Source organism: Leucoraja erinacea, chromosome 25 (genome assembly GCF_028641065.1).
Source record: "Leucoraja erinacea ecotype New England chromosome 25, Leri_hhj_1, whole genome shotgun sequence".
Classification (NCBI taxonomy): Eukaryota; Metazoa; Chordata; class Chondrichthyes; order Rajiformes; family Rajidae; genus Leucoraja; species Leucoraja erinaceus.
The window spans coordinates 18384844-18487789 of NC_073401.1; the positions used below are offsets into that span (position 1 = coordinate 18384844).

Here is a 102946-nt window from a genome sequence, read left to right on the forward strand (position 1 = left end):
GGATTTCTGTTTCCATCAGGAGACAGAAGAGCCACACACATTAATTACAAACCCACATTTATCGTCCCACCCTATATCCTGGATGTCTCTCAGTCGCACTGTCTCATTTGCTACAATGATTTGACTCTCCATGGATGCATCTGAAATGTTTTTTGTCTTCCTGAGTATGGCTTCCCCTCGCCACTGTGGTCAGAACGTTCGACTGCATCACATATCTTATCCTCATTGCTCCTCTCAGCCTCTCCCATCCCAGTCACAACAAGAAGAGATCTCCAGCTCCTTATCCCCAATAATATTCATATTATTATTGCACTTTTGATCCAACAATCAACAGATCATCCTTTACAATCTCCTCTAGCTCCAAGATCCAACAAGGAAGCATATTTCCCTCCCTTTTCAACATTTTGAAGGGATCCCTCCATTTGTGACTCCCTTTTCTACCTGTCCAACCATATGTGGGATGTCATGTTTCATGGATTTGATTGAGTATTTTGAAGAAGTAACTAAGAAAGGTGACAAAGGCATGACCATCTGTATGGACTTCAGCAAGGTCTTTGATAATAGACAATAGTCAATAGACAATAAAATCAGGATATTATGAATAACACTCCTGCACTACAAAATAGTCATTTTACCACACTAGTGCATCTTGATCGGCATGTGCGAGTTGGGCCAAAGGGTAGGTTTCCTTGCTGTATGACTCTATGACTGCATTATGGCTCTTTCCCATACAACAATAGGAGATGCAAGACCTATCCATTCACCTCTTCCCTTCTCACTTTCCAGGAACCCAAAGGTTCTTCCAGGTGGAGCAATAACTCACTTGCATTACTTCCAATCTTGTGCTCTGCATTTGGTGTTCACAGTGTGGCATTTGTTAACCTGGAGAAACCAGTCAGATTGGGTAATCGCTTTGAAGAATTGCATCCTATCTTCTATTTGGGCAGTTCTGGACTCAAAATTTAATTCTCCAAGTTTAGGTAACTTGCTCTTTCTTTGTCAGTATCAGAACTAACCAATTCTGACATACGTACACCCATTTGTGACTTATTTCTGTCTCACCATTTTCTTTCACTCCCTATATTAGCAACACAACTCAGGCAAAGCAGCATAATGCATTTCTAAACTGCTCCATAACTGGTCAAACCCAACCAATGGTATTTCCCTTGTTCCCTTCTTCCTCAGCCTCTCTGCTACAGATAACTAACTTTTTTCTCCCTCTTTCCCTACTTTTAACTAATGGTGTCAGATCTAAAACATTAACTTGTTTCTCACTCCACAGATGTTGCTAGCATTTTCTGTTTTTAATCACAAAAACTTTTGTTTTTGATTCCCATTGCTGTCCATGGAAGTTTCTACCCAAATGTACTGTGATACTATGTCACAATTAAAAAAGTGCTTCAATGTTTATAACTTATTTTCTGTGACCAGATACCATGAAAATGCAAATCTTTCTTCCGTGTGCACTGCAGTAAAATACCAAATTGCTGATCTTTGTGACAAAGTGATTCGCATGTAGGATTTAGAACTTCTCCCTTATTCTGGTATTGTTATTCCATTTCCACTCTTATCCAGAGTGTTTAAACATTTGATTATTCAGTTGCATTGTCATCATGGCCAAACTTTATTCTGTCTTTAACCAAAGCCACAGTTTTGTCTATAATACTCTCTTGTGGGATTACATTTATTAGAATTTCCAGTTCTGTTCAGCTCCATGACGTTTAAATACTTCCAGTTCTCCTCTGACAGATCTGCAATCTTAACAAAGACTGCAAGAAGTGTACTCAAATGCGATAGGAATCCTAATTCCGTGAGAAATTAAACAATACTAATATTTTACCTGTTAACTTCTCATCTTTACTGCACCGCACCTTGTTTTTAATTACATATTAGAATACCTTGATTCTACTGCTGCACTGCCTTTTTGTTTGACCATTTCATGTTGTCACATATGCACCTTAAAGCAGAAAATCACTTTCTAAGCATTGCCTTCAATGTCTTCTATGTGTATATAATCCTCCAAATTTCCAGCAGACTGCATCTATTTTATCAGAAAAGTTTTCTTGAATCGTTTTCAGTGAGTGCATGAAGGAACCTGTCAATTTTATCTTCTTCCATGGGTTTTACAAATGTACAATGCTTGAAACAGTCCTCTTCTTCCTGACAGACGGCCCATAAGTCGGTTACATATTGGGCATTCTTCGCTGGGTTATCTTTTCGCACTGAAACATGGTATACACATGTGCAGGGTGCAGAACTCTCACCAAACTCCTCTTTAAAGTTTGGTACATGGCATTTATCTTGGTATTGAGTAAGAGGCAGAGTAAATTCCGGAAGGATTGATTTTTTGTTGTAATATTTTGTGTTTTCCCAACCTTTTTTCTGGACTGTGCCCTGAAACAGAGTTTTAATCATCTTTGACACCAATTTATCACAGCATGAATTTGCCCAGGAAGCCTGGCTATTGCAAGATTCTTCAGTATTTTCATTATCAAATTCAACATTCATATCTGGTGTCCAGAATGAACGATACCTATCACCATTAATAGGCAACAGATTTGAATAAGGTTCCCAGCACATTGTTGTGCTCCTGCAGGGATATGCACAATCTTTAAGAAACCTTGGATGGTGCTTGTTAATATAATGGCTTGATCTGGTAGTTTCACCACTTCTTCCATTTCTGTGTCGCTCAGAATTTTGATTATTCATTGTTCTTTCAAAAAGGGACCAAGCAAACTTAGGGTGTGCTCTGTCTTACTCACCCCTTGCAGATGTTATTTGAATTTTTCAATCGTCTTGATACATCTTAGTTTCTGTTCTTCTAATACTTGCATTCTATAATGGGTTGGATAGGTGGCATGAAATGTTGATAAGTTTACAGTGTTATTTAAACTACTAACTATGTTCAAGTTTTTCTCTATATTATGTCACCTCGCAGTGTATATGGATTACACTGTGTGACATCACATTGATTTTACACATCACAGCACTTTGGTTACTGCCTTAACTGGCAGCACGGCGATCAAATTCAAATTCAGTTTTCAATCCTTTTTTGCTTTGCTCCAAGTCTCAGACTTCCATGATAGAGGGCTCAAAACACTATATATACACACACACACAGTGACTGAGTGCATAACAAAAGGGCATAGATAACCGAGCTATGATAATAGTTAATAGATAACTAGGTGTGAGATTCAGACTTGTTTTCTGAATAGACCTGGTTAGTCATAGAAGCAGTCATACAGCATGGAAACAGGCCCATCAGCCCAAACATCTCAAGATTTTATACATCTCTACAAGATCACCCCTCATCCGCCTGCACACCAAGGATTAGAGTCCCAGCCTGCTCAACCTCTCCCTATAGCTCAGACCCTCAAGTCCTGGTAATATCCTCATAAATCTTCTCTGTACCCTTTCTAACGTGACAACATCTATCTGTAAGATGGTGCCCAGAACTGAACACAATACTCTAAATGCGGCCTCACCGATGTCTTTTCTGACTGCAACATGACATCTATACTCAATACTCTGACTGATGAAGGCCAATGTGCCAAAAGCCTTTTTGACTACCCTATCTACCCGTGACATCACTTTCAAGGAACAATGTACCTGTATTCCTAGATCCCTCTGCTCAACAACACTCCCATTCACTGTGCAGGTCCTGCTCATGTTAGACTTTCCAAAATACAACACCTCACTTTTCTCTATTAATTCCATCAACCTATCCACAGACCATCTGGCCAACTGATCAAGATCCAGCTGTAATGTTTGCATAATTATGACAATATTTTTATAAATTATAAATCACAATATAAATAAATGTTAACAGAGCAACATGAAACACAACATGAAAAAGTGGCACACATACTCCAATTAGCACTAGTCTCTTTAGTTTTAATTTGATAGCCATCAACTATTATAACAACTTGATCCCCTTTTGGAGACCATAAGTAATACACATGTAAGAAGTACCAGGTCCCTTTCATAAATGTTTTTGTTCAAACTGTACAATGTGAATCAGCTCCTATGAAGGTAAAACATTTGATTACATGAGGTTATCACTAGGCCCACGTAATTAGATACATTTATAACTTTTCCTCTTACCAGTTTCGGGTGAAGGTAATCAACTTGTTCTTCTCTTGTTCTTTTCCAATCTTGCTCTTCTCTTCGTTTCATTCCATCTCGGACAAGATTATGAAGAATCACCAGAAACACCACCAATGAAGACCTGCCAAGCACACCTCACCCCACCCCAAACCTCCTCAGGTGAACACCATGTCATTGCAGAACCTAAAGGCAACAATTTCAACTGTAGAATCTAGTCCATACCAGGTACTTGGCCCACAAGACTGTTGGTGGGAAATGTGCATGTTATGCCATTTTCATTGCAGCCAAATGTAGTCAATCCCACTGAGATGGAACAGCCTTCCACCAGCCTAACTGCAGGTGATGTTTATGACAGTGAGACGTAGTATAGCCAGAAGAATTAACACAACACTGTAGTTAACATCATTGTATATTTAATAACAATTGGTATTAGCATATAGATTTACAGAATCAAGGGATATGGGAAAAAAAAGCAGGAACGGGGTACTGATTTTCAGCCATGATCATATTGAATGGCGGTGCTGGCTCGAAGGGCCGAATGTCCTACTCCTGCACCTATTTTCTATGTTTTTATGGTTCTAACTTTGTTTCCTTTGATACTGATCACCTTCAACTTAAACTAATTAAAATCTTTTCAAATCAATTCAACCTATTTCAAATAAATGGGGCCGCTTCCCTTTATGTTGTATATTAATGATTTGGATAAGGAAATTGAAGGGTTTGTGGCCAAGTTTGCAGATGATGCTAAGATAGGTGGAGGGGCAGGCAGTGTAGAGGAACCAAGGACTCTGCAGGTTAGGAGAATGGGCAGAGAATTGGCAGATGAAATTCTGTATAGCCAAGTGCGCAGTCATGCATTTTGGTAATAAGACTAAAGGTGTAGATTATTTTCTAAATGGAGAGCAAATCTATAAATTGGAGGTGCAATGGGACTTGCAAGTTAACTTGCAAGTCGAATCAGTAGTATGTAAGGTAAATTCAATGCTAGCATTTATATCGAGGACTGGAATACAAAAACAGAGATGTAATGCTGATGCTCTATAAGGCGCATGTCAGGCCACATTTGGAGTACGGTGAGCAAATTTGGGCCCCATATCTGAGGAAGGATGTGCTGGCTCTGGAGAGGGTCCCGAGGAGGTTAACACGAATAATTCCAAGAATGAGTGGGTTAGCATATGTTGAGCATTTGACAGTACCGGGCCTCTACTCGCTGGAGTTTAGAAGGATGAGGGGGAACCTCATTGAAACTTACACAAATAATCAAAGGCATACATAGAGTGGATGTGGAAAGGATGTTTCCACTATTGGGAATGTCTAGGACCAGAGGTCATAGCCTCAGAATTAAAGGGCGCTCTTTTAGAAAGGAGGTGAGGAGGAACTTTAGTCAGAGAGTAGTTCATCTGTGGAACACATTGCCACAGAGGGCTGTGGAGGCCGTCAGTGGATATTTTTAAGGCAGAGAAAGACAAATTCTTGATTAGAATGGGTGTCAAGGGTTATGGGCAGAAGGCAGGAAAATGGGATTCGGAGGCACTGATCAGCTATGCTTGAATAGACTCGATGGGTCAAATGGCCTAATTCTACTCCTATTACACGTGAACGTGAAATATTCAGACAGAATGAAGAAGATAGGTGTGGAAAGAAATGCTGCTGAAAGGCGCAATATTCTTTGTCGGTGAACACTTCATCTTTCATCTATTGAGCAGGTTCAAGAACAAACAAATCGCAACCTTAACTTTTATTCAGTGGTCTTCACCTCAATAACAAAATGGAATTGCTGCAGGGTTAAGCAAGTTTGCTGGTAGATGCCTGGTCAGATTTATGGGTGCTGATGTTATGAAAGCTAAGGTATTGCAGAGGAAACCAGCCTCTACGATCTTATCAAGTATCAAAGTAGCATCTGCATGTTTGATAATTCCATAACAATTAGCATAGTGGCATAAAACCATACTAACAGCAGCAGACTCAGCAATTAGAAACCAAGTGCGGACATTGACAACATTACCAGACTCAGGAACAGCTTCTTCCAGTTATCGGAGTTCTGAATGGTCCCTCCACAAGCTAGGGTACTATTTGATTCACCTTTACTCCATTGAGGACATTGAACTTTGTCTTAAGAACTGATACACTGCAATTATAAGAACTATTTTCTGCACTCTGTATCTTCCTGATTGCTCTATCCATTGTATTTATAGATGATATATCTGATGTTTGGATAGCAAGCAAAACAAAGCTTATCACTGCATCTCGGTACACATGCCAATAATAAACTTAAACGTATCCATAGAAGAAAAAGATTCAGATTCAGATTCAATTTTAATTGTCATTGTCAGTGTACAGTACAGAGACAACGAAATGCATTAACTTCGGAGCGGGAAGTTCCTAAGCCACAGGTAGTAGGCAATTTGGCCCCTTGTGCATCATTCAGTATAATTATTGATGATCCTTTACGTCAGGATTTCCTACCGGCACCATCTCCATATTCCTCAATACCTAAAATTCCACCCATCTTGGTCCTGAATATATTCAGCAACTGAGCCTCCACAACTCTGTTGGGATGAAATTTCTAAGATTCACTTGCATCTTCAAGAAGAAAGCTCTTCTCATCTCTGTCCTTTATGGCTGACCCCTTATTTTGTCACTTTGACCCTCATTCATGGCATTGACCTCAAAGTTTTCTTCTGAGAAAAAACGAGTTCCACCAGGGAGTAACAGCCCTAATTCTTCATGTCGAACTACAGATGTTTAAGAAATGCAGCCTCAACTGAAGCACAAAAAATAGGAATGGGCTGTCTTGTCTCTCAAGCGTGCCTTGCCATTAAATATGATCATGGGCGATCTGCCCCAGTCTCAATTTTCCTCTGTGCTAGTTCCCTAAAGCCCTCTGATTTTTCAAATATTTATTTACCTCTTTATCTGTTTACAATGATTTAGCCTCCACAATAACCTAGAATAAATTCAAAACGATTCACCATCCATGCCACAAGAAATTCTTATGCAAGTGGGGTCCATCATTAGAAACCTTCAGGAAGCCTGCAATTCCTACTCTTGCAGCTCAATAACTTCTTTTTCCTCACATAAATTTGTAATGTCCCAAATATTCGTGTAGAGTATACTTGAGCATATGGGCAAATTAGCAGTCATTGCCCAGAATGACCGGAAATTTAGGAAATTCAAGTTGTCAATTACCTTGATACTTGTGGAGACAACAGTCCATACATGGGTGGGTGGAAGGAGCTCAATTCCTAGGTTGTTACAGATGTGTCACAACTGACTCAGAAATCTTTAGCCTCTGCATACATCATTCATTAGAGATTCCAAGGAGGAGCATGCACTCTGACCATTCCTAGGTCTTCTTTTGCTTCTTGTTTTGGATTTCCAGGCTGGTCTGTCCTGTCCTACAGCTTCAACTTGTACACCCAACTCAGCTGTAACAACATCACTCATGTCAAATAGGTAAGAAATTAAATATTTTACCTAAAGCCGGTCTAATAATTTATAGTAGCCTCCACAGTTCACCGTAAGTCTGCAAGTATAAATGAGTGAATAGCCTCTTAATTTGCAAAATTGCATTAGATGCCGCATAATAAACAAACATTCAGTGCACGCAGCTCAGCGGTAGAGTTGCTGCCTTACGCGGAATTTGTTCCGGTAGGCGGCGCGGCTCTGGCCAGCAGCGGCCTCTGCAGCCTGTCTGCGTTTTATTATTTTTTGTCTGTGTTTTACAATCTCCCTGCACTGAGACCCGACCTTTTCTCGTCGGTTCAGGTGTTGTTGAGGCCGCAACGAGGACTACAACAGGAAGAAGCCGGGCTTGCCTGTAGACCGAGTTTTGCGCGCTGCTGTTTGCCCGGCGGCACCGGGATCACGGATCCCTGGAGGGAGACCGCTTTTCCTGCAACGTAGTTCCGAAGAGCTCCTGGAGCGGGGCCTGACATCACTCTCCCCGCGCGGCTGGAAGACGCACGCCGGGGGCTCCAACATCAAGACCCGGTTGTAGGCGTGGTAATTCGCCATCGCCAGCCGGGGGCTATGACTTTGACTAAAGTGCATTGATAAGTTTTTTTGTCCTTCCATCACAGTATAGAGATGGATGTTTATGTTGTAATTGTGTTGTGTCTGGGGTCTATTTGTGTGTAATGTATGGCTGCAGAAACGGCATTTCGTTTGGACCTCTAGGGGTCCAAATGACAATTAAATTGACTCTGACTTACAATGCCAGAGACCCAGGTTCAACCCTGACTACGGGTGCTGCCTGTACTGAGTTTTACGTTTGCCCTGTGATCACGTGTGTTTTCCTGGTAGTTCCAGTTTCCTCCCAGTCTCAAGACGTAAATCCTAATTTGGTAAAATACATTTATTGTTAGTGCACCCGAAGGGCCTGTCTGTGCTATACAAACTAAAAATCTAAAATTTTCTGAGAGCAGGTAATGTATTTTTTAAACATTTTCTTTGCGAGGTGTGCCAGTTCAAAGTTTTTGGCAAAGTTTTTGCAGTTTAAATATAATACAATCGAAGTTTAATTACTTGATGCTTAATAAAGACGTACACAATAACATTTCTAGATAAATCTTTTTTATATAATCAGGATTAAAATCAAACATTCCAGATCACGTAATGCAAGGATTAGATGGAGAACAATATCCTTCGTCGACCTGAACAATATCTCTCAGTATTAGCTTTGGAGGAGCACTTCATCTTTTGCCTAGATGGCAATCCTCTGTTCGAAGCAGGAGTGACATTTGAAACCGATTCAGAAAAGGTTTGTACCATGGACTGCTTTCCACCATGAATTGCCGTTAACCACCAAACAAATTTATTCCAGTGTTACACAAAAAAAACGTTCATCCTGTCGCTGAACTGAACTCAAGATCCCACAGATGAAAGGCACAACCATCAAAATGATACAATTACAAGTCTTTACAAGTAGGCTGGACAAAGCAAAAGAGAAAGGAAAGTCAAAGGCAGGGGTTTCGTAAACATTTGAGACCAAGCCTGAATGAATAATTAGTAGATTGTTTAATTCAGTGATCGATGAAACAAGAAAATCATAGTTCTGAACAGGCAGTTTTGACTAAATTTGACTAAGTGACAAACAAGAAGGATGTTTTTGATTATATCTTGCAATTGTAAGTTTAAATTACAACATAGCTTTCAGTATTCAGCAAGTCAGAAGCTTTAAAAAGAACAAATTAACATTTTAAATTTAGGTTAACTGTTTCTTTCCACAGATGCTTGCTGACCTGCTGAATATTTTCAGCATTTTGTTTTTATTTCAGATGCCATAACTCTGCACTTTCTGATTTTTCATATATTTCACTGACTTGCAAATAGAAAGAAACAAAAACTGATAGGATAACACACAGCAGGCTCATATCTAAAGGCTAGATCAAGTGGATTCATGAATTCTCTATTAATTAATTCTCTAAACAGTAAATTAGATTAAATGTGAACCAGAGTAGGGAAAAATAATAACTTTTCACAATAGAGGATGGCAGGCAGATCAAAAAATGGAACCACTGTTACTTTTAATTTACACCAATGATTTGAAGATATCAAACTAAAGGATATACCTAATACCAAGAGAGAGAATGACTTGTTACAATTTAGAACAATTTGAATGTTGAAAAATCAATCGAAAGCTATAAAAACTGGACTTGCGACTAATGTGAGGTGCAGCACTTTGATACGTTAAATAGAAATATTACCCAGACCTCAGAAAAATAAATAAAATGAATGCTGGGATAGGGAGTGGTTTCATAGAGAACCAAAGAGATGCAAGATTAAAGGCGAAATATCATTAACAAAACAAGGTCAGCAAAGGAATTAATAACCATATAAAACACTGGGATTTATTTTTAGGGGAACAGAATTCAGTAGTAGTCAAGCTGCGTTTGAAACCTGGTCAAGCATCATTGAAATAGGGAGTACGGTATTTGATCTTCATATTATATAAAGCTGCACTTAAATAAAATGTTAAATCAATTAATAATGCTGATATCTCAAATTGGAAGATTATAGATATATGGATCAGAATGTGTAATTTTCATTTGATAGAATGTTTCCCCATGTGGCAGAAACCAAAAACAGGATTGATAAATATAGTAGTTATTACTAAATCTAATAAGAGAATGAATACGCATTTTGCTCAGAGTAACAAAGTTTAAGAGGGAAAAAAAAATTGCTCGGATGCTTTGAGTAAACAATATACTTTTTAAATTAAAATAGTGGGCTTGTGATCTTAGCAATGATTGAAAAATGAAAATGGCAAAAATGGAAAAGCAAGATTGGCGCGAATTTGAAAGGCTTTTGAGATTGCAGCTGTGCCTAATAGTAAATGCCTAATGCAAGGAATATAGTCAATAAGACAGGATGAGCTGAAAATACTGATAGACACACGGAAATATATTATAACTAATACAGAAATATGGATTAAAGCGAAAACTGTGTTTAACATTTCTGATAACAGGGTCTTCTGCCAAGATAATGGAAGAATAACAATAGTAAGTAGCAATATTGGTTAAGGAGGAATTACAGTTGTGAGGAAGGACAAACATCAGGAGACAATGTTTAAACTCTTAGGAGGTAGGTGAATAAACCTGAGAGCATATTTTAAGTCATGTGAAAATGACTAGGGCAGTTATTATGGGGAATTTCATTTCATCTAAACAAATCAAAATGCTGTCAATTTAACAGAGATGAGGGCAGGTAATTCTTAAACTGCATTCAGGAGAACATCAGTCAGTTCAGTTTACCCCCATGTAATTCACCATTATAAAATTCACAACTAAAAAAACGGAATCACAGAGTAAGAATTCACCGTTGCAGAAGTTATGCGAGAAATAAAATAACTAAATAAACACAATGCGAAAGAAGCAACAAACTGACATTTTTTGTCAATGGTTCACCTCAGTAATGTTGGGATGCTTAGAAGGGGATGCAATTCTAGCTTTAGGTTTTGAGAATGGAGCTGGGCTATTGGAAGGAGCATCAATGAGAGTGGCTTTTGTGCTCAGGTGATCATATCTCAGATTTGGAAAAGGACAATGATAAAGTAGGAATAAAGGGCATTAAATTGGATGAAGGCCAATTTCACTACACTAAAAATGATTCAGCAAAGGTAGACTAGAAGCAACTACTGATTTACCGGGTAACGGGTAAATGCTTTCCCACAAAGAACAAGGCTGTCAAGGTGCGCAGATGAAGGTGGCAACAAATTTACATTAGTATCAGACACCGTGCACTTAGTTGAGTAGAAAGCCTTGAAAAATATATAAAGAGCAACAGTGAAAGCTAGAAAAATAACACAAGAAAAAAAGTAAAACCAAAAAATTCAAAAGGTGCTATACGCACATAAAACACAAAAGGATAACTGAGCAAAGAGTAGTGCATGAAGGTAGAGGATACTTGAATATTCTGAGAGTCTTTACAAAAGAGAGGGATGATACCGTTGTTGTTGTTAAGGCAAACAGATGCAAAACTCTGAATAGGATAATTGTAGTAAAGCCAAATGAAAAGATTGAGCATTTTGGAGAATGGTCAAATTGTCAGGTCCAGCTAACAGCTTGTTTTGATTTAAGAGAAGCAATGGAAGAAATTCCAGACGCACCAAACAGAATTTTTAAATCTTACCCGGCAACAACAGGTCATTGTTAACATTTAAAATAAGGGATAAACTGAATGGCCGAATGGCCTACTCCTACACCTATTGTCTAATTTAGTGGCTAGGTAACTTAACTTTGGTGATGGGCAAAGTCTGCAAATTACAATTTAATTGTTACTTCGAGCAAAACTTTTCTAAGATACAGCAACAAACCACTGCTGAACATTCTTGATCTTCCAGAAATCAATAAATTTCAATGATAATCTGAGGTGAATGGGATTGAAGACAACAATAGAATGATGGAATTATATAACAGTCTGAATTTCTCAGATATACTTCATAGTGCTTTACACTTATTTGATTGACTTAAAATGAACATTTTATTCGTGGGACAAAGTTGACAGCAATTTATTCACAGCATAATCTATTTTGTACAGTGAATGTCTAATAAGGTAAATTTAGGAAATTAAAACTATAGTAATTGAAAAATGTCCTTTGCAAGATAACTTTTAATCTTTTAAACTTTTAATCTTGCTCCACGAAGCCCAAGTATGAGACATAATTACTGCTTAATAGCTCAAGATAAACCTTATCTGTTTGCTACCATATCTTGAATTTCAGTGCATGCATACGAGACCCATTCAGCTCAGATTCTTATCAAGATTTATTCATTTAAGAGCTCTTGGCAAAATTGTTAGGAATTTCAGGTGGGGCAGCATAGCAGTCAAAAATCATTTTTAAAAAAAAGGGGAAGAACAAACAGAAGAGTCTTACTGGGCATGCTTCTAAATGTGAAATACTATTTTTACCTTTTGCTTGAATTTCTGACAGTGAATAACTTCTAGGTAAGCTACAGGTTTTACTGTGGTAGAACAGCAATATTTCATCAATTAGTGTGTGGTATCAATTATTAAACACACTTGGATATGAGGGCAGTCACATTATGGAAAACCTTTAGGATTATACATTCTTGATTGTCATAGTGGTGATTGGAAATAATACAGCAGCTTAAAGCACTGCTCAAGGCATTATATTCAATAAATGCACACAGGAGAGAACATGGCAAAGTAGACAAACAACAATCACATGGAGACGTATGATATAGCATTACTCTCGATCTGAAAATGCACAGAAAATCATTGGACTGATGACTTCACCTTGGAACCATAACGTAAGGTTAACTTTGGGGAAGGAAGTATCATTAAAGTAACTTCCTTCACAGAATGTAAAGATTCAGTTACGATTGTCACAAGTTTACAGTATCCATCAAGCACACCACAACATGAATGCAAGAGTGTATCAGCAGATTTGGTTGATTCCAATCAAAACGTTTTCAGTCATTTTCTGTTTTGTCTGCCAAATAATCTGGTGCCCCTGGAAAATAAAATTTTATTTGAAATGAACAAACGTCAAAATATTGGACATTTTTGTTCTTTCCTCAGTGTTTAAAATTCGATAGGTCAGTTTCCACTGCCATAGGCATTACTAACGAAGGACCAAAAGGGGCTATGTGTATGATGATCACAAGCTCCAGTGCAGTAAAACATCAAGAGCAGGAAAGGGTTGATCAATGGCCAGGCATGAGACCATAACTTGAAATTTTGTCCAAAGCCAGATAGGTATTCCGACCAGCCAGTGGTTAGGTTTAAAGCTCTGGCTATGCAATCGTGTAATGAGTGTGCAGAGGTCAATAAAGGGCAAGAACCTCTAACTAAAGTCTCTGCTTGATTTACAAAATTAACGTTCCTGGAAAGTGATTTTGTTAAATAATATTCCACACATCAAAAAGACTGGGCAAAAAGCAATATTGGCACAATATGTATTCCTATTCAGGGAGAATAGTGCGTCATTTGTTGCAGGGAAAAATAGCTTTGCAAATGAAATACAGATATTTGAACAAGTCAATGGCGTTAGTGAAATTCATAAATAAAAGAGCAATAACTAAAGCAATACATGTAATGTAACAGGCTTTATGACATCATAACAGATATTATCAACTCATTTAAAGATAAACCATAATACTTTTCTCCAGGTATCCAGTTCATCTGATTGAAAGTATTGGATTACATTGGGCATAGTGGAAATGTTAATGGGTCTAATACCGTAAATTGTTAAATTCATTTTTCAGGCCCTGACCCATTAATATTAGGTCAGAACCACATGTTCATAAGGTCTGATGAAAAGTCATTGACCTGAAACGTTTAACTTTTCACAGATACTATCTGACCCAAATATCATGTTTCTGCAGAATTTTTAGTACTATCAAGAACCACTTTCATATTTTTTGTCCAAGAGATAATAATGGGTCAAAATGTGTTTACATCCTTCTTTCTGTGCTGGGTATATTTGGGGAAAAAATAACTTATTTAGCAACTTTTTATCTATGTTACATTTGTTCTGAATAGATCAGCTAAATGCATGGCCAGTTGTGGAATATGCAGAATAAATGAATTGGCTACACACTCGTTTTTATAACAACAGGGACATAAATGAGATTTGGAGATCATTATCCACTTAACTATTCTGGCTGAAGATAATTGCAAATGATCCGGCTTTTTCCGAGCTGTTTCTAATTACATTAGCAACGTCACACGACTTGCTATGTACACAGCTCACTGATTCAAACAACTCATTAGCTTCCTCATGAAAGGCAAGAAAAAAAACCCACTTGAATTATCACCCAATACAATATTCCCATTTACACTGAACTTCAGGAAGTTTACGCACATAGTTTATAATGCTTCCCATCAAGAACCAAAGTTTTCATTAGGAATTTGCTTGGGACCTCAAGCCAACAAAACTATGCAAGATCTCAATAGGCTCTTTGTTTCAGATAGACCACAGCAGTAAGGTGACTAGCAGGGATCAAGAGCTTTTGCCTCCTGTCAGGAACCCAAGCACAGATACAGAACACTGAACTAATGAGAGCCACTCAACAAGGGTTCTGACTGACTAACCATGGCATCCTGAAATAGTGGCTCCATTGTGTGAAGTTTGAGAGGAGTATTTTACTACTGCCACAATGAGTGCTCAGAACCATGTGCTTCATGATCCATAGCTTTAGAATACAAAGGGAACTTGCCACTAAGCCTCTCCAGAGGGAAATAAGTGGACAATGAGCAGGGTTGAAAGCTGTCAGGCAGGAAATTAATGAAAAACAATATTTTGAAACAACCTTCCCCTTCTCTAGTACACTCAAACAACATTGCTGGAGTTGCTTTGTTGAATGACTAATATTTTGAATCCAACACCAATATTAGTACTTCATCCTTCTTTTGACAATTGATTTTTAAATTATATGCACCCATAAATTGCAGCTGGTGGGGAAACAACAATCCAATTGCCAAGGTCTATCACTCTCTAGAGGAAACAGGGTTATTGGATCTATTCACAGGACCGCAGTGCACAACAATGTTTTATTCCTGCATATATCTTTTGCAAGTCTCAATTAGGGCACTGTAATCAGTATTAGTCTTTAGATATGAATGCTTGGGAAATGAATCAGAAGAGAGTCATGTTCCCAAGTTTAAACATTTTGGTTACCTCGATGGGCTCCAGGATGAGCCCGTAACTATAGTTAGGGAAAAACATATTAATTTGGCTTCCGCCAAAGCAGTTGCTGTAAACAGGGCTGGTTGACAGGTGGGTGAATATGTCACCATCACCGGGGGAACATAATGCAAATGTTGTCTATTGGAGACACTAATTCTTTCGGGAACGGGGGTTCCCCTCTCCCACTGTGGATGAGGCCCTCACTCATGTCTCCTCTGATCTCCCAGTTGCCAGACACTTTGATTCTCCTTCCCATTCCTACACAGACCTTTCTGTCCTAGGTCTCCTCCATTGCCAGAATGAGGCTAAACGCAAATTGGAGGAACAGCATCTCATATTTCACTTGGGCAGCTTACAACCCAGTGGTATGAATATTGATTTATCTTACTTCAGGTTGCCCCGGCATTCCCTCTCCCTCTATCCCTCCCCCACCAAAGTCGCAGAAGCTTCTCGCTTTCACCCTACAAACAGCTAACGATGGCCTGTTTCCTTTATCATCGTTACCTTTTTGTGTATCTTTCATTCATTGCTCTTTATCTCTCCACATCGTCTATATCCTTTGTTTTCCTTATCTCTAACCAGTCCGAAGGGACTCAACCCGAAACGTCACAATTTTCTTCTCTCCTGAGATGCTGCCTGTCCCGCTGAGTTACTCCAGCTTTTTTGTGTCTATCTTCTGTTTAAAGCAGTATCTGCAGTTCCTTCCTACACACTCAAAACCCTGATTTGCTATCCCCTTCTGACTCTGTAAATCAGAGTAGATATTGGACCCAGATGTCAACAATCTGAATTCACACAGACACCATTAGAGATGCTACCAGAGGCCCTGAAAACAAGTGGAACCCCTGCTCAAAGAACTGAACACTGTCTGTACTTAGTATGTGTATAGAGTTCCACAATAAGAACAGGAGATGGAGTGATTATAAGAAAGTACTGGTAATTAGAGAAGGAATGCTAATGCTGTAGTTATAACTAGCAAAATTAGGAAAACAATAGAAGATTATTTTTGTGATCATGGCAAACACAGGAATATTAAGGCTGTCATTTTTCTTTAATAAGTACAGAATATACTGGAAATACTCAGTAGGTCAGGCAGCATACTGCAGAAGGGAGTTAACGTTGCAAGTCAAAAAACCCTTCATCAGAACTGAGGAACAGAGAAACCTAATTAGGTTTAAGAAGAGAGATGTCAGAAATAGTCCAGGTGAATTTGAGGGCAGGGAGAAAGTTACTGTTAGAGTTAATTAGTCAACAAGTTCTGCATGGGTGCAGGAAGCAGCCCCAATGCAGCGGAAAAAGAGTTGGGGGATGGTGCCAGTGTACAAGGACTATTCTTAACTTTACCACTGACTTCCACCCATAGTTGCCCAGAGATCCAATAATACATGTAGATTAGGTATGCCAAAGATTACAGGTGTAGTAACCCTTCTGTTGCATTCTAAATACTAATGGATGTAAAGTGTACACACCTGTCTTCACGGCATTGGTATTGAAATCAAGTAATTGAAGCATTCTTTACCTGTAAAAGAATCATGGATTTAAATGATACACAACCCTTTATAAGCTATAAAATGAACACAGACTCTTACTTGTTATTTTCAGTATGCTGCACACATGGATAATATTTTTTGAAACTACTCAATAACCCTCATTTGTGCTCAATGGGAATATTATACATAGAAAGATGACATTTCTATAGTACAGATTTAGAGACCGATCTTTCAAGGTTATGCCATGGATAAACTCAGTTATTCCCATTTTGTGTTACCAGGATGCATAGTTCCTACAAGAGAGTCAAGGGATATGAGGAGAGAGCAGGAAAGTGTTCAAGGTTGGAACAGCCGTGATCTTATTGAAAGGCCTAGTCCTGTTCTTGTAGAGTCCAGATTAGGTAAGGATGGCACTTTATAAGTTGGAATTATAAGTGGCTGCTGGCCTAGTTTAATTAATTACATATCACATTTCAAAGAAAAATATTTTTGATTTTGAAAGTTAGTGGAAATAATAAGTACTTAGGATAAGATTTAAAATGTGCTTGCCCCATTTTAAATTGGAAACTCCCTCCAGTCTTACAATCCTAACACATCTGGACTCTTCCAATTCTCAGTCCTTACACATCTTCGATTTCATTCACCTCACTATGAGTCATATGTGACCTGTTATGAAATACCTTGTTTGCGCTCAATGCTACACCTGCACAGTAGGGATTTTTAAAAGAAAAGAAGGGATAGACATTTAAGGATCAAGGGGCTTAGAAAGAGAATCCTGCTAAACAGATTCAGTCCTGACGAATCCTGGAAATCCTAAATTCTTAGATGGTGGGGTTGGGACACTGTAAATGGTCTTTATGAAAGCCAATAACTGGTGAACAAGCACTAATATTTTTCTGGTAAAAGGAAACATTGAATCCATGACCACTCGAGAGATTAATTTAGCCCATACTAATTATACAAAAACCTCGAGACACCCATGCAAACGTTCAACTTGCTTTAAAACTGATGCCTCAAAATATTAGAAATTTTTAGAAGCGAGCGAAAATGGCTACTGGTATCTATTTTAGACCTGTACCCACCTAGATTTTAAAAACTAACATTAAAATTACAAAACCTACCACAGATGGTCCTTTCAAATTGGCAGGAGTTTTAAAATCCCCCTGCAAAACCTGTGGAAAATATGAACAAAAGTTCTATTAGTATTATAATTAAATAACAGGATGGTCAAATCTAATATCACATGATTTAATTCTTACACAAAACTTATTAGTAATATTCAGAGGTGGACACAAGGGTATGAAACAACATTTGTAGAAAATAGCACTTTCAATTTTAGTTACATGCAAGTGTACAGCAGACTCAGAAGCCTAATTTCAGTGGATGGCGTGACGGGGGAAATGTATCTTTCGCCGTATTAAGAGTGGAATCAAAAAGTGCACATACAAGTGCAGGACCTAAAATAAGTTTGTGTTTCCCTTGTAGTGCAAGATGCTCTTTTGTGAATTTGGCTTATTTTGAGCCAAAAAAACCCCAAACACATTCCTTTCTGCACGTTGTTATTTGTCCATCCACCTGAAAACAATTTTTCCTTTCATAGAACAGGAACTCCAATTTATATTGGAAATACATTTCTTAATCGGTATTCTTCCCTATTTCTGAAGCAACATTTTTGTATTAATTACCCACACTAAGAGATACATTTAAGCTACAAACTAACACAAGAGCCAGATCCTTACCAATTGCCTCTAATGTTCACTGCAGGAGCCCCAGAATGGTGCTGCCAACTCAGCAATTGAACAAGAACAGAGAGAGAAAAACATGTAATAGTCACAAACATTCAAATTATTACTTCTGGCACGCACAAAATGTTCATGGAATAACCTCTCTCATTATCCATCAAACTTTGAATGCACCTTGGAGAAAAAAAAAATCTTGATGACGTTCTAATGTATTATTTCGGTGTGATAAGGGATTGACCACCATCCACTGCATATGAAATTCATTAGATTTTTGGCCATACAAAATTAAGTTGCAGTTTGGTGGGTGAGATACAAATTAACCTCATTGCTCCTAGGAAGAAATGGGGAACTAGGCAAGCATATTTAGACTATGGAGATTAATCCTTGCTGGGAAGTATGGATGTCAGAGAGCATGGGATGGAGCTTGGCTCTGATAACGCCCAGCAGCAAATTCCTGTGAAGAATGGTTGTTTGAGCAGTGGAATGGCACACCTGTAGAATATAGCCCACTATGAAAGAGGTGGAGTTAAGAAGAACCAAATCGAAAGCCTAAGACCATAAGCCATTTGCACACAGCAATCAACAATAGTAAGTCAATCAAGAAGCACCTTACCTGCAAAACAAAAAATGTGAAAGATACAAGTATTTTGAGTAAAATATTTTTGAACATACCCTTTTGGTGTTATTAATAACTAGTGCATCAGGATTTCCGTAATTTGGTGGATTGGCTTTGGGATCATAGCCTAGTTTGGCCAACATAGGTGCTATCCTTGCCATATCCTCAACCACACCATCAGGAATGTGTCCCACCCACTTGGCCAAAGCCTCAAGATTAACTGGCTTGATAACTTGGTCGGTGGATCTCTCTATTCTGCAAGAGGGAAAAAAAAGTTTTAAAAATGCCAGGTTTATGATTTGATCTGCCAAATATTACTATTAGTTAGCACCTCAAAGTTGGAAGATTTGAATGTAGGAATATTCTAAGCTAAAGTTGTTTTCCAAAGCTTTTTAAAAAGACCGCTGAAGATGTCATATGATTCCCAGAATCTCAAGCTGCTCATTATTATTTCATTTTGATCCACTTGCTCTCAGTGAAATTACTTTTCCACATCTGACTGGTCAAAGCTATGTTATATAGATATTCTGGAATGCAAATTATAGGTTGAAAGTCATTAATAATTGGTAATATATATATATTTTAATAAATTTGTTAGTGATGGTTAAATAATCGATCTTTAACCAGTTCTTTAAAATTAATTCAAGAAATATATTGAAATATTTTCTTTCATATGGGCTGCATATCAGTCAGCAAAAGCTAATGGTTGAACTTGGACATTTACGCTTGTGTCACTGTTATTAGTTCATATATAATGCATTGCAAAGCAAAGATTTCTCTTCTTGAACATGGAACAGAGCAAGATCAAAAATAAGTGTCAGGTTTAATTAATTGCATGAGAGTTCAAGATTTCCAAAATACAAAAAGTGATTGTTAATCATCTTCATTACTCCAAATATTACTGATTAATAATAAGTAAATACTTCATTGAAATGGATCAAAATACTACTGGGATACTAAGCAACATTTAAGAGGAAGTTTTTGCTATACTAAACACAATGAACTGTTCATTCTCAAACAGCCCTAACACCAGTAACCAAACACCAGTTGTACTAATAATGAAGAACTCTGTTCAAACAGGAGATTACTTATTTACTGTTTTGATTTGAAAGGCAGAGGACAGTTGATTTTCGATCTGCAACATAAATATAATATTGGAACCGTGGGGTTGTTACGAAACCACATTTAATGTTCAACATGTTAACAGAAATGAAAATCAGTTTTCCAAAAGGAATGGACAATCCCCAATGCCTGTTTGACAGCAAGACAGTAAGTTGAGTATCTGCCCCATGTTATGGATCATTGGCACAAAATGCTGGAGTAACTCAGCAGGGCAGGCAGCATCTCTGGAGAGAATGGGTGACGTTTCAGATCGAGACCCTTCTTCAGATTGATCCATGTTATGGATATATGGATTATGGATATGTACATAGTTTATTTCTTCCTAAAATATATACTTGTAATGGGGGAATGCAAAGAAGGTTCAACGGATTGATTCCTGGAATGACAAGTTTACTGTACAAGGAGAGATTGTGTGGAATGGACGTGTACTCCTGAGTTTACAGGAAAAAAAGTTAATCATTGATATATGTAAAGGTCTTGGAAGGCTTGACCGTGTAGTTGTACGGATGACATTTCCTCTGGACGAAAAGTGTCTAGAAACAGGGTTCATAACCTTACGGATTTTGTCATTCAGTTCTGAGATGATATATTTCTATACCGGAGGTAGCCATGGAGGTTTGGTCACTTGGTATATCAAAGACAAAGATCAATAGTTTTTTAGTTCTTAAGAGAATCAATGGAAATGAGAATAATGTAGTAACGTGGTAATCTACCTTTATCTTACTGAATTGTGGAACTGCCATTAGAATCCAAATAACCAACTACTGTGTTTCGTATGTTTACTTTTAACACACCACTTGAAACCTACTTCTATGATAACCCTGTTGACATCTGTCGTAACTTGTACTAAACACTATTCACCCATCACCCACGAGTTTGCTGAGCAACCGTATTTCCCCTGGTTAGCACGCAACAATAGCTTTTCACCTTAACTCAGTACACCTCACAATAAACTAAACTCAAACTCAACTCTTACATTAATCCCATTTAAAAAGAACAATTTCCCATATTCCCATCAACTTTCCTGTTCTATCACTCACCCAAACATTAGGGATAAATTACAGTGGCTTATTAACCTACCAACTCCCACAACTTTAGGGAGTTGGAAGAACCCATACAGTCACAGAGAGAACCTGAAAAATCTGCGCAGTCAGTACCAGAGGTCAGGATTGAAGGGATATAGAGCATATCCAGGTAGATAAGATTAGTTGATCTTAGCATCATGTTTGGGAGAGACATTGTGGGCTGAAGAGCCTGTTCCTGAGCTCTTCTTTCCCATGTTCTATATTTACGTCATTGACACTGTGAGGCATCAGTTCTATGAATCCTCAATCAATGTTAATTTATCCAACATTGGTGGCCCTCCCTTCAATTGCCTACACCCAGGCACTCACAATTTAACCACGTATTAATTAATATATTTCCCAATATTTTTTCATTGGTTGCCTTTTAAACATGTGACACACACTAATACGTCTCCACAGAATTTAATTGTACAAATTTAACTTCTCGGCACCATGTTCCTTTACTCTAAGTAAAATGTACATTGAGAATAAATACTGCCATTCAAACAAAAGCCAGCAAAATGAATTCTATCCTAAGTTAGCTCTAAACTAGAGGGACAGGTAGCAGTGGAGATACTACGATCAGCCATGGTACCAGTGCACTGGGCGAAGTTAGCAATGTTCTTGCAGTAAAATGTAGTGATTTACTGGCAACTGATGTCAGTGGACATTGCATGGCTCAGCTGCGATGTTCACCATTCAGATAAAGCTTTCTCGTACTGGTCGTGCACATGATGGATAGCATACCCACACAAAGTCCTCAAGAAAGGGGAACACAAACAAAACAAAATACAAACACACTTTGAAAGTGAGACACCTCCTGCTTTTCCTATTAAGTCTTCATGATGCAAAACAGCATCACTCCATGGAATATCCAAAAAAGTCATGATCTTCTCCATAGTCTTTTTCGGATGCAATACCAACTGTTCATAATAAACTGAGAGACACCTGGAAGGTCCCACCTCTATACATTGACTATACATAATTTCGATAGCCCTGTTCCATTTGATGATGCAATCTCTGTAGCTGCTGAGGTCAAATCCAGCAATTGTCACTTTTCTTGTAATCATTGAGTGCACAGATGCTCGACCATCTCGGATCATTAGGATAAATTTAGATTTTGAAAACAATCTGGACAGATAAATTAAAGACTTTAAGGTGAAAGGATCTTTATTGCATAAGAATTTTGCAGGTTCGCCATGCTTTGCAATTACTTCCAATATAAATGCTTGCAATGCTGAGTCAAGGACCTGGTCCGTCACTCCTGCTTCATTCAAACGCATCTTTTCACGTTCTGATTTAGACCACACCTGACGCATGGCCAGCACACGTGGGATGATCCGTGTTTCTTCACCACAGCGGATATCTGGATGTGCATCCATCATGGCTCGCATTAATGTTGTCCCACTTCGTGGCACTCCACCTATGAAGATTAGGGGCATATTTTTACTGTAGCGGAACTCAATGTGGTTTGAATTAAACATGACAAATTCCTCCCTTTCAGGTTTCATCACGCTGTGTGTTCGTCTGCCATGAAACCATCCTCCATTCTCATTTAGTATTTGCTGACATTCCCACATGTGGTGGCCCATGTGAAAGGCCATCATTGTAGCAATAGCACAGCAGATGAGCTGAACAATCCTTCTCATGCTGAGACGCATATTTGATCATTTAACTGTTCAGCCAGGCACCGTTTTCAGCTTCCACGTATACTTCTGCTCATTTCAACAAGGCTTTCGTTGCAACTCTAAAAGAAGAAAAAACAAAAAGCATTAACACAATCTCGTACACCTTCAGCAATGCTGACAGACATATTTCCCCTTTTATAATTATCGAGGCTGTATCATTCTCACAAGGTGCACTTTTGAGAGTGTGTAATCAGAAAATCAAGGGACACCAAAGACTAAAATTGAATGTTGTACCTAAATGCATGCAGTTAAAAACACTTGCATAGGAATGGTTGTGTAAATTTTAATGGACCTCTGATTAACTCATTTTAAAAAACAGCAGGATGCAAGATATCACTTGAGGGAAAAGAGGGAATTAAAAATTCACATAATTTGTGAACAATTCCCATAAAGAAAACATTACTATGGCTATCCATATTGCAATGTTATTGAAAAATCAATTTATATCAAAAGTGTACAAAACAGAAGCTATGAAAGTTTCATTTTAATATAACAAAAGAGATAAGCAAGAAATCACAGGCAGAGATAAAACACTGCCTCTTGGAATATTGTAATCTGATGACCACAATCTACACCCCCCCCAACATTTACCAAGCTATACTGCTAATTCCCCAACACTGCCCTTGAATCTGTAATTTAACAATTGTATACAAGTTAATACAAGAATTATCAAAGAGTTTTCAAGTGTTCCTCTGAAGTCAGTTAATTTCAGAAAAAATGACTGACGTGCAATCACCATACTATTAATTTAAACCTTTAAAGGGCAAGAAAATGAGTAAATCCATTTATTTTTAAAAGGGCACACAGGAAGTTCTATCAGACACACAGAGGTAGACTCAAGAAGAATATGCAATTCATTCACATGATTTTAAAATCAATGCATCAGACACATATTATACACCATATTCATAAACTTAGTCAAGCAAAAGGGTTCAGTTAATCAATATGCTCCAATGCTTGCAAATAACAATTGGACTAACATTATACATGTATTTCATCAGTTCCTGTTGAATAATTTTCAAGTCCTTAAATTACTTCAGAGCATTCCCTATTCCAGAGCAGATGCACTGATGTGTTTTGATTCATCATTAGTTAAAAGCATCATCCGAACACATACGTATAGAACTAAATGATTAGAAAGCTCTCACTAGGTTATTCTTCACCACTTGAAATTAGTTTAAAACTGAATGTTTCCCTGGTCTCCTGGACATTTAACGCATTACAATCAAGTTTTTCAATTTAATGAAAGTGACATTGCTTAGGTCTGCTGTGAAGATATATAATGTTATAAGCAATAAAGCAGAGCTAGAAGCATGCTCAATAACATGAATACATGTATCCTTTGATAGTAGGCTGAGATTGGCAACCCAATGGTATAAACACTTTATAGCCTCCAGTAAAGAGTAGAAACATAATATCAGTCATTCTTTAGCACCTTTTAACCACACCACAAGAATTGGGGTGAAGTCAATTATAGTCTGCAACAACAAATAAATGTTAAGTTCACATTCTTTTTGCACAAAAAGGAGATTAACATTGATAATACTCTACAAGTTAAAAGGTGAACAAGAATACAAGTAATTTCAAAGAGAAATGGACGCTATGATATTAAATTGCAGCCACTTGCAAAAGGATGAGGCGTTGATGGCTTTCCTCAATTACTATCTTCAGAATCTTTGAAACTATTTGAATAATAACCAGTGTATATTTCAGTGCCTTTTTGTCTAATCCAATTGTACCTGTTAAGCCAGGTAATAAGGGCAGGTGAAAGTCCAATAAAACAGCTTGTTTTCAAGAAGATAGCATTCCGGTTAGTAATCAATGTCTTTTGTGTACATCATGATGGTGTAAGTCTCTATTACAAAATGGACATACAGTCAAAAAACACCAGTCAATTCTGTTCAGGTCTACTGACATTCTTTTGTTTTTATTTAGGGCAGTGGTGGGGTGAAGTGAAACATAGACAATATTGTTTCTTACTTCAAGCTTCTTTCCTTTTGATGGATCACACACTATTAGCTGTGATTAAAAAATATATAGTTTGCAAACTGAATACTTGAGTTCTTGAAGTATGTTCTGAAAGGGATTGCCCTTTCCTCTAACTCTCAGTCTGAAGAAGGATCTGACCTCGAAACATCACCTATTCCTTTTCTCCAGAGATGCTGTCTGACCCACTGGGTTACTCCAGCTTTTTGTGTCTATCTACTGTTCTTGAAGTGGCAAGAATGAAACACCGTACAGCTCAGGAACAATCCCTTCAGCCCACCATGTCTGCACAGAACAAGATATCAATTTAAATTCATCCCATCTGCCGGCACAGAGATTCCCTTCATTCCCTGCCTATTCGAGTGTATGTCTATATACTGCTAAAACATTGCTGTCGCATCTGCTGTCAGGCACTGTAAAAATCTTGCCTCGCAATCGGATTGTCAAGGTAGACTCTCTCTAACTTCTACAGGTGCACAGTCGAGAGCATACTGACCGGTTGCATCGAGGCTTGGTTCGGCAATTTGAGCGCCCTGGAGAGGAAAAGACTACAAAAAGTAATAAACACTGCCCAGTCCATCATCGGATCTGACCTTCCTTCCATCGAGGGGATTTATCACAGTCGCTGCCTCAAAAAGGCTGGCAGTATCATCAAAGACCCACACCATCCTGGCCACACACTCATCTCCCTGCTACCTTCAGGTAGAAGGTACAGGAGCCTGAAGACTGCAACAACCAGGTTCAGGAATAGCTACTTCCCCACAGCCATCAGGCTATTAAACCTGGCTCGGACAAAACTCTGATTATTAATAACCACTTTCTGTTATTTGCACTTTACCAGTTTATTTATTCATGTGTGTATATATTTATATCATGGTATATGGACACATTGATATGTTTTGTAGTAAATGCCTACTATTTTCTGTGTGCATAAGCAAAGCAAGAATTTCATTGTCCTATACAGGGACACATGACAATAAACTCACTTGAACTTGAACTAATTTAAAATGTATCCCTTTTCTCCCTAAACCTATGCCTTCTAAGTATTTGACATTTCTGCCCGGGGAAAAATACTGACGATCTACCCAATCTACTGTATGTCTATCATATTTTTGCAGATTTCTATCAGTTCGGCCTGCAGTCTCCAATGCTCCAAATAAAATAATCCAAATCTGTTCAACCTTTCCATATAGCTCTTACAGTTCAATCCAGGCAACATCCTGGTGAATCTCTTCTCCACCCTATCCAATGCTTCCTCATCCTTCGTATGGTGTGGCAACCAGAACTGCACACAATAATTCAAATTTAGCCAAACCATCGTTTTAACCCGCTGCATAAACCATTAAGCACTTGATTGTATATGTGTGTATATATGCACACGGTTTGCGTGCACATGTTCGCATGCACATGTGAACGTATGTCTGTGTTTGTGTACACCGAAGGGGAGGCATGATTGAAATGTTGAATCTCTTCAACCAATATACACGTGTCTCCACAAACACCAAAATGTAATGACCAGATGCACCATTTTACTCATGCTAGGATATGATGAAGGATATACTAGACTAAGTGGGACCGGTTGGGACCCAGCATCACACGGGAGGGATGGTCCCCCAACTCAATATTCCACCTCTCCACCAATTCCAACATTGGTGGCCAGTGGGGGGGGGGAGGAGCTTTCTGGAGCTTTAGTATGGGTGTTGTGCGCTGAAGGGACTGGTTTCCAGAGGGCTAGTATGGAAATTGTGGGCCGAATGGATTTTTGGGCTGGCGGCTCAGTCACTCAAGCCTGTTGTGCTGGCAGCTCACTCACTCACGGCTGGTGGGATGGCAGTTGACTCGGGCTATTCCTTGAAATTCCATTTCAAGCAAGGTGCAAGGTCCCCAAATTCAAGAGCAGTTTCATACCATTTCAAGCAGGGTGCAAGGCCACGAAAGACAGCGAGTCGTGACCCCTCCCTCCCCCATTTTGCAGAGACTGAGCCACGCCCACACTTCCGGGTTTTATAGCCAGCCCCCTCCCCCCACCAAAAGGGGCATGGCCCTCATGGTGTGATTAACAGGAGAGAGAATTTTTCTACATTTTTTAAACACTGATAACTCATTTATTTTTCATCGATGGGAAAAATCCTCGGCACCTGATGAGCGTAGGGGGACTGAGTAAGATGGCCAAAAATCACAGCTGTACTTGCTAGCGCTTTTTCTAAAATCAATATAAAGTGCAAACAGGAAGTGGTCAAGATTAAACTTGTAATTATACATTGAAGGCAAGGCAACTTTAATTAGGCAAGGCAGCTTTATTTAGGCAAGGCAGCTTTAATTAGGCAAGGCCACTTTAATTAGGCAACGCAGCTTCAGCACTTTCAAACCAAAGGCTACACAGCTTCAGCACTTTCAAACCAAAGGCAACACAGCTTTAGCACTTTCAAACTACATTTTCAAACCACATTAAGAGCACTGACAGGTCAGTAAAACCACTCACAGTTTAGTAGACATGTGTTCAGTGTTATTCACAGCTCAGACTGAGAATTGTGACCTCTCGCTCCCCCATCGTGCAGAGAACTGATGCACCTCCACACTTCTGGGTTTTATAGTCCCTCCGGAAGGGGCGGGCCTTCAGGAGAGAGAATCTCAACAATAGAAACATAGAAAATAGGTGCAGGAGAAGGCCATTTGGCCCTTCGAGCCAGCACCGCCATTCATTGCGATCATGGCTGATCGTCCCCAATCAATAACCCGTGCCTGCCTTCTCCCCATATCTTTGGAGAGAAGGCAGGCCCCCGAGAGCTCTATCTAACTCTCTCTTAAATCCATCTAGTGATTTGGCCTCCACTGCCCTCTGTGGCAGGAAATTCCACAAATTCACAACCCTCTGGGTAAAAACGTTTTATTTCTCATCTCAGTCTTAAATGGCCTCCCCTATATTCTAAGACTGTGGCCCCTGGTTCTGGACTCGCCCAACATTGGGAACATTTTTCCTGTATTTAGCTTGTTCAGTCCTTTTATACGGTTTTATAAGATCTCCCCTCATCGTTCTAAACTCCAGCATTTTTTAAATACTAATAACTTTTATTTTTCATCGATGGGAAAAATCCTCGTCCTGCGCAAGAAGATAGCCACAAATCACAGTCATAAGTGGCAGCGTTTTTTCTAAAATCAATATACAGAATAACAGGGTCAAGATGAAACTTTTAGTAATATAGATATGGACTAGCAGTGTGGGTATAACCTTGATCTTATTCAAAGAAGAATCTAAGGAAAACTGGTACACAAACCTCATGTCAGTTCTGCAGAGAAGAGAGTGATGTTCACAGTTGAGTAGCCTTGATTGAGTTAGACATAAATGGAAATAAAGTTATTGGAGATTTGGACACTGATATACATGTTAACCTGCATTCCACATCCTAAAGCTTTTCACAAGATGTAAACTGCAGCTTGCACATACTATTCCTTAGTCCAGGGCCAGCCATAAGCCAATTGGACCAATTGGTTCTAATTGGGCCCCGCGCTAGAGTAATCTAGTCTCGGCTCGGGTAGATCTACCCCGGGTGGAGGGGGGAGAGAAATTAGAGGGGTGGGGAAGAAAGGGGTAGACGGGGGGGGGGTATGAGGGGTGAATGGAGAAGGGGGAGGTGGGACGTCGTTCCCTCACGGTCCCGGGTCAGCACTCCCGCCCCTCCAGTCGCCGTGTTTCATGCACACAGCTCCGGCTCCACTCCTCTCTCAGGGAGGGCCGGGCCGGGGGTTGGAGCAACGTTTACAAACATTGGCCTCAGCCCACACCCGTCCGCCCATTCCCCCGCATCCGCGCGCACACACACACAAACACACACACACACACACACACACACACACACAGTCACTAAAACCAGTGGTATTGTAACTGTGTACTTTTCAGAGGTGATCTACACATTTTGTTTGTTACTTGTAGGCTTACATGTATGCAATTTTATATTAAAATGTAGCTTAGATCTGTTTGGTCCATTAACGCGCATGCACTTTTTAAGCGCGCATTTTGATTACTTTTCATTCTACCATAGAGAAATAAAGTCTATAATAGACGTTATTTATATTTCTATGATTCTACAGACCTTGGCTGGGATACTGGGGCTCACCAAAATTGTTCCCAATTGGGCCCCGCACCTCCTGAGGCCAGTCCTGCCATAGTCCCCTTACCATAACTAATATGTACTTTCTCTGGTAGCCATGAATTGCATCCTAATCAGAAAGAGATGCACGAGCCAGAAGCTAATAAAGGTCAAGTCACACTACTTGATTTGATACTTCCTGCCATTTGCTCAAGATACCGACAGAGCAATCTACAAACACCAGGCTAACAAGAGGTACAAAAAAATCGTCTCAAGTTTGCCAATTAAGATAGTTAACCACTAATTCCTGATTTAGACTAATGCTGTCCTTCATGGTAGAATTCAGACAGAGTCAATAAACTAAACCGCATGCTTTACTCACCTTCACTAATCATCCTTTGAAAGTCCACAGGAAAATAGATAAGACACCTGTTTGCTCGTATTGATCTACGTTAACCAGTCTGCCAATGTAAAAAATCTGATTCCATGACGAGACCCGAAACATTATAGTTATATTATTCAAAGCAAATATGTAATCATAATCTTAAATAATTGTCTTAAGTAAGCCAGATAAATTAACAAACTAATTAACCCTTCCTTCCAAAAGGGATGTTAGCTGAAAACATCTTCAGTGTTATTTAGCATTCCAATTCAAAAATAATCAGCTGTTTAGCTAAAAACAGCATAATGAGGAACAAAGTTTGCTCCAACCCAACACCCTGGAGGCACACTGCAAGCAAAAACTGCTGCCAGTGCCAAGTAAACCCAAAGTTGCTCAGATGACTGCTATTAGGACTGTGACTAAAGGGCCTGTCCTACTTGCATGCGATTGTGTGCGTTTGGCGCGACCAAACGGAGTTCACGCGAAGTTCGCGTCAAGTACGCGCGTGACGACTAAATTTGGGCATCACACGGCGACGTCATCACGCAATGCTACGAAGGGCGGTGACGTCATCGCGCAATGCCACGCGCTAGGCATACGCCTTCAAGACGATGCGTACGACCGCAATGCGTCTGCACTGCAAGATTTCGGCCACTGCAAGAATTTCGAAGCCCCGCGCGATGTCGGGACCAGCCCCGCACAACTCCGCGCTTCTAACCCATACGCCTCAAGCGACCACGAGGTCACGTAATTTGCGAGCCAAGGTTGCGTAAGTTGGACAGGCCCTTTACTACGCACAAGAGTATTTCAAGTCTTGTAGGATTCCAGAAATCTATCCTCCATATAATCACTGTTCTGCCTTCCCAGTGGCAGCACCAATCCTCTATCCACCTCCTGCACCTGCCACTCCACCAGTAGCCTCATTTTCAAGAGAGAGTTAGATTTAGCTCTTAGGGCTAAAGAAATCAAGGTATTAATCAAGATGGGCAGAATCTAGATGAAGTCGGTGCTATTCACAAAAAAAGTTTTGACCTATAATGATGCTCACATTCAATATCGATAGTTAGTAGCAGCTGGTTGCTGAAATCATGATTGAGCAAGTACTGCAAATTTCAATCATGACCAGCATCGTGTGCAGGATTTGTAACTTTGTTAGTGCCCTTTATGTGGTGGTTATTTGCATACCTTGGGTATGCAAGCAAAGAATTTCACTGTGACTTGTCACATGTGAAAAAAAGCATTCAATCGATTATCATAATCTTAGCACACATTTCCAATGTTACCCAAATGAACTCCACTACTGCCAGCCATTCTAGTTAGTTATGCTGGATTAATTTTATTTCCTAAGACTAAGGCTTGTGAACTGATATTGGCTAGTAATAAGAAGCATTTCTTTAAAAGGCTGCACATAACGACAATACTACCCATGCTTGGGAAATCTATATGGAATAACCAGAATGCAACTTGGTCAGCAGCGAGAAGTTGGGCCGAGGTACCTGCTTCCATGCTGTATATCTCTATGATGTAGTGAAAATGGCTGAATAATTCCATTATCAATCAAAGCTAGTTTGTGTCCTATGTAAAACTATTCTTCCTTTCATTTTTCAAGTGAAATTATACTGCTTTTATCATAAGAGGTTAGCGTGCTTTTGTTTGTTATGTCTGTTTCCTTTGCTCAGACTTTTTGGAGAATAGCCAGTCGAACTTTGGTGTTCGAACACTCAGATGTTTGCTTTAGGCCATACACAATGCCAGCTCACTGACTAAGGAAGTGTTGTTAATAGGCACTCTGTTTTTTAAATCACCCTTTACGAGAAGGCAGATGGGAATTATTGGTGTAAATTATATGGTCAAATATCTGGAATAATATTTGAATCCACAACCTTGAGTAGCCTTCAACAAATAATTACATTTACAATTTCATTTCCTACCTTACTGATGCGGTATTTCTGCCATCTTATTTTGTGTTGTAAAATGATCATTTTGGTTTCTCACACTCCTTTCCCCATCTAAAAACGCAAAGACCTGGAGAGAAGAAACAAACACAACATATAACTAAAAAGAGCCAGCTGGAAAGCAGTGTTGAGAACTTGTTTTATGATTTCAAAGCTGGAATAAGCATTTATTTTGCCACCATGCATAGCCTACTCAATTGCAATTGCAAATATTACTCCGCTGTTCAAGAAGGGAGCAAGGCAGAAGAGTAGAAATTATAGGCCGGTTAGCCAGACTTCACTGGTTGGTAAGATTTTAGAGTCCATTATAAAAGACGTGGTTTCCGAGTGCTTAGAAGCACACGATAAAATAGGCCGAGGTCAACATGGTTTTGTGAAAGGGAGATCTTGCCTATTGAACTTGTTGGAATTATTTGAGGAAGTAAATAGCAGGATAGACAAAAGAGAGTCAGTGGATGTGATTTACGTGAATTTTCAGAAGGCCTTTGATAAGATGCTGCACATGAGGCTGCTGAAGAAGATGAGAGCCCATGGTATGAGAGGGAAGATACACACAGATAGCAGGTTGGCAGAAGGCAAAGAGTGGCAATAAAAGGGACTTTTTCTGGTTGGCTGCCAGTGACGAATGGTGTTCCGTCGGTGCTGGGGCCGCTATTCTTCACATGTATGTAAATGATTTGTTTGAGAGAATTGAAGGTTTTGTGGACAGGTTTGCAGATGATACGAAGATAGGTCTTGTCTTGTCTTGCGGTCATCACTCCTGAAGAGTCCACCAGGGACTATACTGGAAGTATCCTACACCCACTAGGGACAATTTTTACATTTACCAAGCCAATGAACCTACAAACCTGTATGTCTTTGGAGTGTGGGAGGAAACCAAAGATCTTGGAGAAAACCCACTCAGATCACAGGGAGAACGTACAAACTCCATACAGACAGCACCCGTAGTTGGGTTTGAACCCAGGTGTCCTGCACCGCATTCTCTGTAAGGCAGCAATTCTACTGCTGCGCCACCATGATAGGAGGGGCAGGTAGTGTAGAGAAAGCAGGACTCACAGAAGGACTACCATCACCCTGCTAGTAACTGCCGCAAAATTCCTAAAAAATAATTCTTGATAATGGACGATGGAAGTCGCGGGAGATCAGAAAACAGGATTGTTTGATACAAGTACTATTTTTATATCCCAGTGAGTCGATTCTGCACATGAGGCTGCGAGAGCCTATGGTATCAGAGGGAAGATACTAACATGAGATAACAGGTTGGCTGCATGGCAGAAGGCAAGAGAGAGAGGGATGAGGGGAGCGAGGGGAGGAGGGGGGGGAGAGGGAGAGGGGGAGGGAGCGAGAGGGACGAGGGGAGCGAGGGGGGACGATGAGGGGAGCGAGTGGGACAAGGGGAGCGAGGGGACGAGGGGAGAATGAGGGGGACGAGGGGGGTAGAGGGGGACGAGGGGAGCGAGAGGGACGAGGGATCTAGAGGGGTGAGGGAGCGAGAGGGGTATGGGAATGAGGGGGGGGTAGAGGGGGGTCCGGGGTTATGGGCAAGGTGGGATGGGGGGGGGGGGGGGGTAGAAGGGGGGGGGGGGGGTGGATTTGGGCTGGGGGGGGGAGATAGGCGCGATTGGTGGATCATTGCGATGGGCGAGCGGGCTACGTTGGGGGAACGGGTGAGTGGTGGAATATTGTGTTGGGGAACGGGTTGCGTTGGGGGAATAGGCCTCCCAACGGGTCCCACTTAGTCTAGATCCAATTAAAATCCAATGAGAGATTACTTGCAAGACAGATTTCACTGTAAAAAAGTCTATCTTTTTGTTTTGTCAAATGGAGCAAAGAAAAATAGCTCTTCAAATTATTAAAAGATCAGCAGTGTTATGATGAAGCTGTAAGAGAATAATGTAAATCAAAAATCAAATACCAAACCTTGATCTTCTCAAGATACATAAAAGTAACCTCATTTTTATCGAAGCATTTGGAATTTTGTGAAAGCAATCCACAATAAACTGTTCCGAATAAAATTATACAAAAATAAAAATTTTAATGATTAAATGTTTAAAAAAAATTATTGGGAAGATGCAGTCTTGCTCTGCAATCCTGTACATTGAGTTCTCTTCAAGGTCAAAAACACATCTGTTTCCCTTAATACACTCTTTAATCTTACCACTATTTGTAGTGTAGCAAACCACATATTTAATTTAAAAAAAGGTTGCATCTCCCACAGCAATGCTCACAACTAAAAAGATACGCAATTCTTTGTAACTTTTGTTTTCAAAAGGATATTCTTGGGTGTCCATTTCAGCTGGAAAATTTAAAAAAAATTATATGCTGTTTTCAGCAGCACAATGTGTGCTTTCCAACAGCAAGTATGTAAATGGAATTATGATTATGGTTAGAAATAGCAAAAGAGGATGAAGTGAAGTTTACAATATAGTGCATTCCAAGGTACACATCCAGATAGAGATAGAGGTTTTTAGGGCTGTGATCAGAGAAAGGCACTTACATACCCATACAATTTCAACCATAATAACTTGAATTTATACATGAATTACAACATGGATGAATGTCCCCTTTTGCATGCGGGTTCAGTAAACTATTTCTATACACTTGCTAATTGGGATGTGCTTAGGTATGGCAATACTAAACTGGACTATTTGTAAGGAAATAAGTTGTTTGAGACACGCCAAGCTTCTTTAGTTTTCTGAGGTGTTGGTGTGCATTAACTTCAATGAGAGGTCAATTTGCTTTTCTTAGGGATTAAAATTTAAGTTTTCTTCAAGCAGACAAGGACAGTAGACCATTGAATTCAATTCATTCAGGTTCTCATGAAAGGTTATGAACCCGAAATGCTAATTGTTCTTCTCTCTCCACAGAAGCTGCCCGACACATTTTCAACATTTTAGTATTATTTCAAGAATTTAAGTCAAGTCCCATTATGAAGACTGAAGCACGAGACAAAACCCATATTCTAGGTGCCCTGGATAATTTAATCTCAACAACATTTCTAGAAGAGAGAGAATCAGTTGGGCAGTATAGAAATGAACCATTTGGCCCAGTGTCCTTGCGACCTAAGGTAGTCTAGCTTCTCCATATTTGGCCCATAGCTCTTCTCACTGCATAAATAAGCTCATCTTCAGATGATGGGATCTTTACCACATACCTCTCTGGGTCCCTTTTCCAATACAAATAGATGCTTCATTCCCTACAACTGAAGTGTACTTGAAGCAAGTATACTTAAAAAAAACATCATTAACATCCTGAACTCCCAAAAAGGCGCACATATCCTTTCTTTCCAGGCTGAATTGAGAATCCTGCTAACTATTAGTATTTAAGTTGACCAACTAATTTATATTCCGGATATTCATCTTGCTCTAAAACACCCATAGGATTTAAAATCCCATGCTTATGCTTCAAGTATAAACACAACTCTTACTGCTTAAAATCTATTCACATGTGAAGCAAATCCCAATATTAATGAAGCAATGAGAATTTTTCAAAATACTGATATTATTTTTATATGGTATACTGCACACTGCCAGTCTGGCACAAGTGGCACATTTGATGCGCCACTTCCAGAGGTGGGTAAATGCACTACGACTAAACAATGGAACTCGAGTTACAGAAGGCTCAGTTATGACAAGCATAGATTTTATTTCTATTAGTGAACAAATGGAAATGAATCATTAGTCGATCTTCTCAAATTACCAGTCCAGAATTGAATCACTGCTACAATTTCATTAAACAGTGCCAATTAAGTAAGAATAAAAACACATACTTGATTGCAAAGGATAAAGGTAACTTAAGGCTTGAGGCCGCATGAACCTTCCAGAAAAGGTACACAGTGCCATACTGCGTGTAAAAAAGTTTCAATCATATCATATCATATGTAGCAGCATGTTGGGCAGATGACCCTTCGAAGCAGAGTCAGACTGTTTTCTCCCCTAAACAAATCCTCCTTTCAGCAAATCATGGCCGACCTGATACATCAGTACTAATTGCCATAGCCCTCAAATTCCTTAATATATAAAAAAAGGTTTTGAACGTGCTTAATGACTGAGCCTTCACAGCTGTCAGTGAAATCTAAAGATTCACTACCCCATGAGAAGAAATGTATTCTCATCTCTGCCCTGAATGGCTGCCCATATATTCCGAGTTGTAAACCCTAATTCTAGATATCCCAAATAATGGAAGCATCATTCATGCATAGAATCTGTCAAACCCACCCCCCAAAAAAAAAATACTCGATGAGATCACTTTATGTTCTAATAAATGCAAGGTCTCTTTTCTACCTAATCTCTTTTCAAAGATCAAACTGATGAAAGTTGCATTCTCTCAATTACAAATCTATCCTTCCCTTGGTTTCATATAATCACTTTATTGTGAAATCATACTTTTTTATCACATTACACACCTAACTCCAATTTGTCATTTGTCATTGTTCTGGATTCCTGAGAAATGCATGCAAGAATGCCACAAATTGCAAAAGACAGCACCTTAATAGGATAAATATGTTATCTGAACATAGACACAAAAAGCTGGAGTAACTCAGCTGGGCAGGCAGCAGCTCCGGAGAAGGAATGGGTGATGTTTCGGGTTGTGACCCTTCTTCAGACTGGTTAGGGATAAGGGAAATTAGAGATATAGACGGTGATGTGGATGGATAAAGAGCAATTAATGCAAGTTAATGATGATAAAGGAAACAGGCAATTGTAAGCTGTTTGTAGGGTGAAAATGCGAAGCTTGTGTAACTTGTTATCTGAGCATATGGCTGACAAGTTGCAAAAGATAATATAAGTGATGCAATTGCTTTGGAAATTCAAGTTATCTTCCTTGTCACAAATAAGAGTTCAGCATTATGACCAAAGATCCTATAGCAGAGCGAGATAGGCTACTCCTGCTAAATACAATGGGCTGACATGTAGTACGCTATGGAGGGGATCCTGGGCATTTTTCCCCACCCATTTTTGTAACATGAGCCTACCTGACCCGACCCGACTCGCAGTGTAATCAATGTTGCAGGGCAACAGTTTGTGTGGGTTAGATTCATAAATCTGTCAGTTCAAACTTCTTGTCAAGAATAAAATTTGACTCTGGTAATTGTCTTTTTTCATGTTTTTTAAATCTTTTTTTTTTTTTAAATGGCTCACAAGCAGAGTTTGAGTTGATTTTGTAGTAACTGGAACCGACCCGACTCGCAGGGTAATTGACATTGCGGGGGATCTTTTTGTGTGTGATATAGGGTTAGATTCATAATTCTGTTAGTTCATAATTCTGTTAATTCTTGTTAAAGAATAAAATGTTTATAAACACACATACATGAAAATTATATAAATGTATATAATCATATAACACACACAATTATATTTCTTCTGATCCAATAATGAACTTTATTTCAGACTAGACAAGGGACATTAAATAAGAAACATTGTAAATAAGAAACATTGTAAACCTCCCCACAACTTCACACACACTAGGCCTTATCCCGGCAACTTCACACACATTAGGCCTTATCCCCCCCGGCACTCACTCGCCTGCCCCCACACTACAATGTCTCCCCCCTCCTATGCCCACCTCCCCGCTGCCCCGGACCCCACCCCCCCTCTCCAGCTGCCCCCCCCACACCTCCCTCTCCCCGCTGCCCCGGACCCCACACTCCCTCTCCCCGCTGCCCCGGACCCCACACTCCCTCTCCCGCTGCCCCGGGCCCCACACTCCCTCTCCCGCTGCGGATCCAATCTTTGGCCGGAAGCGAGATGGCTGAGCAAGATGGCGGAACAAGATGGCGGGGGCTGGTTGCTAAAATGAGTCATAAAATCACACATGAATCCGCCCATGAGCGTACTACACGTTTGCGTGAGAGTAACCCATCTTGCTCTGCTATAGGATCTTTGATTATGACTGTTTACAGAATACAAGGTTTTGTCAGAAAGGAAACAGGAAATGGCCAAAATAAGTCTTCAGTTACAGAAAAGGCTGCTGCATAGCAAATAGTCATCAGGGCAATACCGATAATTTCAGATGGAAACCCATTATAAATAGTGTTGATGAAAGATAGCATTCAGAACTTTAAAAGTACAGTCCTATGGGATGAATACACCAGTAAATATTGTTTCTAAAGCAAAAGATGCAGGATTTCAAAGCTCTTAAAAGGGAGATCCAGGGGTCCTAGGAGTGAGAGCAAAATGATTTAATAAAGCTCAAGCTGAACATAACACAGTAGAAGTACAAACGTTCATAAGAATGGGAGAATATGATGATTATATGGGTTATGCAATTACACTGCTAATTTTGTGGTTTGCTATTTGTGCAGATAAATGAAACAAATTTAAATCCCTCCATCTCATAACAAGCCACATAATCAAGCTGCTTCTGTTTTAATAATTCTGAACAACTCTGAATACTAATTATTCAGTAGACTGAGAGAGCTTTATTGTTACTCACTAAAAAAAACATTGCATATCTGATCGTTAAAACAATCATTTATCAAATGAGTAATCATTTGAAGTGTTCAAAACTGACTAATGGTTTTGTTATGTGTAATAATCACATGCTGCTTAAAAACTGAGCCAAATGTGGGAAAGAGTCATCTGCTAGCCTTGTAGTTTATGAACCAGTGCCAGTAAAGACCCATTATACGTCATAACTTCTGATTTGAAGAACATTTAGAGTGGGTTAACAGAGGAGACAACAGTTCAAGTAAAAAAATCTCCAAAATAATGAGAAAATTGCAGTCCTGTCAGCTTGTCAAACTAGGGCTGCCTACTGCATGATACTCTTGCCACTTGCAAGCATCAATTCCATAGCTCTCACTCTCTGGCAGTTAACCAACCTTGACTTACCCTAACACTTTGCAAGACAATTACATAATTTACTCTTTAATGTGCAAGTTATACACAACAAGAGAGAGTTGGAAAGAATTAGAAAGGCCAATCTGCTTTTAAAATCCCATGGTGGAGCTACCAGAGCAAGAGGCATTGCTTCTGGTGACTGGAAGGATGGATGATTAAGAAATCTACATACCTCATCATCTTCCCTTTCCCATTTTACTGGCCATTCAATATTTCTGGTTTAAGCTGCAGATAGTTCAACATAGATGTTTTACTTTCTCCAATCCTCACGCAAACTCTTGTCATTCAGGTAACCAAAAACTGAATCACACCAGAGAGAAGATTAACACAACAGAGAAAATGAAGAGACACTATCACTACAAAGACAACCAGTAGCTCAAAAACAGACGTCATGATTACTTTGAAGGCCAAGGTAAAGATATTCCTGTGCTTTAATACTAGGTAGAAGTGTACACGTGTGCCAGCGCCAAGGTAAAGATCACATATTAAATATGCTGAGATGGAATCAAATGAAGGCTTTGGTGGGTCAGGTTATAGAGGGCACACAAAGGCTTACACAAACAAACGCTTAATGTGCATCTTTCATTTCAGTGAATTTCACAGTTGAAAACGAGGTCAAGAATTTGGTTTGGGTGTGAAATCTAGAAATGGCACTGGAGATTAAATCATCATTACATATTATCATCATCATCATCTTACTGCTTTTAACGGCGTCATTAACTTTTAAGCATGTTTGCTAATCTTTTAACCAAGAGAGATTCCTATACTTTTTTTAATCGATTCTAATATGCCTAATAATACATAAGGTCCAGCCCAATTTAGTCCCCTATGACTACAGATTATACTGATCCACCTAGGACATCGCCATTGATTCAGTAGTAATGGTCCACTGGTCCTCTGTAAGCGTCTCATGACTTAAGAGGAGTTGAGATCTGCACCACTTGTGCTATTTGAGGCACTGGCACTTTCACTTCTCCATTTTGACAAAATTTCTGACATTAGCTTTAAATAAAACCTAACTTGTTTTACAATTGATATTTACAGACAATTTCACAGAAGGTAACATGTATGAAATACTTCCAATTTTAATTAATAAATCCATTTCTTGGTGACAAGACTATTCAGAATTGTCACACAATGCAGATTGGAACCAACCATCAGACTTCACTACTTAACATGTAAGAGCATAAACAAATATTGTGGGAAAAACTCATTTAAGAGCAAAGACAGACAAATGTTACCTCCAATCAGGCCAATTTAACATAGAAGAGGGCAGTACAGCATAGGAACAGGCTCTTTGGCCCCCCAATGTCTGTGCCAAATGTGATGACAAGACCTGGTGCCTGCACATAAGCTACATCCTATTTCCTGAATATCCTTGTGCATATCCTAAAGTCTCTTAAACTCCACTATTATATCTGCCTCAACCACCATCCCCAATCCAGGCACTCACCACCCTCTGTGCATAAGAATACTCTTGCCCCACAAATCTCCTTTAAACTTGGTCCCTCCAAACTTAAAGCTATGCCCTCTAGTATTTGTCATTTCCATTTTGTCCATGCTATTGGGGAAAAAGGTTCTGACCGTCTACTTTAGATACAGCATGGAAACAGGACCTTCCCCCCACCGAGTCCACGCTGACTAGCAATCACCCTGTACACTAGCACTATTGTATGCACCAAGGACAATTTACAATTTCCAGAAGCCAATTAACCTACAAACCTGTACATCTTTGGAGTGTGGGACGAGGCACCCAGAGAAACCCATGTGGTCACACAGAGAACATAAAACTCCGTCCAGACAGCACCCGTCGTCAGGATCGAACCCGGGTCGCTGGCGCTGTAAGGCAGCAACTTTACTGCCGCCCCACTGTGTCACCCATCTATGTCTCTCATAAATTTTATATACTAACAAGCCTCCCCTCAACCTCCAGCGTCCTAGAGAAAGCATTCTAAGTGTCTTAAGGGTTTTGCTATTACCTGAATATTTTCCCCTTGCATTTGACTTCCACAAGTGCAACAACTCGCACTTGAGTCAATAAGAACTAGGGGCTGAGATAACAGAGCTCAAACAATCATTACCAGTCTCTCAGCATGAGCTATGACTCCAGACAGCAGAGAATTCCATCCTTCCACTTGGTTCCCAACCTTTAGTTTCATTCTTCAATAACCCCGTTTCAGTGTTAGTAAACCTCCTTGATTCCACATTCAGGTACACATTGCATTCATATCAGGACAAATCACTCTGACCTCACATGAAGAAAACAGTTCTTTGACAATAAAAAGTTATGGTACTGATCAGATCTTGTAGATTCAAAAACTGAACATTAGTGAGCAGGCTCGAATGAGTATATGCTCCCTAACAGCATGATCAAGAAAAACTTCCATGAAAAAAAAATACAAACTAATAGATAAGCTCTACAAGTCAGTGAAAGGAACTGTCCAAGTTTCAGATGGAAACACTGCATTGGTCTGAGACTGGAGGGGCAGAGATGAGACAGGGGCCAGTAATAGATGGGTAGGTCAAGGTGGGGGAAGGGGTGAAGGTGAAGGATGACAGGCAGATGTAGCCAGGTAAGGAAGGGGTGTTGGGAGAGACAGGTGGGTTATAGATGGAAGCAAAGAGAAGAAAAAGGTGGATGAAAGTGTACACTAATACCTGTGAATTCAATAATCATCCTTCAATTCTACACAAGTGTTCTCGGCTCACAAATTACCTCATCAGCGACGATTATAGAAACAGACCTGGGATCAAGTGACTGAATTTTATTATTTTTTTAATTTTATGTATCTGCATTCCACTCCAACTATAGTGTTGCAAGAATGAAAATAAAAGCAGAAGACAGGTTAAGTTATTGAAAGTATAGGCTGCAGCAAAGAGTAGAGCCGAGCAGCTATGCGGATGTGGTTCTTAAAGCTTGCAGTTTAGAATTAACCGTGCTTTAGCTATGTGTTTCCTGTACTGCATTTGCTGGTAACAAACTAACAAAATGAAAAAATGTCCAGAGTGATCTGTTGCCTTTATATTCCTGCTTATCATCCTCCCCTCCCCCTACGTGCCTGTCCACTTATCACCAACTGGGTCTTATCTTACCCCTCCCCTTCTCCTCTTTATACTGGATATCTTCCCTCTCCAGTCTCAGTGCAGGGCATTGACCCAAAATGTCAATAATTCCTTTCCTAGCACAGATGCTACTCGGCCTGCTGAGTTCCTCCAGCATTCTGTTTTTTTTTTGCCCCAGACTCCAGCATCTGCCGTCTCTTTAAAAATTGTAAAAAAAGTGGTTGCTCTACTCAACAGCCAAAAATCTGTAGACTCCCTTTGATCTGGTATTTTGTTGGTTCACATGCTTGATCAATGGTGCATTATCATTAATGTTTTATTATTATTAATATTTAGTGTTTTCTGAGTCATTCGTAACTGTCACTGCATGTCATGTTGTTACTTGTGGGCGGTGCACCAACGCAAATTCCTTGTATGTGAATACTTGGCCAATAAACTTACTTACTCTTGTCTACACCTTCCATGATTTATCCATTTGTGAACAGATCATATCTGAACAATGTATTACTTTATTAGGTAGTTACCAGTCTTTTTTCAGAACATATAGCTGAAGCATGCCTACTTCTAGAATGATAGCTTTAAGAACCAGGTTATTCTATGGCGTCAAACTGTTTGCTGCAACCAGTACTCTCCAAAACCTAACCTCTGAATTGCTTTTTAGATCTTGGGATACTATAGATTAAAGAGTGGAGATATTTTAAAGATATATTTTTAAAGTGTATTCACCCCAGGTTTGTTTCTATAATAGTCATGAAGGTAATTTGGGAGCAGAAGACCTTTCTCGTCCAGGTCCTTACTTTATGATTAATCAACGTTGAACTCACAGGCACCAGTATGCAGTCTGCACCATGGCACTCTTTAGAGCACAAGTCCTATTGTGATTCTCAGCCCACGTCAAACACAGTCTTCTTCGGTTGCTTCAAATCAAAACTTTCCAACTGTTGTATGAACTCAACTTTTTAGTCAGGATCTGTACTCGTGCTTTTTTCTGCAGTTCTTGCTACACCAAAGTCAAGGTATCTAGGTGCTTCATGTAAAGGAACACCAACAAGGATTCACAAGATGAACAGCAGCAAGAATCACATATTACAGTATTATTCGATACAGCAGCATAGTTTTTGTTCTTGTACTTAATTGTACCTGACTAACACTTGATTAGAATGCTGTGAAAACTGGGATTGAAGTTTGTAAGACAACTCTAATCAAATAATGTACAACATTAACTTTATGCATATATTTGAATGTTTTTCAGAAGGTTTCCCCAGTTTGATCATAGTCAGATCAGTAAACTCATGCAAACAGTTCTTCCCTCAATGCAAGTCACATGACTTCACTATTTGGGATTTGATTTTTATCTTTATGGTGGGCAATAAAAATCCCAGCAGATTTGTAATCATATCTTGTCAGAATCTCTGCGTATGGTGTAGGAAACAGGAAATTGGCCTTTCCTCACAGCTGCATTTACAGAATGTATGGAAGCTTTGTAAATGTGGATGTATTTTGTCTGTTTATCTTGATAATTATTTTCTAATCCTAGCACATCTGGCTAAGTAGGGAAATGATGTCCCCATGTTTCACAATTCTGTTTGTCCATTCTAACCTCAACCCAAATGAGGCAGAAAAAGGAATTTTAAACCCATTCTGAATCAGAATAGCTGCAGCTATTTTTTTTCAAACTGGAGAAAAACAAGTTCAAAATACAAAAAGTGCTGACGATTAATTGAGGCTCATGGAACCACAAATGCAAACAGGATATCCTTCATTTTCTGAAAACCATCCATAACACCAATAGTATGCAGTTCAGACACCAATAAACTCAATGAAGAAACCACTAAAATGCTTGAAAAGCCCCCAACAAAATGTTCATGTAAATGTTAACTAAAAAAATTCCCTCTAAAGTTTGAATGTCTTCTCACAAATTCATCAGAAAGATTGGTTGGTTGAAATAGAAAATAAGTAATTTGAGATTCATAACAAATAGGATGTTTTTTAAATTTCACTGGCATAGAAGTATGGTTGTAAATGGCAAAGTTTGCAGCAGATGTGCATTACTGCGCCAAGAACAACTGTGCTGTCCATTGCTTTCTTACAGCCTATGTGCATACCTATTATATTGCTTAAAAAAGAACAATTGTTGTTCTTGCCTTTTGGAAGGTTATATACCACATAGACCAGCACAAAATATGGGCAATTCTACACCGACTGAACATTCTAGGCAAGTAAACTGGTACTCCACCTAACATTACCCTGCAAAGCAGATTTATGAATGTGCTCTTGTTCCTCCAATCTGAACATTTTACAGATATCTTTCTGTACTTAAAAAAGGAATCAGCCCAGTCTATGTGCTGTTGTGCTTGGAATCTAATGCTAATCCAGCAGTGAATCATCCCCTGGATTGTTGTGGAGAAGTGGGAATAAGAATTATGGCTGTAGAGCAAAGATGTAGAACTCAAGGATGTATCTCCATCCAGCAGGCACTGCTGATGACTGGCAACATCTGTTCCATGTATTGACGATTGTATGTTACCACATAAATCTCCAGGCATGGAAGTGTGGAGCTGAACAAAAAAGTGTGGAAAACAACAGCTTTCCTCACATCCAACAGATGGTAAGAAAACTGTAAGGTTCAGGCAGTCTGTTGATACGTGCAGCTCCGAGTTCAAATTGCTCGCCCAACATAACATCCCCACATCGAACCATGAAACGATTCATTGATGAGTTTGCGGCAGATTCCTCGTACACCAGTGCACTGCAACAGGGCTGACAGAGCTTCAAGCGAGGTTCCCCTTTAATATTACAACCCAATTATTTGTGCTGATTTCAATAGAGCACTCAGACCGATGTCAGGGGAGGGGGCTCGACCCCAGTCGTCGCCCATTCCTTCTCTCCAGAGATGCCACCTCACCCGCTGAGTTGCTCCAGCATTTTGTGTTGACCCTTCGATTTAAACCAGCATCTGCAGTTCTTTTTTACATATTTTGCTCATTCTTGGTTCATCACTTTGAGTGCTAAACAAGGTGCCAATTTATGTTTTTCTTTCTGCTCACCAAGAAATTATATTTATTCTTCATACTGAAAAATATACTTTTAATCAAGTTGGTGCCCATGTTCTTTTCCAATGTGTACAAAGCGAAAAGGGGTTTAATATTGATCTCCGACTTTCTGAAATTACTGGTACTACTGGCATGAGTGCGTATCCCCAATTTATCGCAAGGACAGAGCACTGTATTGTCAGTGCAGCTGAATCAAGGAAACATATTTTTGAAAGTATTTTCTATCATTTACATCATCACAAGATTGAACAAGGAAAAGTCAGTTCATCCCTGTAACCTGGTGGCAAAGCACAGATTTATGTTGGGCAAAATCGACAGCACACATGTCATCAGAATTAAGTGCAATCAGAAACAAATCAAATAGCCTTTCATCTTATTTTTCAATTTTACAAGACTTACTTCCCTGTCTAAACTGACTGCTCCACCATGACATAAACAGCGATGGGAATACATTGCCCTCCATAATGTTTGGGACAAAGACCCGTCATTTATTTATTTGCCTCTGTACTGCACAATTTGAGATTTATAATAGAAAAAAAATCACATGTGGTTAAAGTGCACATTGTCAGATTTTAATAAAGGCCATTTTTATACATTTTGGTTTCACCATGTAGAAATTTCAGCAGCGTTTATACATAGCCCCCCATTTCAGGGCACCATAATATTTGGGACACAGCAATGTCATGTAAATTAAAGTAGTCATGCTTAGTATTTTGTTGCATATCCTTTGCATGCAATGACTGCTTGAAGTCTGCGATTCATGGATATCACCAGTTGCTGGGTGGCTTCTCTGCTGATGCTCTGCCAGGCATGTATTGCAGTCATCTTTAGCTTATGCTTGTTATGGGGGCTAGTCTCTGCAAGTTTTCTCTTCAGCATATAAAAGGCATGCTCAAGTTCAAATTTATTTGTCACATGCACCATAAGGTGCAGTGAAATGTAATTTACCATGCAGCGTTACAACAGTATGAAGATAGTTGTAGAGAGATAGTTGTAGAAATCAACTGAAAATATAGTCATTCGAGATTAACTTTAAAAAAAAGTCTCTCAGAATGGATTATGTAGTCTGGCAAAAAAAACCAAACTACTGGCCTCTAAATTATTACTTGAAAATCATATTATATGATGGTGGTCTGATTCTACCCCACCCCCTTCTTTTCACTTCCTTCCTTCCTTCCACCCCCACCTAATGGAAATTTACATGGTTTTCTTTCATTTAAATTCTCATACTTCAGACTGAATTTCTTATAGGAATAGCTGAAGTAGTTTGATGCAGCAGTCTTCAAATCTGAATTGAAAACCTTGTTTCTCCATATTTATTTATGAGTTTGTTTTTAACATCACATCCACCTTCCATGGAAGCATCAAATGAATTATCATTTCTTAAACTGCAACATTATTTGTCATCTTCCAAAAGGTTTTCTCATGATACTAAAAGATAAGATTTCCCAATCTTGTAGTGTATTTTTCAAGCCTTGTATCAAAATAACATGTTAGTTTTCCATCCTGTTAATAAAAACATTCCATTCAACAATAATCTGAACTGACTCAGGTTTGACAATTCCTGCTCCAATAATATTGCACACAATGATCTACACTACTTTCTCTCCAAAATGTATCAGGAATTGATTTAAAAAGAGGGATCCCTTGGACTCATTATTAATGTGCAGAAAAAATAAATAAATGATGCAATGTACTATTTTATAGTACTTTGCAGCTAACCTAAAAAGGTGTATGTTCCATCAACTTATCATGAAAATCAAATGATTGCTGGATGCAAATGAACTATGCTTGCAACTATACAAGTTTGGTATTTCATGTCTCAACAATCCAGTTGATGATGCAATTGATGGTCCTGACATAAATGCTAAAGTATGGATGATCAGAAGGAAAAATCTAAAACTGTGCACAGAAAATCTTGCAAAGATTTGTCTTTTTCTCCACTTTAAATTCCACTGCATAATCCTGGAGAGTTGCAATGTAAAACTAATCCAATCTGAGAATTGTTGTACCAAACATTTCTACATCATTTCTTTTTTCCAAGCAAAATACAACCAGCCACATCAAACCTGATTAAATAGGCCTGCTCCTTCATTTACACATATCCCAAAATAAAATCATACACCTTTTGGACTGAACGCAGAAATGTAGTCAGTTTATGTACTTGACTCACAACATTCCCAACCATTCTTGATGGATCAAAATGTATAAATACAATTATTATAAATAATAATACATTTTCTGTTTGGTGGCCTAAATCAAACAAGAATGTGTTAAATTGTGTTTGCTAACTTGTGAAGCACCGTGCATTATTTTACAACTCTTAAAAGTATGATATGCAAATAAAGGCAGATGAGTGAGATATACGGAAAATTGATTCTTGGATCCCCTAATTTTATCAATGACACTAATATTCTTGCCGATTAGATTTAGAAATAATTGTAATCTGTAATGTTGTTTTGCTCTTGTATTAATGATACAAGCTCACTGGGTATCTTTCTCGTGCAAATGACGATGTACAAACTAAACAAGAAATATAGAAACAAGGAACTGCAGATGCTAGTTTACAAAAAAGACAATGTGCTAGAGTAACTCAGAGCGTCAGGTAGCATCTCTGGAGAAAATGGATAGGTGATATTTTAGATCTGTTTTTTTTTTCAGACTGAAGAAGTGTCCTGACCAGAATCATCAGCTCACCATGTTCTCCAAAGATGGAGCATGACCCGCTGAATTATTCCAGCATTTTGTGTCTTTTTTCTTTTACAAATTAAACTAGGTGAACTCATTAAACAGCCACTATGAAAAATCTAATAAAAATAGTCTTCTAGCAGCTGGCTTGAGCAAACCTAGATTACCGATAAGTTATGTTTAATCAAAACAAAACTGCATTAGGAACACAAGAATCAACAGAGTAGCACTGACTCACAAATCTACTAACTCTGTAACCCAATTTATTGTTTTGTGCTCAAGTATCTTCTTGCATGATGGAGAAGCTGTTCCACAAACCCATTGTTGTGAATGGAGCGCTTCCTGTTTCTTTTGTATTAGATTGCACACTAATCTGCAAACTTTCAAGCAACACCCATGCCAACAGTTATAAAATGTGTGTATTTTGGAGTGATTAGAATGATTTACTTTAAGTGCGGAAACAAAGTTGCCTCCTTAACATTGCAAAACCTAAAACTATAAAACGAATTTATTATAATATTTTAATTCAACAAATCATATGCTCCTGAGCTGCTGCCTGACCCGTTGAGTTTTTTCAGCCTTTTTTGTCTGTTTTTGGTTTAAACCAGCATCTGCAGTTCCTCCCTACACAAATGCTTGAATTGTTTTTCTTTTAAAAAGGGATTGATTTTTCTAAAATATTACTGTAGCCACCTTGCAACTGTGTCAACAGATACAGAATTTGAGGAAAACAATCTGCTGGAGAAACTCAGTGGATCAAACAGCATCTGTGAATGGAAAGGAATACCCGGCTTTACAGAAATCTACTTCCTGAAAAAATTATTTGGATTAATATTGTTGTACGAATTTGTAAAGTGTCAAGACATTTAAAAAAAACTCCACTCTGAAAACATAATCCAAAATGATTTCAAATGTTGGTGCCTCCTCAGTTGTGTTAAGATTATTTAACCTTTTACTGAAACATTATTATTTTCGGTTAATTTAGTTTAGAGATACAGCGCGGAAACAGGCCCTTCAGCCCACCAAGTCCATACCGACCAGCGATCCCCGCACATTAACACGATCCTTCCCTAGGGACAATTTTTACATCTATACCAAACCAATTACCTTACTAGAAAATGGAATGATAATTATGAAGCATATTACTAACCCAGCTAATTTTCACCCTAGTCTCCTTCCACCAATGAAGGCATTTACTTTGCAATACAATGCAAAGCGCAAGCATAATTCAACACCTCACTAAATGGTCATCTGTCAGACAGCCCGCAAATAAAAGCTTTTCACTGTATCTTGGTGCATGTGACAATAATTAACCTCAACCTAATCAAACACAGGATAGTGCTCCAAGCAGTATCACAATGAAGGCAGATCATCTTAATTTAAGGACCATACAATATTTCACGAGTCATCTGCAAAAAAACAATTATTTTTCTCTAGGAAATCTTTCTGCCATGGATGTCTATTCCCAATTTGTTTATTTGAAATATAAACTATTATTATATACAAAAATTGTTATATACAAATCATTAATTGTTTAAATCCTTGCAATGTATTTTATTAAAGCAGGCATACATGTTGAATCCATACTTTAATTATCATCCGAATTCTGAAATACTGCAAGCAGATCTGAATGCCTTTTGTCATGCTTTGGGTGAAACTTGAATCAACATTCCTACAATGTACACACTTAATTCATTGAATCTAAGACCACTGAAAAGGGTCATTCAGCTCACCGTGCCTTTGCCAATTTTCTAAGAGCTGTCAATTAAAGGGCCTGTCCCACTTGGGCGTCAATTGCGCGACATTTATCCGACAGGCCGGTAGTGACTGTCTCGCGCAAATCACGCGTCAGCACAGCCTTCTGGTGCACGTGACGTCATTAGAATACCCTGCTTCCCTATTCTGCATCATGACCATCATGGAAGAACTACAGATTTTATTGCTACAGCAACAACAGAGACTTCTGTTAGCAGCAGCCCTCATACTTACAGATCAGCCTGGCAGGAGTACAACAAGAAAGGCTAGCAAGAAACCCAGGAAGAGGTCTGTGCGGACGAGGTTAGAGGTTACATGACGCGTAAAAAGGCAGGCCGACTGTGTATGGGCGGCGCACGACATTGCATGTTTATGGACGTTGACGCACGGTGACGTCACCACGCGATACATGTGCGACATCCGGATGTCAGCGTGTGACGCAATGCGTCAGCGTGCGTAAGCGATACATCACGCAGGTGGCACGTGAGGATTTCCGTACACTACGAAATCCTGGAGCACCACGCGATACCGCACGGCACGACATGCGATTCCACGCCTCACCATGCGCTATGCGCGCATCACCCACGCACCCCCCACACGTCACAATGAGGTGCAAATGACGCCCAAGTGGGACAGGCCCTCAATGCTTTGACAATATATGCCAGTCAGTAGGTGACATTAGGGCATACCAAAGTCTCATGCATCTCCAACTCTACTATTATTCTGTACATAATAAACCTAAAATCACAGCGAATGGTAAGGCCCTGGGGAGTGTTGTAGAACAGAGGGGTATTGGATTACAGGTACACAGTTCCCGAAAGTGGCATCAGTTGACAGGGTAGTAAAAGACAGCTTTTGGTACATTGACCTTTAGCAGTTAGAGTGTTCAGTATCAAAGTTAGGACATTTTTACAGTTGTACAAGATGTTGGTGAGACCACATTTGAAGTATCGTGTGCATATTTGGTCATCTTGCTATAGGAAGGATATCATTAAACTGGAAAAAGTGCAGAGAAGATTTACGAGAATGTTGTCAGCCCTTGAGGGCCTAAGCTATTGGGAAAGATTGGGCAAGCTAGGACTTTATTCCTTGGCATGCAACACGGGAGGCTAAGGGGTGAACTTATAGAGGTGTATAAAAGACATGAGGCAAATTGATAGAGTAAATGCAGAGTCTTTTACTAAGGATACTGGAATCAAAAACCAAAGAACATATGTTTAAGGTGGGATGGGAAATATTTTTCACTTGGAGGGTGGTGTGTATATGGAATGAGCTGCCGGAGGTGCAGGGTGAAATAACATTTTACAGACACTAGGACAGGTACATGGACCGCATCCTAATCTGCATGGACAAGTTGGACTGAGGTCCTGTTTCCGTGCTGTATGACTCAATGACCATAACTTATGAGAGGCATAAATAAGAATTTAACCTTATTTTCTTCAATTAGTAATTGACATTTAACAATGTACATGGCAAGACCAGAAGGCTGGAAAACAAACCAATAAGCTATCTACACGACCCAAGGAATCACGACCTTTAATATAATTAATCATTACAACTGGCCTATCTCCATTATATAAAATTCAAAACTTTCAATTAAAAAAAATTAGATAAAACATTTGTAGCATTTCCAGTTAGTTGAAAGAATCATAAGAAGATTCAATGATCCCCGCAGTTTTTCGCACTCATTTTATACAACAGTACACCCTCATTATAACCGACTACAAAGGGGGTGTCCATTATTGCTGATTGTCCAGTATAACCAAGTAACAGATTACCGAGTAATAGAGTACCATTAATAGAAACTAAGAACTGCAGATGTTGGTTAATACACAAAAGGACACAAAGTGCTTGAATATCTAAGTGGGTCATCTGGAGAACATGGATAGTGAACGTTTTGAATTGAGGCCTTTCTTCAGACTCTCGGTCTGGAACTGGACTTGGAATCCAGGTCAGTTGATGGGCTGGCCTGCTGGCGTCCGGGGGAGAGGCGGAGTCGCTGGCCACGGCCCGCGGGTGGTTAGCGTGCAGGTAAGGGTCGACGATTGCAGCTGCGGCAGGCACGGCTGAGGAAGCTGTGTGGGCCAGCGCCAGTAGGTCTGGCTGATAGCAGCCAGGTAGGCGATGCGGGCTGGCGTCAGCAGCACAGCCTGGCGGTAAAGGTCAGCGGGTCTGACTCGGAAGTTGTCGGGGTGGTAGTGTAGGACAGGGGTGTCGTCGACAGCACAGCCTTGAAGTGGCCGGGGAGGCAGTGCGGGATGGTGTGGCAGCCTAGCTGGAAGCAGTCAGGGAGGAGGAGCGGTCCAGAGGTGGTCATGGTGCCGGAAAGACTGGCACTGCGTCTCCCGGCGTTACTGCAGGACTCAGCCTCATGTTGGTCGGGTGTGCGGCGCAAGCCAGTGATGGGTCTCAACCGGAAACATCACCTAACAATGCTCTCCAGAGATGCTGCCTTTCCTGCTGAGTTACTCCAGCATCTTGTGTCCTTCATCATTGCACAAGTGCCGATTGAAGTCTTTGTTGGTCAATTTCAATAGCTGATCAATTTCAATATCCACCACCATGTAATTTCACCTTGCTTCACAGAGAGAAATGCAGAGGAGTCACTGTGGTGGATGTTTATGTTAAAATGTATTTTGTGTGTTCCGGTGCTTTTTATTTGTATGACTGAATTGGCAAATGAAATTCCACGTATGTTGCAAAACATACTTGGCTAATAAAGTACTATTATGATTGTGATTGTATTCTTAAAGAGACAACGGTATAGACAACAGACGCAGGAGCTGGCCATTTGGCCCTTCGAGCCAGCACCGCCATTCAATGTGATCATGGCTGATCATCCACAATCAGTACCCCGTTCCTGCCTTCTCCCCATATCCCCTGACTCCACTATTTTTAAGAGCCCTATCTAGCCCTCTCTTGAAAGCAGCCAGCCAGAGAACCTGCCTCCACTACCCTCTGAGGCAGAGAATTCCACAGACTCACCACTCTCTGTGAGAAAAAGTGTTTCCTCGTCTCCCTTATAAATGGCTTACTCCTTATTCTTAAACTGTGGCCCCTGGTTCTGGACTGCCCCAACATCTGGAACACGTTTCCTGCCTCTAGCATCTCCAAGCCCTTAACAATCTTATATGTTTCAATGAGATTCCCCCTCATCCTTCTAAACTCCAGAATGTACAAGCCGAGCTGCTCCATTCTCTCAGCATATGACAGTCCCGCCATCCTGGGAATTAACCTTGTAAACCTATGCTGCACTCCCTCAATAGCAAGAATGTCCTTCCTCAAATTCGGGGACCAAAACTGCACGCAAAACTCCAAGTGTGGTCTTACTAGGGCTCTGTTCAACTGCAGAAGGACCTCTTTGCTCCTATATTCGATTCCTCTTGTTATAAAGGCCAACATGCCATTCGCTTTCTTCACTGCCTGCTGTACCTGCATGCTTACTTTCATAGACTGATGTACAAGGACTCCCAGATCCCGTTGAACTTGCCCTTTTCCCAACGACGCTATTTAGATAGTAATCTGCCTTCCTGTTTTTGCTACCAAAGTGGATAACCTCACATTTAACCGCATTAAACTTCATCCACTTAGACTTCAACCACTTCTCTATCCATGTCAGCACTCTACCCCCAATACCATGTGCCCTAATTTTGCCCAGTAATCTCCTATGTGGGACCTGATCAAATGGTTTCTGAAAGTCCAGGTACACTACATCCACTGGCTCTCCCTTGTCCATTTTCCGAGTTACATCTTCAAAAAATTTCAGAAGATTAGTCAAGCATGATTTCCCCTTTGTAAATCCGTGCTGACTCGGACCAATCCTGTTCATGCTATCCAAATGTTCGGCTATCTCATCTTTTATAATTGACTCCAGCATCTTCCCCATCACCAATGTAAGGCTAACTGGTCTATAATTCCCCGTTTTCACTCTCCCGCCTTTCTTAAAAAGTGGGATAACATTAGCTACCCTCCAATCCACAGGAACTGATCCTGAGTCTATAGAACATGCAGTATGGAGATGCTGCACCTGCTATAACCAAAATCCATTATAAAGCAGTATGTAATAACAAGTATGTAATAACAAGGGTTTACCGTATTTTAATAACTACCAAGGACACTATCATACTGCATAGTTATAATGACTGCCTCATTGTATGTCTGGGTTGCCATCAGGTGAGAATACATCGATTTCACTGGTTCTCTTGAAATCTTGTGTGTTCCGGGGGGAAAGTGAAGGATGCAGGGTTTTATATATTATTCTGGAACTGACAGTGCCGTGGGAGGACCGTCTGGAGGAGGCCCACGAGAGGAAGATGACCAAGTACGAAGAGCTGGTCACAGACTGCCGTAAGCAGGGCTGGAAGGCAAGGTGTATGCCCATCAAGGTTGGCTGCAGAGGTTTAGCAAGGCAGTCGCTCTACAAAGCCTTGAGTGCACTGGGCATCAACGGAATGGAGGAGAAGAGCCATCAAGAACACCACAGAGGCAGCGGGGAAGGCCTCGAGATGGCCCTGGATCAGGAGAGCAGGTCCATGGGAAGGAGTGAATGCCACCTGAAAACAAGTCGTGGTCTGATCAACCACGGCTGGTTTGCCTGGGTGAGGGTGTCTGACGTTGCATGACCCGAAACACCCAATGACCCCAGGTTACATCACTGATGATGCGTTCAGGAGCGTCAATAGATGTTTTTTTTTCTCAATCTGTAAAACAGATATACACTTCCTCTACAAGAGTACACAGCTTACAAAGCAGTGTCATCATATCTACTTAGTTTCACATGTTCCCTTTAAGCTCACTTGAAAATATCATTATACTATTGTGTAACGTCTAAAAAATATATTGAATTGTAAATATGCACTAGAGTCTGTAATCAAAGTTCCACATTATCAGAGTTTTTCTGTATTTTTACACTACCGTATTGCATTAAAAAAATCGTTCAATTTACAGTTATATACCGTAGGTCAGAAAGTGGATGTCTAACACTGGGGTGAGCGATGACAATGTATTATGTTTCAGGAAGGCATCAAAATAACACGCCTTGTAATAGAACTTTTTGAAGTCATTGATGTACAGCCCACATTTTGGGACAGTCAATTTGCGCACAGCAGACTCTCAAAAAGCAGCATTATGCCGGTGAGAATGATCCACCCTAATGATGTGGGCTGAAGAATAAATGATAGGCATGGCACGGAGCAAGGTTTGGGTGCAGATCGGGCTGCCCCGCGGCTGACTGTTCACACCATGGCCCGGGCAGGCAGTACACCCCTCCCCGGGTTAGACCACCCGGCTCGGCGCCTGTCCGAGCGGCGGGGGAGGCGACAGCCTCCGGCTCCCCGCTATTCTGTGGTCGCGCAGCCGAAGAAGCCCAGTAGCCAACAGTCCCCGGGGCCGCGGCGAGGGGCTAAGTCAACACACACAGCCCCACTCCCCCTAAACCCAGTCCCACTCTCCCTAATCCCAGCCCCACCATAGCGCCCTCACCCCAAGTAACCCACACCCAGAGCCCCGGGGAGGACCCCTCGCCGAGCCTGGCTGCCTCGGGAACATAGGACGGGAGGGCGAGGACGGCTGAAGCGCCATGTAATCTCAGAGATGGATATCCCGACGAAGCCAGCCCCACTTTACCTCATGGATTCAGGAGGACGCCGTCCGCGCCGCTGCTCCAGCGACGACCGGGTCTGCTGATCAAAGATCTTTGCTGCTGATGCTCAGGCGCGCGTCGAGGCTGATGTTCGCGCTCCGCGCGGACCCGCCAATGCGGAGGTCATTTGCATGAAGCGGTTGCGTGATTCCGTCACTCGGCGATGAATGCGCGTAATACCCGCTCCAGCCTCACTGATCCATCCTTATCCCGCCAACGGCGCCTGTTGTTGTCCATCGCTTGTGGGCGACCGGATGATCAGTCTCGAACCGGACAGCTGTGGTGGGGCCGGTTCGCACTGCCCGCTCGTCGCCGTTGATGTAGTTTTCCCTGGTTTCAAGGCAGGTTGCTCTGCCCCGGGATTAATGTTACATTTAGTGCCACAGTGAGAGTGATGTAACTGCAGCAAATCTTCATTCCACAGTATATGGAGAGATATACTACTGTGAAAGGCGTTGCAAATATCTTTGGCTTGTTGACAACAGAGCAGTGATCGAGGTCCAGTAGACGCACGCTCAGGGACCGAACTCCAGATTATTGCGGATGTTTTCATACAGAAAGATTGCATCGGAAGACAAATTTCCTCAATACACCTATTTTCAGAACCGCACTAACCTCCGGCAATATAGTTTTATAGGTTTATAAGACCTTGGAAAACGTCGACCACCCATCAGCAAAGACGGACTTTGCTGTCTTAATCAACCAAAGGTTGCACTGTTGCATTTGTGGTAAGGGTATTTCAATATTAGGATCAGACATGGCACAAAACTCACGATCTACACGGCAGCAGTGATTTCTGCTTTTCTATTTGCTCTCAGAATGCTCAAAAAGGAGATATGCTCGACATGGTATTAAGAATATTGAACCTATGCATTATAGAATGCTTGAAGTCCATACAAAAGTCCTGCCAATAAGCAATAGAACACATGGCCACACTGGCAGCCACTACCTGCCCATCTGTGGCAGAGTGTGGTTACCACACTGACCACATTAGTCATATTAATGAAGGTTACACAAAAAAGCTGGAGAAACTCAGCGGGTGCAGCAGCACCTATGGAGCGAAGGAAATAGGCAACGTTTCCGGCCGAAACCCTTCTTCAGACTGATCGGGGGCGGGGACAAGAAAGGAAAAAGGAGGAGGAGCCTGAAGGTTGGGGGATGAGAGGAGACAGCAGGGGGAGGAGACAGCAAGGACTAACAAAATTGGGAGAATTCGATGTTCATGCCCCCAGGATACAGACTCCCCAAACGGAATATGAGGTGCTGTTCCTCCAATTTCCGGTGCTGCTCGCTGTGGCCATGGAGGAGACCCAGGACAGAGAGGTCAGAGACGGAGTGGGAGGGGGAGTTGAAGTGCTGAGCCACCGGGAGGTCAGCTTGGTTATTGCGGACTGAGCGGAGGTGTTCGGCGAAACAATCGCCCAACCTCCGCTTGGTCTCACCGATATAGATCTGCTGACATCTAGAGCAGCGGACGCAATAGATGAGGTTGGAAGAGATGCAGGTACACCTCTGTCGCACCTGGAACGATTGCTTGGGTCCTTGAACGGAGTCAAGGGAGGAGGTAAAGGGACAAGTGTTGCATCTATTCAGTCATATTACTGAAGTGGAAACATCTTTTATTTCGAGACCATCAGAAAAATGGTATAAACCTCATTCACTAATATTCACATTAATTCCACAGGTAACTGTTAAACAGATCTTGAAAGGTTTATCACATGATCAGTTTCAATTTCCTGACCTTGTGCAGCCAATTTTTGTCTCGTATCAATTTCCTGCATGGATGCAGAAAGTGTTTCTTCTCAAATTAGCTTTCAGGCCTGTTTTCTAGCATTATTAATTCCTTAAAATATTCTCTGTTGCTAACTCCTACAAGGAGTCAAAGGCAGTGTTCAAAAATTACATGCATGTTTTAATTAGCGGGGTTACCAGAAACACTGCCACCTAATGCACACATATATTGTAGTAGGAGGTGCATTAAACAATAGCCGATTAAAAAAATTCAGTTTCCCGCTTTTTTAAGCTACCAAGTCCCTGGCGAAGCAGGCAGGGAGAGATGAATATTTCCTTATCCCTCAATTACAAAGATTAGGATCCTAATTGTGAATTTCCTCACCCGAGGAAGTAACTTCTCTCTATCTATCCATCCTGTCAAGCCCTTTACTAATCTCTCAGAACCCAAACAGATCACCCTAAATAGAATTTTGGAATTGTTGGCATAGAATGTGCCCTTTCAGTCTACTGTGTCATTGCTAACCACCATGATGCATAATCCCATTTGCCTGCATTAGGCCTGTATGCATTTCCAGTCCAAGAACCTATCCAAATGCCTTTCAAACATAATTTTATCTATCTCAAGAGTGAAGAATGTTTAATTGCCATGTGTCCTGAAACAGATCAATGAGATTTTTAGTTGCAACAGAAGATTTATGCATACATAAATCAATAGATAACATCATTGGACTTTTCAGCCACCAGTGTCTCCTTCATGATTAAAGGAGCGAAATGAGAGCATGGGCAGGCCCTTGATGATCCTGGCTGCCTTTTTGAGGCAGTGCCTCCTATAATCTGTTCAAAGTTGGGGAGGTCAGTACCTGTGATGGACCATGTAGTGTTACTAAGTTTTGTAATCTTCTTTGTTCCTGGGCATTTGAGTTACTAAACCAGTCCAGGATGCAACTAGTCAATATGCTCTCTACTGTACACCTGGAGAAGTTCCCTCAACTTCCGGACATTAACATTTGGAAGATAATGGAACTTTAACCCTTTCCATTTCCACACAATTCCAAGTGTTTGTCTCACAATATTTTTGTCTGCAAACATTAGCCACGTCCACTCAAAAATAAATTCATGAATAAAAGCTGGAATCATTTGCAAAAATGTTAGTTTGTGCTGGTTTCCATTTGATGTTCAGTTTATGTAACAATTTCATTTGGTTTTCATTTTCCTCCAATTGTTTTACCTTACCTTGGCTCAAGATGAAAAAAGTACATATGCTGAGATAGGGTTTTATATTTATACTAGTGCAGATCCCTGTGGGATTATCATTACACTAATGAGACAGATTCAAAATACATCAATTAGCTTCAGCCTGGACTGAGAAACTTGGGGCTTAGGCAAACTCTGAATCGTGTTCCATTATAGATTCTATCTTCATAGCCATCATAATCCACCACTGTACATTGATTATTGAGCAAGGCAACTGCTGGTTCAATGAATCATGTAGAAGAGTAGTGCCAGGGAATACAAAAACACAGGACAAAGGTATGTGCTTTGCAGAACAATAAAGGCAACCACCTTTAGCAGCCTATGTTTTAACACACATGCAACACAACTGAAAAGCTAATGTGCACGCAATCACAGTAGACATGACATGGCAGTGCTATTCCACTGAAGCACACTCACTCATAAAGAACACCGTTGTTCGGGTTCGCCAGCAGCACCATCCAGGGCAGTCCTGCTCAGTGCAGGGAGGCAGTCTCCATCGGAATGCATCATTTCCGTGCTATTTCCAAATGATGCCCAGATTCCTTTCAGTTGTCTGTTCACGAGTTTCATTACTCAGGGCTTTTGTGACTTTATGCAAACAGCTAATGGTTAAATATACTAATATTTCACCCACAGATCTGCTCAGCTGCCAGATGTTAGTTTTGTGACCCATGAATTCACCCAAGGACATACCAGGAAACAGAGGCCCGGTTGCTGTGTCAAATCAGTTTTACGTGTGAAACTCTCAATAACCAAAAGCAGCACAATTCAAGAATTCTATTTCTTTTAAACAAAAAAAAACATTTAACAACATTTCCAAAATGGTACTAGCATATTTTCCTTTTGACATTTATGAAAAATCAAAATGACTAAGGTAGGGTTTAAAATTGGAACTTTATCGAAGTGAATCTTCCAGACATCACATTAAGTGGCTAATCCATGGCATGTCCTATGGCTTCATATCCTGTACACATTACACTACTCTGATTATATTGTTTGCATATTATTTGATCTATGCTGTTATCACAAGAAAAAGGTTAATGCTGAGCAGCAAACTGGTAGATGGCAAGATAGATGGAGGTGGAAGTGAGAATATTTGTTTGTTTCTTCCCAACTTTTACTACTTCAACAACATCTAGTACAATTTGAATTATTCCTCCACTCCCAAACATCCAATAAATTTGTTGTTTAACCTAGACCCAAAGAGCTAAATGACCACCTTTTAATTACGACTGAAATCAGCAAGTAGCTTTTAACTTTTAAGAGTTCTGCACAATCCTTTTTATCCTCCTCTTTCCTGCAAGATTCTCAGTTCCACTCTTTCTGATAATTCCCTCCCCCTTCTGAAGTACATTGGAAGTCTATTTCCTTTCCTCCACACAGAAGCACACATTTCACTTTATTTCCTGTAAAGTTGTAAGCCTCCTACTTTACAGAGTGTTCTGCAGCCAGTATTCTATCCACAGAGAATTGCAGCCCCTTTCCACTTCTGTACAATAATAGTCCTTTTGCTTCATCCCATTGCTAAGAGCTACCCCATTCTGTTTCACCTTTCCCCCATATATATGTACAGTGCTTCTCTTCCAGCCTCCAGGAAAGGTACACATCCCCCTGAAAAATGTGCAGCATTTCCCCAACTTCTTCCGATCTTAAATGTCGATATAAAAATGTATACATTTTCTCTTTTATTCCTTGATGCCCTTTGGTCTTGCTGGAAAAAAACCCCAATTGCGTGACGTTTTGTAACCCAGCATCTATTGCTATTTAAATATATTTTTCCTTCATTTTGTAAAATAAAAAAAAATTGCTTCCCCATACACTCCAAAATTGTGGTCCCTTTAAAAAAAATGTTTATTTAGTGACACAAGCCCTCTTGCAAACAATTGGCTAATCTTTCCCACTTGTAATTTCAAGGAAAGGGCCGTGCATTGACACTGGTGGAAATCAGTGAAATCTCTTAATTTAACCTTATCAGCTTTGGCCGTTCTGGTGTATCAGTGCTGTGGCCCCTTCTAAAAGAGAACCCCCCTTTTTGTGAGGTCATTGCAACCAACAGCACTTTCCCTTTTTGTCATTCCAGTCCTTTGATACTAAAATCTATATTCTGATATGTTATTTCTTGTGGATGTATAACCCACTGACATACATTACCTTTAGACCGTATATCCCTCCTCCATTTCAGCAGCCCAACAATGATATAATCTCTCCTTTCAGTAACCCCAGAAATAAAACCCTCTAAACAATCAAACAAATAAGGCAACACAATCCAAACCAGGTACTAGTTAGCAGTACAAACTCAAAGCAGTACACGTTGGCCATTGTCAAAATCCTAGATTTCCCGAGGCAGGACATGTTCTTGCAGAACCACTTCTGGCACCATCACCTGGAGTCTTGTAGCCAGTTTCCTGTTGCAGCAAGTCCAATAGCAGTGGCACTGGAAGGACGATACTGAACCTCCCACATCTGAAGTGGTACAGCAACTGGAGAGATTCACAAACATACATTTATTTAACCAAAGACTCCATCAATACTACTTTTTACACTTATATTTCTGCATTCCACTCTTGTTGACTCCATGGCCTCCAAGTACAGTAATGTAATTATTAGAACAGTGGAACGAGCATGATCAGAATTTACACTCATGGTGTCATGCACCGCACCTCAGTAATTATCTGTGTGGGTGCATCTACTGGATATTAACTCGGATAAGAGCTTCATAGTAAGACTTGCCTTTTCTCCAAGTGTCCCTTAACGCATAAAACAAGGTAATAACATTCCCAAATCAACATTTAAAGAGCCAATAAATAGCTACATCTAAAAAGACCCAAAGTGCTGGGGTAACTCAGCAGGCAAGCCAGCATCTTTGGAGAAGATGGATAAGTGACATTTCAAACTGCAAATATCCACATCCAATATTTCCTTCAAGTCCTGTAAGATAATGTTAACATTAGGATCCACCTTTAAATTAAGTATAACAATAAAGCTCTTGAATAAGTAAATCTCTTGAATAAGAAAAGTGAGTAAATTACTTCACTCTCTTTACAGATGCTGGCTGATCTGATGAGTATGCCCAATATTTTCTGTTTTTATTCCATATTTCTAGCAGCTGCAGATTTTGGTTGCTTCTCAACATATTTCGTAAACAGCACAAACCAATATGCCATTCTGAATAGGTCTGAATTGCACACATAGACACACATATTAGATTTCCTTTGGCGCAAATGTGCATACCTGCCTCACCAGGTGAAAGCCGCAGGGTGTAGTGAGTACAGTTGTTTACACACAAGTCTTTCGGCAAGAGCTGAACCTCAAAAACCCCTTGTAGCTGGGCAATCCACATTAGCAAGTCCCCATCATGATCTCCCACCTGCAAAGGAAATCACTCAGATCATCATTTAATCCAGTGCTACTCCAGTCCACATTAATTAAGATTGCAAAGTGTCATTATCAACAAAATAAAACGATCTGCATCTTCTAAATAAGCCCCAGAAATATCTGAGAAACAGAAACAGGATGTACAAGACTCTGGGAGTATCAGGTCTGTCAACGCTCATGCAATACTGTAAACTATGTACCAATCATTCACAAGCACATTTTATTACCTTTACAAATGGGTCCCCTGTGCCACCATTTTCTGTTTGTGCTGCCATTAGCAACCAGTTCGACTCTGCCAATTCCACCACTGCCGGAAGGAAGTAAGGCCGTTGATAAAATCCACGGATCACCTTTGCCGCTACTTTGTTGCAATTCTTCCTGTGTAGAAATAACCCACTTATCTATTGTGTCCACTTGTCAACAATCATGCTTGAAACCAGAGCACCAGCCTTGGCTCAGTTCGTAAGTCTGGGCAGCCACTTTAATTTAGGTGCGGTCAATTTTCCAAATCAAGGGAGGTTCACTGCAACAGATGAATTTAGAAAGCTAAAGAAAAATGATGCACAATGCAATTGCAATGCACGACATCTCCATGAAATACAATATGAAAAAACATGACCCAAGAATAAAGACCACAGTTGGTAGTAGTGATCACAGCAATATCAATATCAATGCACAACAGGTAGAGGATTGTCATCGGTGGGGCACATGCTATATGTGGTTGGTCAGGACACTTAAAAATGACAGTAAGTGGCAACTGAAATGACAAAGTGTAAACTCAGTTCGAGTAAGTGGGACTGCTGCAATTGCAAGAGTCAATCGGTGGAGCTGTGGGAGGTAACAGAGTATGTCCAGCAGCTGATTCATGCATCCTCCATTCCTGTCTTTCTTGGCAAGTCAGTTGCTCAAAGACAATAAAATAATTCAAATCAATAATTTTCTTTCAAATGTAATTTGTTTATTGGGAGATGGTCTACCCTGTTGGTTAGAATTTGTTGCTATGAGCAAGTAAGCATATTCCAAAACAGAGCCAATATTACAATTTGAAGGCCAAATCAATGCTTAGGAAATAAGACTTTTAATTAAAAACATTTCTGCACTGCATTGAATTTGAAACTATGTTTTGGAGAACTTAACTCTGCAACAATCAAGTAAAAGTTTTGTCTTACCATTGAACTGCCCAGTGGGCAAGTCTCTGATGATGGATCTTTTCTAAGAAAACACTTGGGCTTTTCTCCAGAGAGTCTTGAGAGTCCCAGTAACTGCACACAATTGTATTCTGCAGTACTGGATGTCCACTGAACAACTGTAATAGAGACAGCAACACAGGTTCAATCCTTTATTTAAGTCAATGTGTTTCCTCACACAAATCCGGGACTTTTAACACGACTAACCACACCATCTTTCTCCGATAACTCTGTCATTGCCAGCTGGCCTGGACCACACAAGCTTGGTTTCATCTTGTTAGCTAGGGCAAGAGATTGATTCTCATCGACTTCCTTTCCTACGCCTGCTTCCTCACCTTTATTGTTCCTCAAAGATCTCACCTATTTCTCAACTATGTTTCTCATGGTGCATTGGCCATAATCCATTGATGACTGTCAACTTTTCCTCTCTCTTCCAATCCATTACCTTGAAATTATCAGACTATTTGTTCAACATCTATTAGTTTATTATTCTCAGGTGTATCGAGATAGTGAAAATCTTTGTGTTACCTGTTATCCAGGCAAGTCATACCGTGCAAAAGAGAAAATAACAGAGCACAAAATATAGTGTTATCGCTACAGAGAAAGAGCTGCAGATAGAAAGTGGTGGGTAGATTGGGAATACACCCCAAGAGGTCAGTTCAAGTGTCGGATAACAGTGGCAGAAATCTGTTCCTGAATCTGTTGGTATGTGCATTCAAGGTTTGGTATCTTCTGCCCAAAGGAGATGGGGGAAGAGCTAATGACTGGGATGCAAGAGGTCCTTGATTATGTTGGCTGCTTTCCTGAGGCAACGTGAAGTGGGAGTGGGAAGCTGCTTTGTATGATGGACTCAGTTACATCCATAACTCTATGCAATTCCTTGAGGTCTTGAGCAGAACAGTTGCTAAAACAAGCTGTGATGCTTCTGCAATGCTTCCCAATGCAAACATTGGTAATGAGTCATTGGTACACACAAAATGCTGAAGAAATTCTGCGGGTGGGGCAGCATCTATCAAGAGAAGAAAAAGGCGATGTTTCGGGTCGAGACCCTTCTTCAGACTAATGTCGGGGGGTTGGGGGAGAAAGAAAGGAAGAGGTGGAGACAGTAGGCTATGTAGTCTCTTTTGAGGGAGGAGGGGAATTGATGTGCTTTCTTAACCTGGTGCTTCAATGTGGTTGGTCTAGGACAAATTGTCGGAGATATTTCCATCTAGGAATTTGTAGATCTCGACCATCTCCAATTCAGTACTATTGATACGAACTGGGGCGCATACACCACCCACGTCCTGAAGTCAAAGACTTGCTCCTTCGCCTTGCTGACATGGCAATTCACATTTAACGCTGTGCTTACTGACCTATAAGGCCTTCTGGCTAAACACCACTATAATTTTAAAGGAAGAAAAATAGACCAGCTGGAAAAACCCAGCAGGTCAGCGGTATCTGTGGAGGGAAAAGAACAGTCAAAGTTTCAGGTCGAAACCCTTCATCTAGAGACCCTAAAGGTCAACTGTCCTTTTCCCTCCACGATACTCCCTGACCTTCCGAGTTGCTCCAGCTGCTCTTTTTTTCCAGTATCTGCAGTCTCCTATGCCTCCATAATTTAAATTTTTTTAATTCTGCCCTTGACCACCCACCGATCCTAAGTGGGGTTGCATAACCGATGGCCAATATCTTCAACTGCCAAGAACTCAAGCTCTGGAATCACTTTGCCACCATTTCCTTCATCAGCACAGTCCTTGTGCCACGCAGTTTTGATCAAGTATTTGCCCTGTCCCACAGTGCGAGTTAATTCAAGTGCTCTCTCAAGTTAAAAAAAAAATCAAACTCGTGGTAAGCACAGAGAATAAATGTAGCGGGTACGTCTCTTACCGGCTCGTACCACTAACAGCAGGTACGCGGGAAGACTCGCTAACAGCAGGTAAGCACGGAAAGACTCGTGAAGATTTTTCAACACGTTGAAATATGTCCACGAGAGCCCGAGTACCAACGAGTGGCCATTACCGTAAATCTCCGAGTTCGAATCAGGGCAAACTCAGGAGAACTCTTGGAATGAACTCGCACCGTGGGACAGGGCTATAACTCTGTCAATGTCACAGGCTGTTCAGCAAATTATCTTTTGGCATTTTACCAACAATGCAGAAATACAAGTTATTGTTGCAGTCTAAATAAGGGTCCTTCCACAAATACTTCTTGACCCGCTGAAATCCTCCAGTACTGTGTTTTGCTTATTTTTGCAAATTCTTATTTCCTGCCTTTTTATGGTTTACAGCTATTCTCTCACGTAATGAACGCCGTTATTGACATCTTCTCCACAATAAGTGGCTCTTGCCAAACCACACACTATTTCCTCCTCTGGGAATCATAATGTTTCAAATTCCCTGTTGTGATGGCAAAACTGCCCATGGTAGCCGAGTGTCTGAGGTTCAATATCTGGCCCTATCAGACCAAATGTAAGCATCACTACCTCCCAGGCGAGGCTAGGGCTCATTGCTCCATCCCCACACAATGGTGCCATAATTGCTACTTTGATGAAAATGCAACTCGAACACCGAGATCAAGAATTCAAAAATCAAAGCAGATCTCGAACCTATAACTAGGAGATAACAAGCAAGACATTATCCTCATCAGTCACATGGTTCTTGAGTTTTGCAATTTAATGATTCAACTCAACATTTCATAGCAACTTTCATAGCAAAAGGATTTGAGTATAGGAGCAGGGAGATTCCACTGCAGTTGTACAGGGTCTTGGTGAGACCACACCTGGAGTATTGCGTACAGTTTTCGTCTCCAAATCTGAGGAAGGACATTATTGCCATAGAGGGAGTGCAGAGAAGGTTCACCAGACTGATTCCTGGGATGTCAGGACTGTCTTATGAAGAAAGACTGGATAGACTTGGTTTATATTCTCTAGAATTTAGGAGATTGAGAGGGGATCTTATAGAACCTTACAAAATTCTTAAGGGGTTGGACAGGCTAGATGCAGGAAGATTGTTCCCGATGTTGGGGAAGTCCAGGACAAGGGGTCACGGCTCAAGGATAAGGGGGAAATCCTTTAAAATCAAGATGAGAAGAACTTTTTTCACACAGAGAGTGGTGAATCTCTGTAACTCTCTGCCACAGAGGGTAGTTGAGGCCAGTTCATTGGCTATATTTAAGAGGGAGTTAGATGTGGCCCTTGTGGCTAAGGGGATCAGGGGGTATGGAGAGAAGGCAGGTACGGGATACTGAGTTGGATGATCAGCCATGATCATATTGAATGGCGGTGCAGACTCGAAGGGCCGAATGGCCTACTTCTGCATCTAATTTCTATGTTTCTATCATAACTTTTGCAGAGTACAGTAACTGTGGAGTTAGTACTGATCAGAATTCACAACAATGGCCTTTGGTAACACTCAGGACTGACATACAGATTGAGGAAGCAAGAGTTGTGCTTGTATGTATGGAAGTCATACTGACATATGGGCAGGAATCCAAAGACTAATTTTACATCTAGTTCCTCAGGAAACTATTAGCTTTTGGCACACAGAGATGCAGCCAGCTGAAAGATGAGGGAAAGCACGTACACACCTTACAGCTTTCCTCATCCTGTGTACAATCATAAACAAATCCTTGTGTTACATGATCTAGTTCGCAAATGTGTGTCACCTGCTTGTACATTTGATGCAGCAATCAGGAGCCCCAACTTGTTATCCACCAAAGGCTCGAGGAGAGAACAAAAGATTTCACTGTAAGGGATTAATCATCACAATGCTTCAATGGAGTGATTGACTCCCCTTACCCATCATACCAAATACATCCATTCATACCGAAATTCACTGAATAAATGATAAACAAAAGCAATTGGCCCAGGGTACATTACATTATGAATCAATTCTCGGTGCCCTATTTGCATGTACATTTCAACATGACATCAGGTCAGGCACCTCACTATGTCACAAGTTGCCCACTGTGCATTTCCTCTTGCTGTAGAAAGTGGAGCATTTGATGTTAGCCAAGAACATGTGTTTAACACTCACAGGAACACCATGCCGCTTGGCCACAACTGTGTCAATTTACAGGGAGAGCCGACCCACATGTGAACAACTGTCTACTACTCTCTGCACATTCACAGGAGATTAATCTAACAAGTGCTTCGGCAACATTTAGCACTTGCTCATGCTCGCCTGAATGATGACACCATTGGAACCATTTCTGCCCAAAGCAGGCAGAGACTGCAGCAATGTTGCATGAAGACAGATTGTAATGTGCCCTCAATGAGGATGCATTTTAACTCAGAATTATTCATCATGTAAATGAAAAAACACTCACATAAAGACGCATGACATATGTTAGGTGAATACCTATTTTATAGATCACGGGTATGGAGAAAGGGCATGGAGGAGGAATAGAGGCCAGCACAGATCAGCCATGTTGGTATTAAATAGAGGGGCAAGCTAGAAGAGGCAGACAGCCTCCTCCTGCTCCTACATTGAGTTCCAACATGGCTTCAATCCCCAAACCCAATGCAAAGACTGATCACAGGGTCCAAGTTCCAACTATCCAGTCTCTGCCTACTTAACTCTCCTCCTTGGTGTCAGCTCTCAGGGTAGCAATCTCTAAAAAAACTCTGCTCTTAACCAAGACGGTTTGCGAGGTGCGGAAGAGTGGAATATGGTGGCGACAGTGTGTGGGGGAGTTAAATCTCAGTACCCACACAGCACGGAAAAAGGTCCTTTTACCCAACTCATCATCCATGCTGTTCAAGATGCCCTGTCTATGCTAGTCCTATTAACTGATTTCCCTACTTTCACAAAGTTCACATCTGACTACTCCCTTTTTTGACATCTCCATGTCAATCGTAAGGGAGAGGTTAGCCACCAATCTATTTTACAAGCCCACCAATTCCCACAGCTATCTGGACCAAAATCTCCTCCATCCCACTGCCTGTAATGACTCCATTCTCCCAGTTTTCTTTCTGTCATATCTACCGTGATGATTAGATATTCCACACTAACAGGGCTCGAAATTAGCGGTTGCCCGGGTGCCATTGACCATCCAAAGTGCCACCGGGCAACCTAAATGCCGACTCATTTTGCCCGGCTTGGCAAGCAAATACTGGTTTATACCGATAGACACAAAAACCTGGAGTAACTCCGGGGGTCAGGCAGCATCTCTGGAGAATAGGAACGTGACGTTTCGTGTCGTCGGCGGCTGTATTCCTCTAGTATCTTTGATTGCGGGGCAAAGATACTAGGTGCAGGATGACGAAGGGTCGGAGCGAATGACGGGCCCTGAAAAGCGGCAGCAATGGCGGCGACAGTGGCTCCACCACCTCTTCCTCCCACACCCCGCCCAGCAGAAGGAGGCCTCTCTCTCCCTCCCTCATTGGCGTGCGAGAGGGGTTGTTTTGAAAGCGGCGTTGGCAGATTTGCAAGCAGTGGCCGCGATCGCCCTGAAATCCCCATTCCCTCCTCTATTCAGTCCTCACTGACATCCCCCGTGCTCCCCTCCCCCTCCTCCCCCCCCCCCAATCTATTCATCATCCTACCCACCTCGCATTGATTCTCCCCCCCCCCCCCCCCCCCCCCCCCCCCCCATCCCTGTACCCCCAATTCACCCTGTACTGACCCCCCCCTCCCATCCATCCTGCACTTCTCCCCCCCATTCACTCCGTTTTCCCCACCCTCCCGTTTTGACCCACCCTCCATTACCCTGCACCAATCCCCCCATCCATCCTGTAGTGATCTCCCCATTCATATTTTACTGATCTGCCATTCATCCTGTACTGATCCCCTCATTCATCCTGTATTGGTCCCCTCATTCATCCCACACTGAAATCCCATTCATCCCGTACTGATCCTCATTCATCCTGCACTGATCCCCTCATTCATCCCGCACTGATCTCCCATTCATCCTATACTGATCCCCTCATTCATCCTGTAGTGATCCCCCATTCATCCTGCACAGACCATCCTATCCACACTGTTCTGACCCCCCCCCCCCCCATTCATCCTGTGCTGACCCCCCCCCCCCCATCCATTCTGTACTGATCAAGAAGAATGGGGGGGGAACAGTCTGAAGAAGGGCCTCGACCCGAAACATTGCCTATTTCCTTAGTTCCATAGATGCTACCTCACCCGCTGAATTTCTCCAGCATTTTTGTCTACTCCCATTCATCCTGTACTGACACCCCCCCATCCATCCCGTACTGATCCCCCCCCATTCGGCAACGTTTTGGGCCGAAACCCTACTTCAGACTGATGGGTTTCGGCCTGAAATGTTGCCTATTTCCTTTGCTCCATAGATGCTGCTGCACCCGCTGAGTTTCTCCAGCACTTTTGGCTACCTTCGATTTTCCAGCATCTGCAGTTCCTTCTTGAACATAATATGCGAATGCTTCATTGAGCATAATTCCGACTGGTAACTACGCACTTCGTCCGAGCACATTATCGCACGTGTCATGCAAACCATCTTAAATGACCACCTAAACTGTCATTTGGCAATCTAAAAAGCTGTAACGGTTGCCCGGCTGGCAACAGGGAAAAAAAGTTAAGCGAGAGCCCTGACTAATGTTTCTAATAAGCCTTATTCCTTAATCCTGACCTTAGTTGACAGGACAGGTTGTGGTAGAAGAGGGCAGGTTTAGCACATCAAAACTGTGAAATCCATTTTCTAGACTCACACTAGATTTAAGCACATGACCAGTTACATAAAGTAAAGGTAAACAAAGCTTCCCTTTTCACTTACCCGAGTTAGGAATGGCACAGTGAAATCCCTCAGCGCAACCCATTCTTCAGCCCCATCCGTTATTACAAGGGGTAGATTCTGACGCAGATACTTCTGAAGAACAACTTTTGGATCCACTTTCTGCACAGATTCCACGGTTGGGTATTTCTGGCACACCTTTACCAATGAAATAGAGAGCCACTCAACTTTTCAAACTAAAACTACAATAACTTAAAACATGTAATTTATCTTGCCACTGTAGAGAAGAACCACAATTCTTTACAATGTTTATTTCCCCCCAAATTCCCTGTTGAAGAATAAGCCCCAGCACATTTTGAATCCCAGATGCTAAGTGCTGCCCACGCAAGCACAGTTCAATTATAATCTTAGACTGGCAGGCTAGTCCTGAACAACATTGGCCCTAGAAAGTCATCGGTAATCATTTAGTTCAAATCTGGCAAGATATTTATCATCCTTGTTGGAGAAAACCCAGGCTGATTATAGTCATGCAAAGTCCCTTTGTCCAAGGTAAACTAACTCAAAAAAGGCATTAGAATACAAGTTCCAATCCCAATAAAGCAGTAACCAAAGTAGGGAATGCATAACAAAGCTCAGGATATTTATGGGTTGATCAATTAGTAAAAGATCTACTATCAGTAAAACTATTTTTCCCAAAACTCACTTATTTTTATTTTTACCATGAAAATGAAATGAAGAAAATCAACATTTGAATGCTGCCACGTTGATGACCAGTAGAAAAGGTGCACGTTAGTCAATGGGCTTATTTGTTTCAAACATTATACCCACACAACTTGGACACTCCAAAACGAGCATGAATTGTTGTAGTTGCAGAGACCATGAAGGATAGTTATTGAACCCCATAGTTATTCAATCCCATCCCTCAATAGTTAACCTGAACAGGGAATTTGAGTTCCCAAGAGTTTCATGTAGAAATAAGATTTTACCTCTCTCAGTGAAGGTTCCACCCCACTTCAGAAACATCACAAGATAACATTTGATAAGCTTTTGTCACAATGGTTCCACACTCACATTGATGCAGTCAGTCAGCTGTAAGGACTCGAGGCCTCTCACAAAATAATAGGGGTTCCTGATCAGGCAGTCTGTGTTGGAGTACAACGTCCAATCCCAATAAGGCAGCAACTAAAAGGTAAGTAAGTGTTCAAGACCATAAAGACATAGGAGCAGAATTCAGCCATTCAGCCCATAGTGTCAACTCCAATCACGGCTGATCTCTTTCCCTCTCAACCCCATACTCCTCTGTAACCTTTGATGTCCTTCCTTGTCATGAACCTATCAAGCTCTGCCTTAAAATAACCAATGTCTTGGCCTCTGTAGCAATGATTTCCACAGATTCACCACCATCTGGCTACAGAAATTCCTACTCATCTCCATTTTGAAGGTACATCATTTTATTCTGAGGCAGTTCCTTCTGGTTCTACTCTCCCATTACTAGAAACATCCTTCCCACATCCACTCAATCGAGGCCTTTCATTAGGTCGTTTTTTGAATGAGATTCTCTCCCCCCCCCCCCATTTAAATTCTGCTGAATCCAATAAAATAAACGTTTCCATCATTCAAACTATAACATTAGGTTAAGTGAAATTTCCAAAGAGAAATAGACCACTCTAGGGAGAAAAAACAATTTTGTTACAGGGCTTGAGCACAATACTAAAATGTACTCAAGGCTTTGGTTCATGAAGCCAAAATATCAATAGAACTGGCCTGGAAACAAGGTGCCCCAGAGGCTCAGTAATCCAAGGACGCCAGTAGCAACATTGGATAAGAACTTGAACACATCACAAGCCCAGATAGCATTTGTAAATTTTTTTATTTTTTTTTAAGTGAGCATCGCTGCTTGCGAGTGTATAATTATTGTATTGGCATTAAAATCCTGTTTCACTCATGTCCTTGCCCGTTTTAGCCAACATGCCATTCTGGATGTAGTAACATTCTGGTTAAATTACTAAACGAATAATATCGAGGCCTGGGCAAAATACACGGCGCTGGAGAAACTCAGCAGGTCCTGCAGTGAATCGAGAAGCCTGGACAAATGAAACAACGTGCATGGTCGAAACACATCAGTGCAGCGCAGAAATTTTAATTGACTAATTGGAATTGTCGTTGATCCACAAGGAAACGATTGGATAGATCACTGTGAACAAAACAGCATTTGGTTCACAATGTCTCTGGGTGAAAGGACGGGCCATGGGTAGGGAACAGGCAGCAGCAGTGAGCTGTAAGAAATGTCCCAGCAATGCACTCCAGACTGGAACAGTAAACAATTATCCAGCCTGAAGAAGGCTCCCAACCTGAAATGTCACCTGTCCATGTTCTCCAGAGATGCTGCCTGAACCGCTGTGTTACCCCAGCACTTTAATTGTTGATGGTCCATTAATGGTTCCCCCGCGCCTGAAATGCGGGCATTGGAAACTCTCAGCAGCCGGGGGGCGGTGGGGTTTGTTCGGGACGGTGGGGTGGAGGGGTGGGGGGCGGTTCGGGTCCGCGGACACCCACCTGGATGAGCAGGGCACGGCCGCAGAAGCTGAGGAAGCGGGCGGCCGGGCCGGCGCGGAGTAGGCCGCCTGGCAGGAGCAGCAGCAGCAGCAGCAGGGCGCCGGCGGCCAGCGCCGACCGAGGGCCGGGGGAGCGGCTAGGCCCGCGGCGCAGCAGCGGCTCCAGCGCCCGGAGCCGGGCCGAGGATGAAGCCGGCAATCGCCGCTCCCGCCGCAGCCGCTCGAACTCGCCGTCGAAGTAGGCGAGCCTGCGGGCGAAGGGCAGCGAGCGAAGCTCCGAAACCGGCTCGGAGCCTCGCCCCCACCGGCCCACCATCGCCGACTCCCCTCGGTGCCAGCAATGATCTTAGAGCTTTGGTGTGCAGGAGCTGCGCCGCTCAGCCCCGCCCACTTCAGAACCGCCCCGCCCACTTCAGAACAGCCCCGCCCACCAGATCAGCCCCGCCCACTTCAGAACAGCCCCGCCCACTTCAGAACAACCCCGCCCACTTCAGAACAGCCCCGCCCATTTCAGCTCAGCCCACCTGGGAACAAATGCAGAGCCCAAAGATCCTATAGCAGCTCTGCTATAGATTCAAGATTCAAGAGATTCAATTTTTAATTGTCATTGTCAGTGTACAGTACAGAGACAACGAAATGCATTTAGCATCTCCCTTGAAGAGCGACATAGCAAACGATTTGAATAAAAAATAAATAATAAGTGGCTGGCGGGGGGGGGGGGGGGGGTGATTGGCAGTCACCGAGGTACGTTGTTTAGTAGAGTGACAGCCGCCGGGAAGAAGCTGTTCCTCGACCTGCTGGTTCGGCAACGGAGAGACCTGTAGCGCCCCCCGGCTGGTAGGAGGGTAAACAGTCCAGGGTTGGGGTGAGAGCAGTCCTTGGCGATGCTGAGCTCCAGGATCTGGCAGAGACCGCCCGCCGCCAGTCCTGCAACAACTTGTTTGAGAAGGAAAGGTCCCGACCAAAGATACCAGAGGAGCTATAATCTTTGCTCCCGACCTCTTTCACAGGAAGGTCAACATTAAGTTGCAGGTACATTATCAGCACCCCGTTATCGCTTTATACCTTTGGTTGCTTACACAAAAAGTCACGAATCCACTACTTTGTCCATTTTACCACATCTTTGAATAAAAGTCCATCCCCGTACCTCCTTCAGCAGTTTGTCAAATATTGTTCTTAAAGGTCTTATAAAATATCTATTTTTAATATTGTTTTACTGTTGTTAAAGGTGCAAAATTGTTAAACTTGTTAAAATTGCAAACTCTTCTTAGAAGCTAAATGGTAAAAACAAGTCTTGCATTCATTGAACACTTTTAACCATGTCTGGGCATCTTATCCTAACCTGATCCACCACAGTTTACAGGTGTGAGAACTACATGAAACAACTCTCAGGGCAATTATAGATGATTCAGATTGTGCAGCCAAATAGCGATCCAACTAAATCTACAAGTTTGAAGACAACACCACTGTAGTTGGCCGGATATCTTGTTGGTGGGGGCGCTGCCAGCAGCGTGTTAGTCATTTCTACTTTTTTTGTTTTTTTTAGTATGTCCAAATGTTTGTTTTAATGTCTCTCGGTGTGTCTTGTGAGGGGGGGGGGAGGCAAGGGGGGAACCGCTTCTGGTCGCCTCCTCCACGGAGAGGCGACTTTTTCCATGTCGCCTCCCTTGCGGCCCAACAACAAGGATCGGGCCCGGAGCTTCAGCAGCGGGCGCAGCGTGAACGTTTCATCGCGTAGCGGGCGAGCCCTCACCTGGGGTCGCCAGAAGGGAGTGCTCCAATCGCTGGCCCGCCGACTGTTCCATCCTGAAGCCGCGGTCTGCGGAAACTGGGATCCCTCGCTGGGGACCCCGGAGGAGAAGAGCTCCGACCGCCGGCCCGCGGCCTACAACATCTTGAAGCCGCGGTCTGTGGTGCTTCTAGCTGCGGGGACTTAGATCTTTGACCGCTGGCCTGCGGCCTACATCATCTTGAAGCCGCGATCTCTGGTAGGGAAGCAGCGATTCGAGAGGGCCTGTATATCTGGCTGCCGGCAGCGGTGACTGCGGAGGTTTGTGGTCCCGACCATGGGGAAAAATGGAGGACTGACTGAACACCATAGTGATGAATGCTGTGGTGGATGTTTTGTGTTAAATTTCTATTGTGTATTGTGTGTTCTTTTTTATTGTACCACTGCTGGCAAGTTCATTTCACTGCACTTCATTCTGTATGTGACGAATAAATCTAACTATTGACTATCGAATAATGACAAGACGGAGTACAGGATGGAGATTCAGAACCATGTAACATGAGACAACCTCTCCCTCACTGTCAGCAAGACACAGGAGATAGTGATGGTGGTTGACTTCAGGAAGCAAAGCAGTACACACCAGTATACATTGATGGCGGCAAGATAGAGATGGTCGAAGGCTATAAGTTCTTAGGAATAAATACTGCTAGCAATTTGTCCTGGACTAGCCACATTCAAAGCAATGATCAAGAAAGCACAACAATGCCTCTACTTCCTTAGAAGGCTTTAGAAGTTTGGCATGTCCCCAACAAACTTTATCAACTTCTACAAATGTGTCAAAGAAAGAATCTTATTGAGATGCATCACAGCCTGGTTTGGTAACAGCTCCATCCAAGACTGCAACAAATTGCAGAGAGGTGTGGACGTAGCCCAGATCATCATACTAACCAGCCTCTCTTCCCTTGCTCCATCTACAATTCACACTGGGACTAGTCTCACCTCGGTCACTCCCTCTTCTCCCCTCTCCCATCAAGCAGGAAATACAGAAGTTTGAAAATGCACACCTCCAGATTCAGGAACAGTTTCTTCCCAGGCAACTGAACGGTCCTCCCATCAGCTAAAGTGTAGTCCTGACCTCCCATCTACCTCTTTGGAGACTTCTGAACTACCTTTTATCAGACTTCAATGTTATATCGTTGCACTAAAAGTTGTGGCTTTTATCCTTTATCTGTGCTTGTAGAAGAAAAAATTTAAATCTTCATTTACTTAATTTTGATCGGAATTAAATAAGGTAACAAAAGGGTGTGCGGACGTGGCAATTGGCATTTCGTTGACCAGGTGCAGAAGATCATGGGAATTTGGCAAAACAAGTTGCTTGATGGTCTGCTTGAAATATGAGATAGAAAGATGTAAAGATGCCCTTGTATTATGTTTGACTTGTATTAACCATCTGTTGTTGAATAAGATTAACATAAAGAAAAAGTATACTATGACTAACAAAATAATTAATATCCATGTAGTAGATAGTAATAACAGGAAAACATGTAGCCAAGGACGAAGTATATTTTCGCATATTTGCAGCTAACAAAATAGTTGTTTACTGCACTGTATAACTGTCGGCTAATTCTGCTGCAAAGACAGGGAACTGGTGAACAGTTAACTGCCGCCATCTCTCCATGATATCATGCAATAAAGCCTCTTGAATCGAACCGCCAAGTCTCCGTTTTTCCTTTAATTTTCCTCTGTCAATTTCCTCTACGGTGCTTTTATCCTTTATCTGGATGGCTTGATTGTATTCATGTATAGTTTTCAAAAACAAAGCTGTCAAAAGCTTTTGACTGTACCTTGGAACACGTTACAATATTAAATGAAAGTACTGATGTCTCAACCCTCAGACCATAGTTTCATAACCTGTTATCTCTGTCTCTAATTAGAACGTTGACCTTATTGAGACAGCACTAAATCAGCACAGGTGATAAAGCAGATATTAAGTACTTTTGAGAACAAAGGAAAAATTGAATTGTCTGAGAATAAACCAAACCTTAAGCAATGTTTCCTCAAATTGGAAGGCATAAAGATGCGATTTCTCAATTTCACAGGGACAAAAAAGGTCACAAAGCCTTCAACATAATGGGAAGAAACATGCTAGAACTGCACTATATGCCACATCGATAAATGCCTCAAGTATTTTCATTCCATGCATGAAATAGTCATTAGTCTTTTCTGTTTGTAAGTGAAGGGCTGAATGATTATTGGAGTCGCCTTTCCCCACTTTATTGAGCTTTTTCAATTACGCCAATATTGTAATTTGAGAGCAGAGGTAAAATGTAATGAAATTATTAATGGTCATAAAAAATTTTAAAACATCAGAACTGCAACATTTTGAGACTTATTGAGGCTGTTTAATCTGAGACACAGCCTCAACATGTAATTGAAAAGCAAAGTACTTAAAATGCCAGAAATCTAAAGTAGAACAGATAATGCTAGAAATACTCTGCAGGTCTGACTGCATTTATGGAGAATCAGAATTAATGACATAATTTCATGTAAAATTTACCATGAAACAGCTGATTCTGACTGCAGTCAGAATAAAAAACTATCTTGTAGATCAATGCCCAGTGTCTGCCTCTAGGTTTGATAAGTATGGAGCCACGTGCAACGTGGAATGCTCCACATGCTGCCGTTGCCTTCCCCCGAGATCTCTGCTACCTTCATTCTGGTCACTCCGCTGAATTTTACTCCACGTATTTTCCTATATCAAGACATCGACTGCACTGCAGACCATAGATTACTTTAGAAAAGTACTTTAGGAAGTCATCAAAAACATTATTAAAATTGTCTCTTTTCCTCAAATCTACAATGTAATGGAGTGGGTACTATTGATTAATCACTTCTGATATATTGAACTGCTCAGATTAGAAATAACCGTCAGTTTACTCCTGCATTCGCCAAAATGGTATAAAACACCACACTGCAAGACCAAATATTCAGGCTAAAACTAATGATCAAATTTATTTACACCATATTTAATTACACAGAAGCAATTATTTAGCAGATAATTTGCAAAACAAAGCTCGATTTACATACATCTTTAAGCTTCCTGTATCCAAAATAATAACCTTAAATCAGATTGTTTGATATTTTTAATAAACCTTTCATTAGCGTAATGCAGAGTGTCTCTGCCTGCAAGAGTTCTATCTCAATCAATTGATATGGAACCAATTTTTTGAAACCACGGCCTTTAAAATGTTAAATGTATTTGCATTTTGCTTCTTAAAATAGTATTATTTAGAGATGTATGAAATTCAGTTGAAAACTATACCAATTTTATCATTTAGGCACAAAGTGCTTTTTGTGTTAAATAATTGCTGTGTGGAATGTGAGAACTTCAGGAGCTAAAATATGTTCCTATTCCATCGTTTCTAAGATGAAAATTTCCAAAGCAGCGAATATGGCTTCAGAAAACAAAATGCAAGTGCTCCTGTTTCTCTTCATTCCCAACGATATATTGTAGTGATGTTTAAAACTTGTTATAATCTCCGGATGATTCATTGGGACTCTGCCTTCGCAAATGATACCTCTGCATCTCAGAATTCCTGCAGAGTGGACAGGGATACATTACGACAAGACTGCAGAAATTTGATCCTTGAGTAACAAAACAAATTGCTGGAGCAATTCAACGGGTCAGGCAGCATTCGTGGAGGGAATGGAAAGGTACCATGTCGTGGTCGGGACCCATCCTTAGATTCAGGAAAATTGCTGCTCATATACATCCTTTATTACTGTAAATAGTGAAAGGGAAACAGTTAATGAAAGTGGATGAAAGTGAGATGATGTGCAAATGCTTTGGGCAGGAATAGTTGTGCAAACTCATGGAGTGGCAGAATGAGGGGAACTGTGGACTGAAGCCAATTTTTCTGAACATCATCTGTTAATAATATGTAAGACACCCAGTAATTCGGTCCGGAAAGTTGAGCAGTTTGAACACGAGGTAGAGTGAAAAATAACCAGGGAGAAACTGGGATATGAATACAAGGATTAAGAAATCATTGGGTTGAGGTATTTGGAGTCAAGTTTAGGTAAATAAAATTTGTTGCAGGGTAGGATTTTGACAAAAGAATTGTGTAAAATTTGTAGATAACAGGGGATGGAGCGTTGGAGGTAGCAGTCAGTACATGGAGAGTTTAATCTGGTAAATCAGAAAGGTACGAAGAAGAGCTTCTATCATCCTATGATGAAGCAGGAAGGTGATGTTATTTTGGACGATTACGTGGATTGTATAATGACAGACCAGGTACCCAGTCAAAGCTCAATTCGGATAAATGCGATAATGTGAATACACATATTAGGATTCATCACCCAATCAATTAGGAAGGTGGTGGATGAGGGTTGGTATGGATTGCTTCCCTTGAAATCAGAACCGGGCGTCTTTAGCTTTGTGATGATGAACAATAGTAAGCTTTAAAATAAGTTTAGTTTAGTTTATTGTCACATGTACCGAGGTATGGTGATAAGCTTTCATTGCCTGCTAACCAGGCAGTGGAAAGACAATGCATAACAGCAATGTATTGTATCAAGCCAGCTGAGCTAGAATAAAAGAGTGTTGAAAAAGTAACCCCGTTGCAACCGCAAGAAATGCAACACCTGTCCCTTCACCTCCCCCCTCGACTCCATTCAAGGACCCAAGCAGTCGTTCCAGGTGCGACAAAGGTTCACCTGTATCTCCTCCAACCTCATCTACTGCATCCGCTGCTCCAGATGTCAGCTGATTTACATCTGTGAGACTAAGCGGAGGTTGGGCAATCGTTTCGCCGAACACCTCCGCTCAGTCCGCAATAACCTACCTGAACTCCCAGTGGCTCAGCACTTCAACTCCCCCTCCCATTCCCAATCCGACCTCTCTGTCCTGGGTCTCCTCCATTGCCAGAGTGAGCAACACCGGAAATTGGAGGAACAGCACCTCATATTCCGCCTGGGCAGCTTGCATTCTGATGGCATGAATGTTGAATTCTCCCAATTTTGCTAGCCCTTGCTGTCTCCTCCCCTTCCTTAACCCTCGAGCTGTCTCCTCCCATCCCCCCGCCCTCGGGCTCCTCCTCCTCCCTTTTTCCTTCCTTCTCCCCCCCACCCCTCATCAGTCTGAAGGGGTTCGGCCCGAAACTTCGCCTATTTCCTTCGCTCCATAGATGCTGCTGCACCCGCTGAGTTTCTCCAGCATTTTTGTGTACCGTTGAAAAAGTAAAGCTGTGTTAAATTTCACAGGTACACAAAAATTCTGGAGAAACTCAGCGGGTGCAGCAGCATCTATGGAGCGAAGGAAATAGGTAACGTTTCGGGCCAAAACCCTTCTTCGAGATTTCACATAGATTTCACATATGCATGACAGCTCATCAGTTTTTATGAACTTTGTCATAGAGTGGGTGGATTTAAATAACTACTTGGAGTTCTGCAATTGATAAAACCTTTGAGTACTGTAATGTTCTGCTTGTACGTGAGAAAAGGATAATATAAATTAAACATGAGGTAGCAAGGAATGGAATCACAATGGTTGCGAATGTGCATTTGATGGTCAGATAACTGAGAAGAAAGTGAATGTCCAGGTTTTTTTTGTCAAGGAAAGAGTGAACTAAAGTTGATCACCCGTGACATGTTGCCAGGGGTCGTCTGTATGGTCGTGAGAGGTCTCCAAAGAGTCGTAGCGTCTTTCTGGTCGCCGCTGAATTTTAAACATGTTTATAATTTCGGCGACCTATCACGGGTGCCAGCAGATCGCCTGTAAAGGTCGTGTAAATGGGACAGGCCCTTTAGTCAAGATGGAAATCCAAAGTTATTCAACTGATTGATGCAGGAAATCAGCACGAGATTGGTGAAGGGGCAGCATGGGAACAGGAGGATGGGAAAGCGACGTTAAGTGTATAGTTGAAGAGCTGAGTGTAGATCTTTCAATTATTAAATTTTTAAAAGTAGATGGTAGCCAAAGTGAATGCTCAACAATATTAACCAACATTGAGATTAGAAGAGGTAATGAAATTACCTGGAGCTTTGAGAAGAGCTCGTGATATTCAGTGTTAGCTGTGGCTAAGTTAGTGATTCTCTCATCTTTGAATCAGAGGGTATTTGTTCAATGCTACTTCAAACATAAAGCCAAGGCTGACCTCAGTTTAGTTGTTGAGGGAATGCTGAATGTTGGAAATGTTGTCTTTTAATTTAAACTTTCAACCACCAATCTATCTCGCCTCTTCCACTGCGGTAAATTATTTCAAGACATTATTGAAGACGAGCAAGGAAGTTCTCTCATTGTCCACCTAATATTTAACCCTGCAGCATTACCCATCTTTCATTTTGTTGGTTATACGTTCTCTGCCTGTATAAATTGTGAGATTTCTAATGTTATAAGAGTGTACACTTTGTTTACTTCTTACGAGTGAAGTGTAATATGTCCTGCAGTTATCAGTGAAGTGCTATAATACTGTAAGGTTTTTTTTCCTTTCTCATGAAGATTGGGTGTTCAAGGAATTGTGCAGATGGAGCACCTTCAAAGTATGGACATCAGATATTGAACATGTACAGCAGTGATTGCAGAGATTACAGCAATCTCGAACACCAGAGTGAAACAGAACAGATTGGAAGATACATGGAGAGGCATTGAAAAAATGATAAGGAAACACACAATTCAATGAAAAATTACTATCTGCAATCTTTCAAACTACGAGAAAACCGAATAATTGCAATTTCCCCATTTCACAGTGAAGCAGTATATGCAGCTGTACTCTTTGAGAATGGGGTAACAATGTGGAGTATTGACAGGCAACTTTCCTGATGTATTGCTTTGCAATAAATGATTTATTATTTTTCAATCCTTGATTCTATTTTTGTTTAATTTAGTTTTGAAACCAGATTTGGCCTGAAGCTATCTTCTTGGTATAAAGTAACAAATCATTCATAATTGTTAATATCAATCATTCTCAAACAAGATGCAAACCAGATGGATCCTTCTCCTATTGGCCTTTAGATTGTTTTGGAATTCTTATCTTAAGTAAAGAGGTTGTAATTCATGAACTGGTCTACATTGACACTTGTCCAAGGAATGCTGCCTATAAGTTTAGTCAACAAAATATTAAACTATGCCTTGGACGGCCACATTACTTGGATATGAAGGTTGCTTATCTTGTTTGTACAAGGGCAAAGGGTTCTCATAAGGTGTCACTGGTTCCTTCAGATTCCATCACACCACATCCAAATTTATCAATGAGACGTCAGAACGTCAGCTAACCACTTTAACATTGCTGATTTAATTCATTTTATATAGTAATGGACTATATCATTATTTAAAAGCTGTGCCCTCCACGGTTGTACGTTTATTTGCAAATCAGTAATACTTTGAGTCTCCCTGATCTTTAATTTATTGCTAATACCTCAATTTTGTATGTTGAATCTATGGCCATTGGATATTACCTAAACTCACTTCTTGGCAGAAGATGGCAGGTGACTTTATTTTCATTTAATCTGGGCTCCATTGTTCAACATTTGCAGTCCCAGCACACTGATGCAATTATAAAGAAAGCACATCAGCGCCTCTACTTCCTGAAAGATTACGGATAGTCTATGTCAAAGAGGATCTCTCGAACCTCTACAGGTGGACAGTAGAGAGCATGCTGACTGGTTGCATCGTGGCTTGGTTTGGCAACTCGAGCGTACAGGAGCGGAAAAGATTGCAGAAAGTTGTGACCACTGCCCAGTCCATCATCGGCTCTGACCTCCCCACCATCGAAGGGATCCATCGCAGTTGCTGCCTCAAAAAGGCTGCTAGCATCATCAAGGACCCACACCATCCTGGCCACACATTCATCTCTCCGCTGCCATCAGGTAGAAGGTACAGGAACCTGAAATCTGGTACATCCAGGTTCATGAACAGCTTCTTCCCCACAACCATCAGGCTATTAAACTCGCCATCAAACAAACTCTGAACTATAACAGCCTATTGCACTTTATCTGTTTATTTATGTGTATATATATATGGTCTGCTATATAGACACACTGAACTGTTCTGTATTTATGCTTACTATATTCTGTTATGTTGCAGTAAGCAAGAATTTCATTGTCCTATATGGGACACTTGACTTGACTTGTTTGCCTGATATCTGAATTACCCACTCTAATTTCCCATTATTGGAAATGAAGAAATAGAATGGAAAGTTAATTGGACATGCACCCTCCACATAACAATTCTCAATCAACTCCAAGTGAAGGTGAGAAACCCAAAGCCTGAATGAATCAGTTTGTACTCGCTAGAATTTAGAAGATTGAGGGGGGATCTTATAGAAACTTACAAAATTCTTAAGAGGTTGGACAGGCTAGATGCAGGAAGATTGTTCTCGATGTTGGGGAAGTCCAGAACAAGGGGTCACAGTTTAAGGATAAGGGGGAAATATTTTAGGACCGAGATGAGGAAAACATTTTTCACACAGAGAGTGGTGAATCTCTGGAATTCTCTGCCACAGAAGGTAGTTGAGGCCAGTTCATTGGCTATATTTAAGGGGGAGTTAGATGTGGCCTTTGTGGCTAAAGGGATCAGGGGGTATGGAGAGAAGGCAGGTACTGGATACTGAGTTGGATGATCAGCCATGATCATATTGAATGGCGGTGCAGGCTCGAAGGGCCGAATGGCCTACTCCTGCGCCTATTTTCTATGTTTCTATGAATCAAACATCAGAGCTACAGAACCTCTTAAAATTGTTTGATGAGTGATGCTGTGTGCAGGTATTTTAAAATGTTCTGGCCCCAAAGTCCATCTCTGAAGGATGTCTTGTTGAGTGATATCAAGAGACTCTACTCCATTTCTACTCTCCTTTTACATTTCAGGGGCTCCTCCTAATTTTTTCACTATCCCACCTCATCTCTGCGCCATCTTGTTACTTCAAGGGAGTGATTCAGTGATTGTTCATGCTCCCGAGAATTCCACTTAGGGCTACAAGAGACGTAAGATAACTGGTCACAGAAGGCATGTGTCAAACACATTTCATTGTACCGTTGACCCTGTGTTAACCTATATATGAAAAATAAAACGGTATTAAAATGATTAAAAAGGCACATTTACTCCACTGGGAGCAGGACGGACAGGGAAAAGGATTTGCTTCCAGCCCTTGCACCTGTCAGTCTTGCTGGTAGGTTGCAGCGACAGATCATTGTCGGCACAATTGCTCGTTCCTGCCCTGCGCATGTTCCTAACTCCAGGTAAAACTGTCCACTAGGAATTTTACCATAAACATTTTCATCCAAGGCCAAACATGCGAGAGGACTACTCAGGATGCCCCAAAACTCTTTACAACCAATGATGTGCTTTTTGAAGTGCTTTGTTCCAAAGTAGGAAGTGCTGCAGCCAATTCCAAAGGAAAATGCTCTCACAAACAAAAAAATGAAAATGGACAGATAGCCATTTGACTGAAATTGGTTAAAACCACGCTTTATTTAGACAACCAGTTAATGACTCATCTGAAAAAGCAGTGCCTTCCTTGGACTGTCAAAGTAGACTGTTGTACTCAAGTGGAGATTTCAATGATACTTACCATCCAGATGAGTGATTGAGTGCACACAACAATAATGCTTCACATGGTTGTTAACGTGAAATCAGCTGATATGGAGATGTAACATCTATGCAGCAACGATGAGCCAGACACTCTCCTGTTGTGAAATGTTTGTAGCTCCTTCAGCACCTACTCTTGAGTCTGACCTGTAACCTTTGATAAGCGTTAATGGTGCCAACTTCTGAGGTTGTGGGTTCACTGATTTGAGAGGTACATGAATTGGCCATGTTTGTACAATTGGGAAGGGCTGTATCTGATTAGCATAAACTACAAAATTAGTTATTGGTCTGAACTTTTCTGTCGTTGGCAGATTAAGTTTCCTTATCAAACAGCAAGATCTGAGAAATACTGTTAAGCAATTAAAATGTGTATACATTGATGGTGAAACTGTCTGTTTTAATTTATTATGAAACTACTGACCTGCACTTATCAATCCCAAAGTTAAGGGTTATAACATACAGAAATTACCATGTTAATCAAGTACAAATCCAGCCTTGTATTGTGGTGTGATGGGCCCCTATATGGAGCACACACTGATATGTTCAGAGTAAACTATGACCATTGCATTCACTAGCTTGTGTACTTATTTTTAATTGGAAATAAAAATCCTGCTAACAATAAGCATCTCCCCTCTCTTTGCAAGAACTATTACATTAGTGGTAAAAAATATGAAATGATTCATTGAAGTATGCAGCAAAATGGAAACTAAGATGTGGCATTTGTGCTAATATGGTCAGTGAGAACGGATGTCCAGGCTATTCTGTTGAAAAATGAAACAAACAAGTTGTGTGATGAATGGTGCAGTGTGTAAATTCTCAAACCAAAAATCTTGAATGAGTTTCAACCAACAAGTGGGCTAACGGTTTTAGCACAGTTTCCAGCACTTAGTTTGTGGCAGGAGTTCACATGTAATAACACTTGCATTTAACTGAGGGAGAGCAATGTTCACTATACCAATTAGACAAGCTTACCTTTGTTCAAATGAGACCTGGTTATCATTTTAGGCAGGATTGTTGCTGCCTAAATTAGTAAGTGGCATAAGAGAGGCATGGACCAAATTGAAGAATTGCAGGCAGACTAACACTTTAATATTGTTTTTTCACCCTTGCTTATGCAAACTGAATATTCTTCTCAGTACACAAAACCACAATGGTATTCCAATGAGTCATTATGCTCCAACAGTAATCAATTTGGTAAAGTGCTTTGAGATATTTTGATGTGATAAGGTGCTTTATAAATTAATATCTCGTCAGTACTACCTTTATAAAACCAACCTGGTCTAGACAGATAGGAAGATTCAGGCATCGTTATGATAAATGCCACGTTTCACATCGGAAGTATACAAAATCCTTTCTTCCACTTTTCTCTCCTCTCCCCTTGAAAAAAATCCTGGGGTACACTTCTATTAGCGGTTAATAACCCACAACTATGTTAGATAAGTGGCCACTCTTATATCCGGAACAGGAGGAAACACACTCAGAACCAATCCATTATAATACCCACATATCTACTTTTCAGAGGGCATTCATTGGAAAGCACTTAAATGGGTTAATGTTTAATTTTTTTTCACAAGCCACTCAAAGACTCAGCTGCCAAAATGGCTTTGATCAAATCATTTTCCCCGAGGCAGGAAATTGAACATTATTTTCCATTCAGAAGAAGACAGGGAATGCCACTTAATGGAAAGGGTGATGGTAGTGTAGAACCCTTAAAGAGAGCATCAGATGTTAAACAATGTTACATTTTGCTGGCTAATGGCATTCAGACCCAAAATTGTTGGATTAATTCAGGTCTCACTGAATGACAGAACACATAACGTTGAGGGCCTTAAATGTCTTCTCCTGTTCCTCGGGATGACTCAGTTACATGCTGGCATTACTAAGTGATCCACCAGAGGAGAGAATGTTTGAATCTTCACACTTCAATTCATAATAAAACACAAGAAGGAGATTCAAAGAATCATATAAGCAATAAAATACGACCACATGCACCGTAATAATTCAGACAAGAGTTCAGTTTGGAATGTCAGAATGTCACAATGATGTCAAACAGACAGTTTCACAAATAAATAACATAACATGTCTTTCTTATCCCTTCTCCCCCACCGATTCTGAATTTTACACTGAAGATAGTTCATCCACGTTCATGCCACCAAAAAAATTACAGCTGAATCCATTACACAACAGGGTAGACACTGTTTGAAAAAATGCAGATTGAAGATCAGAGGGTCAATGAATGGGGAAGAAAGGGAGGGAGGAGGTCAGACATTCTGCAAATAAGATGCTTCTTTTTTTCCCCCAGACTATATACATCATCTGATATAATAACAACAAGATTCAGTCAATAGACAAAAGCTTAAAAAACTTTTTTTTCCTTTTTTTTTGTAAATTCAAGCACAGTATAGAAGTTGAAGATGCAGCATATCTTCGTGGGGGCTAATGTGGGCTTGTACCAGCGTACACTGTGACGCACGTGTCCAACTGAACACACCTGGAGACAAGCCTATCCCTGGATCACTCCAGCCCTGGTGCTCTGCACCTTTTTTCAATACAATTGACCCAACTAAAAAAACCAGTAAAGGGTTAGGTGATGAACAATCTTGAGACTGTGCAAGCTTCATCAGCTTTTACTTACTTACTTTTAATTATGCCCCAAGTAAAACATTATCAAGTTATCTTCCTCTCATTTGTCTTAAATTAAACAATCTTGATTACAACCAGCCACTTTTTATGTGGAAATGTATCTGCATTCGAATTAAAAGTTTCCATGATAAACAATAGAGTGTGCACATCCCTGAGCCCAACGGAGCCCCTTTCTGAGGGACTCCAGTGTGCTGCAGGTTGATGATTGTCATGGGCATAAAGAGGAGCAGAGCCAGATCGCCAGGATCGAGCTTCGGCATGCTCGTAAATTATGCAAAACACATTTCTTAAATAATATAAGATTCATGATGAAACCAGGTCAAGCATGATGGCTGATTATCGTCCCTGCCTGAAATAGTCCCTCTTCCCAACCACCACCCCCAGCTTCATCCTTGCTTCATGGAGCTTCATGTTTGAACCTTGGGTTCAGCAATAGGGATGAAACACCTGACTTTTAAACCACGTGGGCCACCACTAGAAATGCTGCAACTCCTAGTACATCCTTAAAGCATTTCTTCAGCAGTAAAAGGTACAGGAATTAACCCGATTTAGACAGCATCATTAATGCAAAGCAGCTTCTTTCACTTCCCTGAAAACTGGTGCAAAAATACGATTTTAAAGTTAAAATAAATCTTGCAGAACTAATGATAATTACAAAATTTTGAATGAATCAATTTATTCATTGTGCAAAGACTCCAAAGGCACAAAATTTACCACAAGCTGAAGCCATAAAGCATTGATTCATTGCTACTGCCCGACAATTTGAACTTCACAAAGAACACAATGAAAATGTAATTTTCACTAAAGAATCTGCCCTCACCCCTGGATTTGGTGCTTAGTTTAACTTCTCAGCATTATCACCCCATTAGTGACACCGGCGTACTGTCTGCCTCCAGGGTGAAGAGATGGTTGTGCACGGCAGAAGCAGGGAGTGTTAGGAGTATTTCATAGAGATGGGATCACACTTATTCAGAGGTGTAAATCACATGGCTCACTTGTTTGGAGTTAGTTTACATGTGTTGTGCCAATGAATGAGAATTATTCCAGACTAGCTTTTAGCATTTTTAAAGAACAAAACTTGGTACAGAGTTTGTACACGTTGCAGGAGGGATCATTTAGTTAAATTAGCTTATTTTTTTCCTCCAACGAAATCCCACAGTGCCTTGCATGTTTATGAAATAATTCCACTGGATTTACCTCATCAGCAATAGGAATGTCACTAGTTGAGGGTATACATCACTGTGAGGATGCAAGAACAACCAAATGAAATGAACACATGGAACAGCTAAACTTTGATGTACATGAAGTATTTAGATTCAATTATCACAAACTCTTAATTTATTCAGAATCATACATACTTTATCACTGAATGGAAATAAGTGTGAGTAGGTTTGAAACTTGAATGATTGTTCGAAACTGAGTGTCATCCTCAGGATGTAGAGAAATTGGAACGATCTGCATGGTGGCTGGTGGGATTATTAGCATGTCAGAACCTCAAGACTAATCATAAATCAATAAAAAATTTACCTGACATAATTGTCTTAATACATTTATAATTGGTGCAATCCAAACATTAGCTATCATTCACTACATATTCCATCCAGTTTTCTCTAGCATTAATACCATCCTGGGATTGATGGTAAAGATATATCTATAGATGGTAACAATATAACTAACTCCCTTTGCATGCACTGGCTAAACTGTACAGTACTGTGGAAATGTATCTGCATTCGAATTAAAAGTTTCCATGATAAACAATAGAGTGTGCACATCCCTGAGCCCAACAGAGCCCCTTTCTGAGGGGTACAGTACAGTAATTCTGTTCAGCATTTTCTGTTTCTGCTTCGAATTTCCAGCATTTGCAATTTTCTCTTTATTTGTTATTCTTCACCCTAAGCCATGGTTTTAAACTTATTTAAACTTATGGCTTTCCCAGCAGTAGAGTGACTGCAAGCACAGCATGGTCTAGGCTGCTGGTACTCTGAGCTTCATGACTTCAGTAACTTGCCATACACTACCAAATAGATCACCAGAGGAGAGTGCGTATGATAAAACAATTGATTGTGAAGATAATGTGGCTTTCTTTCTAGAAAATGGAGGGTATAGATTCTTTGGTACTCAATGGGGGGGAATCTCCTACTTTGGGGTTTCTAAGGCAGACGAGCATCTCATCCTGCTCCTTTGCTGGCTCAAAGTTAGAATTGAATTGAAGTTAGAATGTGAAGGAGATATGGTGGTCTCCTTCATCATAAATGATTACAGTACATCTCTTGGAACAAATGCGACTCAAAAATTAATTGCCTGAGAAATTGGAGGATTCTGCAGCAATATCCTTCATCATAAGATGCAGTACTCCAACAGTTGCATCTCTACACTTCACCTAAGCTACCTGTGCTGGGTCCACTGTTGTTCATCATTTTGTATAAATAATTTGGATAAGAGCACACAAGGCATGATTAGCAAGTTTGCAGATGACAATAAAATACGTGGTATCGTAGATAGTGCTCAAAATTTACAGGGGGATCTAGATTTACCGGGCAAGTGGTTGAGGAATGGCAAAACCCGTTCAATTCATATAAATACGCGGTGTCGCATTTTGGGAAGACTAATCAGGGTAGAACTTTCATAGTGAATGGGAAGGCTGTATCATAGAGCGGAGGAATCCAGGAGTGCAAATACAATTCTCTGAAAGTGGTGTGACAAGTAGGCATCATTGTGAAGAGGACGTTTGGTATGCTGGCCTTCATTATCTAAGGGATTGAGTATGGGAGTTGGGATGTTATGTTGGACAACATTGGTAAGGCCACACTTGTTCAGTGTTGTGTTCAGTTTTAGTTACCCTGCCTGAGTGACAGGGAGAGATTGAGCAGGCTATGTCTTTATTCCTTGGAGCATAGGAGACCAAGGGTAACCTTATAGAGGCGTACAAAATCATGAAGGGCATAGTTAAGGTGAATGCACAAAGTTATTTTCCGAAGGAGGGGAGAATCAAAAACTAGAGAACGTAGATTTAAGTTAAGAGTGGTAAGATTTAAAAGGGACGTGAAGGGCAACTTTACACAGTGTGGTACACAAATAGAACAAAATACCAAGAAAATGGTTGAGCCAGGTCCAATACAACATTTTAAAGATATTTGGATCAAAAAAAGATATTTGAATAGGAAAGGGTTAGAGAAATATGGGCCAAAGATGGCCAAATATGACCAGCATAGATGTGCACTTGGTCGGCATGGATGAGTTGTGCTGAATGGACTTTCCCGTGCTGTATGACTCTATGACTGATTGTGATAACACAAAAAAACTACAAATCTGAACAGAAATCAGCTAAATTTGGCGATGATACAAAGATTGATGAGTTAATCCACATTGTGAAGATCCCACGTAGGGATCTCGATAGGTTGTGATGAGGCAACAATTCAGCAGATGGAGTTTTAAGTGGGAAAATGTTAAGTTACCCACTTTGGAAGGAAAAAATTAAAAATCAATACCTTTTTTTAAAATGGCGACTACAAAATGTCACAGTACAATGGTTATGTGACAGAAACAAAAAGTGTGTGGATACAGGACATAAATAGAATTAATAGAATTTCAATTGCTTACTGCACATCATATGGGTACAAAAGTAAGGAAGTATAGATACTATTTTATAGGGCACTTGTGAGACCACACCAGTGGCACTGTGTACAGCATGATCTCTATATTGATGCAGGAATGCATTTGCACTGGAGGCAATGCAGAGAAGGGTTTCCTTTCAAATAAATTTCAATGAGGTATCATTGAATCAACCAGGAGTCATGATGTTAACGAGTCACAATCAGCTCTCTGCATCAAAGATTATAGATGGTTGCTATACATTGCTAACTAATTTAGTGAGCTCGGTTTATGCGCTCGAGGACCCATGCTGTGCAATGTGAAAAGCAGTGGGATATATTTTTGACGTTTGCTACGCATTCCTTGGGTAGCGCCCAGAGGAAGGTGGATAGACAGGGAAGATTGGACATTTTCACACACTCCACATGTTTGATCTTTCTTTAATTCAACATCACTTTCCTGCATCAATCCCACATCCTCTGATAACGGTCAATATCCAGAATACATAAATAATTTTTGAAGCTAAAATAAAACTAAGTGCATTATTATTTATAGCTTCTGCAACAAAATAAAATGCGGGAACAATAATTGCTTGAATCAGCGAACATAATTTTGTATTTACATATAGTACTGTACTTTCTCGTAAGGAGACCCAGTGTGTATCTCTCTTTAAGAAACAAATTATTTGCACCAATATCTTCTTTATGAGGTTCAAACATGATATTACATAAAAAGTCTTAAGGTATTTTCATACTGAGAAAATTAATTAATTACCTGTCTGAATAATTGGGTACGAACATTTCCAGAGGCACTGTGAAATGGAGCAAGCATGTTTAAATTTCCTTTCAAGGGATATAGCAGGGTGTAGAAAAGAGGAAACAGGATAGTAGGAAGAGAAACAACCCATTAAATGGGGCATTACGTTTCTGAAGGGCGGAAAATATTTCCAGAACTTCCTTTCATGTTATCGGTCTCAGAATCAATCGAACAATTAGCTTAACTCATATCAGGCAACCTAAACCATATTTAGGTTCAACAATGCATCCAAATATAACACAGCCCTTCTGACAAATCCAAGAGAAGCCAATGACGTAATTCCAAATGGAACTGAACTCATTGTTATGACCTCAGTCCTGACACTTTCAAACGATTTTGTTTCTCCTTCTATTACAGCAATAGGCTATGGCAATAGCTGTGGTACATTTTGAGCCAAATCCGTCCTTGTTATTATTATTTTTCAGTACACATTAAATGTAGTAGTCCTAAACAAAAATATAACCAGAAAATACTATACTCATCACTTTTGTATTTTTTACAGCCAAAATATGAGGTTTAAACATTTTAGTGGTACTGTAACTAAATCAAAATACAACATAAAATAATAAAAATTCAGCGTTGATGTTGCTCCCTAAATTCGGATTAATAGCTGACCCTTGTTGCAACTGATCAATTATTAAGATGCAATAATACATTGTCACTGTTCATCGAAGACATGTTGATAAAGCAACTCATGCTATGTAATCACCATTTTCTGATTTTCTCATTGTTATCACAAATTCTTGGTATATTAGTTTTTTAACATTATGTACACTTGCACAGAAATACCTATGATAAATATTTTACTTTCTCTTAAATCACTTTTAAATTTTCCTTAATTTGTAAAGTCCATTGGCACTTTGCACTTCATGGTGGGAATGGGGCAAAGACTTTACAAAACAAATCATGTGCTATGTGGATCAGAAGTACTGTAGAATTCAGGAATTCCTAAATATTTTTATTGCACTGAAGTAAAGGATTCAGGTTGGAGGTTGGGGCAATGTCCCATCAACGCAATGGTTTCAAAATCCTTCAGACTATCACAAGTAATTAATGACGGATGGAGTCCAGTAATTCTGGACCAATATCGAAGTTCAGGGAAACCAGGAACAAACTAGATCTGTTCATCAGCATCCAATTAAGTATAGTAACAGAAAATTGCCAACAATAGCAGAATAGTCTATGGCTGGAACCTGACATCACAGAAGCACAATGAGTCATGAATCAGTAACTATAGTTATATATCTTGTAACCATAGACACTTCGCAAAACACACTGAGCCATATACTGTAATTCGTTATCCATGGAAACTTGACAATGAAATGTGACAGTATTGATATCTAGCAACCAGTGAAATCCTATCAATAAAACAGGCCACAAAGCAACATCCAAGTAGCCATGAAAACTTAACAACTGCTGAGAGATAGCGATATTAACACATTGGAAACCTGGTAATCCAGTATGGTCGCAATCATTTTCTCGTCTTTCATAGAAACATTGCAATCAGCAGGGATATGAGACAGGGTGGAGGGAATTAAGCACCAACGCACCATTGTTTTTCACAGTCTGTGTAACAAGGATCAAATGTAACTGCTCCAGAAACCAAGAAATGAATTGGCACCTGGTTACCATGGAGATAAAACAATCCATCTTCCAACATGTCTACAATCACCCAATATTGGGTACATATGAAAAGAAGTAGCTGGTAGAGATATGTGGCAAGACACTGAGTCTGAAACACTGAGATAAACCCAGGACAGATGATGATTGGCACATAGTGCAACGGTGACAGAAGATATCACCAATTGACATTTTGATAGCAGGAAAACCATGTCGACGGATGAGCCACCGATATGTGTCCATGTCTTTTGGGATATGTTGGAGTCCAGGAGCAAAATAATGTTGAGTGAATCAGTGACTGAAACACGGGTCCAGTCAGCCACTTGCTTTGTACGTGAAAGTTCCTTCGACCCTCCGATATGAAGCAAAGAACACCACCAGGGCGCAATGACGCATGACAAAATAAATTCTCCAAAATTATTTGGCAACATCCTCCAGTCCTTTCCTGTGGAGTTGGCTCATTAACCACGGCGATCACTGTGGTTGCATTTAACAGGTGCTACACTCGTTCATCAATACTTCCAATAGAAAATAAACAGCCAAACTGCTCTGAAAGTCTTACATTCATATATACATACACGTATGCATATATATAGATATAGATATACATATCTATACATATATATATACCCTGTTTTGTGGGATCATATAATTAACTAATAACAACACGCTGAACCACGTACGAGGTGATATAGAAGTAGTTGCACAAAACCATCCTCTGGTCTCTTGTTTCTCTTCCCCCACTCACACACAAGTGCTCTCTACTAAAGCCCGTTGCTGTTCCTGTGGCTGAGAGGGGGTTTGGTCAGCTCTACCACTGCTGAACGTGACTTGTTCAGCACCTTAGGGGCTCTCCGCAGCACCCTCTGAGCTTCATTGAAAGCTTCCGTTAATTCTTTCTTCCATTGGATAAACTCTGGATCACTCTGGAAAAACAACAAAAAGGAAGTGCAAGGACATCAGTTTAAATCTTTAGTTACATTTCCTAACTTTCTCCACTGTCTTCCTCCCGGTGATATTTGTTGAACATAGAATATAGTCCAACACAGGAACAGGCCCTTAAGCCCACAATGTCCATGACGATAATTATGCAAAATTAAACTAATCTTGTCTGCCTGTATGTGATCCATATCCCTCCATTCACAAGACATAGAAAATTACAACAATCACTAACACTACACTAATCAATCTTCCTAAATTTGTGGCAAGATATTTAATTATGAGAGGTATTTAGCCCGGCTTTGTCCTGTCCTCAGATGAAGTTTGCAGATAAACATTGTTAATGAACATTTCTAGAAACCTGCAGGGACTAGCCACCCTGAGCAACATTTTCTTCAGGAGGACCAGGGATATTTTAACTGTAGTAATCCACTACAAAAATGCATAGTAAACATTGTATCAGGTGCCTGAAACACAAGCATTATGCTTTGGTCAAGCAAAGAAGCATTTTAACATATTCTAATTCCGTTCTCCATGAAATAAAGTTACTTCATACATATGGAGAGTAAATTTCCTTCTCAACAATAATGAGAGGGAACATATTTTGTGCATCACCCATCCGTGCAGCGTCTCTGAATCAAGATGGCAAAGAGTTCTTAGAACTGAATAGAGATCAACTAATCAGCTCATGTCTTCATCAAACTTTCATCTCATTAGTCTGAACTGGGTTCACATCTAGTGCCGTAAAGTAAACGATCAGTTTATTCCACATGTAGGCTGTTCTTGTTTAGATTTTTAATCAATTATTGCACTGAACAATATACAATGATTAACTTTCTCCAACTCAAATAGTTTCAAAAACTCTCTAATCAATTTCTTTATGTAATATACTGAATCAAGCCCACTCCTGGAAGTCACAGTACAGCAGCAAAGCTTTTCTATTTTTACTATTGTTAAAATGGTGAGACACACCACTCATCTCTAGACCTCCCTGACCCACAGAAGCACTTACCTCACACTGCAATACAAATTGCTTTCCTCCCTTAAACCGCAGCAGGATACATTTTTTATCTTTAATCTGAGTCTCTTCCACTGAAACTATCTGCTCCATTGTCAGCAGGCTTTGCTAGATTAATAAAACAGAAAAGAAGAGTTAAATTCAGAAATGAACGTCAAAGTATTTACTTAATTTTGACATTGGGTTTTGCAGCGGATTGCTAAATTAAAGTATCCTATTACTATTTACTATCCAAGGGGAAGACATTCTGGGTATGGGAGAAATCGCCTTAAATGCTACTTAACTAATTATAAGAAGCCCCACATTAACAAACACATAAAAAGAGGGATTTTAGATGGACAGCATCTGTGTTCTACTTTAAGTCAAAACTTAGACCTTGTGGTAATAATGATGCTGAACCCTGGCCTGGTGCTACAACTGTGTTGCTGTTATGGATGTGGTGAAGAAAATTGTCAATAGTGGCCTGGTCTACCCAAATCACAAGTAGGCAGGCCATCATGGTAAAACCAGCACAACAGAAAACTCTAACAAATTGAAAGGGTGCGCAGGAGAAAAGTAATCTGGTTAAATTGGACAACAGTTGTAAGAATGTCGTACTGTTCTTCCGATTCTGTGTCTACTGGGACATCACATGAGAGGAAAACTGATTAGTCTGAAAACCAAAACATATCATTAAGGTTTTCTAACTCGCAAAATGATTATCAAATATATTGTTTCAAATTAGTTTACTATTTCCATATCTTCAAAGTAATCTCAAAACTTGTCTTATAATGTATGGCATGACCCCAAATCATATATGCAAAAATTTCCAGCCTTGCTGGAAAATTAAGTCATCACTGCAATTAGTAATTTATTTTCTATAATTGTTGATTCACTGTTAATCAGATACATTTGATCTAGAAGATCGGCACAATTGGTATGTTCCAACATGTGAATGTAATGTGATTGAATTTGTTATTAGGTTTGAAAGAATGAAGAGATTCTTAAAAACCAAAAATACATGTCACATTTCAAAGGAACTAGATATAAATGAGAAATAGTAGTGCAAAAATGATAATGGATAAACCTAAACATAATGGGGGGTGTAAAAATGTGAATGTAATTACTCCAAAACAAAATCAGTATAAAAAAGGGCAATGCTCCAATTATAAAGCTGAGTAACCACAGTCAACAAGAGAGAGGTGCATGGACATGTGGGAATCCAGTTGATCAGAACAACTACGTAATGAGAAATGGGATAGGAGGAAAACATTGAAATGTTGACTGTAAAAGTTAAAAAGTAAAAATAATCTGCAAATATACTGTGAAAGCAATAAAAATGTGGGTTCACTGAAGAAAGAAGTTTGTGAGAATACATAGGAAAAAAAATGTAAAGCTCATTAAATGTATTCCATTTTCACAATGGAGCATAAGAACAAAATGCCAAGAAACTAAAAGCCAGTAGTGGAGAACATTTAGACAGTTTATTATTAGCTGAAGTTTAGACAAATGAAAAAATAAGATAGGCCAATTTTAAGATCTTGCTTTGACATAATAATATTGAAATAAATATACAAAAGTATTGCTGATTAAACAGTCCTAACTTTCCAAAATTCTTCAGCTTTTTTGGAAATTGTGGCTCTAGCTTAGAATCATTTCATTACTTAAGAGGGAGAAACCAGGTAACATCCAATGCAACCGTGGTGGGCTAACCAATTTAGTTGAAAATTTTTAAGGAGTTTGCAAACAATGTAAATGAACAACACCTTTGGTTACAGTGTCAGTTTCAATATCAAACATGATATTCTGTTGAAGAAACCAAAATATAGCACCTCCCTCGGTCAACCTCCTTTAGTCCTGGGAAAATAGTTCCAGCCTATCCAATCCCTCTTCATAACTCAAGCATTGCAGTACAGACAACTTTCCTGTGATTCTTCTCTGCACCCTCTCTAGCTTAATTACTTCCTTCCTATAGTGTGGCAACCAGGTTAGAGGGAAGATAGCAGGATTGAGCTTTTAATAAAGCCCTATCAAACAACCAAGCAGAGCTAAAGGTTCAAATCACACAAATCACAACATTCACAAAATGCCTCAGGTCTTTCGTACAATACATCATACTTCAAAGGCTACTGAATAAGATCAGTGAAAGTGGTCAGGGGACAAGCAGCGGAAAGGATATGCTTACTGGTTTCATCACAGAAAGCTGTCGAGGTCTGGGGTAGTCATTCATTGCGGGAGGTGAGGAATGGTATTTGGGGGGTGGACACATTAACAGTGTAAACAATGGAATTAACAACATAATTTCTAAATTTAAAGTTGACTCCAAATTGCAAGAGGTAAGGAAATAGTTGATACTGAGGAGGATTGTAATGAATTATATCGGAATTAATAAAATTGCAGATTGGGCAAATAGGTTGCAATGATGGAAAGTTTCGATGAAGTTTCAGAGAGAATGTTTCTATTTGCAGGGAAAGGATCAACTAGATAAATGAAGAGTGGCGTGAATGTGTAAGTTGCTACTACAAACTGCGCTTGCAGTGAATAGCTATGTATCTATTGAAGGAGAGGATGGACAAACAATTCAAAGGCGAAAGGAAAATGGACTTGTATGAGGAAAGTTGGGAGGAGGCGCAGTTGAAACACAAATACCGGCATGAATTAGTTGGTCTGACCAGTTTTGTGTTGTACATTCCATGGAGGCAGGCCAGCAATAGTAAGACAGTTCCTCAATCCACATTATCTGGCCAGGTGCAACAATAGCATTGGCCTCATCAGCACATCAAACACCTTGCGCAATGATGTAATTACCCAAGTAGATCAAATTCTCACGATGATGAAGAGAATAAGGGAGACATTGCCATAGCGATTAAGGTACTGGACTAATAGTCAGAATTCTACACCGCTGATCCAGAAACACAAATTCAAACCTCACATGACAGCTGGAAATGTCAGTATCCTTAAATAAATGAAACATTATTAATTTAAAAACATGGTAGTGTCTGCCAAAAAACCCCATAAATCCACATGGCCATAAAAACCTATTCATTGATGCCCTTCTTGGAAGAAATCTGCCATCATCCCCCAGAATAACCTTACTGTGATTCCAGCTCACTCATATCAATGGTCATTGCTGCAGCAGATGATTTTGTGCTTCCAATTGCTACTCTGACTGACACATTAACTAAACTCCAAAAAACTATCTTGTTTCCTCTCTTTCCCGGTTCTGTGCAAGAGTCAGAAGCCTGAAATATTAACGTTTTCTCTTTCCACACATGCTGCCTGACCTGCTGAGCTTTACCTGTATTTTTATCTATCTATATTACTAAAATTCTGAGCTTGACCACTTCCTGTTGTTCTGTATATTGATTTTAGAAAAAACGCTGTCACTTACGTCTGTGACTGCGCAGGACAAGAGGATTTTCCCATCAATTAAAAATAAAAGTTATTAGTGTTTAATAAATGTTGAGATTCTCTCTCCTGAAGGCCACGCCCCTTCCAGACTATAAAACACGGAAGTGTTGAGTGCCTCAGTCAGTCTCTGCAAGATGGGGGAGCGAGAGGGTCACGTCTCTCAGTCTGAGCTGTGAATAACACTGAACACATGTCTACTAAACTGTGAGTGGTTTTACTGACCAGTCAGTGCCCTTAATGTGGTTTGAAAATATAGTTTGGAAATTCTAAAGCTGTGTTGTCTTTGGTTTGGAAATTCTAAAGCTGTGTTGCCTTTAATTTGGAAATCCTAAAGCTGTGTTGCCTAATTAAAGTTGCCTTGCCTAGCTAAAGGCGCCTTGACTTCTATATAGTTGCCTTGCCTAATTTAAAAGTTGGTTTGAGAATACATACAATTTGCAAAAGTTGCCTTGCCGTCTTTATAATTAAAAGACTAATCTTGACCACTTCCTGTTTGCGCTTTGTATTGATTTTAGAAAGAAAACGCTACCACGTACGGCTGTGATTTTTGGCCATCTTACTCAGACTCCCCTCCGCCCATCAGGTGCCGAGGACTTTTCCCATCGATGAAAAATAAAAGAGTTATTAGTGTTTAAACAATGTTGAGATTCTCTCTCCTGTCAATCATGCCATGAAGGCCACGCCCATTTAACTGGTGGGAGGGACTATAAAACCCGAGAGAGTGTGAGCGTGGCTCAGTCTCTGCAAGATGGGAGGAGGGAGGGGTCACGACTCGCTGTCTTTAGTGGCCTTGCACCCTGCTTGAAATGGTATGAAACTGCACTTGAATTTGGTGGCCTTTGACCCTGCTTGAAGTGGTGAGAAACTGCACTTGAATTTGGTGGCCTTGCACCCTGTCTGAAATGGAATTTCAAGGAATAGCCGTGAGTCAACTGCCAGCCCACCAGCCTTGAGTGAGTGAGCTGCCAGCGCAACAGGCTTGAGTGACTGAGCCGCCAGCCCAAGAATCCATTCGGCCCACAATGTCCATACTAGCCCTCTGCAAACCAGTCCATTCACCCCACAACACCCATACTAGTGCTCCAGCAAGCCACCCTCCCTCCACTGGCCACCAATAGTGGAATTGGTGGAGAGGTGGAATATTGCGTTGGTGGACCAGCCATCCCGTGTGATGCTCGGACCCAACGGGTCCCACTTAGGCTAGTTATTAATGTAACTGAAACTTTATTGCCTCCCATCCATTTGCCCAGATTTGAGCCCCACCGCTGGGCAGGGAATTAATATCGGAGTCGATCCTTGCCTGGGATCACTCCAACGTGAGCTTGCAGTCTCTGGAGAGGCTAGTTGAGAGCTCCAACGAAGCAGAGGCTTGACCAGTCCCGACGCGGGGTTCGATCGCCGATGCGGAATCAAGATCGTCCCGTCAACGGAGGGCTCAAGGCCCCTGACCGCGAGAGAGCAAAGAAGGGAAGAGATCTGAACTTTTTTTTTGCCTTCCATCACAGTGAGGAATGAGGAGTCACTGTGGTGGATGTTTATGGTAAAATGTATTTAGTGTGTTCCATTGCTTTTTATTTGTATGACTGACTTGGCAAATGAAATTCCTCGTTTGTTGCAAAACATACTTGGCTAATAAAGTACTATTGTGATTGTGATTGTATTCCCAAACCAGCGGAAACATTTCTTCTTTCAATCAAAATTCTTGAGAATTTTTGGAAAACTTCTCATCAATCTCCCTTTAACCTCTCCATAGCTCCCTGATTCCCTGGCATAATTCCTCTGAACTCTTTCTAATGTCTCAACATACTTTTTAAAATGCTATGTTTAGAATTGGACACGTTCTCTTGTTAGGGCTTTGGCAATAATGATTTGCCTGATTTTCTACTCTGATGCATTTCTGAAAACATCGACATCGTGCCTAAAAATCAATAAAACATCTTTTTAAATGAATGTTTCTAAGCTTAATAAGGAATTAAAAGAAATGAAAAAAATGAAGACATTAGTTTCAAGGAAGAGCCATGAAAATAATGTGTGAATGAATTAAATTGGAGATCCAGTGATAGTTTGATGATAAAACCTTGGAACTCATTCAGACATTGTTTTAGAATGCTAATCAAACACACTGTTGTTTTATTTCACTATCCCTTTTAAACAATTTCATGATCCGAAAACAAAAACGCAATCCATGGAAAACCATTTCAATTTAAAACAAAATTTCTATCCACATACTGTAAAAAAAAAAAAAGCACATCTTGGCAAGACAAAGATAGACTTAGAATTCAATTCTCTGCAGGTCAGCTTTTCAACAGATCATGTACAATGCACCATTGCAATTTAGTCTTGCATTTTCAGATCACTTCTCTCATCATCCTTCAAAGAATTTAATACCATCATCCTTCTACAATTCATTTCAATCACTATTTTTATTGATAAGGTAAAATTCTAGGTGTGAGTGAGCAGGACTGAAAAGAAATGGCAACCTTGCTCTGCACAAAATTCAATGGCCTGAGCTTGAGCTCAGAGTGTAGCAAACCTGGCTTCAGTTCCATGTCTTTGAAGGAACACATCTGATCTTATTATTTATTGATTTGTGGTCTCTGTTGGTGGTGAATTGATAGACGCAGGGATTCTGGATGTTGTGGGCACTTTTAAATAGTTGTGGCCAACATAGAAATGTTAGTTTGCAATTTTCAAAAATATTGGAGATTACCAGAAGTTTTAAGTGCCAGCAATTATCATGCAAGCAAGCTGTCAAGATCATCAGGAGAGGATGAAGCAGAGGAAAATTGGCAGAAAAGAATGAAGAATAAAGATAGATCTGAGTACAAAGGAAAATGGATGGTGCAATGTAGTTTTATTCCCAAGGGCCAAGTTATCATGTCAGAGTCCCAGACGTTGCTCATATCCCATCTAGCTGGTCCAATTTGCAAACATATCCCATGTTGGTACTGACTGCATCACCACCTGCAACTACTTTAATTTTCTAATGTAATAGTGGTTTTGAGGTTGTACTTTCCAAATTGGATCAGAAAACAATACCTCACAAAAACAACCATTACAGAAATGCTTGAGTATTAGCACATTGGATCACATGGGGCAACCATACAAACCCAGGGTGGGCTATCAAAAGGATTCACACAGGAAGGCTGTCAATTAAGATATATTGTGCTAGTATGACCCTGCTTCCTGTGACCTGATACATAAGCATTAAATTGATTGAATTTCATTGTTTTTTGGCTAATCTTCCAGCTAGGCTGAATATGTTAAACAGGATGGCCGTCAAGGGAGAAAAATAAATCAATGAAAATGCCCAATTTGTTCTCCTTGCTTCGTAACAGAGGGATGAGAGAATGTTAAAAAAACTAATAATAAAATACAACAATTAAAAGCATTTCTAGTCTTGAACAATTAAGTTTGCGATAGCTAAGCTACTAGCTGAAGGGGAAAGAATGAGCGACAGAAAGACAATGTAAAATGAAAATAAAAATAGTTATATGTTATTAAAAGTAATCATGACAACCCCACAATACACCCAAAGTTTAAACTATAGCATGGGAGACTGGGTCGATGCTATAGTTTGATGTAGTGTTCTTACCAGCCTACGTCTTTTATAAATAATCCAGGCATCCTAAATGGAAAATAACATGACAAATCCTTTGTTTGATTAGATCTCACTTATAGGGTATTGTTGCACTGATCTTACTCACTGTAATGAAGCTCTGTTAAAATTTAAATGTTTATTTAATATTTTAAATGGCATCACATAGATCTGAGGGTGCACATCAAAATAGACAACCTTCCTAGAGTAGTTTATTGCCATGGCAATGAAAACCACTGTGTGATTGTGCATGATCTAACATGTGAGGGCTGACATTGATATTATCAAACAGGTCAAAACGATTAAGATATACCACCTTAGGGATGATATTATGTTTCTATCAGGAGAAGGGAACCTTTATTTGAAATATATCAATACAAAATATGCAAAATTGCATGGTATCTTGCAGGGATTGATCAAAACCACAGAATGTGTATAAGCATCATTACTCCTGTGCCTGTCCTTTAAAGTATTTAAAATGCATAATAAAATAAGAAGACTGGAATAAATAAATAACATCTCTCAACCACCAAGGAAGCAAAACCATTTTTCTGTAAAAATGCATAAAGAAAGAAAAAGACCTGTTGTGGATAAATAACAGTTTTATGTGCTGCGACTAATTTTAAACAAAAGCTAGATAGATATTTTACTGTACAATGCACATCAATGGATTATATTCAACGGAACCCAACATCTGCCTGTTATTATGCACACAAATATGTGTATATGAGAGTGTTAAATAGGTTTATAATGATTGCTGTCCGTTTATTGCATTTACACGCTAGACAGCTGTTACTGACATGAATGCATCTGCACGGCTGAGTTAAATACCTATGTTCCACAAACACATTGCTGTTTGACTGCACTGGACTGATCATTAATTTTTGCAGTTTTTACACTTTTTGCTTCCTCCTATTATTCCAGAAAATGTTTTCATGGTTTTACCTTTTCATTGTTGACCTGGATAGATCAGTACAACACGTTGGATGCAGAGTAAAGATCTTTCTGCATTACCTAAGGACTGAATACATTAACTGCAGACAAAAAACTCATTCCATAGCCTGACTGAGCAATAAATCCTGGTACAGAAAATACCTTGATTGCCGAATACGGATACTTTCCTACAGCCCATTTACAGAAGAGTCCTTAGTGTACCAAGGGATATTTCTATTACCAGCCAATTGTTCTTGTGAGCTCCCAATCAAGCCAGAGTCACACAAGCAATGCAAAGGTACTCATATTATGTAAAATAGAGCAAGATCATGCACAACTTCAAAAGTAGGCGTTTAAATAGGGAAGCAAACTGTTTATCTGAATCCTCTTTTACAATAAATCTATTACTAGGTTTTAAGCTAAAGATTATCAGTAGAATTTTGCCTCACTTAAGCGCTTGAGAAAGTGCCAGCCCCCCCCCCCAGGGATCTGTGATACGCCCTAACAACTGACTATTTGGCAACTTAATATAGACACAAATAGACACACTACTATTGAAAGTGATTACATTGTTCAAAAAGATCAAGAATTGTATTTGCAACATATTACAAGTCAGGAGAAGGCTATTCGGTCTCTCGGTTCAATTAAGGGTCCATAAGAGCAATCCCATCAGTTCCAATCCCCTGTCTTTATGCCCTTGTGATCCTGCAACCATCATCTCTCTCATAGGCCATTCATTCCTCTTTAAGTACAGTGCTCTCCCCCTAAGTTTTGGGACCCATCATTTATTTATTTGCCTCCGTACTCCACAATTCGAGATTTGTAAGAGAATAAAAATCACATGTGGTTAAACGTGCACACATTTTCAGAATTAATTAAAAGGGTCTTTTTTACACATTTTGGTTTCAGCATGCAGAAATTACAGCTGTGTTTTTCCCCCCCCTTCCCCCAGGCTTTCAATTCACCTTTTGAAAACTGTCAGCAACAGTGAGGGCAACCAACTCCTCAATACAGAACCAGGGGATAAAAAGCACGGCCATTACGGATATAAAGACATCATCCGGTGTGAGGGGCGGATCCTCGCACGTCTTCCGGGGTGCACGCATGAGAGAGTGCAAGCTCAGGTGCATAATCCTTACCGCGTTTGTGGAGCAGAACAATGTCATTTTTGAAAGTTGCAGCAAACATCCGCTTGTAGGCACATGTGGGAGAGGCGTGCGTGGACGGTTTGTGAGAAAAAGCTGATCAGAGGTTGGTGGTCAGTTTCAATCGTGACCGTGTGGTCCAAAAGATAAAATCGATGAAATTTCGTGCAGGCGAAAGCAACCGCCAACAGCTCTCTTCTCAATTTTGACATTACTGTTGGGATGTGTCAGTCATGGTGCGCGGAGGAATAGGGCAACAGGCTTATTGACGTTACCATCATTTTTGAAGATATGCTACGCCATATGTCCCTGTTGTGAGGGGTCACAAGGCAGTAGTGACCGGTAGTCTCGTTTAGGGTCAAAGTAAGCAAAAGAGTAGGAAGCCCAAGGACTATGCTGCTTAAGCGTGGTCGAAAAAATCTGTTGTTGCGCGTGCCAGGTCCCAAGACTGTGTCTTTGTGTGGTACAGCTTGGTGCTGCAGTGGGGCCTGATATTTCGCTTAAAAACCGGGGGGGGGAAAGAATGTGCTCAAAGTATGTAACCATGCCGAAGGAAGGACTCTCTGCAAAACGTAGCACGGTCTGTGAGTGAGTGGCAGGGCCGTTTGAAAGCACTGGTTTTCGCTGGGATCAGTTTTTTAGGCCGTCCTTTGGTAAATCCATGGCCAATGTATTTCACCTCATCCACCATGAATTTGCATTTTTTGAGGGTTTT

General features: G+C 40.5%; 2 protein-coding genes and 1 long non-coding RNA gene across 4 annotated transcripts; all 3 read right to left on the bottom strand.

The window, feature by feature from the left end:
• Positions 1–12452: 12452 nt before the first annotated feature.
• Positions 12453–59068, bottom strand: LOC129709469 (protein-tyrosine sulfotransferase 2-like). 2 transcript variants are annotated; one of them, XM_055655886.1, is made up of 8 exons: positions 54422–59068; positions 31372–31465; positions 28246–28293; positions 22098–23043; positions 19167–19365; positions 17874–17924; positions 16732–16781; positions 12453–13084 (listed from the first exon to the last, which is right to left on the bottom strand). In XM_055655886.1, exons 4-7 carry the CDS (start codon positions 22955–22957, stop codon positions 16758–16760), a joined length of 1134 nt encoding a protein of 377 aa, XP_055511861.1. In that variant the 5' UTR covers positions 22958–23043; positions 28246–28293; positions 31372–31465; positions 54422–59068; the 3' UTR covers positions 12453–13084; positions 16732–16757. The 2 variants fall into 2 exon arrangements, with proteins under 2 accessions (XP_055511861.1, XP_055511860.1); XM_055655885.1 differs by lacking the exon at positions 28246–28293.
• A 148-nt stretch (positions 59069–59216) lies between these two features.
• LOC129709470 (uncharacterized) lies at positions 59217–71596 on the bottom strand. Its single transcript, XM_055655887.1, has 7 exons — positions 71228–71596; positions 69743–69853; positions 68714–68869; positions 61970–62106; positions 61028–61178; positions 60657–60792; positions 59217–59905 (listed from the first exon to the last, which is right to left on the bottom strand). The coding sequence occupies exons 1-7, from the start codon at positions 71540–71542 to the stop codon at positions 59805–59807; spliced, it is 1107 nt and encodes a 368-aa protein (XP_055511862.1). The 5' UTR covers positions 71543–71596; the 3' UTR covers positions 59217–59804.
• Positions 71597–83114: 11518 nt separating this feature from the next.
• LOC129709471 (uncharacterized) lies at positions 83115–93720 on the bottom strand. The gene is made up of 2 exons (XR_008725512.1): positions 93160–93720; positions 83115–92134 (listed from the first exon to the last, which is right to left on the bottom strand). It is a non-coding gene; the product is annotated as an uncharacterized LOC129709471 (long non-coding RNA).
• Between the last annotated feature and the right edge of the window lie 9226 nt (positions 93721–102946).

Coding starts and splice junctions, on each gene's coding strand:
- LOC129709469 (XM_055655885.1), bottom strand. CDS start 22,957: ATGCGTCTCAGCATGAGAAGGATTGTTCAGCTCATCTGCTGTGCTATT. Junction 17,925..19,166: donor TTATTAATAACACCAAAAGG/GTATGTTCAAAA, acceptor TATTTTCCACAG/GTTTTGCAGGGGGATTTTAA. Junction 16,782..17,873: donor ATTTGAAAGGACCATCTGTG/GTAGGTTTTGTA, acceptor ATTCTTTTACAG/GTAAAGAATGCTTCAATTAC.
- LOC129709470 (XM_055655887.1), bottom strand. CDS start 71,542: ATGGTGGGCCGGTGGGGGCGAGGCTCCGAGCCGGTTTCGGAGCTTCGC. Junction 68,870..69,742: donor AGCTGACTGACTGCATCAAT/GTGAGTGTGGAA, acceptor TCATTGGTAAAG/GTGTGCCAGAAATACCCAAC. Junction 59,906..60,656: donor GCTTTCACCTGGTGAGGCAG/GTATGCACATTT, acceptor GAATCTCTCCAG/TTGCTGTACCACTTCAGATG.